Here is a 144179-nt window from a genome sequence, read left to right as displayed (position 1 = left end):
GGACCAAAGTAACAAAGCCTACCATCAGTAACACACTACGCCGCCAGGGACTCAAATCCTGCAGTGCTAGGACGTGTCCCCCTGCTTAAGCCAGTACATGTCCAGGCCCGTCTGAAGTTTGCTAGAGTGCATTTGGATGATCCAGAAGAGGATTGGGAGAATGTCATATGGTCAGATGAAACCAAAATAGAACTTTTTGGTAAAAACTCAACTCGTCGTGTTTGGAGGACAAAGAATGCTGAGTTGCATCCAAAGAACACTATACCTACTGTGAAGCATGGGGGTGGAAACATCATGCTTTGGGGCTGTTTTTCTGCAAAGGGACCAGGATGACTGATCCGTGTAAAGGAAAGAATGAATGGCGCCATGTATCGTGAGATTTTGAGTGAAAACCTCCTTCCATCAGCAAGGGCATTGAAGATGAAACGTGGCTGGGTCTTTCAGCAGTTCTCTGCTGCCAATGACTGGAACAAATTGCAAAAATCTCTGAAGCTGGAGACACTTATCTCCCTCACTAACTTTAAGCATCAGTTGTCAGAGCACCTTACCGATCACTGCACCTGTACACAGCCCATCTGAAATTAGCCTGCCCAACTACCTCATCCCTATATTGTTATTTATTTTTGCTCATTTGTACCCCAGTATCTCTATTTGCACATCATCTCTTGCACATCTATCATTCCAGTGTTAATACTAATTGTAATTATTTTTGCACTATAGCCTATTTATTGCCTTACCTCCATAACTTGCTACATTTGCACACACTGTATATATTTTTTTTTCTGTTGTATTTTTGACTTTGTTTTGTTTTACCCCATATGTAACTCTGTGTTGTTGTTTTTATCGCACTGCTTTGCTTTATCTTGGCCAGGTCGCAGTTGTAAATGAGAACTTGTTCTCAACTGGCTTACCTGGTTAAATAAAGGTGAATTTTTTTTTTTTTTAAATGACAATGATCCCAAACACACCGCCCGGGCAACGAAGGAGTGGCTTCGTAAGAAGCATTTCAAGGTCCTGGAGTGGCCTAGCCAGTCTCCAGATCTCAACCCCATAGAAAATATTTGGAGGGAGTTGAAAGTCCGTGTTGCCTAGCGACAGCCCCAAAACATCACTGCTCTAGAGGAGATCTGCATGGAGGAATGGGCCAAAATACCAGCAACAGTGTGTGAAAACCTTGTGAAGACTTACAGAAAACGTTTGACCTGTGTCATTGCCAACAAAGGGTATATAACAAATATTGAGAAACTTTTGTTATTGACCAAATACTTATTTTCCACCATAATTTGCAAATAAATTCATTAAAAATCCTACAATGTGATTTTTCTGGATTTTTTTCCCTCATTTTGTCTGTCATAGTTGACGTGTACCTATGATGAAAATTACAGGCCTCTCTCATCTTTTTAAGTGGGAGAACTTGCACAATTGGTGGCTGACTAAATACTTTTTTCCCCCACTGTAAGTGAACAAATAACACAACAATTACATATTTATTTCATAAACAAAGTTATGCAACACCCAATTCCCCTGTGTGAAAAAGTAATTGCCCCCTTACACTCAATAACTGGTTGTGCCACCTTTAGCTGCAATGACTCCGACCAAATGCTTCCTGTAGTTGTTGATCAGTCTCTCATGTCGCTGTGGAGGAATTTTGGCCCACTCTTCCATGCAGAACTGCTTTAACTCAGTGACGTGTGGGTTTTCAAGCATGAACTGCTCGTTTCAAGTCCTGCCACAACATCTCAATTGGGATTAGGTCTGGACTTTGATTAGGCCATTCCAAAACTTCCAATTAGTTGCTTTTTAGCAATTTTCATGTAGACTTGATTGTGTGTTTTGGATCATTGTCTTGCTGCATGATCCAGCTGCGCTTCAGCTTCAGCTCACAGATGGATGGTCTGACATTCTCCTGTAGAATTCTCTGATACAGAGCAGAATTCATGGTTCCTTCTATTAAGGCAAGTCATCCAGGTCCTGAGGCAGCAAAGCATCCCCAAACCATCACACCACCACCACCATGCTTGACCTTTGGTATGATGTTCTTACTGTGGAATGCAGAGTTTGGTTTTCGCCAGGCATTACTGGAACCATGTCGTCCCAAAAAGTTATACTTTTGAATCATCTGTCCATAGAACGTTCTTCCAAGACTCTTGATGATCATCCAGGTGCTTTTTGGCAAACTTGAGTCAACTTTTGGACGAGATGGGTCCCATTATGCCTGGCGAAACTAAACTACTGCAGCTAAAGGTGGCATAACCAGTTATTGAGTGTAAGGGGGCAATTACTTTTTCACACAGGGGAATTGGGTGTTGCATAACTTTGTTTATGAAATAAATATGTAATTGTTGTGTTATTTGTTCACTTATGTTCCATTTATCTAATATTAGGTTTTGGTTGAAGATCTGATAACATTCAGTATCACACATATGCAAAAGTAGAGAAAATTAGAAAGGGGGCAAATACTTTTTCATAGCACTGTGTCAGAGCGTGCTGTAGGTGCAGTGGTGGAATCAAACGCAGGACGCAGACGGATAATCCAACAGACTTGTATTAATGCCAAAACACGGCAAACGGACAACACTTGCCCGAAGGCGAAATACGCACGAAGGCGAAATACGCACGAAGGCGAAAATGAAACAACAGCGCACAATATAAGTGCGTAAATAACTCCAGCGCAGTGGAGAGAAGCTCAACCGAGCGAAATACACGACTGACACAAATCAATAACACACAACACCTGACAAACACAACGAGAACTAAATAGGACACTAATGACACTAAATGAAAACAGGTGTGACAACAATCAGACAAAAAGCAAACGAACATGAAACATACAACGGTGGCAGCTAGTATTCCCGGAGACAACGAACGCCGAAGCCTGCCCGAACAAGGAGAGAGGCAGCCTCGGCCGAAACCGTGATATTACCCCCTTGACGCGCGGCTCCAGACGTGCGCCGACTCCGGCCTCGGGGACGACCTGGAGGACGCGGAGCAGGGTGCGTCGGGTGCCCACGATGGAATTCCGTCAAGAGAGACGGGTCCAAATGTCTCTCCTCGGCACCCAGCACCGCTCCTCCGGACCGTACCCCTCCCACTCCACTAGATACTGGAGACCCCCATCCGACGTCTCGAATCCAAGATGGACCTCACGGAGTACGCCGGTGCCCCTCGATGTCCAATGGGGGCGGAGGAGTCTCCCTGATCTCACTTTCCTGGAGTGGGCCAGCTACCACCGGCCTGAGAAGGGACACATGGAACGAGGGGTTAATACTTTTATATTCAACAGGTAGCTGTAATTTATAACACACCTCGTTCAACCTTCCCAGGACTTTAAATGGCCCTACAAACCGCCGACCCAGTTTCCGACAGGGCAGGCGGAGGGGCAGGTTTCTGGTAGAGAGCCAGACTCGATCACCAGGTGCGTACACCGGTCCCTCACTGCGGTGGAGATCGGCGCTCGCCTTATGACGTCGGAGGGCCCGCTGCAGGTGGATGTGTGCAGCGTTCCATGTCTCCTCCGAGCGCCTCGCCCACTCATCCACCGCAGGAGCCTCGATCTGGCTCTGCTGCCAGGGTGCCAGAACCGGCTGGTAACCTAACACACATTGGAAAGGGGTTAGGTTAGTGGAGGAATGGCGTAGGGAATTCTGGGCCATTTCGGCCCAGGGAACGTACCTTGCCCACTCCTCCGGCCGGTCCTGGCAGTATGTTCTAAGAAACCTGCCCACATCCTGGTTCACACGTTCCACCTGCCCATTACTCTCCGGGTGGTAACCCGAGGTGAGGCTCACCGAGACCCCCAACCGCTCCATAAAGGCCCTCCAGACTCTGGAGGTAAATTGGGGACCCCGATCAGACACAATATCCTCGGGTACCCCGTAGTGCCGGAACACATGGGTGAATAGGGCTTCGGCAGTTTTTAGGGCGGTAGGAAGGCCCGGCATGGGGAGCAAACGACAGGCCTTAGAAAACCGGTCCACAACGACCAGTATAGTGGTATTCCCCTGTGAAGGAGGAAGGTCAGTAAGAAATCCACCGAGAGGTGGGACCATGGTCGTTGGGCACGGGCAGGGGTAGTAACTTACCCCTAGGCAGATGTCTAGGCGCCTTACACTGGGCGCACACCGAGCAGGAGGAAACATAAACCCTCACATCCCTTGCCAACGTGGGCCACCAGTACTTGGCACTAAGACAGTGCACTGTCCGGCCGATACCCGGATGTCCAGAGGAGGGTGACGGTGAGCCCAATAGATCAATCGATCCCGAACCTCGAGCGGAACATACTTCCGACCCTCCGGGCACTGTGGTGGACTAGGGTCGGTGCGTGCTGCCCGCTCGAGTTCAGCATCGACCTCCCACACTACCGGTGCCACCAGACACGACTCCGGCAGTATGGGAGTGGGCTCCACGGACCTCTCCTCCGTGTCATACCGCCGAGACAGCGCATCTGCCTTACCGTTCTGTGACCCAGGGATGTACGTGATCTTAAAAGTAAACCTGGTCAAGAACATATTCCATCTTGCCTGGTGAGGGTTCAGCCTCCTCGCTGCCCGGATGTACTCCAGGTTACGGTGGTCCGTCAAAATGAGGAAAGGGTGTTGAGCCCCCTCAAGCCAGTGCCTCCACACCTTTAGGGCCTGTACCACGGCTAACAGCTCCCTGTCCCCTACATCATAGTTCCGCTCCGCCGGACTGAGCTTCTTAGAATAAAAGCACAGGGGCGGAGTTTAGGTGGCGCGCCAGACCGTTGTGAAAGCACGGCTCCTAGACCGGCCTCTGACGCGTCCCACTCTACCTGGAACGGCAAAGAGGGATCCGGATGCGCCAGCACCGGGGCCGAGGTAAACAGGTCCTTCAGCCTCCCAAACGCCCTGTCCGCCTCGGCCGACCACTGCAGACGCACCGGACCCCCTTCAAAAGAGACGTGATGGGAGCTGCCACCTGTCCAAAACCCGGATAAACCTCCGGTAGTAATTTCGCAAACCCCAAAACTGCTGCACCTCCTTCACAGTGGTTGGTGTTTGCCAATTACGCACCCGGTCTACCTCCATCTTCACCCCTGACGCAGACAACTGATACCCCAAAAAGGAGACCGACTCCTGGAAAAACAGACACTTCTCTGCCTTCACATACAGGTCGTGCTCCACCAGCCTCCGCAACACTCTACGCACCAGGGCCACATGCTCGACACGGGTAGGCCAGGTACACGAGAATGTCATCTATGTACACAACCACCCCCCTGCCCCTGCATGTCCCTGAAGATCTCATCCACGAATGATTGGAAAACTGACGGAGCGTTCATCAACCCGTATGGCATGACCAGATACTCGTAATGGCCCGAGGTGGTACTAAAGGCTGTCTTCCATTCATCGCCCCCCCTGATGCGCACCAAGTTGTACGCGCTCCTGAGATCTAATTTAGTGAAGAAACGCGCCCCATGCAACGACTCAGTCATGGTCGCAATCAGCGGGAGTGGATAACTGTACTTCACCGTAATCTGATTGAGACCACGGTAATCGATGCACGGGCGCAAACCATCATCCTTTTTCTTCACAAAAAGAAACTCGAGGACGCAGGGGAAGTGGAAGGCCGTATGTATCCTTGTCTCAGAGATTCGTCTATGTAAGTCTCCATAGCTTTCTTCTCCTCTTGAGACAGAGGATACACATGGCTCCGTGGGAGCGCAGCTCCTGCCTGGAGGTCTATCGCACAATCTCCCTGCCTATGGGGCGGCAACTGCGTCGCCCTCGACTTACTAAACGCAATAGCCAAATCCCCATACTCAGGGGGAACGTGCAATGCGGGCACCTGGTTTGGACTCTCCACCGAGGTAGCCCCTACGGAAACGCCCTAAACATCTACCCACACACTGGGCAGACCACTCCATCAGAGCCCTCTCCTGCCACGAAATGGATGGGTTATGGGTACTCAACCAGGGCATGCCCAGCACCACCGGATACGCAGGAGAGTCAATCAGAAATAGCTGAATCATCTCCTGATGACCCCCCTGCGCACACATCCTAAGTGGCGCAGTGACCTCCCTGATCAAGCCCGCACCCAACGGACGGCTATCTAGGGCATGAACGGGGAAAGGAACATCAACAGGAAGAAGGGGAATCCTAAAGCTAAACAAAACTTCTTATCAATAAAATTCCCAGCCGCGCCTGAATCTACCAGCGCCTTATGCTGGGAATGAGGTGCTACCTGTGGAAAACGCACAGGCATACAAAAATGTGCAACAGAGAGCTCTGGGTGAGTGCCTACCTGTCGTTCTCTCCCCTAGGAGGCCATCCCCAGCACCTAGCCGCGGTGTGTCCTCCCCGACCACAGTTGGTGCAGGGGATGGACCCCCTAGTAAGCCGACCCCTCCTCTCTCTAGCGCCTCCGAGCTCCATGGGACACGGCTCGGAAGCGCTGGAGGGTGAAATGGACGGACCCCCCTCGGAACGTCCGCGGGTAGCTAGCAGGTTATCCAGCCTGATGGACATGTCGACCAACTGGTCGAACGTGAGGCTGGTGTCCCTACAGGCCAGCTCCCGACGGACGTCCTCTCGTAGACTACACCTGTAGTGATCGACGAGGGCCCGATCATTCCACCCTGCATCTGCCGCTAGAGTACGGAATTCGAGGGCGAACTCCTGAGCACTCCTCCTCCCCTGCCGGAGGAAGACCAGATGCTCCAACACACAACACCTGACAAACACAACGAGAACTAAATAGGACACTAATGACACTAAATGAAAACAGGTGTGACAACAATCAGACAAAAGCAAACGAACATGAAACATACAACGGTGGCAGCTAGTATTCCGGAGACAACGAACGCCGAAGCCTGCCCGAACAAGGGAGAGAGGCAGCCTCGGCCGAAACCGTGACACACTGTAAATACGGTATCAAAGCAAGTACTGTGTAATGACACACAGTACATTATGCTACCTTTAAAATTGACAGTATTATACAGTAAAAAAAAGTTAAGTAAACGCTCCCATAATCGTAATGAATTAATGGATTGATGAATGAATGAATGAAATTCAATGAGAGGAGGGGGTTGTATTTCACAGTATTCTAATGTAATTACAAGGGATTTGTGCAAGCAGGTTGGCTGCTAGATAAAGTGTTTACACATTACAGCATATTATTAATGAATATTTGGTGGCACTTCTAGAGACCTTAACAAAGGCTTCCAAACTGGCAGCAACTACAGGACAAAACAGACCAAAAGGACAAGGCAAAATGCTCAACCATTTAAGGTTGAAGATTTTCTGCCACTCTAATCTGTCCTCTATACATTTTAAATTGATGGGGCACTTTAACCACATAAGAGTTAATTTGGCACAGCATTCTCCCTCACGGGTGCAACAAATGTAGCCTCTTACAAGGCAAGCCTCAAAATAGGTTAATGAGCCAGAAACTACAATACCATGCACCCACTAATGGTCATAAGGTTTTTAGTGTTCCAAAGATACGGTACGGTACTGTATTCTGTGGGGATGAATTACAGTGCCATTCGAAATGCAGCAATTATTTCCCTGTCCACAACATTTTCCCACAATGCATCATCATTTACAGTGTGCTGCAGGAAAATGTTTCAGAGTGCTTTACTGTCCTCAAATTACCGTATAAATTACAGTTTTCCGTTACAGTGTAGCCTACAAAAGCTTATTCCTGCTCTATTCCCACGATCCATCAGGCGCATTTGGTGTGTCATCATAGTTGTCTCTGGCTTGTGGTCAGACTCATTTAGTCTGAACAAACTTAAATGTGTGTCTTTTTTCATTGCTGATTTTAATGTCATTGAACAAACAGAAAAATCCTGAATTTAGTAATCATCTAGTTTTTGCAAAAATATCTGTAATCTGATTACAATATTTTTTTGGGTAATCAAGTTACATGTAATCCGTTACTCCCCAACCCGGCATACATGGTATACACTGAGTATACCAAACATTAGGAACACCAGGGCATGGACTCTACAAGGTGTCAAAAAAAAGCGTTCCACGGGGATGCTGGCCAACGTTGACTCCAATGCTTCCCATAATTGTTTCAAGTTGGCTGGATGTCCTTTGGGCGGTGGCCATTCTTGATACACACAGGAAAATGTTGAGCGTGAAAAATCCAGCACTGTTGCAGTTCTTGACACAAACCGTTGCACCTGGCACCTACTACCATACCCCGTTCAAAGACATTTAAATATTTTGTCTTGCCCATTCACCCTCTGAATGGCAGGCAAACACAATCCATGTCTCAATTGTCTCAAGACTTAAAAATCATTCTTTAACCTGTCTCCTTCCCTTCATCTACACTGATTTGAAGTGGATTTAACAGGTGACATCAATAAGGGATCATAGCTTTCACCTGGATTCACCTGGTCAGTCTGTCATGGAAAGAGCAGTTGTTCTTAATGTTTTGTATACTCAGTGTCTAAGCAGGGACATTATGAGCATTCATAAAAATAAAAATAAAACATGGGGCTCTGAGACTCTGTAGACCCAAATCCTTTTCACATGCTCTTTTAGGCTTATATGAAATTCAGCAAATACAATTGGTAAAATAAGCTGCAGCAATAAAGCAGCAATCAAAACTCCCCCAGTTTAATCATAAAGTAGATATTGCAAAAATACATACTTCCACATAGCATATATCCTATGCAAACAATTGCAACAACTTAGATTACAGTTTTTATAAAGCCAGTAACAGCTTTGTGACCTTGAATATCAGAACAATACCAGAAAATAAATGTCACTGGTAAATCTGTTTCAATCAGATTTGTGAGAAGTGGTTGAAAAGCTGATTTAAGGAACTGTAAAACATAACTTTCCCCAGGAAAAGTCCTAAATGATTTGTTGCCTAAAGGTCATGGGTCAAATTACAGATAAATGAATTGGCACCCCAAATGCCGATCAGCATAGGACACCCCAATAAGCAAGTGCCTTGACTCAACTTAAAGTCTAGCCCCTTTAAATGCCAGTCAGGACTGCCCCCCCACTTAAATTGGAGTTGTTTAATTTGACTGATAACCTGTTAATTTTATTGTTTTTCACTTACATTACATGATTACAGCAACGACCCAGGGAATCAAATCACTTAATGCATTATACAGGATGATTTATTGAGGCCAGGCCAGGCACTCACCCTCCTTTAGTCAAATTACTGTTGATATTTACTTTTAATTTAAGCAATTCCAATCCAGTACAAGACTCATTAACGTGCCAGTAGATGAACTAATTCGAAGCAGAGGTTATCCTTCCCTTAATGCCTTTTTCATGAAGGATAATCCGAGTTAACTTGGATTTGGGGCCTACAATGAGATAAGCAGCAAATATTAAGTGATGGCCAACTAAATAAGATGCCTCCTGATGCAACCTGTGGTGTGGGTCCTGGCTTTTGTTGTCTGATCTCACAGAGGATGATTGTTTTAGTAGTTTATGGTAATTCCACTGGAGGCATTCAATTTGCTTAATTTGTCATGTGTGTTATTGTCAGTCATTTTAGCTCAGAGCTCTGAGGTGACACTGTATTTAGAATAAACAATGATTTTTGAGGTACCCATTTATGTGACATACACTCATAGAAAAAAGGGTTCCAAAATGGTTCTGCAGCTGTCCCCATAGGAGAACCCTTTATGATTCCAGGTAGAACCTTTTTTGGTTCCAGGTAGAACTCTTTTGGGTTCCATGTCCATCCTGGAACTAAAATGGTTCTACCTGTAACCAAAAGGGGTTCTTCAAAGGGTTCTCCTATGGGGACAGCTGAAGAACCCTTTTTGGTTCTAGATAGCACCTTTTTTTCTAAGAGTGTACTAATGTGTAGGCTGTGTCTTTTGTGTATGCGTGCATGCTGAATTTACCATAAACCACGGGGAAATGCATGGACATGACCTATTCAGCTTTCACAGTGTAAAAGGGTGTGAAAAAAAATCACAATGAATTGTTTTGTGTGCAGATGTTCACAATGTGGTGTTTGTGTGGTCTTTTCACTGTTGTAGCTTCATTGATAATATATTCATTACTAAAACACCACAAAGTCACTAGGGAATGACCCTAATAAAGAATAAATTATCCTATCAAGGATACAACCAATTCTGACCAGGCATCTGGCGGGGCACCGGGAGGATGTCAAGGAGCATATGCGTTACATTAGGGAGCAACTGTTTCACCTCGGGGAGGGACTGGGGGTCGTAGATCCAACCAGGCTACTTCTGTTCCCCTGTCAGAGGACTGCACGCCCACTGCACAGCCACATAGGCTACCCTCTGTGGAGCCTGACAACAGAGGCAATCTGGAACACAGGCCAATGCTACTCTGAGCATGGATGCTTGAAGATGGCCATGCACTCTGACATCTCTGTTAGACAATCCAGTTCAGCCACAGATCGTGTAATGTGTATATGGAGAAAACATTTAAGAAAAAACAATAAGAAGGATAATACATTATTTCTATTTCTATGGGTAATACAAAAGAAAGATGTGTAAAACCAACATGATGATAGTGTATAGTCAAATGTAGTCTGGAGAAAATGAAATGAGAATGTCAACTGCATTGACAGTAGTGTTTGGCCTAAATGTCCATAACATGTCCTCTGCTGTCTCTATTCTGTGCAGCATTCATTTTTGGACCAATTTATTTTAATATACAGTAGTTTACAAAAAAGACAAATATAAAAAAATGCCATGTCAACTCATTGGCCACCAGGCATCTACCAATCATCACATAGTTTTGTTACAAATTTCACTGACTTTCAGGAAATACTGACCTGAACAAACCACACGGAGGTTAAATTCATTGTCATTAATTGTGAATTAATGTTTGCATTTTAAACCGATTTTCTTCTTATTTTACTTTTCCCCTTTTTTCCAATCTGTTCTTAGCCTCATTTGCTCTAATCCTGCCACACAGTTGGTGGGGAAGGACGAAGCAGCCACATGTCTGTAAGAAAGAGGCAAACGTTAATGGGAGGCATTACTGCCCTGGACACTTTCCACACATCACCCAGTAACCCCCCTGCCCCTGCTTCCCTTATCCCCCCTCCCTTCCCTCCCTCTGGTCTGTACCAAGCCAGAGCATGATGAATGGCTCATGAACTGCCGATAGTACCCACCAAGGATTATCTTCAGTGTATTTAAAGGTGAAAATGAGCTATATTCAAGCCTAATGTATTTGGCATACTTGTACTACATCAGACACAGCTTAATTTTGTTGTTTTTATAGTCATTATAGTTAAATAGTCAATAATAAGAATATAATATATGCCATTTAGTAGACGCTTCATTATTGCAAAAGAGTAAAACAAATTCAGGCCTGCTACTTTTCAGAACTCCCCTGGAGGTTACAATGCTTCACGGTTCCCTGGAGACTAACCCAGGTCCCCTGGCCTTGGGGAGATAGGGGACTACATTCCCAATGTGGCAACAGATACAAGACAGATAGGAGGGATGAGGGGCACAGGTCTTCATTTACTGAGGAGGAGGAGGAGGAGGAGGAATGGCTGAGTGGGGTCAATGTTTTTAATCATCAAATGATAACACAAGACATCTGCTGCCAGGCCCAAAGCGGCACTGGCCTGGCGTCACGTCGATGAGTATGCCAGGCTCCCCTAATTCGCACCAAGGAATTGCTTTATTCCTCTATTCCTTAATCCCAATACATAACTCCCCTCCCCCCTCCATACACACTCTTGAATAATATTGTGTAAATACTGCTGTAGATACAGGTATTATCCAAAAAATGTATGACTGGTCCAATCTGTTGAGAAAATAAATCCCCCAACCTCACAGAATGAATTTGTTCAGTTTTGGATAAAAGAGAGGTATAAAATATTTGTATCATGGCGTTAAGAATAAAGACACATGGCTTAGTCTTTGCATGCAACCTGATAGATGCGGAACAAAACCCAGATTTTTGTCATTGCCAGAGAATGGAATATTAGATACTAATAACTAGGTAATCCATCAGAAAAATTGCACTTTTCTATTCTTCTTCCCTCGCAACATGGACCATATGCCTGATACTGTACCATATGTGATATTTTCTACCAGACAGAAAAGGGGCAATAGCAATTTTTTTTATTAATCTGTAGATTTTTAAACCACAGTTATTGTTTAAATCAAGGGCAGATTTTGTTTTAATTTTCTTTGTATTACTCTTAAGGTTCCTCCCTATCACTTTCAACCAGTCTTCACCCAGTTAAAGCTGGACTCTCGTCCATTGAGTTTAGAGAAGATTTTTAAAGCAGGCGGACATATCTCTAACCTTATGACCACCTGACGTTTCAATAGTTTGTAGAAAGAGACAATTACTTTAATCAATCTTGGTTTGAAAGATTACTCTTAAAAAGGTGCAATCTGCAGTTTAAACAACAACAAAGCATTCACCCCGCCACTGGTGAAGAATGGGGCTGGAGAAATGTAACCACTCTCAAATTCATACACAGGGCTAATGATGCAAGGAATATCCATCCATAAGATGAAAATGATAGTTTTAACCATGTGTTAAGGCTATAGGCCCTACAGTGTTGGTTTGTTTACAATTACATTGTTTACTACGCTAAATTCTGACAATTTACAAAAAAGGTTCCGCCATTATTTTTTACATCTAATTAAGAGATACAGAGATATTGCTACATACGTATTGTGCTGTATTTAAACTAATGACAGGAACAGTGAGGAAAGTTGGTCATAGGAGCAGAACCTTGGACTCCACAATCTGCTGCCTGTAAAATATTTTTGGATGCGCCAGCACGGCACACCACAGCACACTCTAGACTGCCACTCAAGGACTGGTTCCTTTTTTGTGTCCAGAAAGCATTGTTGGCAACGGTTGACTGTCAGTCTGGCCCAACATTCCCTAGCTGAGGCCCATTAATGAGTCTCTCCATAATTGACTTGATGATCTCTGTGTCTAATTAGCACACTTTGAGAAGGTGGGGAGAGAGGGAAGAGGGGACGAAGGAGAGATGGAGAGCGATCACCCTGGGATGGACTGAGTCAAACAGACAGGCTTTTGGCTGAGAAGAGAATGGCAGCATTGTGAGACTGGCTAACTGAAACAGACTTTCTTTTTGGGGTGTGAAGGGTGGGGGGGCTTCCTTACAGTCCGTTGGCTTCAGGCAGCCTATTGCGACCCAATGACGCGACTATCCGGAAAATAGGGGTTCTCTACCATGTCCCCCTGCCTAGCCCCTTCTCTGTGATGGAACATTGGAGGGGCCACCGCTCTATATAGATACTGTTTTAAGGAACATGTATGGCTACTGTATAGGAAAAAGGTAGAGGGGATTCATTTCATAAAGTTCATAGATCATGAATAAGAAAATAAAAAGATAAATGTAATTTCCTTTAAAAAAGCAATAGTTGAAAGGGACAGTGTCCATTTAGAATGAGAATTTTGAATAGTTCATTCACATTGAGACTGGGAGCTGTCGGATCACTCACACCATATCACCCATCCAGCTTAGTCTAGAGCAGCGTTTCTCAATACTTTCCAAGGGGTGCACATTTCTGTTCTTATCTATTCCAGCACGGAACCCCATCCAGCTGGCGTCTCTAAGCTTGCCACCCGCTGAAAAGCATAAAAGGAGAGGACAACACAGAAGAATCAAGACATCCTGTTTTGATTTTGAACATTGCTTTTGTGGACTAAAGATCCATTCAACTGAATACCCAACTCAAGGGTCCACTCAAAATGGCTGAACTCCAATGATTGAGTTGGTTTTTTAATTAGCTTTAAATGGCGGCTGATATTTTGATTACCTAAAAGGTCTTGACATTTCCTGTGACCATCCAGATAATCAAAATAATACCTCCAGTCACAGCTCAGTCGTAAGCAGCGACCCTGTAGCCCACCATTGGATCTCTTCACCATTCAACTGAATACCCAACTCAAAGATCCACTCAAAATGGCTAACCTCCAGTCTTTGAGTGTGTTTTTTAATGAGCATTTAATGGCGGCTGGCATGGAGATTTTTTAGGTAGTAGAGAAAGCGGTGGTGGAGTACCAGGAGGAGATTTCCCAATCCAAAGAGGAGAATAACTGGCTACGGAGACTGCTGCGGATCACATCGGAGATAAAGCTATGTAGAAAAGACTCCCTCTAGTTCTCTCTCGCTGCCTCTGGGGAGGAGGTTACCTCTGAGCAGCAGCACTGTGATCAGGTGTGACACTCTGGCTCCATGGACTTTATTATTGAGCCAGGGTTGTTCATTTTCCTTGTTTGGGTGTATTTCTATGTTGGGTATTCTGGTTGTTTCATTTCTATGTGTGGTGATTGTTCGTGATTATTCAGGTGACTCCCAATCGGAGGTAACGAGTGACAGCTGTCGGCTCGTTATCTCTGATTGGGAGCCATATTTATACTGTGTGGTTTTCTCGTGGGTATTGTGGGTTTTTGTTCCATGTTTCTGTCAGTGTTACAGAGGACTTCACTATCGTCATTTGTTGTTTTTCGTGGTTGCTTTAATAAATAAAGTCATCATGTTCACTCCACGCGCTGCGTATTGGTCCGCTTCTTCAGACGATCGTGACATCAGGTCTGGAGCCCCAATCTGGTGCAGGAGGACCCAGAACCCACACAGGTCAAGGAAGAACAGGAGGAACTCATAATCAGTCAGGAGGAAGAACAGCTTAAAGGGCTCTTTAACATCAAAGACTCCATATTCACTACTCCCTTTGTGAAAAGTGAATGTGATCAGGAGGACCCACTTCAGTCCTTGACACTTTCCCAAACCCAGACTGTGGAGAACAGAAAGGGTTTTCGAGTGACTCTACACCATTTCATTCTCAAACCTTTTGGCACTGTGACCCACCTAAAGGGTCTCGACATTTCCTGTGACCAATGTTCCCTCTAATTATTTTCGTCAATGAGCAAATGTCAGGTCTGCTGAGCGCAAACTTGAACGTTGTGAAAATTCTGTGCAACTTCCGGTGCGCGTTTACTGTGAACACTGAGGTTGTACCCGCTTTAAGTTAGTTTTAACAGTGGTCAAGTAGGCTACTGTGGCTGATCATGATTTAGGCCTACCAGAGTGGCCTACCATCAAAAACAATGCAGAAAATGCATCCCATAACATTTTAACATGAAAATAGCTGTTCTATTTTACAATAGTTCATTCTACAGTAGCAGCCGATGTGTGGTGTTCAATGTAGGCCTAAATTCCATCCGACTTTTGAAAAAACATGCAGGGCTTGACATTAACCTGTTTATCCACTTGTTCTTCAGACAAGGAGGTGACTGAAAATGTTGTTGTGTTGTTTGATGCAAGAAACCACTTTACAAAATAAAATGCATCATTATTCCCATGCCATTATTACAGAAAATCAGACAAATTATGCTACCCTCTGCCTATTGGCTACTTAGCTTATTCAAGCATGTCTCAAATTACAACACTGCCCCTTTAAGACAAAAAAAAAGCTCTTTTCCCTGACTCGCTTTTCAAATATGTCTAGAAATGCACACGTTTTGTGCTCTTGTAGGAAGCAATCACTCCCCCTCTGCTGACTACAAATTATCTATAACTGGGCTAATAACTCACTAACTAGCAAAGGATATGAACAAATATACACACGTCGCTACATGTAGCTCTCGCTTTGATCTCAAAACATCTCACAAATGCTCATGCTGTAATTCCAGTCCACTTCAAAGTGAATGGCACGGATCCATATATGGCAATGCTCTATTTGCATATAGGCCTACTGCAGCGCAGATTGGTTATTGCGCACTGGTCTGTGTGAGTCGGCCCTTTTCACGATGACGTCATCTAACTTCCGCCTTTCCGCGTAGCAGGTTAACTTCACTTCCGTTCGCCCGTAACCTGAGACTTCTCAACGAAAATACAACTGTTGACCACTAACTAACAAGCTAGCTACTTGAAGAAATTCCAAAAGGTACGTTTAAGTTAAATTAGTAAAGTTAAGAGTAATAATGTTTACGTATATGCAATGGTTTGTAACTTGCTAACGTTATTGTTAATTCATAATTGTTCACTGCCTTAGTTACTTAAAAGTGGGCTAACGTTAGCTAACAACAACTTAGTACCAGATACCGATAACGTTAAAGGTAGCGTTACATTGCTGCCTGGCTGTAATGTAACAAGTTTACTTAGCTAGCTATCTAACCCTTTGTTAGGCAGTTAGTTTATTCATGAATGTATAGTAACTCACCTATTCAAATACTGTTGTGCATGATAGCTAGATAAATATTGATTCCTGGTCAAAGCTGAATGTTAATTTAGCTGTTTCTTTTCTCTCGGTGTCTGTATCGCAACAGTATCCCATCCAACACCGAAGCATGGCACAATCTTCGAGAAGATGCTATTGCAGTGTACCATTTTGTTCAAACAACAAACAGAAATTCCCGTATCTGAGTTTTCACGATTTCCCGTTGATGGAGAAATACGTGCCCGTTGGGTGAGGGCGATCAGGAGAGATGAGGGACCAAGTTTTAAGATTCTTCGTGGGAGCACCTTTGTTTGCAGTCAGCACTTTCCCCCTGAGGATAGATACACATCGGCCAGTGGACGGATCCGTATTAAACAGGGATCAGTGCCGTCTAGATTCCACTGGAATGATTGGGGTAAGGATAGGTAGACAGCGTTAAACGTAATACTACTGTAATCCAATAATATATTACTTGTACAAAATGTTTAATAATTTAATCCTGATGCAATATAGCTGCTACATTTTGTCATTTTAGGGACTGAAAAGTGATTACCAAAATGTATCATGACAAGCATATGGTTAATTTCACACATATAGGAGGCGGCTCACAAGCTCGGGAGTCAGTTTACCAGCGAGCAAGAAAGCGTCTTGGTGTTGCTGTCCTGGATGATTCTGATCATGAGATGCCTGACAGCACAGAGGGTGCTTTGCCTGCAGTGACAAACAATCACGACTATGCCTGCCAGTCCTTCTCCTGGTTAGTATTACAAATAAGAGTAACCATGTATCTGTTTGGCAAAAAAAAGTAAAAGTATATGGCAGTTAAGTAAAAATACTATTTTATACTACGATTTGGAGTAACTGGTCTCTCTGTGAAAAGACTTGGCGTTTTAAACCTCATCCATCTTAGAAGCTTCTTCAGTTTTATTTATTGAAAATGGGATGGGATAGATGAGTAATAACTAACCTACCAACATGTATGCTTTTTCTTCCCCTTAAGGTAAACTGGACAGTGCTACTCAAAGAATTCGAGAGTTGGAGCTGCAAGTGTTGTCCCTAGAAATTGAGATCCAGCACCTGACAGTTAAGAAGCAGCATCCACTCCTTTTTAATTTTTGTGTCACAGATGAGGACTATCGCTACTACACACGATTCAGCTCAAAGGAGGTCTTCACTGTGTTTTGGGATTCTGTTTATCCCTCTGCTTCACGGCTTGTATACTGGTCTAAGGCACAGCAAACGGCACATGTGACACCTAGCCCTCACCGAAAACTTCCACTTATTGATGAACTATTTATGTTTCTGTGTCGTGTTGCAGCTGGGCTTCAGGAGAAAACCTTGTCTACCATCTTTGAGGTCAGCCTGTCCACAGTTAGCCGCATCATTTTAACATGGCATGAAAGTGAGATATGTCAAGTTTAGATTTCATTAAATGCCACCTTATCTTTTTCACTAAAAAGACAACCACACTCATCCAGTCTCGTATATGCTTCTAATACAAATAAAAAAATATCCACTGAAAGTCTATATAAAAAGTAACAAATAATAATCACTTTATGTTTGTATTATTTTAGAAATGCACTAAAGTCTTTGTGCTCTAGTACAGGCGGGGGCTCATTCAGACTCACCATCATAGGCTCGGTACAGTGTGCACTTCACACCAGCTCTGACACTTGTTTTTTTCTTAGCCGCTGGTTTACACACCGCCATATCATTGGTGGCCTCTGGTACAATTCCCTGTGATATAATAATGATGAACAATACATTGTCAAAAGTCAATACAAACTGCAAAGTTCTGCATCAGTGTAACAAATAATGTCTGACCTGTGTCCTAGGCCGGTGCCAGGTCTGCAGTGCGCTGGTGCATGACAGAGGCAATGGCACTGTCTTAAAGCCCATGGTAACATAGTGAGCACTTTGAAAAAGAAGTGCTACTATGTGATTACATAGTGCTTTCCCAGCAGAGCAGGAACATGACATGTGATTGAGTACCACAGGAACCTCTGCAGAGTCTAGTGTAACCTGTTCATAGAGACATAACAATTAGTGCTGTACTTACAAAACATTTTTTTCTGCGTTTCATTATAAACTACTGTACACAATTTTCAAAACCCAATTTCTTTTTTAATTAAGAAAAATTGGCTGTTCTGAAACCTTTGACAAGTAGTGCCAACACTTATCGAAAATTTGAACATTTTGAGTTATCACAGAATCTTTCCCAGTCTTTATTGCCGTCAACAACCCACATCGGTTTGTAAGAATTTCGTTGTGTATTAAGTTTAATGATACAAAATCAGAGCTCAGACTGAGAAACAAACTGATCCACAGTGGAACTTTGTGGAATCATTCTTATTAAATCTGCAACCGCAGCAAACACAACAAAAAGAAAACTATCTATCTTAACCTATCTTATCATAATGTTAGAGAACTGTTTATCTGAGAAACCTGAAGCCGATGAGCCTCCTCATTTTTCTTCATGGACCTGTAACATCGCCCTCTCACTGTCACCTCACCGTTAACTACACTTGAGACTGTTTCAATACAGTGATTGGGAGAAAGGGCGCAGCATTAGCCATTAATACATTACTGACTCTTATCTTACGGTCGATACAAACAGCAGTAATATTAAAAAGAGGCTGCAAAACAGAAACTCGTCAGCTCATAACCTTCGCTAGCATAGGGCTAATTTAAGCTAAATAAAGATAAACACGTACCTTCATAATCAAACAGGTAACCTTCAACGAAGAACTTGTAGCCTTTATCAAGCTTCGATCTTGAAGTAAGGGACCACTTGTCAGCAAGTCGTTCTACGTCGTTAAGTCGTATTGGTGGCAGATGTGAAAGGGACTGGGTGAACTCCATAATGATGTGCTACTAGCTAAGCGTTCCTAAGCGACACCGGATGTAAACATAACCTGCATCGCGGCAGAACGGAAGTTGTCTGACGTCACGTGAAAAGGGCCTATAGAGTCCTACTCCGATGCGTTCTGCCTACAACAAAATCTCTTGCATAGTTTGTTTTACAAACTAAGTCTTGCATAGTTTGTTTTGTTTCGGTATGGTTGATTCGATCACAATCCCCACAGTAAAGGGAAACGTTGATAGTGTTAACGAACGGGTAAAACTCTAGAAAGTAGATTGAAGTTCAATCTCGTGCTTCTGTGCGCGGGTTGATATTTATTCTGCGCGCCCGCGCACTTGCGCAGTTTAGAGGGAATATTGCCTGTGACTTTCCTGATAATCAAAACAATGCCTCCAGTCACAGCTCAGCCGTAAACAGCGACCAAATAGAACTTGACATCAACCCACCACTTGATCTTGACCGACCATTGGATCCCAACCCACCATTGAGGAAACCAGCACTAAACCCAGGCCCATGTCTAAAAAACCTCACAGCTGCCTTGACTGTGGCGAATGCTGGCCAAATAAAAATCAATTTAAATTACAGGTTGTAATGCAACAAAATAGGAAAAACGCCAAGGGGGATGAATACTTTTGCAAGGCACTGTAAATGTTATTCAGACACTTTTTGAGGAAAGTGGAGGTTAAGAGATTGCAAATTAGTGTATGTGTGTGCTGTGTAGCCTTTTTTTTGTTGTTGCCAGATTGGCACGTGTACCAATTATGATTTGTGAGCCCACATGGCTCCCCAAAAGCTTGACTGGACACGTGGGGTTGCTGGCTGGTGTTTAAGAAATGGCCCAGACATGGTGTCAGTACACTGTTAACCTTTAATCATGAACTGTTACTGCTAATGCCAGCAGACAGTGTGATTGTATTGTATTGTGTTTGTGGCAAATTTCCTGAGTATGTCATGTCTGGCTTGGCCTCACTTTAAGGGTGAGATTAGGAATATATAATGAGGGGGAACGCCCATTGGAAGACTGCACCCAGACTTCCAGACTACTAGGGGTCATTATATACCCCTGTCTGATCGACAAAACTTTAATCCCAGTCGAGGAGTTGTTTACATCCCAGAATTAGGTTAATCTATCCTGGGCTATTTGCATAAATGTGAATTTTTTTATAATTACTGGGCCAAAGTCGGACTGTGGTGCGTTGATTTGCGGGTGGATGACACGTGGCCAGACTGTTGTCTCCTGTGCCGTTGTCTCAGATAAACAATGGACCAGCAAAACAATTAACAACACAACCAATAAGGCCTGTTGTTCAGCATCCTTTGTGTTGGTGACCTCAGGCATTATCACCATCTGGGAGGAGAATTATAGGGCTGCAATTACTGCTATCACTTACAATGCCCTTTGGATTCAATTATTTCAGTCATATACAGCCACAGGGTAGCAAAGTAGAATTAATGTGAGGAAATAACTATGTTAATTGTTTCATTGATTTAATTAAATTGTAAGGGTTTTATGATAATGTGTGGAAATATTGTGCTGTAAACATTGTTGTACTGCTTTGTTGTTATTTCTTCAAATCCGTTAGTGCTTGTCATTGTTTTCAATTAACATTGTGGATTACTGTTTTTCAATCATTCTCTTAACCATGTATGCACTGTACAGTATGGGTGTTTTATTTATTAACTGTACGAATACAATTAGCAAGGTTGGAGATAATCTTATGTCATTTGTCATACTGTAGATATTTTCTGGCTTCTTCCACCTCAGCCACTATCTCCAACTATTTGAACCACACCACACAATAAGATGACAGGAGCTAGTCTGAATATATACTGCACAAAACATATTTCATTAACATAATGCAAAATGCAGGCCTACCAAGGGTATGATATTTCCAATCACACTTGCTTATGCTCTAATACAAATTTACCATCAAACAATCTTTTTTTTTTTAAAGATGCACTGAACTAATTGCTTTTTCCTCTATTGATGTTCTGAAGTGTGTAAACTATGTTATCAATCAGCCTCATTCTCTTGTTCCCAGGTGGGTACTTAAAGGACAATGTCTCCATTCTCAATCAGTTTCCCAACGCTTTTCCGTGACACCCCTTCCTATGTAACGATTTGCAGCCCCCAGCTGAAAGACTATAAACTTTGGTTGTACTGTTATTGTTAGTAAAAAAAAAAACAGAAAGGCCCTGCACACTCTTTAAGCTCCCAATTCACCTCTTTATTGACTACGTTTAGATCCAAAACAGATCTTCGTCATTTCGGATTGAAACGTAATCAATAAAGCGTTGAATTGGGAGCTTAAAGAGTGTGCAGGCCTTTCTGTTTTTTTACTAGTATTCTTTATTAGCCCAGGACCTATGTTTTTAAGGATGTGCGTATGACCACAAACTTTTCTGTACTGTTGTTGTCATTTGTCTACTTTCTTAGCATTAATAAGAATATATACAGTGAGGGAAAAAAGTATTTGATCCCCTGCTGATTTTGTATGTTTGCCCACTGACAAAGAAATGATCAGTCTATAATCTTATTGGTAGGTTTATTTGAACAATGAGAGACGGAATAACAACAAAAAATCCAGAAAAACGCATGTAACAAATGTTATAAATTGATTTCCATTTTAATGAGGGAAATAAGTATTTGACCCCCTCTCAATCAGAAAGATTTCTGGCTCCCAGGTGTCTTTTATACAGGTAACGAGCTGAGATTAGGAGCACACTCTTAAAGGGAGTGCTCCTAATCTCAGCTTGTTACCTGTATAAAAGACACCTGTCACAGAAGCAATCAATCAATCAGATTCCAAACTCTCCACCATGGCCAAGACCAAAGAGCTCTCCAAGGATGTCAGGGACAAGACTGTAGACCTACACAAGGCTGGAATGGGCTACAAGACCATCGCCAAGCAGCTTGGTGAGAAGGTGACAACAGTTGGTGCGATTATTCGCAAATGGAAGAAACACAAAAGAACTGTCAATCTCCCTCGGCCTGGGTCTCCATGCAAGATCTCCCTCGTGGAGTTGGATGACTGAGAACGGTGAGGAATCAGCCCAGAACTACACAGGAGGATCTTGTCAATGATCTCAAGGCAGCTGGGACCATAGTCACCAAGAAAACAATTGGTAACACACTACGCCGTGAAGGACTGAAATCCTGCAGCGCCCGCAAGGTCCCCCTGCTCAAGAAAGCACATATACAGGCCTGTCTGAAGTTTGCCAATGAACATCTGAATGATTCAGAGGAGAACTGGGTGAAAGTGTTGTGGTCAGATGAGACCAAAATCGAGCTCTTTGGCATCAACTCAACTCGCCGTGTTTGGAGGAGGAGGAATGCTGCCTATGACCCTAAGAACACCATCCCCACCGTCAAACATGGAGGTGGAAACATTATGCTTTGGGGGTGTTTTTCTGCTAAGGGGACAGGACAACTTCACCGCATCAAAGGGACGATGGCCGGGGCCATGTAGCGTCAAATCTTGGGTGAGAACCTCCTTCCCTCAGCCAGGGCATTGAAAATGGGTCGTGGATGGGTATTCCAGCATGACAATGACCCAAAACACCCGGCCAAGGCAACAAAGGAGTGGCTCAAGAAGAAGCACATTAAGGTCCTGGAGTGGCCTAGCCAGTCTCCAGACCTTAATCCCATAGAAAATCTGTGGAGGGAGCTGAAGGTTCGAGTTGCCATACGTCAGCCTCGAAACCTTAATGACTTGGAGAAGATCTGCAAAGAGGAGTGGGGCAAAATCCCTCGTGAAATGTGTGCAAACCTGGTGACCAACTACAAGAAACGCCTGACCTCTGTGATTGCCAACAAGGGTTTTGCCACCAAGTACTAAGTCATGTTTTGCAGAGGGGTCAAATACATATTTCCCTCAATAAAATGCAAATCCATTTATAAAAATGTTGACATGCGTTTTTCTGCATTTTTTTGTTGTTATTCTGTCTCTCACTGTTCAAATAAACCTACCATTAAAATTATAGACTGGTCATTTCTTTGTCAGTGGGCAAACATACAAAATCAGCAGGGGATCAAATACTTTTTTCCTCACTGTAGCCTTTACTGTAGATATACATGAATTTATATGTCACCGTGAGAGCAAGAAGACAACAGAAACAATGTAATGTGGCCTAATCACACACTGTGACCTTTTGAGGATGACCTCCCCTTATTGGTGATGATTTCAGAAAGGAGCTGGTTTTAACAGATGCACGCATGGACCCCTTTTCAATCTATCATCAAGTCATCCAATGGAATTACAGTGCCTATAGAAAGTCTACACACCCTTGAAAAAAATGCACATTTTGTTGTATTACAAAGTGGGAATGAAATAGATTTAGTTGTAATTTTTTGTCATTGTTATTCACAAAATACTCCATAATGTTAACATGAAAATAAAATTATACACATTTTTACAAATGAATAGAAATCTACTACAATATAGAAAACTACAATATAGTCGTAGAATACGTATTCACCCTCTTTGTTTAGGCAAGCCTAAATTAATTCAGAACTAAAATTTGGCTTAACAAATCACATAAGTAAATGGACTCACTCTGTGAAATAATAGAGCTTGACATAATTATTTTATGACTACCCCTTCCTCTGTCCCCCATACGTACAACATTTGCAAGGTTGCTTAGTCAAGTATTGAATTTCAAGCACAGATTAAACAACAAAGATCAGGGAAAATCTATGGCAAGACCTGAAAATGGTTGTCTAGCAATGATCAACAACCAATTTGCCAGAGCTTGAAGAATTTAGAAAATAATAATGGGCAAAAATTGCACAATCCAGGAGTGGAAAGCTCTTAGAGATTTACCCAAGAAGACTCACAGCTGTAATCATTGCCAAAGGTTTCTAACATTCATTAACTCAGGGGGGAAGTTTGGATGTGGGTACGCAGACCCGCGAGCAACTGCAGCCCCTCATGATGAGTTCAGATTTTTTTTGTGATTGCTAAACTTGTAGATTTACAAAGCGTATACAAAGCGTCAACATCGGTTTTGATTGTATGATTTGTGCTTAACAGTGTTTAGGTTTAGTGCTCATCCAAAATCTACTAAAGTGTGTGTGTGTGTGTGTGTGTGTGTGTGCGTGCGTGTGTGTGGCATGGGGTGAGGTTGTATAAGCCGATGCTCACTTGAGCAACCTATGTCATATTTAATTTTCAACATGGATTGTAATTATATCAAGGACAGGATTCATTGATTTGAGGGGATGAATAATATGTTCAGATTAAGGTTTTTAGATTCTTAGCCCTTCAGAGCTTTTATTCTGATCCAGATTTCTGCTGGTTTAGTCCTTTGTTATCATCCTTTGACATCTTAACAGTCTAAGAGTTTCTCGATTATATCTGGTACTACCCCCAAGGTTTGGAAGGCGGCTCATGTACTCCCCCTTCACAAAGATGGTGACCCTAGTGACCTAAATAACTTTTGCCCTATTTTAAAACTTTTTTGCCTAGCTAAAATATTAGAATCCTTGATTTATTCTCAGCTAAGATCTTTCTTATCTATGAAACGTATTCTAAATGTACATCAGTCGGGTTTTAGACTAGATCATAGCACTATCTCTGCTGCATCCCTAGTTATGAAGGATGTGGTTAACTGTATGGATAAAAGGCAACATTGTGCTGACCTCTTCATTGACCTGTCAAAGGCCTTTGATACTGTTGATCACTCACTGCTAATTCAGAGGCTTTCCTCAATTGGCCTAAACCAGGCTGCATGTAACTTGTTTAAAAATTACTTGAAAGATAGAACTCAATGTGTATCTACAGTACTAATGGTGTTAAATCAGGTTTTCTGGTGATAACGAAAGGTGTCCCACAGGGGTCGATTCTGGGTCCTGTATTGTTTACTGTTTACATTAATTGACTTGTCTTTAAAACATTGTAACCTGCACTTGTATGCTATTGCCCCCATGGTTGACCAGGCTCTATCTGAACTACAGTCTGCCTTCATTGTTTTACAGAAAAACTGTATTGACCTGAAATTAGTATTGAATGGAGGTCAAACTGAGTATATGTTGTTCTCTAGAGCACATAAAAATAACTCTGATTTAAGCATAATGTACTTTGGATGGTGTCCATAGTGATCGTGTCCCTGCTTACAAATATTTGGGCATCTGGATAGATGAAAAGTTGTCTTTTCAAAAGCATATTGATGAGTTAGTTAAGAAGCTGAGAATAATAATGTGCTTCTTCTATAGAAATAGTTAATTATTCTCGCTACATAGTAGAAAGCAGAATATTCAGTCGATGTTCTTACCGGTCCTAGACTATAGCGACATTATCTATATGAACACTGTTGCCACTTCATTAAAGCTGTTAGATGCAGTTTATCATAGCGCACTGAGCTTTATTACGGGTGACAGGTTTAGTACTCATCACTGTATTCTATACCAGAAAGTTGGTTGGCCCTCTTTGATGTCAGTTAGGTTGATACAAATGGATGGCCCGCCCCTTCAGCAAGGCCAGAAGGTTGTGGGTTCGCAGACCACAGTGGACAAAAGTAGGGGTGGAAAGATCTCCTTTATAGTGAAAGCATTGCATCTATCATTGTATTTGCAGGTCTGAGAAAAAAATGCCTTTTACAAACATTTCATGCAATTCTATGTCATTTTACATATTAGCTGAACATTTTTTAATACCACACAAATTGCAGAAATTACAGGCTAAGAATGGACAGATAGATAGACCAATGTATTCAGCTTATCATATTTCTCCAATTCCAAATCAGTGTGTCTTGTTTGCAATGAAACTGTCCCTGTTTGTAAATAATTAAATCTGAGAAGTCATTAGGAATCTTAGCATGGTACTTACTTTCGAAAGTTAGGCATACCTTTCAGACCCCATCCCTTTTTCCACATTTTGTTATGTTACAGCCTTACTCTAAAATTGATTAAATAAAACATTTTCCTCATCAATCTACACACAATACGCCATAATGACAAAGCGAAAACAGAAATACATTATTTATAAAGTATTCAGACCCTTTGTTATGAGACTCGAAATTGAACTCAGGTGCATCCTGTTTCCGTTGATCATCCTTGAGATGTTTCTACAACTTGATTGGAGTCCACCTGTGGTAAATTCAATTGATTGGACCTGATTTGGAAAGGCACACACCTGTCTATATAAGGTCTCACAGTTGACAGCGCATGTCAGAGCAAAAACAAAGACATGAGGTCGAAGGAATTGTCCGTAGAGCTCCGAGACAGGATTGTGTCGAGGCACAGATCTGGGGAAGGGTACCAAAAATGTCTGCAGCATTGAAGCCCCCAAGAACACAGTGGCCTCCATCATTCTTAAATGGAAGAAGTTTGGAACCACCAAGACTCTTCCTAGAGCTGGCCGCCCGGCCAAACTGAGCAATCGGGGGAGAAGGGCCTAGGAACCCGATGGTCACTCTAACAGAGCTCAAGAGATCCTCTGTGGAAATGGGAGTACCTTCCAGAAGGACAACCATCTCTGCAGCACTCCACCAATCAGGCCTTTATGGTAAAGTGGCCAGACGGAGGCCACTCCTCAGTAAAAGGCACATGACAGCCCTCTTGGAGTTTGTCAGAAGGCACCTAAAGGACTCTAAGACCATGAGAAACAAGATTTTCTAGTCTGATGAAACCAAGATTGAACTCTTTGACCTGAATGCTAAGTGTCATGTCTGGAGTAAACCTGGACGCTCCCCATCCAACCTGACAGAGCTTGAGAGGATCTGCAGAGAAGAATGGGAGAAACTCTCCAAATCCAGGTGTGCCAAGCTTGTAGCATCATACCCAAGAAGACTCAAGGCTGTAATTGCTGCCAAAGGTACTTCAAGAAAGTACTGAGTAAAGGGTCTGAATACTTATGTAAATTTGATATTTCCGTTTTATATTTTTAACACGTTAGCAAAAATGTCTAAAAACCGGGTTTTGCTTTAACATTATGTGGTATTGTGTGTAGATTGATGAGGATTTAAAAAAAAAACTTTTTAGAATAAGGCTGTAACGTAACAAAATGTGGAAAATGTCGAGGGGTCTGATGCAGCTTTAACTGCTGGCTACTCTTCTTCCGTGGCTTAACCCAATGAGGTCACAAGTGTTTCCCTAAAAGCTATTTAACGAGACAAGGTCACAAGTGTTTCCCTAAAATCTGAATAGCTTAATCAATTGATAGTGGCAGAATTAGATTAAATCACAAGTCTATGTTTTGTCTCCTCGGCTATAGAAGGTTGTAGCTCAGCCTCTGAATGTCAAAGACACGAAACAATGATTTCCCCATATGCATTGGAGTCAGGTCTTTCCTGGGTATTTTACAGCTGTTATAGATCACTTTATGTCATTGTATTTTCTTCAAAATCTTAATGTTTGATGTTTTGGTGCCTCTAGTGCAATTCAGAAAGCTGATTGAGGACCTTATTGCGGATGAATGTGTTTTTTTTTTATGACCATGTTTTCTTTCTGTTTGCATTTTGCATTTGTATTTTTATGTGTGTACTTCTGTGATTTCTGTAATTCAGGGCTCATCTGTAAAAGGGACATTGGTCTCAGTATGAGTCCCTGATAAAATAAAGGTTAATTAAGCAATAAGGTCCGAGGAGGTGTGGTATATGGCCAATATACCACAGCTAAGGGCTGTTCTTAGGCACTGAAGGGCTAAGAATCTAAAAACTTTAATCTGAACATATTATTCATTCCCCCAAATCAATGAGTCCTCTTCTTGATATAATTATAATCCATGTTGGAAATTATAAATGACGTAGGTTGCTCAAGTGAGCAGGGCTTATACGACCTCACCCCATGCCACACACACACACACACACACACACACACACACACACACACACACACACACACTTTAGTAGATATTGGATGAGCACTAAACCTAAATACTGTTAAGCACATTTTTTATTATCATACAATCAAAACCGATGTTGACACTTTGTATACCCTTTTTAAATCTGCACAAGCTTAGCAATCATTGTAGATTAATCATTGTTTCATTATGATTTTACAGAAGATTATACTGTACTTGAATGGAAATGAATAAAAAATGGATTAAACAATTCATTTTGCACTCCATTAATGTGCACAGTAATGGGGTGGGGAGTGTGAGTGTGTGTGTGTGTGTGTTTGTATGTGTATGTGTGTGTGTGTGTGTGTGTGTGTGCTTGCATGCATGCATGCATGCATATGTGTGTTATGTGCAACCCAGTGTGCTTTCAGTGAGGCTGGCACAGCTATGACATCTGCTTTGCCTTAAGATCCTGCTCTTATCATGTCCAGATTCTTAGTGGCCAGTTTCCTGGAGATAAAGGTTGCTGGAAGTGTAGTCTCAGGGACTGCAAGCATGGCACACCTGGATTTGGGGAGTTTCTCCCATTCTTCCCTGCAGATCCTCTCAAGCTCTGTCAGGTTGGATGGGGAGTGTCGCTGCACAGCTATTTTCAGGTCTCTCCAGAGATGTTAGATCGGGTTCAAGTCCAGGCTCTGGCTGGGCCACTCAAGGACATTCAGAGAAGCCCCTCCTGTCATGTGCCTTTTACTCCGTCTGGCCACTCTACCATAAAGGCCTGATTGGTGGAGTGCTGCAGAGATGATTGTCCTTCTGGGAGGTTCTCCCAGCTCCACAAAGGATCTCTGGTGCTCTGTCAGAGAGGGGGGCCAGTGGTCAAGCCAGTGGTGCGCGTCGCCAGCCCGGCCCGGCCTGTTCCTGCCCCTCGCACCAAGTCAGTGGTGCGCGTCACCAGCCCGGCCCGGCCTGTTCCTGCCCCTCGCACCAAGCCAGTGGTGCGCGTCGCCAGCCCAACCCGGCTTGTTCCTGTCCCTCGCACCAAGCCAGTGGTGCGCGTCGCCAGCCCGGCCCGGCCTGTTCCTGCCCCTCGCACCAAGCCAGTGGTGCGCGTCGCCAGCCCGGCCCGGCCTGTTCCTGCCCCTCGCACCAAGCCAGTGGTGCGCGTCGCCAGCCCGGCCTGTTCCTGCCCCTCGCACCAAGCCAGTGGTGCGCGTCGCCAGCCCGGCCCGGCCTGTTCCTGCACCTCGCACCAAGCCAGTGGTGCGTGTCGCCAGCCCGGCCCGGCCTGTTCCTGCTCCCCGCACCAGGCCAGTGGTGCGCGTCGCCAGTCCGGTACGGCCTGTTCCTGCTCCCCGCACCAAGCCAGTGGTGCGCGTCGCCAGCCCGGTCCGGCCTGTTCCTGCTCCTCGCACCAAGCCAGTGGTGCGTGTGTCCAGTCCGCCACTGCCCGTGCCTGTTCCACCGGTGCCTGGTCCGGCACCGGTCAGCTGCTCCACTCCGGAGCCAGAGCAGTCCGCTCCACCGGTGCCCAGTTCAGCTTCGGTCAGCTGCTCCACTCCGGAGCCAGATCAGTCCGCTCCTCCGGGGTCCAGTCCAGATCCGGTCAGCGGCTCCACTCCGGAGCAAGAGCAGTCCGCTCCACCGGTGCCCAGTCCAGCTCCGGTCAGCGGCTCCAGTCCGGAGCCTGAGCAGTCCGCTCCACCAGTGCCTGGTCCAGCTCTGGTCAGCGGCTCCAGTCCAGACCCAGACGTCAGCCCCTCTCCAGATTCGGGGTCTCCCACACCAGGGTCCAGACAGGGCTTGGAGTATAGTGGGAGGAAGGAGAGGGGAAGCAACGCGCCGAGGTCTAGACCAGACCAGGGGCGCAACAGGGAGGCGGAGAGTGAGAGGTCGTCACGCCCTGAGCCGGATCCGCCTCCGAGGCGGAATGCCCACCCGGCCCCTACCCTGTTATGTTTATGTTGTGCGGTCGGAGTCCGCACCTTTGGGGGGGGGGGGTACTGTCACGCCCTGACTCTGGGGACTCTTATTTGTTGAGCCAGGGTGTGATTTTCTATGTTTGTGATCTATGTTTTCTAGATCTATGTTGGCCGGTGTGGTTCCCAATCAGAGGCAGCTGTCGCTCGTTGTCTCTGATTGGGGACCATACTTAGGTAGCCTATTGGCACTAGTGGGTTGTGGGATCTTGTTCCGTATGTTGTTTGTGTCTACATTGGACTTCACGTTTCGTTTATTGTTTTGTTGAGTGTTTATTAAGTTTAAATAAACATGTATGCATATCACGCTGCGCCTTGGTCCGTCCCGTCCTTCAACGAACGTGACACTCATAGCGAAGGGTCTGAATACTTATGTAAATAAGGCATTTCTGTTTTTTTTATTTTTATAAATTTGCAAACATTTCTAAAAGCCTGTTTTCACTTTGTCATTATGGAGTATTGTGTAAAATGATGAGTAAAAAAATGTATTTAATCAATTTTAGATGAAGGCTGTAACGTAACAAAATGTGGGAAAAGGGAAGGGGTCTGAATACTTTCCAAATGCACTGTACACTGAGTATACCAAACATTAGGAACACCTTCTTAATATTGAGCAGCATTGCAGTTCTTGACACAAACTGGTGTGCCTGGCACCTACTACCAAACCCCATTCAAAGGCACTTACATTTTTTGTCTTGCCCATTCACCCTCTGAATGGCACACATACACAATCCATGTCTCAATTGTCTCAAGGCTTAAAAATCATTATTTAACCTGTCTCCTCCCCTTCATCTACACTGATTGAAGTGGATTTAACTAGTGGAATCAATAAGGGATCATAGCTTTCACCTGGATTCACCCGGTCAGTCCGTCATGCAAAGAGCAAGTGTTCTTAATGTTTTGTGTATGCAGTGATTGTCAAATCTAATTTCATGGCATCCCAATCTTTAAATATTTCTGTTCTCAATAAATGTGAGGTCCTGGATGTAGATGTGTCCATAAACCAGAATACACATGTATTTGTTGCTGGGATTTACTGCCCCCCTGCTGCCATGGCAGATGCTATTGGTGCTATATCTGAGTGTTTAACACTCAGTTAGTGTGACCCCGGTGATGCGTTGGGCAGACCACACCACCCACTTTCTCCTGTATTCCTGACCCTGAGTTGGCTCTAGAAAATGTATCCTCCATATTTATATCTCTGGCGGCAGATAAACATGCCCCTTTTAAAAAATTCAGAGTCAAAGCTACTGAGCTTTCTACTGAGCAATCTAAACTCATTCAGATGAGAAACAAGGCCTGGGCCAAAGCAAGGAAAACAGATTATGTAGTGGATTGGCAATCTTTCAGACAATTGAGAAACTAATGTACTATCTCGATTTAAAGAAAGCTAAATAAAGCTACTTTTTAAGCTCTATCTCTGACTCTAATGGTGATCCTTCTAAATTTTGGAAAACAGTCAATGCACTGAAGCGTACAAATTCCTCTTCTTCCCTGCCTAAGCAAGTTATGTGACTCTGGCATCATTACTGAGAAGAATGGGATAAGTGATGCTTTTAACTAGCATTTTATCACTGCAGAGTTTAAAAAAAAATAGAAACAGTTGTTTTATTGACCCTGGTCAGTCAATCGACTGCTCTTCCTTCTCCCAGCCTCTGGTTGACTCGGCAGTTAACCCGTCAACTTCTAGTGAATCTTTGTTTTCATTTCATCAACTTACTACATGTGATGTGCTAGATGTCTTGCTTAAGATTGATGTTAAAAAATCAACTGGGGCTGAAATGCTTGATCCAGTTTTGTTTCAGATTGCAGAATCATGAACCCATATTTTTTACCTGACAATTATATCTGGTACTATCTCCAAGGTTTGGAAGGCGGCTCATGTACTCCCCCTTCACAAAGGTGGTGACCCTAGTGACCTAAATAACTTTTGCCCTATTTTAAAACTTTTTTGCCTAGCTAAAATATTAGAATCCTTGATTAATTTTCAGCTAAGATCTTTCTTATCTATGAAATGTATTCTAAATGTACATCAATCGGGTTTTAGACCAGATCATAGCACTATCTCTGCTGCATCCCTAGTTATAAATGAAATAGTTAATTAAATGGATAAAAGGCAACATTGTGCTACCCTCTTCATTGACCTGTCAAATGCCTTTGATACTGTTGATCAGCAGCTTTCCTCAATTGGCCTAGACCAGGCTGCATGTAACTGGTTTAAGAATTATTTGACAGATAAAACTCAATGTGTATGTGCTGATGGTGTTAAATCAGGTTTTCTGGTGATAACGAAAGGTGTCCCGCAGGGGTCGATTCTGGGTCCTGTACTTTTTACTGTTTACATTAACAATTTTGACTTGTCTTTAAAAAACTGGAACTTGCACTTGAATGCCGATGATACTGTTGTGTATGCTATTGCCCCGGCTATTGACCAGGCTCTATCTGAACTACAGTCTGCCTTCATTGTTTTACAGAAAAACTGTATTGACCTGAAATTAGTATTGAATGCAGGTAAAACTAAGTATATGTTGTTCTCTAGAGCACATAAAAATAACTCTGATGATTTAAGCATAATGTACTTTGGATGGTGCCCACATTCATCGTGTCCCTGCTTACAAATATCTGGGAATCTGGATAGACGAGTTGTCTTTTCAAAAGCACATTGATTAGTTAGTTAAGAAGCTGAATAGAAGAAAGCAGATTATTCCGTTGACATTCCTAGGTCCTAGACTATAGCAACATCATCTATATGAACCCAGCTGCTACTTCATTAAAGACAGTAGATGCAGTTTATGTTAGCACACTACGCTTTATTACAGGAGACAAGTTTAGTACTCATCACTGTATTCTCTACCAGAAAGTTGGTTGCCCCTCTTTGATGTCACGTAGGTTTATTTATTGCTATGTTTTCATTTATAAAGCCCTTTTACAAAAACTCCCACTGTACCTAACATCATTACTAACCTTTAGACATATGAGCTACCACACCAGGTTTTAGGGATGGCTAACTCTGGAAATTCAATTTTTTGCACCTTATTTGTGAAATAATCTTCAAAATGTTCTTAAATTTGATGTTTCGGTGCCTATAGGCAATTCAGAAAGCTGATTGAGGACCTTATTGCGGACGAATGTGTTTGTTTTTCATGACCATGTTTTCTTTCTGCTTGCATTTTGTATTTGTATTTTGATGTGTGTATTTCTGTGATATCTGTAATTCAGGGCTCATCTGTAAAAGAGACATTGGTCTCAGTATGAGTCCCTGATAAAATAAAGGTTAAATACAAATAAAACATGTAATTGTGGAGGGTGGGGTGTTAAAAGAGATGTCTCACAGTGTGGCTCCACATGTCTTTAAGAGCAAAATAAGCTGTGGCATAAGAGACTGTCCTGATGCAGAGACAACAAGATCAGGAAGAGAACAGCAGGGGGTCCCTCACATTGGCTGGTGAGGGAATAAGGAGCTGTCACCATTGCAATGTTAAGACAGCAGTGTATCATGTTCTTGGTGATTACGAATCCTGAAGAACCTTAATAGAGAGGCTGAAACATCTGGACTCAGTCCAGTCCATCTGCTTGCACAACACATGTTTGTCAAGTGTGCACTATGCAATCACACCCCATCCATCCATGCCCCGACCCCAGAGAGGATTTGTCCATCTGCCCAATGTGTCTTGTGTAGAGTACCATGGGTCCGTGAGGAAGAAGACTGTCCATGATCAAGAGTTTAACTCGGAGGAATCTTCGCTCCTATCTGATGACCTCATGTGAGAACATCTGCATTCCATTTTCAAACTATGATGCTGACCCGAACCATACTGTGCTGGCTTGGATATTTTATTTTCACATTGTCCTTTCCAGCACAGTTTGAGCAACTAGCGCTCAAATGTGTAACCAGATCTAATGTGTAACCAGGCCAGTGAAGTAGCCTTCAGCTCAGCACAGCTCAGTATGGTAATAGTTATTCTGAATAATAGTTATTTTGGTCCAATCTGGCCTTTTTTGGTGAAATGACATAATTTGTGTTAAGGAAGGTCTCAGTTTTCAGATTGCATCATTCATTTAGAGTATTACCTAGAATAGAGAAATTGAAGGATTTCCTTTTTAAATGTGCAGCCATCTTTAAACTTCACATAGGCCTACCAATGAAAAATGGGTCTCAATAACATTATACATTGATCTTACTATTATATATCCCACATGATATGATTTTACATACTATCATATATTATATTACACATATAATCTTACACTGTAGGCAGGCAGTTTTCGGGTTACCCAACTGTATTAAAGTGCCAATTTGCAGTTCAAACAATAACAAAGCAGACACTCCACCACTTTTTGGGTAAAAAGCTGAGGGATGGGGCTAGAGAAATGTAACCATTCTCAAATTCGTAAACAGAGCTATGGGTGCAATGACTGACCATGCAGGATATAGAAATTATAGTTTTAACCATGTTTTGAGGCTGTACAGTGTTTGTTTATGTTTACATTGTTTACAAACATTGGAGTAAAACAAGCTTATATTTTGGGTTCTGATGAGGTACAACAGCTGAACTAAGGGCATGAGGCATCCATAAGTTATATACTTCAAGAATCAATGGGTATACATCATTAAGCCACAAATAAAATAAAATAAAATCAATCACATAAACCATAAAATCACTTTTTTCTTCATTTCCATGCGTTTAGTGAGCAGTTGGTTGGGGGCATTGGTGGGGCATTAAAATGACCCCTGTCAACACTCCAGAGTGCTCTAACAGAGTTTCTAAACTAAACGCATACAAACCCATCTTTGGTGCTCGGATTCCCTAGTGGCTGGATCCTATTCAGATGTAGGGCACGTGGCCCATCTATTAGTCAAACAACCCTCATGTTCCAGGGTTAGCCAGAGAAAATTAGAGAAAAAAGTGAATTTTTGATGTGCGCTTTAAGAGATTAATGATCTTGGTGGCGGAGAATCGTCTGGAAATATTCTCAGGAAAATAATGAGCAGAGAAACATTTACTGATTAGTTACATCACAGATAATCCCATCTGATGACACCATGAAACCCAGCCTTGTAATCTGTCCCTTAAAATAATGTTTTTTCCCCCTCCACTCAATTCACTGCAAGCACTCTTTTAAGAGTAAAATGGGTGTTTTTTCTGGCTATTTTAAGGGAGTTATTTCCATTAAATTAGAGAGGATGTTGTGTTTATCAAATTTTCCTCAATTTACCCACATATTAAATATCCTGCTATCTGGGTTTAGAAAGGCTGAAACAAATGGAATACTTTGCCTGGTGGCCTACAAATGATGGCGCTGGTGTATGGGTCTGGGTATATGGGCCTGTATAGAGTCTTCGTTATTGTCAATGCAGTAAGCCTAATAATTGTTACTGCATGCCCACTAGTCTAATTCATTGACTCGTTGAGGAGATTGATGATGGTCATGGTGAAGATTTATTCAATTTATATTTGATCCTATGGGATGATGAAATCATGTTACTTACCTCTTATAATTGACATTGAAAACACTTATCTGATGTTAACTGTGGATTATCCTGAATAATCTTTTACTATTTTATATCATTTTAAATTCGGATAGTTCAATGTTATGGATGGTCCACTTATTATCTCCAATAGCTGAGCCTATCATGTTAGAATCCCACGATTTACCATAAACTATTAGCTATTTACAACCATTTCGATCTAAAGCCGTGTGAGAAACACACCACATGCTCTTTGATGGATATATGTCATAAAAGCATATTTCACATGGCTCTATATTCAAGAGATAGATTCAACTGATTTAATGCATTTGGTTAAGAAGATTTCTCTAATTGCTTTTTAAATCAGAGACCAACACCATACCACCTCCTTAAATGAAAAGTCATTGGGCAGACGAGGATGATCTAACTTTATTAAACGAGCACCATTTGCCAGAGTAGCCTGTTCTCTAGGGGGGGAATTCATACCCCAGTTACGGGTGCGTATATTGAACTTTATTCCCTTTTTATGCACTTTTCTCTCTATGAGTATTCTGACCTTGAATTTAAGCAGTGCCAGTGCCAGCAAGGTATGCGTTTGGGGGTGGAGATAAAATAAATGGAGGTGTGGTGGCGATGTGTCTATAGATATGCCATATTCTAACCTTGACTTAATTAACCACATATGTTTAACTGCCAATTTAGGGTTCATTCCTTTCCCTACATTCATATCATTCCATTAGGCCTACATCATTTGATTTAGCCTACCTTTATTTATTTCCTCTGTAAACGCTGTCACATCCTTGTGGTTGCGGCTGAGGGTCAAGTAATAGTGGATACTATTGAATGAAGGCCAAATACAAATTGTAGTAAAAATACATTGGAACATGTAGGCTTATTAAATCATTATGGAGCTAATTTTGGAGCTTAAACCATTACTTTGAACTTGACCACGGAGAAAGCTAGCACTTGCCATCACACAGTTCCATGATCGGTATGGGCTATTAGGGTATATTTATTATATCATACTATTATATGCTATTCTCCATATTATAATTATATTGTAGTCTACACTACTTCCAAACTTACCATTGATGAACTGAATGTGGCAACTTTCAGAATGAATCAAACCACTTTTTTTTCGATTGTGAGTAAAGGCTCTATTAAGATGGTCCGATGTAGCTCAATTGGTAGAGCATGGCGCTTGTAACACCAGGGTAGTGGGTTCGATCCCCGGGACCACCCATACGTAAAAATGTATGCGCACATGACTGTAAGTCGCTTTGGATAAAAGCGTCTGCTAAATGGCATATTATTATAAGATTCATGATTATTCTCTAAACATAAATAATGTGTAAAATCAGTGTTTTTAAATCTACCCATGGGTTCTGAAACAGAGACAAACATGCACATGTTTTCATGGCTATCTTTCTATATTCTGAACGCATTCTCCATAGTCTACATTCAAGTCTAGTGCCGATCAAATTCAAATGAAAGGTACACCATATTTAAAGGGATTGCTTGAGAGAAATGAACAGAAAAAAAACCCGGATCAAATTGGTAGGTGACCCATTGGGTGTGTTTTATGGGGTTTAATTAAATGTATTCAGTGTATGCAAGGGAACCACACCCGCAAACCTCATTGTGCGCCTCCCTAAGGTAAGTCTGAATACCAACTACTGAGAAGTGTGTAGGAATGGCGTTCGTAGGGCGTCAATTGCCTACGTCTGTATCGCCCCTAGGAGTAGAGCAGATGCATATGTAGAGAATCCCGCACATGCGCAGAAGCGCCGGGATATTAAGAGGTCATGAATAAAGGTCCATTAAAAGTAGCATCCGCAGCCACTCCGTTTTTTCTATTACAAAGTACCTGCAGGCAGCAACACACCCCTTCCACTCAATCCGTTGGAATTACCATAATTTGGTCCTAATTTCCAGATGTACTTTTACACAAGGAGTTTCTTTTTCTAGCCTTCAAAAATAAAGCTGATTCTGCGTCCACGTCAAATCAATTACGGGTTTATCCTAATATCTGTTCAGACAGGAAAGTTGGTGAAGGGTCGGATTACGAACTCTAATTACACCGGGAGATTTTCTCCACGTTAGTTTGCTCTGGCCTAGTGAAAGTGTATTTAGAGGGCCATGTGTCATCCACGTCATAATGATGAATATTACATTATATTAAGATCAGCGCCTCGTTTGCTGTTGGAAATAGGGCGACCACACTCACACTGTGACACACACACACACACACACATTTCTGACCACTTATGGGCTAGGTCAATAAATACCCTGAGAGCAAAATATTTTAGGCTATACAGCAAGGGACAAATACAGTTGCGGCCTAATGGACACCCTTATACTTTTCGTAAATAATTCCCTATTTCTTCTCAAATAAATTGAAATTTTCAACATTGCAGAACCATTTTCTTTTAAAATTCAGAGACAAATTACACTGTAATTCAAAGACCAATTACCCAGGGAGATTTTGACCTTTCTTTAATATGAAATCAATGCGCGCTTTCTTTTTTATTTATCAGGAGTGTCTAATAGGCTAGAGTGGAAAGAGACCAAATCAGTTGTAAATATCGAATCAGATGTTGTAAACTGTCGTTTGTAAAAGTAATTTGAATGCAAGATGTGATGTGCATGCAAATTATGGATTTTCTTTGTTATTATTTTTCTGGCATCCATAGGCCTAGCCTACTTTTTTTTTTCACTTTGTGGTGCAAAGAAATGTTGCAAAAATATTGATATCGTGGAAACATAAAAAAGTATCGAGATGTTGCATTGACAGAAACAAATCACTTTCCAAATGTGTCAACTGACATCGCCAGGCCACCTTTCCAGGCTATTTAAATGTTCTTTATTCTGCAGGTTGCATTCATTAGTTTGCTATAGCCTATTATATAATATTCTTTGCCAAAATGAATTTAACATGCAATTCATTCAATCCCAGAGAGCGATTAGAATAAACCAATGATTTAAACTTATTTTCAAATATTAATCTTTTTGTGTTTTAAACCTATTTCCAGTTTGGCTATATAGGCTGTCACGCTAAATAGGCTAGTCCCAAATCAAAAGGCTATTCTCTAATTTTCACTACACGGGCAAAAAAAGATTTTCGTTGGGATATAATATGTTTGTTCATTTACAAATAATACAAAAATGACATTGAAGCATCACTGAGCAATGACCATAGCCCAACAACAGCAGATTGAGATAAAATTAATACAAGTTTGATTGCTAAAAAACTCACTTTCAGTTTAGGTTGATAATTGCAAAATGTCACATGGCCTGTATTCCTTCAAAATAGGATTATGAAAGTTGGAAAGCATTCATTATTGTTTAGCCTGCAGATCTGGCTACATAAGTGACATTAGCCATCAGATAAAAACACTTAGGACCAATTCAGATAGAGAGGACAGAGGAGAAAATCCTTATCGGATTTGATGGGAAATTGGTGGCAATTAATCCTTTGGGATTGAAAAAGGGAAACGCCTCCTTTCGGTTTGACGGGTCCCTTTTGCTCTGATTGGTCACTGGAGGTTATCCCTGGATATGACACAGGGATAAATTGTCCTCCCGTTTGTCATCTCCCGCCTCATCACCCCGAGCTACAGGAGAAAGAGAAAGTAGCGCTTTACAATGACAACCATGATAGGAAGAGAGGATGGCTCTGAGGAAAAGCCCAAAGTCAAGATGCTGGCTCCATCATTTGGGATCGATAAGTCACGATTTCATGGATCTGGGTTTAGGTCTAAAGGCTTTGCCATCACCGACCTACTGGGTCTTGAAACGGATCTCCAGCCTCGCCCATCCGGACCTCATGGAGTAGGAGGAAACGGGGATATTCAGAGCACTGGGATGGGATTCCCTTTCGCTGGAGGATCCTTGCCGCTTGGTCTTGGGTTTCTGTGCAGTTTGGCGGCTCAGCAACCTGCGGGGGCCCCCTGCTTCCTACCGAGTCACATACCCCTCCTTCAGTCCAGAACCGAGAGCCATTTCATGCAGAACTTGGAGCAACAAAGAGACCCCTACTCTGGTACAAGCTCACTTAAAATCGTTGACTTTATATATTTTAGGGAAGCTGTCCACTTCGCATGTATTCTCGGGGGGTGCTGAAATCGCCACTTCTTCATGTAGCTCAATTTATTTCAAATTTGATTGCGATCAAGGTTGATTTAGCGCGATACTAATATGGGATCTGTTATTTTGGATAACATTCCAACATGTAATTTTTGAGAGATACAGTTATATTCGATTAGTCTATATCCCATTTATAAGCTCTCCATGTATTACCTTTTTCAGCACAATTTTCATTTAACATTTATTCGTTTGATTTTGGATAGATCCTTTTGTCTCTAATATATGTTTTCCTTTTCTTTTCAGATGACGAATGTCTCTCTGGTGATCGAAACGATTCGAAAAACACAGGGAACTCACAGAAGAGAAAGAAAAGGAGGCACAGGTTGGTATTACGCATTATGCTCCAGAGCAAAAAAATAGACATTGAGTAGGCTATTACATTAAACTAGTACAATGAATTCATTTGGGATGCCTGCTTTATTAATGCTTCCCATTTAAAAAATAATAATTTACAGAACCGTGTTCACTTCGCATCAACTGGAGGAGCTCGAAAAGGCATTCCATGAAGCACATTACCCAGACGTATATGCCAGGGAAATGTTAGCAATGAAGACAGAATTGCCCGAGGACAGAATACAGGTAGGCGTATAAAAAAATGTAGGCTACTACAAAGCTATAACGGACATGTAGGCCTACAATGGCCTTATTGATGGTTTAATCCGGAAAGTTTTCCAAAGATCTAACATTTTGTGCCTATTTTTCAGGTATGGTTCCAGAATCGTCGGGCCAAGTGGAGGAAACGTGAAAAGTGCTGGGGACGCAGCAGTGTGATGGCAGAGTATGGGCTCTACGGTGCCATGGTCCGCCACTCCATCCCACTGCCAGAATCAATCATCAACTCCGCCAAGAGCGGGATGATGGGCTCCTGTGCTCCCTGGCTTCTAGGTGAGCCAGCAGGTTGTTTGCTTTATTAATAATATAAGACTCAAATATGTATTTAATCCCTTGAATACATAGCTGAGATGTGTTTTGTAACTGTACAATGTTTGAAATAGGCCTACATGTAGCCTACATATTTCATTAAGTTAACATAAACATAACATAGACATAATAACGATGAAGTATGAAAATGTATGCACTCACTAACTGTAAATCGCTCTGGATAAGAGCGTCTGCTAAATGACTAAAATGTAAATGTAAGTAGGCCTAAATGTTAAATTGTCGTTTACCAATAGGGATAACCTCTACTTACTTGGCTTTATTTTCCTATAGGTTACGTGTACGCTGACACTAATTGTTTTTAATTTTTATCACTTTACGCAGGAATGCACAAGAAGTCCATGGAGATAGTAAAGAAATCCCCAGGTACGCCAGAGTCTACCCACTCGGATACTTACTCGGAGGAAACTAAAGAGAAAGACAGCGACATGTCCTGGCCCAACCGCGCTAGTGCTGTCGACGACAGTGAGGACATGGCAATAGACCTATCCAGCACCTCCAAGCAGGACAGCAACAAGAGCACTTTGAAATCATCGTCGCTGCAGAGGGATCTCATTCCCAACAGTGATTCAGACGATGAGAGCTAAATAGATGTCAATCCCCGTTGCAGACAGTGAGCTCGGACATTTGCGTGGAAATGATGCTCACCTCGAAGACAATTCCCACTGGGCACAGACGTCAAGGCAACGTCTATTCCACCTCGGTTCAACGTAATTTCATTGAATGACGTGGAAACAACGTTGATTCAACCAGTGTGTGCCCAGTGGGTTATTTTCCAAAGATGTGCAACGGTCCCATCAACTTAGGGGTGTACAGTGTACTTGTCTTATTTCTCAATACTTGTATTTGAACATATGTTTTATAACCTTGTTTGGTTTTAAATATAAGATACTATTTAATGTTTTATTCCTTGCTATACTTTTGTTTTAATTTGTGTGGTGTTGAAATAATATTTAAAGAAAGAAGAGAGAGGACCTCCAGAAAGACACATAATCTCTTCTCCTGCCGGAACATGTTACACGATAAAGCAAAATGTACATTTATCTGAAAACAATTACTGAAAATTACAAACCTTACATCTTATTTAATATTTCTGAAAGTTGATGTTTAGGGTGTAAGCCGAACCACCTGCATTTTGTATAAAACATCAACTAAAATAAACAGATCATCGTTTTCAAAAAGGGCGAAACTAAGCACTTTAGTTGTGTTGATAGTGAATGTAATTCAGAGGTCAATTTCACTGTAATGACAGCAATAATAAGAACACTGTAATAACAGCAATATCATGAAAACAGTCAAATAAATACAAATACTTTTTTGAAATTGTATCTTTCTTTGATTTGTTCGTATACCTTCATTCACTTGATGTATCATTTAAATGGGTTAGATAGACCGAATCTGATGCAGTATGTTGTTTTGATAACTATAGCGTACACTGATATAATTAACCTATGAAATAAATACAATTCCAAAAGGTAGGCTGTTGTAAGTTAAAAGTTAAAGCTTGTAAAATCCGCAAAAGCACCAGGAACCCTTACTTTCCTTATGCACTTAAAACGTTTTCTAGCACACATATTTGACACCTGCTACTGTTGCTATGTTTGTCCATTACGCTCACCCCTAACACACAGTTCCACATTGTTGCTTTATTTCCATTTATTATTTATAGAGTCGAAAATAAATATTTATGTTTGGAAATTCTGTGACAGAAGAGAACAACCAACAGAAGCAGTGTATCGATGGGGTTGTATAGTGAAGCAGGTCGAGAACTTCATATTCCTTGGTGTCCACACCACTAAGGAATTAACATGGTCCACACACACCCACACAGTCAGCGCATCTTTCCCCTCAGGAGATTAGACTTCCTGTTTACCTAAAAGCATATTTCTACAAGAACACATGGAGATGGAGATAGGCCTGCACACTTTAAGGCTCTAACATTTTGGTTCTCTCACCGCCTTATTCTCCTCAAAAAATGTCAGGCTACATTAAATATTTAACATAAATAACAATTACTTTAAAAAAACTAATCATTAGCTCACGACACGGGTATCAAAATACAATATTTTGCCGATATTGAAAATGTAGGCTATTTATGCTTTTTAAATACAATAAAAAAAATCAAAAAACAAAATAGCACCCTGACCAATTTTGAAGATTGAAAGGCTCATGACATTTCCTGTACACAAACCTAAAACATGTAGCCTTTTTACAAGCACATAAGATGGCTAAACATGGTAAAAGTCCACCCAAAAACATATCCAGTGGACAATAGTACTGTATATACAGTGCGTGTCATAAGTATTCACCGCCCTTGGATTCTTTCACATTTTGTTACATTGCAAAGTGGGATTGAAATATATTTAATTGTCATTGATCTACACAAAATAGTCCATAATGTCAAAATGAAAAGAAAATTCTACACATTTTTACAAATTAATAAAAATTGTATAACTATAATATAGTCAATGCATAAGTATTCCCCCTTGGTTATGGATCATATAGACAATTGGCTTGATGAACAGTGGCACCATATGCAGCACCATCATTGTGACATGCTGGATACTCCCTTGCTGAGACGAGTGATAGGACATAGTTTGCTGTTGTTGTAGCATATAGGTTGCAGAGTAGATTATTGGCACCAGCTAAAGTAAAAACATGCAGAGGTAGAAGGCTACATTTCTACAAGCATGGCGGTCGTTCAGTTGAAGGGCCGCAACAGCCCTAGGTGCCTCACTGTATCTGTATGTCCATAACAGGAGCAGAAGACGATGATGATTGAAAGAGTTATGATGGTAATGGGAGGGCAATGGAGCTGTAACTTTTGCACAGGATTAAAGCTCATAGATGCTCTCACAATTCTAGGCTCACAGAGCAGCATTACAGGGGCTCTATTTAATGCACCCTGTCCCAGGTTGAGCAGGACAAGGTCATTCCCACTAAGCACGGACCGACGCCTGGTCCTGTCCAGACATCTTTTTTTGGTGCAGCCGGACGTTGAAATCTGAACCAATCATAGACGTTTATGTTTGGTTCAGATTTTGTCAAGTCTGGATGCACCATGATTTCAACGTCCACAGAAACACAACCTCACATTCAACTCGTGCAAATATGTACAAAAAGTATTTCAGCAGATTTTGTCCATTTTGTGCATTTTTGTGTGGCTTAATTAATATATTTTTTATAGTACAGTATAATGTACTGTATTGTACCCTCCTTTACTCTCATGTACTCTACTCTACTGAACAAAACTGTACTGTACTGTACTGTACTGAATTAAACTATACTGTACTTTAATCAAATCAAAATCAAATTAAAGTTAATCTGTCGTGTATACAGTTTAGCAGATGTTATAGCGGGTGCAACGAAATGCTTATGTTACTACCTCCTAACAATGCAGTAAAATGTCCAACAAGTACACAAATAATATATATATATATATACAGTGAGGGAAAAAATAATTTGATCCCCTGCTGATTTTGTACGGTTGCCCACTGACAAAGACATGATCAGTCTATAATTTTAATGGTAGGTTTATTTGAACAGTGAGAGACAGAATAACAACAAAAAAATCCAGAAAAACGCATGTCAAAAATGTTATAAATTGATTTGCATTTTAATGAGGGAAATAAGTATTTGACCCCTCTGCAAAACATGACTTAGTACTTGGTGGCAAAACCCTTGTTGGCAATCACAGAGGTCAGATGTTTCTTGTAGTTGGCCACCAGGTTTGCACACATCTCAGGAGGGATTTTGTTCCACTCCTCTTTGCAGATCTTCTCCAAGTCATTAAGGTTTCGAGGCTGACGTTTGGCAACTCAAACCTTCAGCTCCCTCCACAGATTATCTATGGGATTAAGGTCTGGAGACTGGCTAGGCCACTCCAGGACCTTAATGTGCTTCTTTTTGAGCCACTCCTTTGTTGCCTTGGCCGTGTGTTTTGGGTCATTGTCATGCTGGAATACCCATCCACGACCCATTTTCAATGCCCTGGCTGAGGGAAGGAGGTTCTCACCCAAGATTTGACGGTACATGGCCCCGGCCATCGTCCCTTTGATGCGGTGAAGTTGTCCTGTCCCCTTAGCAGAAAAACACCCCCAAAGCATAATGTTTCCACCTCCATGTTTGACAGTGGGGATGGTGTTCTTAGGGTCATAGGCAGCATTCCTCCTCCTCCAAACACGGCGAGTTGAGTTGATGCCAAAGAGCTCGATTTTGGTCTCATCTGACCACAACACTTTCACCCAGTTCTCCTCTGAATCATTCAGATGTTCATTGGCAAACTTCAGACGGCCCTGTATATGTGCTTTCTTGAGCAGGGGGACCTTGCGGGCGCTGCAGGATTTCAGTCCTTCACGGCGTAGTGTGTTACCAATTGTTTTCTTGGTGACTATGGTCCCAGCTGCCTTGAGATCATTGACAAGATCCTCCTGTGTAGTTCTGGGCTGATTCCTCACCGTTCTCATGATCATTGCAACTCCACGAGGTGAGATCTTGCATGGAGCCCCAGGCCGAGGGAGATTGACAGTTCTTTTGTGTTTCTTCCATTTGCGAATAATCGCACCAACTGTTGTCACCTTCTCACCAAGCTGCTTGGCGATGGTCTTGTAGCCCATTCCAGCCTTGTGTAGGTCTACAATCTTGTCCCTGACATCCTTGGAGAGCTCTTTGGTCTTGGCCATGGTGGAGAGTTTGGAATCTGATTGATTGATTGCTTCTGTGGACAGGTGTCTTTTATACAGGTAACAAACTGAGAATAGGAGCACTCCGTTTAAGAGTGTGCTCCTAATCTCAGCTCGTTACCTGTATAAAAGACACCTGGGAGCCAGAAATCTTTCTGATTGAGAGGGGGTCAAATACTTATTAATACTCATTAAAATGCAAATCAATTAATAAAAATTTTTACATGCGTTTTTCTGGATTTTGTTGTTGTTATTCTGTCTCTCACTGTTCAAATAAACCTACCATTAAAACTATAGACTGATCATTTCTTTGTCAGTGGGCAAACGTACAAAATCAGCAGGGGATCAAATACTTTTTTCCCTCACTGTGTGTATATATATATATATATATATATATATATATATATATATATATATATATATACACACACACTACCGTTCAAAAGTCTAGGGGCACTTAGAAATGTCCTTGTTTTTGAGAGAAATATATTAAAATTGATCAGAAATACAGTGTAGACATTGTTAATGTTGTAAATGGCTATTGTAGCTGGAAATGGCTGATTTTTTATGAAATATCTACATAGGCGTACAGAGACCCATTATCAGCAACCATCAGTCCTGTGTTCCAATGGCACGTTGTGTTTGCTAATCCAAGTTTATCATTTTAAAAGGCTAATTGATCATTAGAAAACCCTTTTGCAATTATGTTAGCACAGCTGAAAACTGTTGATTAAAGAAGCAATGAAACTGGCCTTCTTGAGACTAGTTGAGTATCTGGAGCATTAGCAATTGTGGGTTCGATTACAGGCTCAAAATGGCCAGAAACAAATAACTTTCTTCTGAAACTCGTCAGTCTATTCTTGTTTTGAGAAATGAAGGCTATTCCATGCGAGAAATTGCCAAGAAACTGAAGATCTCGTACAACGCTGTGTACTACTCCCTTCACAGAACAGCGCAAACTGGCTCTAACCAGAATAACCAGAATAGAAAGAGGAGTGGGAGGCCCCGGTGCACAACTGAGCAAGACGACAAAAGCATTAGAGTGTCTTGTTTGAGAAACAGGCGCCTCACAGGTCCTCAACTGGCAGCTTCATTAAATAGTACCCTCAAAACACCAGTCTCAACATTAACAGTGAAGAGGCGACTCCGGGATGCTGACCTTCTAGGCAGAGTTGCAAAGAAAAAGCCATATCTCAGACTGGCCAATAAAAAGAAAATATTAATAATTTGTACCCTGCAAATTGACCACAACTGACATTTTGTTTGAAATTAAAAATTATTTCATACCTTGATTACACTGAGCTACGATCACAAAGGTCTCTTTGTTTGATTTGTGGGAATACTTGGGAACAGACTTCCTAAATTAAATTAAACTAAACTTTTGCTGAATTCCTGGTGATTTTACAGTCTTGTTTGAGCAAAAACTAAAATGCCCCAAAAATCCATTCTTATGTTTTTAATTACGTCATGGACCCCCTGTTGCTGACCCCTGTTCTATAGGTTGGGCTACTTTGAACATCATCGCTGCCATTTTTAAAGCTTTGACGAGCTAACATAAGTGTACAGTGGGGGAAAAAAGTATTTGGTCAGCCACCAATTGTGCAAGTTCTCCCACTTAAAAAGATGAGAGAGGCCTGTAATTTTCATCATAGGTACACGTCAACTATGACAGACAAAATGAGAAAAAAAATTCCTGAAAATCATATTGTAGGATTTTTAATGAATTAATTTGCAAATGATGGTGGAAAATAAGTATTTGGTCACCTACAAACAAGCAAGATTTCTGGCTCTCACAGACCTGTAACTTCTTATTTAAGAGGCTCATCTGTCCTCCACTCGTTACCTGTATTAATGGCACCTGTTTGAACTTGTTATCAGTATAAAAGACACATGTCCACAACCTCAAACAGTCACACTCCAAACTCCACTATGGCCAAGACCAAAGAGCTGTCAAAGGACACCAGAAACAAAATTGTAGACCTGCACCAGGCTGGGAAGACTGAATCTGCAATAGGTAAGCAGCTTGGTTTGAAGAAATCAACTGTGGGAGCAATTATTAGGAAATGGAAGACATACAAGACCACTGATAATCTCCCTCGATCTGGGGCTCCACGCAAGATCTCACCCCGTGGGGTCAAAATGATCACAAGAACGGTGAGCAAAAATCCCAGAACCACACGGGGGGACCTAGTGAATGACCTGCAGAGAGACGGGACCAAAGTAACAAAGCCTACCATCAGTAACACACTATGCCGCCAGGGACTCAAATCCTGCAGTGCCAGACGTGTCCCCCTGCTTAAGCCAGTACATGTCCAGGCCCGTCTGAAGTTTGCTAGAGTGCATTTGGATGATCCAGAAGAGGATTGGGAGAATGTCATATGGTCAGATGAAACCAAAATATAACTTTTTGGTAAAAACTCAACTCGTCGTGTTTGGAGGACAAAGAATGCTGAGTTGCATCCAAAGAACACCATACCTACTGTGAAGCATGGGGGGTGGAAACATCATGCTTTGGGGCTGTTTTTCTGCAAAGGGACCAGGACGACTGATCCGTGTAAAGGAAAGAATGAATGGGGCCATGTATCGTGAGATTTTGAGTGAAAACCTCCTTCCATCAGCAAGGGCATTGAAGATGAAACGTGGCTGGGTCTTTCAGCATGACAATGATCCCAAACACACCGCCCGGGCAATGAAGGAGTGGCTTCGTAAGAAGCATTTCAAGGTCCTGGAGTGGCCTAGCCAGTCTCCAGATCTCAACCCCATAGAAAATCTTTGGAGGGAGTTGAAAGTCCGTGTTGCCCAGCGACAGCCCCAAAACATCACTGCTCTAGAGGAGATCTGCATGGAGGAATGGGCCAAAATACCAGCAACAGTGTGTGAAAACCTTGTGAAGACTTACAGAAAACGTTTGACCTGTGTCATTGCCAACAAAGTGTATATAACAAAGTATTGAGAAACTTTTGTTATTGACCAAATACTTATTTTCCACCATAATTTGCAAATAAATTCATTAAAAATCCTACAATGTGATTTTCTGGATTTTTTTCCCTCATTTTGTCTGTCATAGTTGACGTGTACCTATGATGAAAATTACAGGCCTCTCTCATCTTTTTAAGTGGGAGAACTTGCACAATTGGTGGCTGACTAAATACTTTTTTTCCCCACTGTATGTGACAGATGGGAGCAATAATAATTATTCTATGTTGCAATCTTTAGTTGGCTCCTCTTTCCTATATTAAATGGATTTAATAATTAGTATTGTGATAGAATGCTTACTTCAATGAGAATGTGATTCCATAGAATCAATGACCAACAAATATGTATTTTCAACATCTGTAAGTTATATCTTTCAACTTTCATTCAGAACCGAAAATGAACCTGATTTCAACGTCCCGAAAATATGTATTTTCAACGTCCGGAATACGCATCTTTTCAACTTTCATTAAGAAACGGAAATGAACCCAATTTCAACGTCTGGAAAATATAAATTTGTACATCTGGAAAATACGTATTTTAAATGACCATTAGACGTCTTTTCACCTTTCATTCAGAACCTAAAATTAACCTAACTTCAACGTCTGGAGAAGACATATTTTTGACCTCTTTTCAATGTCATTTTGCTGACTGGGTTACTGCCAGCAGGTGACACCTGGCACCCAGATTAGCCCCAAGGCAACCCACTCATGCCTGGTAGTTAAAATGCTCAGGTAGTGGCAAATAAACACATATCTTTCTATCACCATGAGGTCCAGAGTCATCTGAGTGTTCAAAATCATACTGTAGTTACCATAATAACAAAATGTGCCTTGCACCATCCCCCGAAAATCACAGTACATCTGGGCAGAAAATAATAGGCCTACAGCACAGAGAATGCTATAACAACGCATTGTAAAAGACCACAGACCACAGAAACAACGTGTAGGACGGCTACCAATGAACACTCTCTGTTCAACAGCAAAGTCATGAAAAGAAGAATGAGAAGAATAAAAAAGATAAAGGTTTTCCCTGAAGTGATTTGCCAGAAAAAAACAGGCAGAATGATCAAGCTCTTCTTGAACAGTTGTCATGTTGAGATGGGGTGAGATGTAAAAAGAGCACATGGTACTGGTGGGCTTTGTTGAAGCCATAATCACTTGTAGTAGTTCTTGGCAGGGTGTCCCGGGGACCCTAGGCGAGAGCTCAGGTGCCCTCCCTACCCGAGCTCTCACCTAGCTCATTGTCATAAAGCTGAGGGATGGGGCAACAGAAATATAACCACTCTTGAATACATGGATCCATGTATGCAATTAATAATAGTCCATTAGATCAACATCAACATTTTGGGTGATGGGGCAAAACTGTTCAGAATTTCCTCTGCAGATGGCACTATTTTAAACCTATGCGTGTTGCAGTGGAGGCTGGTGGGAAAAGCTATAGGAGGACAGGCTCATTGTAATGGCTGGAATAGAATAAATGGAACGGAGTCAAACATGTGGTTTCCATATGTTTGATGTGTTTGATCCCATTCCATTAATTCCGTTCCCGCCATTACAATGAGCCTGTCCTCCTGGGGTAATTTACATGTGCAACAGTCTACTCCGTGACATGACCACCTTAAATGACCCTTGAAAAGCAGTAAATATTGCAGATTGAACCCTTAAAAGAACCCTGGCTAGAGCTATCAATAATGATGAGCTGACAACTAGCAAACTAGCTAACTAACTAATCATTATCATAATTTGGATGGCAACTGGCAGGAAATCTGCTTGTCTGCTTACACATGGTATTTGGTGTGTTTATATATTTTAGAAGCTAGCTAGAAATTGATTGACAACTCGTTCGCTAATAGTGAGCTAATTGCATGGACTGAGGACAGGACACACCACAGGAGGTTGGTGGCACCTAAATTGGGGAAAACGGGCTCGTGGTAATGACCGGAGCAGAATGGGTGGAATGGTATCAAATACATCAAACCCATGGTCCTTGGATCTTGGAGGGATGCATCTGCTCAATGCATCTGTTCTTCTATCTATTCTAGACCACAGACTCATCAGATGTTGGGCTATCTTTCAGATGTGCCTTATACTCAAAACTTAAGTGGTTGTTTTGATGTAAGGATACCACATTGTGGCGATGTCTAGCAAACACAACTGGCCTAATGGATCTCAAGTGATCCTCTTAATTTTCAAGCCCCTATAAGTACGTGAACCCCTCCATACATTTACATTTTACATTTTAGTCATTTAGCAGACGCTCTTATCCAGAGTGACTTACAGTTAGTGAGTGCATACATTTTTTTTCATACTGGCCCCCCGTGGGAATCGAATCCACAACCCTGGCGTTGTAAACACCATGCTCTACCAACTGAGCTACACGGGGCATAGTTTCCACATTTTGTTGTGTTATAGTCTGAAAAGTTGACACATTTAATTTGTTTCTACCTATCTACACAACTTAAACACGAGATGTGTTGTGTGAATAAGTAGGCCTATGTAAACCCCTGAGTCAGTACTTGATGAAAGCACCATTAGCAGCAATTAAGTATTTTCAGACAAATCCCTACCACCTTTGCGCACGAGATTCGGGAAATATTCACCAATGATTCTTGATAAATTACTCAAGTTTTGTTAAATTGTTTGAGGATCATTGATGGACAATGATCTTCAAGTCTTGCCGCAGTTTTAAGTCAGAACTGAGACCACTCAGGGACATTCAACAACTTCATTGTAAGCCTCCAGTGTAGTCTAGCCTTCTGTTTTGAGGTATTGTCCAGCTAAAAGGTGACAATTCTGTCCCAGCATTCGGCTGAGGAAAATGATTGGGCGATGCGTTGTGGTAGGTTGGCCCCGGATTAAAAGCTTTATATTGAGAACAAAAAAATATTTCAGTATTACTAAAATGTTTAATTGTAACAAAAAATATTAGCTAGTCAGTGGTAGTAGGCAGTGGTCAACCATGGCAATTGGCCTTCAGTGGGAGAAATAAAATCTTCCAACATGTTGTACCAAACTCAAAAATCAAGAAAAATAACATAAACATTCTTTAGCTAATGTGCCCAACTGCATCAAACAAGCCTAAGGCTGAGCCATGCTTCGGTGTGCCACTCACACAGAGACAGCACCCACACGGATAATGCTACCAGCAACAACAAACACACTGCTTACACAACCAATGGTAGCCTAACACCATCACCATCACCCTATCACCAAAAGCCAAAGAATAAATGGATGCTGAAGTGTTCATTTCACAACCTGACCATGTTCAAGGTCAAGAGCATAACTTTCAAGGTCAAAGGCAAGAAGTTGCTCATGGAGATATGCCAGAAGGAAGAGCACAAAAATAAGATCAAGCAGAGCTGCAACCAGCTCGTGAAGGAAGACTACCTGCTAGACTCCATGACATTATCTTGACTTAGGGTTTTAGTTAAAGAAGGGGGAAATGTAGGACCTGACTGACTACATAGTTAATAGTTTAGTTATAGGACTACAATTACCAATGTTCATATTAACAGAAGTAATGTTGACATCCAGACTGAGACGGACAGGCTAGCTAAGGGATAGCTTAGCTGACAGCTATGAGCGCTAACCATGTAACTTTCTAATACTTATTAAACCTTTGTCATGCCCTGGCTCTGGGACTCTGTTATGTTGAGCCAGGGTGTGTAGTTTCTATGATTTTGTGTTCTAGGTTCATTATCTAGCTGATGTGTTTTCTATGTTGGCCGGTGTGGTTCTCAATCAGAGGCAACGTGAATCAGCTGTTGATTGTTGTCTCTGATTGGGAACCATACTTAGGCAGCCTGTTTTCCACAGTGTTTTGTGGGATCTTGTTCCGTGTATGGTTTGTGTCTGTTACCAAGGACGTCACGTATCGTTTTGTTGTTTTGTTCGTGTGGTACTCTGCGCATTGGTCCACTTCCTCCAACGATCGTGACAGAAGATCCCACCATAACTGGACCAAGCAGCGTGTCCAGGAGCCAACGCCAGAGGTGAATCTAATGGATATCCACCTCGACTGGGTCAAGCAGCGTGTCCAGGAGCCAACGCCAGAGGTAACTCTAGCGGATATCCACCTCGAATGGGTCAAGCCGCATGAGGAGGAGAGAGGTTGGACTTGGGAGCAGAGGCTGGAGAGTCTGGCGAGAACCATGGAGGCCATAGCCACGGGGGAGAGACGAACCCAATACATTTTTTGGGGGGGGCTCACACCGTGGACGACGGGACTGCTGGAGGCAGATAAGGGGCGAGTTAGTGGACGAGGAGAGAAGGCCACCGGGTTACGGGAGCCATTGGCGAGTAGAGGGAAGGAAAATGTAGAGGCACGGCGAGAGGTACTGAGGTGTGTTGCCAGTCCGGTCCGGCCCGTTCCTGATCCCCGGGTAAGGCCAGTGGTGTGTGTTCCCAGTGCGGTCCGGCCTGTTCCTGTCCCTCGCACCAAGCCTGTGATGCGCGTCGCCAGCCAGGTCCGGCCTGTTCCTGCCTCTCGCACCAAGCCTATGGTGCGCGTCGCCAGCCTGGCCCGGCCTGTTCCTGCTCCCCGCACCAAGCCAATGGTGCGCTTCGTCAGCCCGGCCCGGCCTGTTCCTGCTCCCCACACCAAGCCAATGGTGCGCGTCGCCAGCCCGGCCCGGCCTGTTCCTGCTCCCCGCAACAAGCCAATGGTGCGCGTCGCCAGCCCGGCCCGTTCCTGCTCCCCGCACCAACCCTGTGGTGCGTATCGTCAGCCCGGTCCGGCCCGTTCCTGCTCCCCGCACCAAGCCTGTGGTGCGCTTCGTCAGCCCGGTCCGGCCCGTTCCTGCTCCCCGCACCAAGCCTGTGGTGCGCATCGTCAGTCCGGTCCGGCCCGTTCCTGCTCCCCGCACCAAGCCTGTGGTGCGCTTCGTCAGCCCGGTTCGGCCCGTCCCTGCTCCCCGCACCAAGCCTGTGGTGCGCGTCGTCAGCCCGGTCCGGCTCGTTCCTGCTCCCCGCACCAAGCCTGTGGTGCGCGTCGTCAGTCCGGCACAGCCCGTGCCTGGGTCACCGGTGCCTGGTCAGTTACCGGTCAGCTGCTCCACATCGCAGCCTGTTTTCCACAGTGTTGTGTGGGATCTTGTTCCGTGTATGGTTTGTGTCTGTTACCAAGGACGTCACGTATCGTTTTGTTGTTTTGTTCGTGTGGTACTCTAATAAATAAAAGTATGTTCTCATTCCACGCTGCACATTGGTCCACTTCCTCCAACGATCGTGACAACCGTGTTAAATGATACTACAAGTTGTGATCATTAGCCTGAGACATACTCCAACATCTGCCTTTTCAATACTTTTTGCCAGTAGTGTATTTTCGACTGGCAGAAAATGAATGGCGGTGGATGGTTTAACGCTAACCCAATTTCTTTTTTATGCCTTTCCCTAACCCTAACCTTAATCACTGAAACTATACCTAACAATATAACCTAACCATCATTCTTAAACCTAACCTTAAAACTAACCTTAATAAATGTTTACCCCTATGCCGAAACGTAATTTTCCTGAATATACACTTCCATACTATTTACAATAAGAGATGAATCTACTGGTGAAGCCTAGCTTTTACTGGTTTTCATGCATTCCATCCCGCCCTCTGTTTCAGAAAAGGAACAACATCTTTGGAGCCATGGATCTCCAGACTTTCATTCTGATTAGTGGGGTCAGTTCATGCACTCGCCACTCTTTAGAATAAGTTATTTGCAAGACAGGAAGTGTTGTAGTGAAGTGTTACTGTATGACTGAAATTATCATAACATATTTTTTCAGAGTGCAGTCATAAATGCGGACTGGTGTGGATCTCTGGTCAATGTGGAGAATTGTGATGATGAGCACATCATGATGACTTATAAATACAGATTAATTCGAAATATTGTCTTCCATACCAAAGAAAAGTAAACATTTTTGAAAAGAGAAATGCTATTATGGTATGATTGCTCATGTTTTTGCTCCTCTTACCTCACAGGGGGTGCCGAGCCCAGTTCCTATGGAGGAGAGAAGGTCAGTGAGCCTCAGCACCATGAAGAGGGATCAACATCTCAGCTCACCCCTACAGAGAGCCGGGAAAAACCGGACACACTGCTGCCCTCCCCAGGCCCCACCTCAGACACCAAAGACAAGGATAGTGATACCGCAGAGAAGAGCAAAAAGTGCAGAAGTAAGACGACAGTCAACACAAAAAAATGGCATACAAGAAAACTTTGTGGAATGCCTTTTTTCGGCCCAGGCTGATCTCAGGGATCATGAGTGAATAGTACATCTCTTTAAGGCAAAACCATTCATCTGTGATTACTGTGGTAGAGTTTTTGTCTAAAGCGCCAACTGCGCCAGACACCATGTTTACTCACACAGGGGAGAAGCCACACCCTTGTGATGTTTGTGGGAAGCGATTCAGTCTCTGTGGGAATCTCAAGGAGCACCATAATGTCCACATAGGTGAGAACCCATACAAATGTGCCACCTGTGGGATGGATTTTGGATCACGGATGTCTCTCTCCAGGCACAGCAGTATTCACACAGGTGAAATGTCCTTGTGGAAAGAGATGAAGTCTCTGTCAGTTATGAAGACTCATCATGAGCCACACAAAACAAAAGATGAGGACCGCTCACACTGATGAAGAAGCTTGAAGAAAACCCACAGGCAGGTCCACAGTTTGAGTAGAATTGATTTAGCTTTTCAGGTGAAGATATGTAAGCCTAATATGGGTACTGAATATGAATCCTGATATGTATGATACAGAGTGTTAAATTAGTCAATACTTTATATGACCGAAAGTAAAATAAAGTTAATTGTTTATTAAATTCAACCTCTGTATATTTACTTGGGCATAAGTGCATGTCAATAAACATTTTAATTAATTATTACTACGCATACTTAAATATGGTTTATGTATTTTCAAACAGAGTATTTTTATATCAATATCCTACTTTTAGATACCTGTTTGACTAATTATATTGCTGTTTTCTCACATAAAAAGGTATCTCGTTGACATTGCTTTGCTTAGCCTATAAGCCTCATTGTGATGGCTTGAGTGGGTATTGAAAATGCAAAACACCATCACTGTTGCCCTATTTAGTTTATAGTTCTTAAGATTCACATTAATATCTAGTTGTGTTTTTCATGTCTAGTTTATGCTTTAAAACAAACCCTGCTTCATCACATATAATTCCCACTTAATGGTTCACAAACCATACAATTGCTCTACTGCCTCACCCTTCCTTTTCCACATTATAGTCTAATGGCCCACTGCCTTTAATCTGATATTGTTTTGAGATTACAATGTTTTGAACAGCAAATAGGCTAGTAGATTTCCAAATGAAATGTGTGTTTTGGTTTGGGCTCAATAATGGTTTATTTATCCTGTAATATTAATCCCATGATTAACAACATCAACAACAACAGCTTTAATATGATAAATAACACACATTTCCAAACAATGGTTATAAACAAATACTACTCAGATTTATCATAACATGATAAGGTGGGTGTCAAAACATCCTACATGTGAGTAATGGCGAGGATTAATCAAACAAGGCTGTTTTTCTGTTTCTGTCTACAATCCAACAAGCAGAATACTTACATTTACATTTTAGTTATTTAACAGCCACTCTTGTCCAGAGCGACTTGCAGTGCATTCATCTTAAGATAGCTAGGTGAGACAACCACATATCTCAGTCATAGTAAGTACATTTTTTCTCAATAAAGTACATCAGCAAAGTCAGTGCTAGTAGGAAAAAGTCAAGTATGAGTGTTAGTTCCTAAAAAAAATTTTAAAATTTTTTTTAATCATTATGTTATGTTTATTTCCACAGCCTCATCAATATAGAACACCTCTGAATTTTAGCAAACATACTAAACCAATACTGCTTATAGTAGGCTACACAGGCTGAGTAACTCAGAGTAATATTATTCCGTACAATTACAATCATTGTATTAGTATTAGACTATTGATAATGTTCAGTGAACCAATCCTAGGTCACATTATGTGAGTGATTGCTTTTCCCATGGCTTGAACAAACAGATTAGCAGTAGGGGGAAAAACAAAACACAAAGAGATTAGAGACACCTCATTTTTAAGAATGAGGGGTATTCAATCTATTAAAATGTCATCAATCACAATTTATCCCACTAATCCACGAGTCAATTTCATACCTTTACATCCCCTCGCCCAAACTAAACGACAATTATATGATGGTACTACTTTAGAGCCTGATAGAAAACAGGGTAAATAATCTGGCCTTTTGTTGGAATTGTCTGTTAATGGAAAATAGTGTTAGTTTATAGAACAGAATGTAATAATACTATCTGTTGTTGTTTTGTCAAGCAGGAATTGCCTGTCAAATGTTTGTTTGACTCCTTTCACAAGCATTCATCTTTTATGGTGTGTTTTTATATACATATACATAATTTATAAAGAGGTTATGGGCCTAAAGCTTATTTAGTAGATAGGTCTAGGCAGTGTGTTGATGAATAATTTGTTTCTGTCTAAATTGGAAGGGTTGGTGTTTTTACTATTTATTTTATTAAACTATAAATGAACCATTCACTTTGGCTTAATTCCAATTCATACTATTAATGCAAGTTCTGGAAATGATTGTCTGTAGCATCATATATTAGTGTATTTTAGACAATGTGACTATTGACAAGCCCAATACAGTTTAATTTTTCAACTGGGGATTTGAGTAAACAGTCTAATGTTATCACACACTGAAGGGAGAATTGTTGTTGAACAAAGTGTTGGAGTGTGTTTGCAGGTTATTTGAAACTATTGCATTTGTTTTCCCCTAATCCAGATGATGGGATTGAGATTTAATTCAGGATTAAATAAGAATATAATTTCACCCTTCTTTATGGTCCGCTAGGAGGCAGCACCATTCTTGAATTTGAGAATACATGTAATAACAGAGTAGCAGCCCATATGAAAATAGTTTAAGAGTTGTTATTTTTTAACTATAGGGGCCTACATGAGGTGGTGATGAAAAATTGAAAGGAAAATCTATTATTACATTTACATTTACGTCATTTAGCAGACGCTCTTATCCAGAGCGACTTACAAATTGGTGCATTCACCTTATGATAGCCAGTGGGACAACCACTTTACAATTTTTGTAAAAATATATTTTTCTAATTTTTCAATTTTTAATTTTTCGAGTATATTTTTAATTTTCATTTGTTTTATATATCTATATATATATTGTTTTTTTGTTTTTATTATTTATATTTTCCGTTTTTAAAATTATTTGTTGTTGTTGTTTTTTTGTTTGTTATTTTTATTTATTTATTTTTGTGGGGGTGGGGTAGTGTGGGGGGGGTAGAAGGATTACTTTTATACTATCCCAGGTATTCCTTAAAGAGGTAGGGTTTCAAGTGTTTCCGGAAGGTGGTCAGTTACTCCGCTGTCCTGGGGTCGTGAGGGAGCTTGTTCCACCATTGGGGAATCACACATATGCAGAAAATCAATGGGCTAGTCATGATTAATTTCACACATGTATTGTTTTTAATATGATGAGTTTTGACATGCCTTATATGTACCACAATCTACTAGGACATATCAACACATGAAATGGAAAAATAAAAATACATATACACAGACCAAAGAATAAGTTACACTTATCTTGGCACCAGAGATAATATTTAGCCATTTTAAAGCACATTTCCTGCAATTATATGCATTTTGACATGGCTAATGCTGTGTTATTATGCTCAAACATTATAACAAAAGCAATGGGGGCCTGATTGTCTATCTTTTATTTTGTTGATTGTAAATTCTCAGATTATAGGCCATTATTAAAACATATATACAGTACCAGTCAAAAGTTTGGACACACTTACTCATTCAAGGATTTTTCTTTATTTTTACAATTTTCTACATTGTAGAACAATAGTGAAGATATCAAAACTATGAAATAACACATATGGAATCATGTAGTAACCAAAAAAGTGTTATATGTGTTATTTCATAGTTCATAGTCTTCACTATTATTCTACAATGTAGAAAATAGTACAAATAAAGGAAAACCCTTGAATGAGTAGGTGTGTCCAAACTTTTGACTGGTACTGTAGGTCCCTTATATTTTCTATATACTTTCTATTTGGTTTTAGTTGTTTAAGTTTAAACTGAAAGCTTTGCACACTCTTGGCATTATCTCAACAAGCTTCACCTGGAATGCTTTTCCAACAGTCTTGAAGGAGTTCCCACATATGCCTTCACTGTGCGGTCCAACTCATCCCAAATCATCTCATTTGGGTTGAGGTCGGGTGATTGTGGAGGCCAGGTCATCTGATGCAGCACTCCATCACTCTTCTTCTTGGTCAAATAGCCCTTACACAGCCTGGAGGTGTGCTGGGTCATTGTCCTGTTGAAAAACAAATGATAGTCCCACTAAGTGCAAACCAGATGGTATGGCGTATCGCTGCAGAATGCTGTGGTAGCCATGCTGGTTAAGTGTGCCTTGAATTCTAAATAAATCACTGTGTCATGGGCTGATGTAAGTGTGGTGTGGAAGTCAGGCGCAGGACACCGAAGCTTAGTCCAACAACGTTTACTAGTTAACCACTAGGCAAAAATACAATAAACGGCCTCAAAAACACACAGAGGCGAGCGATTACGCAAACTGTGCGTAAACTCCAAAACAACAAACAGAGCAAACACGCAGCACTAACTGACATGCGAAAAACAACACACAACCTAACCAATACAAAACAGGCAACTTATAGAACACATAATCAGACACAAACGGACACAGGTGCAATAGACAGACAAAAGCAATCAAACATAGAAACATTCAACGGTGGCAGCTAGTACTCCGGGGACGACGAACGCCGAAGCCTGCCCGAACAAGGAGGAGGAGCAGCCTCGGCAGAATCCGTGACAGTACCCCCCCCTTGACGTGCGGCTCCAGCCGTGCGCCGACCCCGGCCTCGGGGACGGCCAGGAGGACGCGGACCCGGGCGCGTGGGATGCCCACGGTGGAACTCAGTCAGGAGGGATGGATCTAGGATGTCCCTCCTAGGCACCCAGCACCGTTCCTCCGGACCGTACCCCTCCCACTCCACGAGATACTGGAGACCACTCATCCGGCGCCTCGAGTCCAAGATGGTCCGGACCCTGTACGCCGGGGCCCCCCTCGATGTCCAAAGGGGGCGGAGGGGTCTCTCCTATCTCATCTTCTTGGAGTGGGCCAGCTACCACCGGCCTGAGAAGAGACACATGGAACGAGGGGTTAATATTCTTGTAATCAATAGGCAGTTGTAACCTGTAACACACCTCGTTCAATCTTCTCAGGACTTTAAAGGGGCCCCCACAAACCGCCGACCCAGCTTCCGGCAGGGCAGGCGGAGGGGCAGGTTTCGAGTCGAGAGCCAGACTCGATCTCCCGGTGCGTATACCGGTCCCTCACTGCGGTGGCGATCGGCGCTCGCCTTTGTCGACTGATGGCCCGCTGCAGATGGACATGTGCAGTGTCCCACGTCTCCTCCGAGCGCCGAATCCACTCATCCACCGCAGGGGCCTCGATCTGGCTCTCGTGCCATGGTGCCAGGACCCGGCTGATACCCTAAAACACACTGGAAAGGTGTTAAATTGGTGGAGGAGTGGCGGAGAGAGTTCTGGGCCATCTCTGCCCAGGGGATATACCTAGACCACTCCTCCGGCCGGCCCTGGCAATAGGACCTCAGAAACCTACCCACATCCTGGTTGACTCGTTCAACCTGCCCATTGCTCTCTGGGTGGTACCCCGAGGTAAGGCTCACCGAGACCCCCAAGCGTTCCATGAACGCCCCCAGACTCTGGAGGTGAACTGGGGACCTCGGTCAGACACAATATCCTCGGGGACCCCATAGTGCCGGAACACGTGGGTAAATAGGGCCTCAGCGGTCTGTAGGGCAGTAGGGAGACCCGGCATTGGGAGGAGACGACAGGCCTTGGAAAACCAATCCACAACGACCAAAATGGTGGTATTCCCCTGGGAGGGGGGAAGGTCGGTCACAAAATCCACCAAGAGGTGGGACCATGGTCGTTGTGGAACGGGCAGGGGATGTAACTTTCCCCTGGGCAAATGTCTAGGCGCCTTACACTGGGCGCACACCGAGAAGGAGGAGACATAAACCCTCACATCCCTAGCTAACGTTGGCCACCAGTATTTCACGCTAAGGCAGTGCACTGTCCGGCCAATACCTGGATGTCCAGAGGAGGGTGATGTATGAGCCCAATAAATAAGGCGGTCACGAACCTCGAGCGGAACGTACGTCCGCCCCACAGGACACTCGGGGGGAGTAGGGTCGGTACGCAGTGCCCGCTCGATCTCCGCATCGACCTCCCACACAACCGGAGCCACCAGACAAGACTCCGGCAGTATGGGAGTAGGCTCGATGGACCTCTCCTCTGTGTCATACCGCTGGGACAGGGCGTCTGCCTTACCGTTCTGGGACCCTGGGATGTATGTGATCTTAAAAACAAACCGGGTCAGGAACATGTTCCACCTAGCCTGACGAGGGTTCAATCTCCTAGCTGCCCGGATGTACTCCAGGTTACGGTGGTCAGTCAGAATGAGGAAAGGGTGTTGAGCCCCCTCAAGCCAATGCCTCCACACCTTTAGGGCCTGGACTACAGCCAACAGCTCCCTGTCCCCTACGTCATAATTACGCTCCGCCGAGCTGAGCTTCTTAGAGTAGAACGCACAGGGGCGGAGCTTGGGTGGCGTGCCGGACCGTTGCGACAGGATTGCCCCAATACCGGCCTCGGACGTGTCTACCTCAACTTGAAATGGTAAAGCGGGGTCCGGATGCGCCAGCACCGGAGCCGAAGTGAACAGGTTCTTCAGTCTAACAAATGCCCTGGCCGCTTCAGCTGACCACTGCAAACGCACCGGACCCCCCTTTAGCAGGGACGTAATGGGAGCTGCCACCTGTCCAAAGCCCCGGATAAACCTCCGGTAGTAATTAGCAAAACCCAAAAACTGCTGCACCTCTTTTACAGTGGTTGGAGTTTGCCAATTACGCACGGCCGACACACGGTCAACCTCTATCTTCACACCAGACGCGGACAATCGATAACCCAAAAAGGAGATGGACTCCTGGAAAAACAGGCATTTCTCTGCCTTAATATACAAGTCATGCTCCAACAGCCTCCTCAATACTCGGCGCACCAGGGCTACATGCTCGGCCCGGGTAGAAGAGTACACTAGGATGTCGTCAATGTATACTACCACACCCTGCCCATGCATGTCCCGGAAAATCTCGTCAACAAAGGATTGGAAGACTGAAGGAGCATTCATTAACCCGTATGGCATGACGAGATACTCGTAATGACCCGAGGTGGTGCTAAATGCTGTTTTCCATTCATCCCCCTCCCTAATGCGCACCAGATTGTACGCGCTCCTGACATCCAACTTTGTGAAGAACCGCGCTCCGCGTAATGACTCCGTCATAGTCGCAATCAGAGGAAGAGGGTAACTGTACTTAACCGTGATCTGATTGAGACTACGGTAATCAATACACGGGCGCAAACCCCCGTCCTTCTTCTTCACAAAGAAGAAACTCGAGGAAACCGGGGAAGTGGAGGACCGGATGTATCCCTGTGCCAAGGACTCGGCTATGTAAGTCTCCATAGCCGCTGTCTCTTCTTGAGACAGGGGATACACACGGCTCCGCGGGAAGTGCCGCTCCTGTTTGGAGATCTATCGCACAATCCCCCTGTCTATGAGGTGGTAGCCGTGTTGCCCTAGTTTTGCTGAACACAAGTGCTAAATCCTCATATTCAGGGGGGAATGTGCATTGCGGGCACTTGGTTCGGACTCTCCACCGAGGTCGCCCCTAAGGAAACACCTAGACATTTCCCTACACACTGGGCAGACCACTCCATAAGAGCCCTCTGTTGCCACGCAATGGTAGGATCATGGGCGCTTAACCAGGGAAGCCCCAGCACCACGGGATACGCAGGAGAGTCGATCAGATAAAACTGAATGATCTCCTCATGACCCCCTGCGTCGTCATCTTAAGTGGTGCTGTGACTTCTCTGATCAACCCCGACCCCAGCGGCCGGCTGTCTAGGGCATGAACAGGAAAAGGGACTTCTACCGGCCGAAGGGGAATTCCTAGCCTATAACAAAATTCACGATCAACAAAATTCCCAGCTGCGCCTGAATCTACTAGCGCCTTATGCTGGGAATGAGGTGCCACCTGTGGAAATCTCACAGGTATACTCATGTGACCAACAGAGAGCTCTGGGTAAGTGGGGCGCCTACTCACCTGAAATGACTCCCGGTGCGTGACCTGTTGTCCCCTCTCCCAGGAGACCCCCCCAGCACCTAGCCGCAGTGTGTCCTCCACGGCCACAGTTGGTGCAGGGGACGGCCCCCCTCGGGTTCTCTCTCCTCCTCTCCCTAGCGCCCAGCACCCCGAGCTCCATGGGAATCGGCTCGGAGGTGCTGGAGGGTGGAATGGACGACCCCCCACTGGGACGTCCACGGGTAGCCAGCAGGGTGTCGAGACAGATGGAAATGTCCACCAACTGGTCGAAGGATAGGTTGGTGTCCCTGCAGGCCAGCTCACGACGAACGTCCTCTCGTAGGCTACACCGGTAATGGTCGATGAGGGCCCTCTCATTCCACCCCGCATCCGCCGCTAGAGTCCGGAACTCCAGGGCGAACTCCTGTGCACTCCTCTTCCCCTGTCGAAGGTGGAACAGACGCTCCCCCGCCGCCTTCCCCTCAGGTGGATGATCGAACACAGCCCTGAAGCGGCGGGAAAACTCCGCGTAGGTGATAGTAGCGGCGTCTATTCCCCTCCATTCGGCGTTGGCCCACTCCAACGCCTTGCCGGATAGACAGGAGATGAGGGCGGAGATGCTCTCGTATCCCGAGGGCACCGGGTGTATGGTGGCCAGGTATAGTTCCACCTGCAGGAGGAACCCCTGACACCCGGCTGCAGAACCATCATATGCCCTCGGGAGCGAGAGCCGAATGCCACTGGGTTCCGGTGCTGGGAGAGGAGGACTGGCCGATGGTGATGGTAAGGTGTGCGAAGGCGTGGGCACCTCTCCCGTAACCAACCGGCGTAGAGTGTTGGACACCTCGTTCATGGCGGCCCCAAATTGCCGGATCATGGTGTCTTGGTCGCTGATCCGATCCTCCAGCGACTTGGGTGCCGCCGCTGCTCCTGCTGACTCCATATTGGTGTGTTGTTCTGTCATGGGCTGATGTAAGTGTGGTGTGGAAGTCAGGCGCAGGACACCGAAGCTTAGTCCAACAACGTTTACTAGTTAACCACTAGGCAAAAATACAATAAACGGCCTCAAAAACACACAGAGGCGAGCGATTACGCAAACTGTGCGTAAACTCCAAAACAACAAACAGAGCAAACACGCAGCACTAACTGACATGCGAAAAACAACACACAACCTAACCAATACAAAACAGGCAACTTATAGAACACATAATCAGACACAAACGGACACAGGTGCAATAGACAGACAAAAGCAATCAAACATAGAAACATTCAACGGTGGCAGCTAGTACTCCGGGGACGACGAACGCCGAAGCCTGCCCGAACAAGGAGGAGGAGCAGCCTCGGCAGAATCCGTGACACACTGACAGTGTCACCAGCAAAGCACCCCCACACCATCACACCTCCTCCTCCATACTTCACGGTGGGAACCACACATGCGGAGATCATCTGTTCACCTACTCTGCGTCTCACAAAGACACGGCAGTTGGAACCAAAAATCTCATATTTGGACTCATCAGACCAAAGGACAGATTTCCACCGGTCTAATGTCCATTGCTCGTGTTTCTTGGCCCAAGCAAGTCTCTTCTTCTTATTGGTGTCCTTTAGTAGTGGTTTCTTTGCAGCAATTCGACCATGAAGGCCTGATTCACACAGTCTCTTCTGAACAGTTGATGTTGAGATGTGTCTGTTACTTGAACTCTGTGAAACATTTATTTGGGCAGCAATTTCTGAGGCTGGTAACTCCAATGAACTTATCCTCTGCAGCAGAGATAATTCTGGGTCTTCCTTTGCTGAGGCGGTCCTCATTAGAGCCAGTTTCATCATAGCGCTTGATGGTTTTTGCGACTGCACTTGAAGAAACTTTCAAAGTTCTTGACATTTTCCGGATTGACTGACCTTCATGTCTTAAAGTAATGATGGACTGTCGTTTCTCTTTGCTTATTTGAGCTGTTCTTGCCATAAACTTGGTATTTTAACCAAATAGGGCTATCTTCTGTATACCACCCCTACCTTGTCACAACACAACTGATTGGTTCAAACGCATTAAGAAGGAAATAAATTCCACAAATTTACTTTTAACAAAGGCACACCTGTTAATTGAAATGCATTACAGGTGACTACCTCATGAAGCTGGTTGAGAGAATGCCAAGAGTGTGTAAAGCTGTCATCAAGGCAAAGGGTGGCTTTTTGAAGAATCTCAAATATAAAATATATTTTGATTTGTTTAACACTTTTTTGGTTACTACATGTTTCATATGTGTTATTTCATAGTTTTGATGTCTTCACAATATTCTACAATGTAGAAAATAGTTTTAAAAAATTAAGAAAAACCCTTGAATGAGTAGGTGTGTCCAAACTTTTGACTGGTTCCGTATATATATATATTTTTTGCAATGCACAAAAAATATCATCCTGTGACCCACCTGGACCCCTGCCGGACCCACAAGTGTGTCCCAACTCCCGACCCACAGTTTGGGAACCACAGGGCTAGGAACTAACTGTCCTCTGTCATGAGCACTGAACTTTACATAATACATTTTCATCAACGACTTGTTCCCACCCTTTCTGTACCCAAGGAAACTTGAAAGAGAAGGATCGGTCTCTGGTCAAGTTCTGCTTGCAGCATGGGAGCAGAATATGGCTGCATATAAAAACAGGAGTTTGATACACATAATAAATAGAGCCAGTGTATTCTTCAAGAACGGCAGCTACCGAAATAGAATTGCATTTACCTCTCTGAAACCTGTTCAGTGTCAGAGGCGAACAGTCTCCAGTATTGGCGAAAGGAACACGAACTTGACACCGCACTTGAGCTCACATCTCGCTGGATGGTCATACAAGGAGTTATATGAATTGTCTGTAAAAGACCCAGAAACATTTTGGGGATCAATTGCTAAAGAGAAGCTTACATGGAGTAAACCATTCGATCAAGTGAGCGACTGCGAAATTACTAGTGGAAAAATCAATTGGTTTCTTGGTGGACAATTGAACGTTTCTGGTAAGAATTGCCATCCCCTATTATTATTAGTAGGATTATTGGCTACACTATAAATATTTCCTACCCCATTGCATAACAGCATTTACTCAGCATCCTACATAGACTGGAAGTGCGTGCTCAAGCCTAATTCTCTTCTAGGATTAAGTTGATATTGTTTATGTTCGTGTGGATCTTGGTCAGGTTTGCTAACTATGTTCAATGTACATTATGCTTACTGGACAGCCCCCCAAATACTGGACAGTAAGTTATATTATTTCATCCATTCATCCATTTGATTGGCAGTGAATTGTTTGGATGTGCATGTTGCCAAGCATCCTGACAGAGTCGCCCTGGTCTGGGAGAGGGATGAACCTGGGACGGAGGTAAAGGTCACCTATAGGTAAGTTCATGCCTATGCAAGGACCTTCAGCAGGGTGGGGGACTTGGCAATCTTTCTATTATAACATAATGCTTATCTTGGAAAGCTTGCGATATGATATAGATAAGAGTTATCTGAATGAACTTATCCACATCATTCAGCAGAGGAGCTGAAATCTCGACTGAACTGTGCAATAGAGTAGGAGGTATAACATAAAAATACTTCACATTACACACTGAACCAGAAACGTTTGCCTACAGATGTAGGATCTTAATTTGAGCCAGTTTGCTACAGCATGAAAATAATCCTGCAGCAACAGGAAATGTGAATTATTAACCTCAAAAACACTACAAGTTTAAAATGTCCTGCATTGCAGGAAAATTATCCTGCAACAGGATAATCAAATTAAGATCCTGCATCTGTATCTTGTAAAGACATCATCTTGTCATCTTTCAAATATCCATGTTAGGTTCTGTTTTCTTAGTTTATACTATACTGTAACGGGTAGGAGGAAACATGGCAGAGGTTCAGCAGTAATATCTAAATATTTACAATATTCCAAATAGTTCTCTAGAGATGCACAGTGACATTTCCATCTGTGCCATAAAATAACTGGATAAGAACCATGTTCTGGATCTGAATTAATATATTGTTATCTTTAATGTTGTACGGTACATAAAGAGCATGACATTTAACCTTTATTGATACAGGGAATACCAATTGATACCAGGTTCTCTTTTTCAATGGTGTCCTGTTTTACAACAATCAACAAATCATGAAGGCTTTAATACTCCCATTCCACTTTGCATTATGAATGAGACACCATATGTACTTTATTGTTGATGACATTAAATCATAAGGAAGTGCTGTTGAAATTGCAACATTATTGTTGGTTGGGTGTCAGTTATTGTGTAATGCAGCAGTGAGATTTCAAAATACCAAATGGCATGAAAATGAGGACTTTCTGCTATAACGACTAAAGCTGCTTCCTGGATCAGAATGTAAACAGGAAGTGGTGGGCTGTCAAACTGAATGTTCACTAGACATAAAACTGAAAGTGAACTGGAAGGTCATTTCAGTGCACCCGAAAATTATAAATTTAGAGTTCTCCATTGTTCAGTTGTAAATAGTTCACACATGCCAGTGAATGGCAGTGCCTCAAAGAAGCCACAAAGTCACTAATATACATCTTCCTATATGGCTTGCAAGGAGTAGGGATTCAAAGTAGTTCTCAAAGACCCTCATCTTACAACAAAATACTTATTCGGGACTCCCCATAAGATAACCCTTTTAAGTTCCAGGTAGAACCCTTTTGGGCTCCAGGTAGAACCCTTTTGGGTTCCATGTAGAACCCTCTGTGGAAAGGGTTCTACATAGAACCCAAAAGGGTTCTACCTGGAACCAAATAGGTTCTACCTGGAACCAAAAGGTGTTCTTCAAAGGCTTCTCATATGGGGACAGCTGAAGAACCCTTTTAGGTTCTAGATAGCACCTTTTTTTCTAAGGGTGTACACTTCAGATAGTGTTTAACGGAATCAATACAGTATACATACTTTTACTAATTACATACGCAACAACAGTTGAGGTAACTGCTGCTCCAAGTAATAACTTGTGTCTAAACTTTATACAACTGTTCTACAGGGAGCTACTTGAGACTACCTGCCGCCTAGCCAACACCCTGAAGAGCCATGGGGTCAACAAAGGTGACCGGGTGGCCATCTATATGCCAGTGTCGCCCATCGCCGTGGCTGCCATGCTTGCGTGCGCTCGTATCGGTGCTGTGCACACGGTAGTGTTTGCTGGGTTCAGCTCAGAGGCCCTGGCTGGGAGGATTCAGGATGGTGAGTGATACTGGGCCTGGACTCATGTTTGACTGTGATTAACTCTTTAGAAATGTTAGGTCACGATCTCATGGTCCAGTTGGTAACCCAAGAATGCATTTCAAGGACGTTTGTGTTTTGTATACAGATGCTCCCTTTATAGCCCAAACATGACATTTGAATGGTTGACTGAATACAAGGGAAATAAGGGCATTTCAATTGTGCATGCATGCAGCCATTCAAGTGAAAATGAAAAATGAGAGATTTGCTAGGCTGTTATCTGTAATCATACAAAGCTGACAAAATACTTAAGATTTGCACCTTTAAATAAAGCTTAATCATAGAGTTGACAGGGATTTCAGCTTTTCTATTCAAAGGCACAGGATAAATGTCTGATAGTTAAACAGGATATAGCTACAATGGCCATGACCCATAAAATGGCTTAGACTGAATGGCTGCCAAGTTCTCAACACTCCCAAGTGAGTCATTATGCATAGAGCAATATCAGATTTGTAAAAATTTAACATGCTCTTGGCCGTTGTTTCTGGGATACACCAGTCATCAAGTCTCTTCCCCTTTTTTCCAACTTAACTCCAGTGAGAAACTGACCTGTTTTAGTCAAACGCTCCTAACATCATGAGACTAGACAAGGGTTGTTTAATTTCAAGCTGCATTTTGGGGTCAGACAGAAACCAGGCCAATTAAGAACGATCAAACAAAAGGCCAGCAGTTTAGGACACAGACTGAAGGATGAGACAGAAAACTAGGAGCAACATGCCATCTCAAACCTTTATAACATGTACAGTACAGTACTGAGTGTACAAAACATTAGGAACACCTGCTCTTTCCATGACATAGACTGACCAGGTGAATCCAGGTGAAAGCTATGATCTGTTATTGACGTCACTTTTTAAATCCACTTCATGAAGGGGGGGAGACAGGTTAAATACGGATTTTTAAGCCTTGAGACAATTGAGACATGGATTGTGTATGTGCGCACCGGTTTGAGTGTGTCAAGAACTGCAACACTGGTAGGTTTTTTACCCTCAACAGTTTCCTGTGCGTATCAAGAATGGTCCACCACCTAAAGGACATCCAGCCAACTTGACACAACTGTGGTAAGCATTGGAGTCAACATGGGCCAGCATCCCTGTGGAACGCTTGTAGAGTCCATGTCCCGACGAATTAAGGCTGTTCAGAGGGCAAAAGGGGGTGCAACTCAATATTAGGAAGGTGTTCCTAATGTTTTGTACACTCAGTGTATACCTCAAACAGAACCAACAGATAGCAATTAGGCCTATTGACTTCTTGCATTTTCTCAAAGTACTTCATATTCTCAATTGGACTGTATGGTGATGTGTCCGCATGGTCTCAGATCTCTCAGACTGTATTCCCCATCTCCCTGCAGCCCAGTGTAAAGCTGTGATCACGTGTAACCAAGGTGTGAGGGGAGGTCGGTTCATAGACCTGAAACCTACAGTAGATGCTGCAGTGAAGAACTGCCCCATTGTCCAACATGTGTTTGTGGCCCAGAGGACCACTAACCCAACTCCCATGGGCAAACTAGACATCCCATTGGAGGAGGTAATACTTGTTCTTCATACTTTTTATTGTGCCGTGGAGGAGGTAATACTGAGTCTGAGTAGCGGGACAAGCCAGTAGCAGTCCTGTAACGGGATCAGTTTGCATTGCAGCTAAGCTCCGCTCACAGATGAAGTGGTGAACTGAAAGAACCATTATGTTATGTTATCTGTCATGTTAATATTTGTTATGAAAGATCTATTTATTTGTCTGTCATTTCATCTGCCATTGTCACTGACGAGATTAAACACCTTGCGTTGTTTTGTTTTTAAGAACAACCTGTACCATTGAACAAAGTCCATAGACCGATCTACTATGAGAGAAGCATGATGACATAGCACACATTTAACTTGAAGCAAATCAAGTGTAATTCCACTGCATTTAGCTGCATTTAGTAATTCCACTGCATTTTGCTGCATTTAGTAATTCCACTGCAAGAAACATCCATATCACCAAACCATATCTCCAGTCTCCAACTATTTTCCTCTCTGTCTCAGGCGATGGCCAATGAGTCTACAGAGTGTGCTCCAGAGCCTATGGGCAGTGAGGAGATGCTTTTTATGCTCCACACATCAGGCAGTACAGGCAAGCCCAAGGGCATTGTCCACACACAGGCTGGCTATCTGCTCTATGCTGCACTGACTCACCAGGTACGTCTTCAGTTAACCCCTCTACGGAATACTGCTTACTTTAGAGAAGCAAACGCAGGTATGGTGCCTTTCTTAAAATGGTGATGTGGCAGAAAATATGCATTTGTTTAGCTGATAAATAGAACAAACTATAAAAGGAGGAGGAAGGCCCAATTACTGTGTTGTCTGAGACTGTTTTGATGATGGCTACAGACAGGGGGCTACAGACAGGGCAGTCTGAACAATATAAATGATCTGCCACATGGTTTGGCATAGCTTAGATCTGAACAATGAATTTAGTGTTCCCCTTTTGTGAGAGAAGCCCCATTCCATATTCTGGGTAAAAATTAGCCCCCTTGACTGACAAATAAAAACATCTGTTTTCTCCCAGCTTTTTGATGCGGATGAGCATGTTGTGCTTGGTGGGATTGACAGACACAAAGCTTACATGATGTTGGTGATAATAATAGAATGAAAACACAGCTATGAATCTGCACGAGATGTGCTGCTAATTTCTAAGTAGCTTACCAGCTCAGACCCAAACAGACGTTGGCAATTGCTCGCACTGTCTCTTTTTGGCATGTTGGTTGTTTGGATTCAAATAACAGACAAAGCTGCTTTATCTCTGTATCCCCCTGGAACAGACAGGGCCTCTTGGGACCATGCCAAAGAGAGACCTGATGTTGTTGCCAGGCTTTTGAGCATTTCTGCTTAGAGAACTATAAATGTGGCAGACATGTTGTGTGGGAAAGCCTGTAGAAGGGGAACATCAACATAGGAGATCTAAATATATATATATACAGTACCAGTCAAAAGTTTGGACACACCTACTCATTCCAGGTTTATTTATTTATTTTTACTATTTTCTACATTGTAGAATAATAGTGAAGACATCAAAACTATCAAATAACACATATGGAATCATGTAGTACCCAGAAAAGTGTTAAACAAATCAAAATATATTATATATTTGAGATTCTTCAAATAACCACCCTTTGCCTTGATGACAGCTTTGCACACTCTTGTCATTCTCTCAACCAGCTTCATGTGGTAGTCACCTGGAATGCATTTCAATTAACAGGTGTGCCTTAATTTGAGGAATGCGTTTGAGCCAATCAGTTGTGTTGTGACAAGGTAAGGGGGGTATACAGAAGATAGCCCTATTTGGTAAAAGACCAAATCCATATTATGGCAAGAACAGCTCAAATAAGCAAAGAGAAACGACAGTCCATCATTACTTTAACACATGAAGGTCAGTCAATACGGAAAATTCCAAGAACTTTGAAAGTTTCTGCAAGTGCAGTCGCAAAAACCATCAAGCACTATGATGAAACTGGCTCTCATGAGAACCACCACAGGAATGGAAGACCCAGAGTTACCTCTGCTGCAAATGATATGTTTATTAGAGTTAACCGCACCTCAGATTGCAGCCTAAATAAATGCTTCACAGAGTTCAAGTCAAAGATACATCTCAACATCAACTGTTCAGAGGGGACTGTGTGAACGAGGCCTTCATGGTCGAATTTCTGCAAAGAAACCACTACTAAAGGATACAAATAATAAGAAGAGACCTGCTTGGGCCAAGAAACATGAGCAGTGGACATTAGACCAGTGGAAATCTGTCCTTTGGTCTGGAGTCCAAATTTTAGATTTTTGGTTCCAACTGCCGTGGCTTTGTGAGATTCGGTGTGGGTGAACGGATGATCTCCGCATTTGTATTTCCCACCGTAAAGCATGGAGGAGGAGGTGTTATGGTGTCGGGGTGCTTTGCTGGTGACACTGTCTGTGATTTATTTAGAATTCAAGGCACACTTAACCAGCATGGCTACCACAGTATTCTGCAGCGATATGCCATCCCATCTGGTTTGGGCTTAGTGGGACTATCATTTGTTTTTCAACAGGACAATGAACCAACACACCTCTAGGCTGTGTAAGGGCCATTTGACCAAGAAGGAGAGTGATGGAGTGCTGCATCAGATGACCTGGCCTCCACAATCCCCCGACCTCAACCCAATTGAGATGGTTTGGGATGAGTCGGACGGCAGAGTGAAGGCAAAGCAGCCAACAAGTGCTCAGCATATGTGGGAACTCCTTCAAGACTTTTAGAAAAGCATTCCAGGTGAAGCTGGTTGAGAGAATGCCAACAGTGTGCAAAGCTGTCGTCAAGGCAAAGGGTGGCTAATTGAAGAATCTCAAATATAAAATATATTTTGATTTGTTGAACAATATTTTGGTTACTACATTATTCCATATGTGTTATTTCATAGTTTTGATGTCTTCACTATTATTCTACAATGTAGAAAATAGTAAAAATAAAGAAAAACCCTTGAATGAGTAGGTGTGTCCAGACTTTTGACTGGTACTGTATGTATATATCTGTATACCTTAGTCAGAATTTCGCAATCTTGTAATCTTGATGATTTCATTGTCTGGAAAAGTACAGCATTGCTCAATGGACCTTGTCTCTAACCTAATACGTTACTCAGAATTTCACACTCTTGTAATTTTGATAATTTCATTGTCCGGAAAAGTACAGCATTGCTCGATGGACCTTGTCTCTAACCTTACATGTTCCTGTTCTTGCAGTATGTCTTCGACTACCATCCAGGTGATGTGTTTGGCTGTGTGGCAGACATCGGCTGGGTGACTGGTCATAGCTATGTGGTGTATGGTCCTCTGTGTAATGGTGCCACCACTGTCCTCTTTGAGAGCACTCCTGTGTACCCAGACCCTGGTGAGCTATAACAGTACAAGTACAAGGGGTGTGAGGTGAAGAATAAAGGTTACAGGTTCAAAACCACACCCTAACAATATCTGATTGACACAATCATCCATTCAAGCAGACCACCATAGTCCCTGTGCCCAAGAACACTAAGATAACCTGCCTAACTGACTACCGACCCGTAGCACTCACGTCTGTAGCCATGAAGTGCTTTGAAAGGCTGGTCATGGCTCACATCAACACCATTATCCCAGAAACCCTAGACCCACTCCAATTTGCATACCGCCCCAACAGATCCACAGATGATGCAATCTCTATTGCACTCCACACTGCCCTTTCCCACCTGGACAAGAGGAACACCTACATGAGAATGCTATTCATTGACTACAGCTCAGCGTTCAACACCATAGTGCCCTCAAAGCTCATCACTAAGCTAAGGACCCTGGGACTAAACACCTCCCTCTGCAACTGAATCCTGGACTTCCTGATTGGCCGCCCCCAGGTGGTAAGGGTAGGTAACAACACATCTGCCACGCTGATCCTCAACACGGGGTCCCCTCAGGAGTGTGTGCTCAGTCCCCTCCTATACTCCCTGTTCACCCATGAATGCATGGCCAGGCACGACTCCAACACTATCATTACGTTTTCCGACGACACAACAGTGGTAGGCCTGATCACAGACAACGATGAGAAAGCCTATAGGGAGGAGGTCAGAGACCTGGCCGTGTGGTGCCAGGATAACAACCTCTCCCTCAACGTGATCAAGACAAAGGAGATGATTGTGGACTACAGAAAAAAAAGAGGACTGAGCACGCCTCCATTCTCATCGACGGGGCTGTAGTGGAACAGGTTGAGAGCTTCAAGTTCCTTGGTGTCCACATCACCAACAAACTATCATGGTCCAAACACACCAAGACAGTCGTGAACAGGGCATGACAAAGCCTATTCCCCCTCAGGAGACTGAAAAGACTTGGCATGGGTCCTCAGATCCTCAAAAAGTTATACAGCTGCACCATCGAGAGCATCCTGACTGGTTGCATCACCGCCTGGTATGGCAACTGCTCGGCCTCCGACCGCAAGGCACTACAGAGGGTAGTGCGTACGGCCCAGTACATCACTGGGGCCAAGCTTCCTGCCATCCAGGACCTCTATACCAGGCGGTGTCAGAGGAAGGCCCTAAAAATTGTCAAAGACTCCAGCCACCCTAGTCATAGACTGTTCTCTCTGCTACTGCACAGCAGAACAGCTAATCATGGCTACCGGAACTATTTGCATTGCCCCCCCACCCCACCCAACCCCCTCTTTTACACTGCTGCTACTCTGTTTATTATTTATGCATAGTCGCTTTAACTCTACCCACATGTACGTTACCTCAATTAACTCGACTAACCGGTGCCCCCGCTCATTGACTCTGTACCGGTACCCCCTATATATAGCCTCCCTACTGTTATTTTATTTTACTGCAGCTCTTTAATTATTTGCTATTTTTTACTTAACACTTTTTAAAAAACTGCATCATTGGTTAAGGGCTTGTAAGTAAGCATTTCACTGTAATGTTTACACCTGTTGTGTTCGGCGCATGTGGCAAATACAATTTGATTTGATTTGATTTGACTATTAACCATTAAGATGTGTCTACAGCTGTTACATTGAGACAGAGGATACTTTGGCAGGAGACTTTGACATTAAACATCAAAGTTCTTGCTTTCTTTTTCTGGTGCTTTTTACTCATTTGTCCTCATTACAAGAGGTCATAGAGTTAAACAGGTCGTATCCACAGAGAGAGAGACAGGTGACTTGTTACCAGCTGGGTGGATGTCACAGCTTTCAGCAGTATTGGAATACTTATGCCCTGGGCTAGGGGCAATAAGGGTCAAAGTACGGGATATTTCAAGCTAATTGTGTAATACAAAAATCATTACTGTTTGTGTTTAGTTAGAAGTTATATATTATATAGGCATGTATTATGATGTTGAGAAAGGGAAGTTCTGTTGCTATGTGTGCTATAACTAATGTATAACTACTACCGTAATACACAATGTATGACACAGGGATAACTTTTAAATGTAGTGTTTGGGACAACAAGAACACCTTAGAAATATGAATAAAGTGGATCACTGTAGTTGTAACTGGCTTCGCTGGCATTTCTCCAGTGTTGAGTGACTCATTAACAGTCTTGATGACACTTTTGTTCTTTGTTTACTACCTTGGCTTGTCGACTGAAGGAGTGCTTCAAAGTGTTATCAGTTAATTGTTAAGGTTTCCTGTAAGCTTTGTAGTGATATGACATTGGCCGATGCCCTCTATAGCCTTGGCATAATAGGACATTTCCCGTTCTTGTTTTTGTGTTCCTATTTAGTGGGTTATGGAAACAGAAAGGATCTATTTTGCTGATGTGTGTGTATTGCTTTACCATGATGACTATGTGTCTTTGTCCCCTCAGGGCGATACTGGGAGACGGTGCAGCGACTGGGCATTAACCAGTTCTACGGTGCTCCCACTGCCATCAGGCTGCTGCTGAAATATGAGGAGAGTTGGGTAAAAAAGTATGACAGGTCCTCCCTCAAGACCCTCGGCTCTGGTGAGAGACTAGATGAGTGCCCCCTGCACCATCATTTGCCAATGAGCGCACAGTTGATTCTACCAGATAAATTAAATAACGGATCAGATAACTGTTCTGTATATAATTGAGTTGCATAGTTGCCAATTCAAATTCAAAGTGAATGACTGCGTATTATGGAAACTTGACTTGATTCCAGTGATTCCTGTCAGTGTTACAATGACATTAATAAACAATTAGTCTCAGAGTTCTCTGCTATCACTATCAGCATCACATTCATAGGCCAAAATGATTGTTAATCAAAGCAGTTGAAAGCATTTAATATCTTTATTATAATTGTCTTATTACTGAAATACCCTATCAGTAAAAAGGTAGTCCATTATCTAAAGAATACAGAATTGATATGCCTAGAGTACATTAAAAAAATTTTAAACTAGCACTGAGTGTGCCCAGAGCTGGGTGTACCTGTATTGAGCGTTATCTGTCTTCTTGCAGTGGGGGAACCTATCAATCACGAGGCATGGGAGTGGTTCTACAACGTGGTGGGAGATGGAAGATGCCCTCTAGTGGATACATGGTGGCAGACAGGTAATCTCAGGGCGGCTGAATGTCTTGGCCAAGGTTGTCTGATGTGGTAAATGCTTAAACTTGAATGGCCTTAGCTTAATGGTGCATTATAAAATCTCTTTTAAAGAGTCTTCACATTTTTTTAGTGCACTACCATGTAGGACATCGTAATACAATACATTACATGACATGCCACAAGGGCTTATCAAAGGCATATAAAATCAGGTAAAGTAAGATGGAGGAGACAATCATGACTTGAAAAATCATACATAATCAAGCTTATTTTCTGCATTAAATGAATGCTAACACCTGTGCTATTATGTTGCATGCTGGTGGAGGAGAAAGCTCTGCCTCCAAGGCGCTTCTTGATTTGTTATGGTGGTTTCTGTGCTGATCTAGACAATAAGTCTGTCTGATACTCTGTTTATTGGTGGCTTAACCGTAATTTGCGATTAGCACAAGGAACATCTGCACTGAAAAGGAATTAAAATAATCACCCCCAACACACTTACCCCCTTCTCCCCGACTCCCCCAACCCCCAGCGGGAGAAGGCTTTCCAGTGAGGGTCTGGCAGAAGTGAAGTGGGGAGGGTCATGACCTAATTCCTCGAAAATCACTTTCTGGGTTTTCTCCATGTGCTAAGTCTTTTGAGGGGGGCTGGAGAGTGGGGTTCTTCCAAAGGCTTAGTAGGAAAATGAAGTGTAATTTTATTTTATTAAGGTGATTATCACTTATTACTCATTTGCCATAGCCACAGGGGTTCTGCTCTCACCCCTCTTCCCCATCAGCAAAACATAGACAATCTGTACTGCAGCCAGACTTAGGTCAAATACAGTACATATCAACTACTCTCCAGTACGTCAGCTGCACATCCCTTTAACCCTGCTTATTGCACTTCTCCATGCATCTCCTGTCTCTCTCTCTCTGTCCCCAGAGACAGGAGGTGTATGTATCGCTCCAAGGCCAGCTGAAGAGGGTGCTGAAATTGTGCCGGCCATGGCCATGAGGCCCTTCTTCGGCATTCAGCCTGTTCTCATGGAGGAGAAGGTAAATTCACTGATATAAAAACGTATTTGTTCTATGTTCATCATTAAGGCACAATCTTAAATGTTTTCCCTTCCATTGTTGTGTATCAAGTCCTGGTGAAATGTAGTCAGTGGTACGACCTCATTCTCCTCTGACGGCATTCTGGGACTTTGGACTCTTGTTCTTCAGAAGCCATAAAAAGTATAACCGGACCATGTCCAACTGCTCCAAGGAAAACCCACTCTTCCCCTCCTCAACTGACTGTGTGATCTCGCTCTCCGTGGCCGATGTGAGCAAAAAGTTTAAAACAGGTTAACAATAACAAGGCCGCCAGGTGGAATACAAGGGTGCATTCTCAAAGCATGCACAGACCAGCTGGCAAGTGTCTTCAGACATTTTCAATCTCTCCTTGTCCCAGTCTGTAATCCCAACATGTTTCAAGCTGACCACCATTGTCCCTGTTTCCAATATCTCCAAGGTAACCTGCCTAAATGACTACCGCCCTGTAGCACTCACATCTGTAATTATGAAGTGCTTTGAAGGCTAGTCATGACATACATCAACACCATCATCCCAGACACCCTAGACCCACTCCAATTCGCATACCGCCCCAACAGATCCATAGATGACGCAATCTCAATTGCACTTCACACTGCCCTTTCTGAAAAGATTTGGCATGGGCCCTCGGATCCTCCAAAAGTTCTACAGCTGCACCATCGAGAGCATCTTGACTGTCTGCATCACCGCTTGGTATGGCAAATGTACCGCCCTTGACCGCAAAGCGCTACAGAGGGTGGTAGGGACAGCCCAGTACATCACCTTGGCCGAGCTCCATGCCAACCAGGACCTCTATACCATGCAGTGTCAGAGGAAGCTCCGAAAAATTGCCAAAGACTCCAGACTATTCACTCTGCTACCGCTTCTACCCCCAAGCCATAAGACTGCTAAATAGCCAGACTTCTAAATAGTAAATTAATGGTACCCGAACTATCTTCACTGACTCAATCTTGCACTGACCCTACGCACACTCACTAGACTATATATACACACCATATACACAGTCACACACACTACCTTGACACTCCCACACAAAACTCCCACACATTCACATACACTACATACGCACACACACACATATACCGACACAACACAAACACACATACACATTACACACACACACTCACACACTTTTACACTCATCATTTGCTGCTGATGCTCTGTTCTTTATTTGACTCTTATTATTATGATCTATCATGATGCCTAGTCACTTTACCCTGCCTTCATGTACATATCTACCTCATACCTCGTACCTCTGCACATTGATCTGGTACTGGTACTCCCTGTATATAGCTGCACATTGATCTGGTACTGGTACTCCCTGTATATAGCTGCACATTGATCTGGTACTGGTACTCCCTGTATATAGCTCCACATTGATCTGGTACTGGTACTCCCTGTTTATAGCTCCACATTGATCTGGTACTGGTACTCCCTGTATATAGCTCCACATTGATCTGGTACTGGTACTCCCTGTATATAGCTCCACATTGATCTGGTACTGGTACTCCCTGTTTATAGCTCCACATTGATCTGGTACTGGTACTCCCTGTATATAGCTCCACATTGATCTGGTACTGTTACTCCCTGTATATAGCTCCATTCTAGTGCATTTTATTTTATTCCTCTTGTGTTACTATTTTATTTGTATTATTATTTTTAAACTCTGCATTGTTGGGAAGGGCTCGTAAGCAAGCATTTCACGGTAAAGTCTACACCAGTTGTATTTGGCGCATGTGACAAATAACATTTGATTTTGATTTGATTTGAACTGGTCTTTTATAGCACTAAGTACTGTACGTTAGACGCTAATTGTGGGACAGTGAAATGATAAAGAGGAAGTGTGTATGTGGGGATCTCTCTGTAGCTGTTGTTGCCCCCCTGCTCTCTCAGTATTACATGTGGAACCTTTTCAGCTGTAGAACAGAGACTTAAGGACAGAGATAGATAGCTTTCTGTCCAGCAATTCCTCCGGCTTGAACCGACATGACCCTGTGGTAGATGGGTCACACCCGTCTTATCGCCTTTCACATTGCAATTAAAACTAGCCTGCATATGCTTCCCTTTCCTTGATTAACATATTTACAGGGCTTTGTTGGAGTGGTAACGTGACCTCGAAACTTAATTTCTCCTCTCCGCGTCTTTTACTAGTAATTTCAGTAAACAGTAAATCTACACGCAAGTACTGTATAACATGCATGCACTGAATTTCTATGTATTGTTGTTACCTATGTGTATTACTGTAGAGGTTGATCTTTATAAACAGGCAAATTCTTATTTGTTGTGACATGCTTGCTGCATGATTTTTTTACATGCACTTTTAATGTTTGTGTTTACATTCTATACTGATTAGTTTTATTAATTCAAATGTTTTAATGTGAGAGAACCTAATAAGTTATTTAAATGTTTTATTCATTTTCCTTTTATCTCCAACAGGGGAAGCCTATATCAGGAAATGATGTCAGTGGAGCCCTTTGTATCAGCCAGCCATGGCCTGGAATGGCCAGGACCATCTTTGGGGACCACGAGAGATTTGTGGATGCATACTTCAAAGCATATCCTGGTGAGTTGGCCTAATTCCGTGTCCCTGTGAGCTCCTCTCTATAGAAAATAGGTTATTTTATTTCATAGTGAAATCAATATGAGAATGGTAGATAGTAATCTACATATCGATGAGTGGCAAAGAGGAGGTGAGGGCCCTGGAGGAGTGGTGCTAGGAAAATAACCTCTCCCTCAACATCAACAAAAAGAAGGAGCTGATCGTGGACTTCAGGAGACAGTTGTAAATGAGAACTTGTTCTCAACTGGCCTACCTGGTTAAATAAAGGTGAAATAAATAAATAAAATAAAAAAGACAGCAGAGAGAGCATGCCCCCATCCACATCGACGGGGCCGCAGTGGAGAGGGTGAAAAGCTTCAAGTTCCTCGGCGTGCACATCATTGACAACCTGAAATGGTCCATTTCACACAGACAGTGTGGTGAAGAAGGCACAACAGCTCCTCTTCAACCTCAGGAGGCTGAAGAAATTCGGCTTGGCCCCTAAGACCCTCACAAACTTCTACAGATGCACCATTGAGAGCACCCTGTCGGGCTGTATCACCGCCTGGTACGGCAATTGCACCGTCTGCAACCGCAGGGCTCTCCAGAGGGTGGTGCGGTCAGCCCAACGCATCACCGAAGGAAACACTGCCTGCCCTCCAGGACATCTACAGCACCCAGTGTCACAGGAAGACCAAGAAGATCATCAAGAACCTCAGCCAACCGAGCCACGACCTGTTCACCCAGCTACCATCTAAAATGCGGAGACAGTACAGGTGCATCAAAGCTGGGACCAAGAGACTGAAAAACAGCTTCTATCTCCAGGCCATCAGACTGTTAAATAGTCACCACTAGCCGACCACCCAGTACCCTGCCCTGAACCTTAGTCACTGTTACTAGCCAGCTACCACCCAGTACTCTACCCTGCACCTTAGAGACTGCTGCCCTATGTACATAGTCATTGAACACCAGTCCCTTTAATAATGTTAGCATACTGTTTTACCCACTTCATATGTATATACTTTATTTTAGTTGAGACTCATCTACCTATATAACTACTGCTGTACACACATTTTCTATTCATATGTTGTCCAATCTGTCTATATACACAATTATACACTGAATGTACAAAACATTATGAACACCTGCTCTTTCCATGACATAGACTGACCAGGTGAATCCAGGTGAAAGCTATGATCCCTTATTGATGTCACTTGTTAAATCCACTTCAATCAGTGTAGATGAAGGGGAGGAGACAGGTTAAAGGAAGGTGTTCTTAATGTTTTGTACACTCAGTGTATACAGGATATACTGTTAATTTATATTTTGGACTCATTGCACATTCTGCTGTTTCTTAATTTATTTTGTATTTTTTGTGTGTATATTGTTTTGTATTACTGCACTGTTGGAGCTAGAAACATAAGCATTTCTCTGAACCTGCGATAACATCTGCAAATATGTATACACGACCAATCAAATTTGATTTGGATTTGATTTGAGGTAGCAGGGCTAGAAAATAATAGCAGTATATTTGTCTAACATGTCAAACAATGTTGCCAATGTTAAGATAACGATTACTGAGAGACATTAGGTCACTGTTTATTACCCAAGGGTGAGCTTTGGAGTTGATTCTATTCCAGGTCATTACTTCACTGGGGATGGAGCATATCGGTCAAAAGAAGGCTACTATCAGATAACTGGGCGTATGGATGATGTTATCAACATTAGTGGCCACCGATTGGGTACTGCTGAAATCGAGGATGCCCTGGTAAGAACTAACACACTTAGCCTATTTGTTACATGAATGGCATCTGTATGTTCGGTTGACTCACTAATAAATTCAATATCATGATTATGTGAAAGAGTCACTGTACCGTTGTTGTCAATGGGGATTTCTTGTACATTTCTTGAATGGTTGTCTTCTAGGATGAACATCCAGCAGTTCCTGAGACGGCTGTGATCGGTATTTCCCATGATCTCAAAGGAGAGGGTAAGAGGACAAATATAGACATACAGTGTAAAACCTCTCGATCATCACACATTAACACAGACAACACACATTTGTTACAGTATGTATGTGAATCAGGTATTTCTTGAGCTTTGAAATGGCTTCTAAACCGTTGAATAACAGTACAAGGCCACCAGGAAATGGAAAGCTTCTTAGCTTTGAGTCAACTCTCTCCTTGAATCTAGTCACTGTTACCCTTTAGTGGAATAGGCACTAGCTTTCAGCTGTGTCAATACTAGTGTAATATACCCAAAACTATAGGGGCTAAAACGAACAGTCTCTCAGTATGATTTGTTACTGAGGTTAATGATGAACCCTGAGAAAATCCATAGAAGTTTGTTCTTGGTAAACTCTTGACACTCAGCACCACCTTGTGGCTATAAAGGGGAATAACAAGGAATATGTAGTCTTCATGAGATTCAACCAACCCACATACAAACCAAAAGAAGATCAAGATTGCTGAAATTACATATGTATATATCTATGTACACTGAAATTACATATGTGTACATCTATATGACTATCAAGTGCATTGCAGTTTATTTACAACTTGTAATTCATAGTTATTGGCACATTCTATCAAAGCTTTGTTCCATGTTTTCCTTCCCTTGTACAACAGTTCCCTTTGCCTTTGTGGTTTTGAAAGAAGACCCTTCCCTGAACCATACAGCAGTCATTAAAGAGCTGTGTGGCCTGGTGGCCACTAAGATAGCAAAGTATGCTGTCCCTGACCAATTTCTGGTGAGGATATTTATGCTGTTTGTGGTTACTGAACTGTGCATTCCTGTTAATCAAGGCAGTATATAACACTGCTGTTGTTGAAGATCCTAGTATATGGAAATTGAATTAGTTTTTAACTTGTAATAGATGGTTTCTTTCATCTATCTGTCGTTCATCCTCTTTCAGGTAGTGAAGAGACTTCCCAAGACACGCTCTGGGAAGATAATGAGGAGAATCCTGCGGAAGGTGGCTATGGAGCAGACAGAAGACCTGGGTGATGTGTCCACTCTGGATGACCCATCTGTTGTCGCAGAGATCATCAAGGCCCATGCTCAGTACAAGAGCCTGACATCTCAGAATAAATAATGAAGTAGGCTTTATCACTGCTAAGATGTTGTGTTGGCAACTTGGCACTGGTCACTTGAGTTACAGCTCACTTCACTCACTCCATTCTGAATGTTATACTGTGCAGATATGCTGAGTTAGTTTTATGACCACAGTCCTTCAGTTGTTCACTATGTATGGTTCCTTTATATAAGACACAAGACACTCAAGATTTGACTGTCTGTGTACACAGTACACCACGTTCTTTCCCTTAAGAAGAATTATCGTAAGGTTAATGAGAGATGAAGATGATCAAATGCACAGTATTTTTTTTACTTTGTTTTTTAATAAGAGCCACCGAACACGCCGATTGGCACGTGTGTTTTTCTGTTGTTCATTAGAAAAAACGAGATTTCAGTCTTGGAGGTGTGTTTCCTGACTGTTATTCACCTCATGTTAGTGGGCAAATGGACACCTTCAAATCAAAACACAACCTTCATTTATTTACCCGTTGTGGCACACCGATGTTCCAAACTCCGTTTTAGAAGAGACTTACTTTATGAACAAAATTATCCTATTTACACTTTGTAGTCAATTTTGACGCTACAATAACTGTTTCTGATTCATATAGATGCCACAAATGCAGTTTTCAAAGGGATTCGTTGCTTTTTAAAGGCAGACGTCTTTAAAGCTGCAATATGTAAGCCTAAGAAGCGGTAGATCTGTTCTATGTGTGTTATTTCTATGCTTGGGGAAGTTTCGTTTTTGGGTCTTTTAACTTTCAGTTTTGTACACCAGCTTCAAACAGCTGAAAACACAATATTTTTGTTTATGAAAAATATATTTCACAGGGGTTTAGATGGTAAAATGACTCTACACTATACCTGCTTGTTTTATCACATCAACTGAAATTAGGCGAACAATTAGAATTTTAGCAACCAGGAAATGGCAGTGCGATTTCTGCATATTACATGTTTAAAGTCATGAGGTGTAATGTAAATAAGATTTCACCTGTCATTCACTAAATGTGCAATTTGATACTTGAAAAGGTGCTGTAATGAATAATGAATTATTCCTTCAGAATAATGGTGTTTTATATATTTTATCGATATAAATGTCCCATTTTAACTAATTTTAAGAAATAAAAAGAAATTGCTCAAGGAAGCGTTCACTTGATTGAAAAATGTACTTGAGAATGAACCATTTTTTCCATATTCAATCTTTATAATATACATGCCATATTGAAATTATATCAGAATTAATTGAGTTTATGTTGTAAATTCTTACAGAAAATAAAGCAACTAACACAAATGAGCACTGTTTATTGCCTTGTCAACTGCTGTTGCATATTTATTGCATATATATGGCATAATATATCGAATAACTATTTTGTATTTTTGCAGTCCTTATTAGTGATTATATTAATCGACATAAACAAGCCTTTTTGTTGAGCAATTCCATGATATTTAATGTTTTACAGTTAAACATATGCAGAGGAGGAAACGACTTCTCCCCAAAAACAAAACAAAAACAACTCCAGTCCTTGCTGGTAAAAATAAATATCTGCAATCTGCATGCCAACCATTTGATCTTGTTATTTAGTTATGAACAGTGTGGCGCGAATTTTAGAGCAGATGGTGTAAACAAACTGTAGCATACCTGTGTTTTATTTCAATCAATGCACACATTTTGCCTAGCGACGGGCGCTGTTTAGTTTTGGCCCCAGAGAAAATGTGACCATTTGCACAATCATCATAAAATATAAGGTGGTGTTTTTTGTCTCTTACACTAATGTTATACTATGCTATTATATTCGGTTCTATTTACAATACTATTATTATGTGATCTTGTAGACATCGATTCAGCTTTTATCTAACTTTATTAAACGACCACTATTCGCCAGAGTATCCTGTTCTCTAAATCTTCTACATCAGCATTGCTTGCTGTTTGGGGTTTTAGGCTGGGTTTGATGAGCACTGTTTATTGCCTTGTCAACTGCTGTTGCATATTTATTGCATATATATGGCATAATATATCGAATAACTATTTTGTATTTTTGCAGTCCTTATTAGTGATTATATTAATCGACATAAACAAGCCTTTTTGTTGAGCAATTCCATGATATTTAATGTTTTACAGTTAAACATATGCAGAGGAGGAAACGACTTCTCCCCAAAAACAAAACAAAAACAACTCCAGTCCTTGCTGGTAAAAATAAATATCTGCAATCTGCATGCCAACCATTTGATCTTGTTATTTAGTTATGAACAGTGTGGCGCGAATTTTAGAGCAGATGGTGTAAACAAACTGTAGCATACCTGTGTTTTATTTCAATCAATGCACACATTTTGCCTAGCGACGGGCGCTGTTTAGTTTTGGCCCCAGAGAAAATGTGACCATTTGCACAATCATCATAAAATATAAGGTGGTGTTTTTTGTCTCTTACACTAATGTTATACTATGCTATTATATTCGGTTCTATTTACAATACTATTATTATGTGATCTTGTAGACATCGATTCAGCTTTTATCTAACTTTATTAAACGACCACTATTCGCCAGAGTATCCTGTTCTCTAAATCTTCTACATCAGCATTGCTTGCTGTTTGGGGTTTTAGGCTGGGTTTCTGTATAAGCACTTTGTGACATCTGCTGATGTAAAAAGGGCTTTATAAATACATTTGATTGATTGACTCTACGAGTAGAGCAGACTGCTTAAGTAGAGAAACCCGCAAATGCGCAGAAGCAGAGAGGAAGAGGCCAAGCGAGAGGGATAACTGGGCAGAGATACTTTTGAGGAGATGGAAACTCAATTGGAATCGTATTAACGCCCATTGTGTGCGTTGCCCATGCCTCGTCAATGGACCGCGCGGTATATTCTGGGCGATTCTGGGACAAGGAGCGCGCTCCTTCAAGGTGTAAATGGGAGTCAATTGGGCGCTAGCTCAAAAACTCAACATTAGCATGAATTTTGTCAACAAGAAGTACAACATTACAAATCATTTCCTAGATGTGAAATAATGAACAAGTTATCTGTAATATCGTATAGATTTGGAATCGTGACATGATGTACTTTCGAGGAAAATAGCCAGGTTTCTCGACTCATACACTGACTTTGAGGCGGGATTGCGTGACGATTATTTTAGCAACCCTGTGACGCCGCATGACAACGTGAACGCAATTGGTCGATGTTCTGCTGGGCGAGGCATTGTAAGTTCCTCAATTCATTGCCCAATGTGATTCCTATCTCCTCATTTCTCCAATATCTCTGAACTGGGTAACTGGACCCAACATCTTCTTCTCCAGCAGGTGGCGTTTCTTGTGCTCATCAAGCGAGGAGTTTTTGTATATAGGTCAATGAGTGTCGAATTTGGTTAACCAAAAAATGTAATGGATTATTTGCTACGTGTGGCTTATTTGATCAAACATACGTTTCGTAATGCTTAGGTTGTTGTGAGTGTACTGATATAAGTAGGACACGTGACATCACGGCAATCTTTGAGAAAAAACACTTTATATCGGAGTTGAGCCTGTTGTTCACACGGGTATAGCCCTCTCATTGGCTAGAATGGTCCCACCTGATATTCCCTCATCCCGGTGCCTTCCATATTTATTTATTTTTTTAACATTTTTTTTTCATTGTTAGAGCGGCCACTAAAGTATCTGGTCAATATAATGGATAGGCATCGTGAGGAAAGGTCCAGTTAATCAGTGGAACTCGGTCCGGCTTTAAAATTACTCTTGAAAGTTGTAATAGTATAATGCACAAGGTGAAATTTGGAAGTGCATCATCAGTTCTTCTTGTCATGTTAGTCGTTGCATACCTTAGAGAGCTATTTATAACTTGTCAGAAATCTCCAGATCAACTAGCCCATGTCAGCTAATATTTATTTATTTGGTTTTTTTAGCCCATAGATATTGTTGTAATTTTTTTGTCACTGAAATATCACATGAATACACATAAGACATGGCAAAATGTATAGAATAGCATGAAAATTAGCTTTAAAACTGCAGAATTGTCTTTGCACACCATGACAAAACGTGTAGAATTGCAGGAAAAAACCTGCAAAATTTTCTCCGCCAACAAGAGGGGTGTGAATATGACAGTGGCGGTCAGTGCCGTTTAAGATGAGGGAGGACAATTTTTTAAAATCACTATGGCCTCATTTCTATTATTACTACATTAATTACACACAGCCTATGCACGCATGACTGTAAGTCGCTTTGGATAAAAGCGTCTGCTAAATGGCATATTATTATTATAGCATATTGGATGACTCAATCATATTCCATTCACCCAGTTCAATGTAACAGCGATAGGTTTAGGCTACTACATGATACTAGACTTTTCCTAATAGCCATCATGAGGTTGCTACAACCTAGCCTATGAATGAAAGTTTACAACGTAGGTGCACACAGGTCGAGAGACATATTTGAGGTGACAGACAGTGACAGATGGACAGACAGTGACACTCTTGCCTGCATCTAGCTGATATAGGGTGCAATCATTAGTCCAACAGTTGCAAACGAGAGTTTCTATTGGACAAATTCAGGTATGTTTATCCTCGTTTTGTTCCGTTTGCTTCCGTTTAAGAAACGTTTTTCAACAGAATCGGCGGAATGAATACACCCCTGATCACGCGTAAACACAGTTCACTTTCATAGCACCCACGTTGTATTCCTTCTCACATCAAGCTGCTCTCCTCCTTTCACCTCTTTCCACGCTTGTGGACTTCAATGCACAACACATCAGCTGTAAAGTGACCAGGTGAAAAAACCTCTCCAAGCCAAACCGCTACACACAGCCTACATCGTTGTCATCATATTAGCTAAAGTAATATCATAGTCATCATAGCTAATAGAACTAACGCGTTAGTAAACCCGCTACAATCATGCAGTAACGTTACAGTGTACAGTTACACTGGTGGGCCCCGGTGGCAATAAATTAGTAAAACCAAAAGCTTACCTTGACTTTGAAGAGTTCCAGTTTTGTGTTGGAAAGCCATAGCCAGCTAGCGAACATAGCATCCCTCTGTTTGAGCAGGGTGTTTCAGTAGGCTAAACTAGGTAGCTGCATTTGCTAGTAAGTGAAAGTGATTTATATTTCTCTATATTTCTCTCTGGCTTCTCCTTCATTTTGGAAGAAATTAATTTGTTCAAAACTGTTCAACTATTGTCTTTCTCTCTCTTTGAGTCAACTACTCAACACATTTTATGCACTGCAGTGCTAGCTAGCTGTAGTTTATGCTTTCAGTACTAAATTAATTATCTGATCCTTTGATTGGGTGGACAACATGTCAGTTCATGCTGTAAGAGCTCTGATAGGTTGGAGGACGTCCTCCGGAAGTTGTCATAATTACTGTGCAAGTCTATGGAAGGGGGCGAGAACCATGAGCCTCCTAGGTTTTGTTTTGAAGTCAATGTACCAAGAGGAGGACAGAAGCTAGCTGTCTTCCGGATACACCGTGGTGCTACCCTACAGAGTGCTGTTGAGGCTACTGTAGACCTTCTTTGCAAAATAGTGTGTTTTAATCAATTATTTGGTGACATGTGATTATATTTAGTATAGTTTTATCTAAAAAGGATAACTTTTTTAATGTTTTACAATTTTTATGAAATTCACTGAGGAGGATGGTCCTCCCTTCCTCCTCTGAGGAGCCTCCACTGGAAAATGAACAGCGCTTGTACCCATAGAAATAGATGTGGCGCGTGCGCGCGCACGTAGGGGGGGCGCGGAATGTTTCCCAATACTGGAAGGGGGGTCCGAATGAAAAAGATTGGGAACCCCTGCAGTAAATGTCAGATCTGAAGCCACTCCGATAAAGAGGAGGAGATACCCATACTTGGAAATATCTAAATAAATGCCAACCAGACCTACACACACCTACCTGTACTATCACTCCAGCCCGGTAGATGGCAGCAGTCCCCTTTCAGCTGGGAATAGGCTCGCTCTGTCCATCGTGGTGCATCATCGTTGTCATCTTGTTTACTATAATAGTTAGCTAGTAAATCAAAAATGTAACCGCATCAATTGCATAATCCCAAAGTAATATTTGTGTAAATGTTGGTTTTTATATCTCAAGGAAATTGTCACGTTTAAAGGATCAACTGGACACCGTCATGGGGCTTTTAGTAAATGCAGCAGTGATGTAAATAAGTAAATCGTTGGACGAGTGCATGAATCTAAACGTTGACACCTATTCACAGAGATAGAGCAATGGCCCTGGGACTGAGGTTGGTGCTATACAGTCTACTATGCATTAGTGAGTTACAAGCAGTGTTTACATTTGTCTGGCTAGCCAGCTAGCTTTGTGTTGGCACGGAAGTGTGTGTAACGTGGGATAAATTGTATGGGTAATTGTTATATAAGTGTCATATGTTTGTCTTCTCCATATACAGCTGCCTGCCATCATGAAGAGATTGTCCAAAGAGGCCATGAAGAAAATCATTAGTCTCATAGATGAGGAGACAAGAGATTCAAATGCTCTCAGTGTGGGAAGGTTTTTGCCAGGCAGAGAGATCTGATAATACACCAGGGTGTACACACAGAAGAAAGACCATTTAAATGTACAATGTGTGGGAAGTCTTTTACAGCTAGACGCAGTTTAAATGTACATGTGCTGACTGTACACAAAGGAGAGAGACCTTTCAGCTGTGACATGTGGCAATAGATTCACTCAGAGAAGTGGCCTCAAGGCTCACTAAAGGACCCATACAGGAGAGAAGCCCTACATATGTGATCAATGCGGGAAAGGCTTCAGCCTGAAAAGTGCACTTAATACCCACCACAGAGTTCACACCGGTGAGAAAGCATTTCGCTGTGAGATCTGCAGCAGATGTTTCAGTTTAGCACCCAACCTCCGCAGATACCAACAGACTCACTCTGGTGTCAAAGCATTCACCTGTGTCATATGCCATAAGAGTTTCACTCAAGCTAATCATCTCAATGTCCACCAGCGCATTCACACAGGCGAGAAAACATTTGTATGTGACATATGTGGGAAGAGCTTCAACCAAAATAGTTATCTGATGATCTACAAGAAGATCCACAGTGGGGAAAAACCCTATGACCGCTCAAAGTGTGGAAAGAGCTACCGGTCTGTAAACTATCTGAAAAGGCACCAGGTGATACACACAGAGGACAAACACTCTTGTGAAGAATGCGTACAGAATTTTCTACACTGCTAACATTCTCAAAACTCATTGTCGGGTCCACACAGGCGAGAAGCCGTTTACCTGTGACATATGTAGACAAGGGTACAGCTCCCTGAGTTACTTTAACACTCACCGGCTCATTCACACTCAGGGAAAACCATTCAGCTGCACCATGTGTGAGAAGCGCTTCACCAAACAGCGTTTCCTCAATCTTCACCTACGCACTCACACCGGAAAGAGGCCGCATACCTGTGACCTGTGTGGGAAGAGCTTCAGTTTTGCACAGAACCTTGTTCGCCACAATCGTGTTCACACTGGGGAGAAACCGTTTCTCTGCACTGTGTGTTGGAACAGTTTTAGCCAAGCAAACAATCTCAAGGCTCATCAGAAAGTGCACACTAGGGAAAAACCATTCAACTGCTCCAAATGCAGGAAGAGCTTCTCCTGTATGAGAAATTTGAAGGAACACAAGTGTGTTGTAGAACAAATAGTGGTAGTGACTGTTGGAGACCTAGTAGTAACATATGTATAATGGCACAATACCAGTATGAACGAACTGTGAAATAATGCTACCTATCAATACACCTGCCTAACTGGAGCTGCTTATCAAAAATCCATGAAGTAATTATAATGATAGAATATCTATTACACTAGATGCATCAATGACAATGCAAGCCTCCTACATTCATGGTCCTTACATGGATTCCTCTGATGTTATATAGGATGGGTTGAAATTTGTGTCGCTGTAGCTATATCATCATGTCTCTCAGGTAACATTTGAGTCATTCTTATTCAGAGCAACTTACAGGAGCAATTATGGTTAAGTGCCTTGCACAAGAGCACATCGGCAGATGTTTCACCTAGTAGGCTCAGGGTTTCGAACCAGTGACCTTTCGATTACTGGCCCAACTGTCTTAACCGCTAGGCTACCTGGGCCCAGCCTATTGATAAGTACTACTATGTTATTACAGTGAGGGAAAAAAGTATTTGATCCCCTGCTGATTTTGTACATTTGCCCACTGACAAAGAAATGATCAGTGTATAATTTTAATGGTAGGTTTATTTTAACAGTGAGAGACAGAATAACAACAAAAAAATCCAGAAAAACGCATGTCAAAAATTTTATAAATTGATTTGCATTTTAATGAGGGAAATAAGTATTTGACCCCCTCTCAATCAGAAAGATTTCTGGCTCCCAGGTGTCTTTTATACAGGTAACGAGCTGAGATTAGGAGCACACTCTTAAAGGGAGTGCTCCTAATCTCAGTTTGTTACCTGTATAAAAGACACCTGTCCACAGAAGCAATCAATCAATCAGATTCCAAACCATGGCCAAGACCAAAGAGCTCTCCAAGGATGTCAGGGACAAGATTATAGACCTACACAAGGCTAGAATGGGCTACAAGACCAAGCAGCTTGGTGAGAAGGTGACAACAGTTGGTGCGATTATTCGCAAATGGAATAAACACAAAATAACTGTCAATCTCCCTCGGCCTGGGGCTCCCTGCAAGATCTCACCTCGTGGATTTGCTATGATCATGAGAACGGTGAGGAATCAGCCCAGAACTACACGGGAGGATCTTGTCAATGATCTCAAGGCAGCTGGGACCATAGTCACCAAGAAAACAATTGGTAACACACTACGCCGTGAAGGACTGAAATCCTGCAGCGCCCGCAACGTCCCCCTGCTCAAGAAAGCACATATACAGGGCCGTCTGAAGTTTGCCAATGAACATCTGAATGATTCAAAGGAGAACTGCTGAAAGTGTTGTGGTCAGATGAGACCAAAATCGAGCTCTTTGGCATCAACTCAACTCGCCGTGTTTGGAGGAGGAGGATTGCTGCTATGACCCCAAGAACACCATCCCCACCGTCAAAAATGGAGGTGGAAACATTATGCTTTGGGGGTGTTTTTCTGCTAAGGGCACAGGACAACTTTACCGCATCAAAAGGACGATGGACGGGGCCATGTACCGTAAATCTTGGGTGAGAACCTCCTTCCCTCAGCCAGGGCATTGAAAATGGGTCGTGGATGGGTATTCCAGCATGACAATGACCCAAAACACACGGCCAAGGCGACAGAGGAGTGGCTCAAGAAGAAGCACATTAAGGTCCTGGAGTGGCCTAGCCAGTCTCCAGACCTTAATCCCATAGAAAATCTGTGGAGGGAGCTGAAGGTTTGAGTTGCCAAACGTCAGCCTCGAAACCTTAATGACTTGGAGAAGATCTGCAAAGAGGAGTGGAACAAAATCCCTCCTGAGATGTGTGCAAACCTGGTGGCCAACTACAAGAAACGTCTGACCTCTGTGATTGCCAACAAGGGTTTTGTCACCAAGTACTAAGTCATGTTTTGCAGAGGGGTCAAATACTTATTTCCCTCATTAAAATGCAAATACATTTATAACATTTTTGACATGTGTTTTTCTGGATGTTTTTGTTGTTATTCTGTCTCTCACTGTTCAAATAAACCTACCATTAAAATTATAGACTGATCATGTCTTTGTCAGTGGGCAAACGTACAAAATCAGCAGGGGATCAAATACTTTTTTCCCTCACTGTATATGTAATATGTCCTCTCTTATTTCAACCCACATGCACCAGTAATGTTGTAGCATGAGTGTTTAACAGTATGTTGCAAGAAATGTGCTCACTACAACTCAGGAAACAGGAGTTAGGCTTATTACGTCATTATGCTATCGTGAAACGGTATAAAAAGGATCTGAAACAAGGTTTTTGGTCAATCAACTTCATTTGCAACTGAAGTTGAAGCCGGGACAGATCTGGACAGTCACTCACTTCTGGGTGGTCTGAGCAGATTCTGCCCTGCATTTACAGGGAGCAGACCACAACCGTGGCCTCCCCCCTGATCAACCAGCCCATTGCAGAGGAGACACAGGGCACGTTTGAGCGGGTGACTTTTGTCAAGTCGGTGACCATCGTTGGTCACCACCTTTCAAAGTGTGTTACATTATGAGGTTAAAGATTGTTCGACTTGCGCCTACATATCGACTGCATGAACTACAAAAATCATGTGATCAAAGGTCATGAAGTTTTTACTGCAGTTCGACTGCTCTTCACCAACTTCATCCTGCAGCCATCGCCTGCATTGTTTGACCTACGCGAACGTGACTAAAGATGTTACTGAAATAGGAACCAACTGTTCCACTATTCATGTATAGCCTGCAGTGGATGTATACAAATTAATATATTTGAGGCTCTCTCACTGATTGTACAATGTACACACATATCATTTTAGTTTGTGAGTGTGTGATATGGTGGTTGGAGCCATGTTTATTTCAACATTTATAAAGATTTATTTTATAAACAATGGCAACACTCAGCAACCTCAAGCAGAGTCTCTTCAGGCTGTGAAGCTTTCTCTTGAGTCAAAAAAGCCGGTAGAGGAACTCCAGGGTGGAGGACCGGTCAGACTGCTATTTCCTCTACTGGCAGTTTGAACTGCTCTGCATGAGCAAATAATGTTACCCTAGGAGTATGTACATTGTGACATCACAGTTGCTTTACGTTACAGACCATCAAAAACACAAAAAAACTTGAAAATAAACAAAAATACAAAACACAATGGAATTTTAAGTAGCCCACCCCATGGTCCAAGATTATGCGCTTTAAAAAAAGTTGAACATTGGCACAAAATGTGGGAAGTGTGCACTCTTTCACTACTTCTGACAAATCTAGCCAGTGTCACACATGTAATCATCCATGGCAAAGATTTTCTATTATATTGACAATATAGTCAAGTGACCGCTCTAACAATGGAAATACATGCAAACGCATTAAGGAAAGAAATTCCACAAATTAATTTTTAAGAAGGCACACCTGTTAGTTGAAATGCATTCCATGTGACTAGCTCATGAAGCTGGTTGAGAGAATGCCAAGAGTGTGCAAAGCTGTCATCAAGGCAAAGGGTGGCTATTTGAAGAATCTCAAATATAAAATATATTTTGATTTGTTTAACACTTTTTTGGTTACTACATTATTCCATATGTGTTATTTCATAGTTTTGATGTCTTCACTATTATTCTACAATGAAAAAAATAGTAAAAATAAAGAAAACCCCTTGAATGAGTAGGTGTATCCAAACATTTGACAGGTAGTGTATATACACATTGGTTATTGTAGGGGATTTCTACACTGCCAATTTTAGAGTGAAGCGGTTTATATAGTAAAATTGTATCCTACAGCTCAATGTTAAATTAAATTAAATGTAATTTTAATCAGTCGTTTCACTTGAATGGATTAAATGGCATGCAGATAAGACATTAAGGGCCCGGAAACAGATTAAGTCCTTAAGAAACCAGTGCGTCAATTTAAGTAACATAATAAAAAAATCCTTATCAAACTCCTCAATGCATCTCAATCCACAATGCAAAAGATGGCACCGGAGGGGATGGCTGCAGTTTTATGGACTCTTAACCAACCGTGCAATTTTGTGTATTTTTTCGCATTGTTTGTAACTTATTTTGTACATTATGTTGCTGCTACCATCTCTTATGACCGAAAAGAGCTTCTGGACATCAGAACAGCGATTACTCACCTTGAACTGGACCAAGAGAGTTTTCATCTATATTCTTCGTAGCTGTCTATTTACCACCACAAACCGATGCTGGCACTAAGACCACACTCAATGAACTGTATACGGCCAAAAGCAAACAGGAAAACGCTCATCCAGAGGCGGCGCTCCTAGTGGCCGGGGACTTTAATGCAGGGAAACTTAAATCCGTTTTACCTCATTTCTACCAGCATGTTAAATGTGCAACTAGAGGGAAAAAAACTCTAGACCACCTTTACTCCACACACAGAGATGCATACAAAGCTCTCCCTCGCCCTCCATTTGGCAAATCTGACCATAATTCTATCCTCCTGATTCCTGCTTACAAGCAAAAACTAAAGAAGGAAGCACCAGTGACTCGGTCAATAAAAAAGTGGTCAGATGAAGCAGATGCTAAGCTACAGGACTGTTTTGCTAGCACAGACTGGAATATGTTCCGGGATTCTTCCGATGGCAATGAGGAGTACACCACATCAGTCACTGGCTTCATCAATAAGTGCATCGATGACGTCGTCCCCAAAGTGACTGTCCGTACATACCCCAACCAGAAGCCATGGATTACAGGCAACATCCGCACTGAGCTAAAAGGATAGAGCTGCCGCTTTCAAGGAGCGGGACTCTAACCCGGAAGCTTATAAGAAATCCCGCTATGCCCTCTGACGAACCATCAAACAGGCAAAGCGTCAATACAGGACTAAGATCGAATCATACTACACCGGCTCCGACGCTCGTCGGATGTGGCAGGGCTTGCAAACTATTACAGACTACAAAGAGAAGCACAGCCCCGAGCTGCCCAGTGACACGAGCCTACCAGACAAGCTAAATTACTTCTATGCTCGCTTCGAGGCAAGTAACACTTAAACATGCATGAGAGCATCAGCTGTTCCGGACGACTGTGTGAGTAAGACCTTTAAACAGGTCAACATTCACAAGGCCGCAGGTCCAGACGGATTACCAGGACGTGTACTCCGAGCATGCGCTGACCAACTGGCAAGTGTCTTCACAGACATTTTCAACCTCTCCCCGTCTGAGTCTGTAATACCAACATGTTTCAATCAGACCACCATAGTCCCTGTGCCCAAGAACACTAAGGTAACCTGCCTAAATGACTACCGACCCGTAGCAATCACATCTGTAGCCATGAAGTGCTTTGAAAGGCTGGTCATGGCTCACATCAACACCATTATCCCAGAAACCCTAGACCCACTCCAATTTGTATACCGCCCCAACAGATCCACAGATTATGCAATCTCTATTGCCCTCCACACTGCCCTTTCACACCTGGACAAAAGGAACACCTATGTGAGAATGCTATTCATTGACTACAGCTCAGCGTTCAACACCATAGTGCCCTCAAAGCTCATCACTAAGCTAAGGACCCTGGGACTAAACACCTCCCTCTGCAACTGGATCCTGGACTTCCTGACGGGCCGCCCCCAGGTGGTAAGGGTAGTATAACAACACATCCGCCACGCTGATCCTCAACACGGGGGCCCCTCAGGGGTGCGTGCTCAGTCCCATCCTGTACTCCCTGTTCACTCATCATTGCATGGCCAGGCACGACTCCAACACCATCATTAAGTTTGCCGATGACACAGCAGTGGTAGGCCTGATCACCGACAACGACGAGACAGCCTATAGGGAGGAGGTCAGAGACCTGGCCGTGTGGTGCCAGGACAACAACCTCTCCCTCAACGTGATCAAGACAAAGGAGATGATTGTGGACAACAGGAAAAAGAAGAGGACCGAGCACGCCCCCATTCACATCGACGGGGCTGTAGTGGAGCAGGTTGAGAGCTTCAAGTTCCTTGGTGTCCACATCACCAACAAACTAACATGGTCCAAGCACACCAAGACAGTTGTGAAGAGGGCATGACAAAACCTATTCCCCCTAAGGAAACTGAAAAGATTTGGCATTGGTCCTCAGATCCTCAAAAGGTTCTACAGCTGCACCATCGAGAGCATCCTGACTGGTTGCATCACTGCCTGGTATGGCAACTGCTCGGCCTCCGACTGCAAGGCCCTACAGAGGGTAGTGCGTACGGCCCAGTACATCACTGGGGCCAAGCTTCCTGCCATCCAGGACCTCTATACCAGGCGGTGTCAGAGGAAGGCCCTAAAAATTGTCAAATACTCCAGCAACCCTAGTCATAGACTGTTCTCTCTGCTACCGCATGGCAAGCATTAACGGAGCGCCAAGTCTAGGTCCAAGAGTCTTCTAAACAGCTTCTACCCCCAAGCCATAAGACTCCTGAACATCTAATCAAATGGCATTGTTGGTTAAGGGCTTGTAAGTAAGCATTTCACTGTAAGGTCTACACCTGTTGTATTCGGCGCATGTGACAAATAAAATGTGATATGATTTGATTTGATCTGCCTAGGTCGGCCTTCCGCATCTGCACTATCTCCCGAGTGGCGCAGTGGTCTAAGGCACTGCATCGCAGTGCTAGCTGTGCCACTAGAGATCCTGGTTCGAATCCAGGCTCTGTCGTAGCCGGCCGCGACCGGGAGACCCATGGGGCAGCGCACAATTGGCCCAGCATCGTCCATGGTAGGGGAGGGAATGGCCGGCAGGGATGTAGCTCAGTTGGTAGAGCATGGCGTTTGCAACGCCAGGGTTGTGGGTTTGATTCCCACATGGGGGCCAGTGTGAAAAAAAATAATATATATAATAATAATAATGTATGCACTCACTAACTGTAAGTCGCTCTGGATAAGAGCGTCTGCTAAATGACGTAAATGTATATGTGTAAGGTGGCCGGGCTACAGCAATGTTTGTCAGACCATGAGACATCCCGAAAATCGGTCTTCTCACGAAACCGTCTGTAGCGTCCGAAGGGTTTGGCCTACAAACTATTATGACCACTCTATGGAAAGGGGAGACTCTCATGAACCCAATGTTCGCCGATGGTGTTCTCTGTCAGGGGACTGACTGTCTGAAGGTAACCCATACAAACGAATGGAAGTATGGAGGTAGTTTTGTGCCAACAAATATAAGGGGTTAAATATGTGTCCAAAAATACAAATATATTTATAATATCTCCTAGATGTAGGGCAGACACTTCAAAACCTTATTCCTTATTATTTATTTTTTGACATTTATGAATGTGTTATTCAAAGCATTTCTATAGTAGTAAAGGCCAAATTCAATATTTTATCAAATAATTTTAAAATATTCTTTAGGGAGACCTAAAGGAGTCCTAAAATTCAAAATCAAATAGCTAAATAAAACAATTCCATATGTTAGCTTAGTACCCCCCCCTCCCCACCCGTGCGTCAATCTAAGTAACATAATTTTAAAAAATCCCCCCCAGAAATTGTCCAGACTATAAAAGATGGTCTATGTAGAATTCCCATTAAGTTTGATTTTAGGTCCAGGACAAGGCTTAATCCCTGTCTGGGAAACCGGACCTTAATGAGCAAGTACCCCAGACACCAGTGGGGTCAATACCAAGAGCATTTGAATGCTTGGCCGAATACAACAGGTGTACACTTTACAGTGAAATGCTTACTTACGAGGCCATTTCCGACAATGCAGAGTAAAAAAGTTAGACAAATATTTGCTAAATAAAAAAGGAAATAGTAACACAATAAAACAATAACGAGGCTATATACAAGGAGTATCAGTACCAAGTCAATGTGCAGGGGTACGAGGTAGTTGGGAGTTCGGCCCCAGTGATGTACTGGGCCATACACATTACCCTCTGTAGCGGCTTGCGGTCAGATGCCAAGCAATTGCCATACCAAGTGGTGATGCAGCCAGTCAAGATGCTCTCAATGGTGCAGCTGTATACCTTTTTGAAGATCCGCTCCATTTTAATCACATCTGTTACAATTCCATGTTGCACTATCACAAATAATAATGTGGAAGGTATACACAAGAGTATACACAAGGGCAAACAACAGCATTCCATACATGCTGCAAAAACACCAATATGTTCTCATTCTTGTACACTGAACCAAAATATAAACGCAACATGTAAAGTGTTGGTCCCATGTTTCATGAGCTGAAATAAAAGATCCCAAAAATGTTCCATATGCACAAAAATATTATTTCTCTCAAATTTAGTGCACAAATTTGTTTACATCCTTGTTACTGAACATTTCTCCTTTGCCAAGATAATCCATCCACCTGACAGGTGTAGCATATCAAGAAGCTGATTAAACAGCATGATCATTACACAGGTACACCTTGTGCTGGGGACAATAAAAGGCCACTTTAAAATGTGCAGTTTTGTCACACAACACAATGCCACATATGTCTCAAGTTTTGAGGAAGCGCGCAATTGGCATGCTGACTGCAGGAATGTCCACCAGAGCTGTTGCCAGAAAATTTAATGTTCATTTCTCTATCATATGCCGCCTCAAACGTCGTTTTAGAGAATTTGGCAGTACGTCCAACCGGCCTCAAAACCGCAGACCACGTGTAACCACGCCAGCCCAGGACCTCCACATCCGGCTTCTTCACCTGCGGGATCGACTGAGACCAGCTAACCAGACAGCTGATGAAACCGTGGGTTTGCACAACCAATGAATTTCTGCACAAACAGTCAGAAACTGTCTCAGGGAAGCTCATCTGCATGCTCGTCGTCTTCACCAGGGTCTTGACCTGACTGCAGTTAGGCGTCATAACCGACTTCAGTGGGCAAATGCTCACCTTCGATGGCCATTGGCACTCTGGAGAAGTGTGCTAGTCATGGATGTCCTTGTTTCAACTGTACCGGGCAGATGGCAGACAGCGTGTATGGCGTCATGTGGGCGAGTGGTTTACTGATGTCAACGTTGTGAACAGAGTGCCCCATGGGGGCGGTGGGGTTATGGTATGGGCAGGCATAAGCTACGGACAACGAACACAATTGCATTTTATTGATGGCAATTTGAATGCACAGAGATACCGTGACGAGATCCTGAGGCCCATTGTCATGCCATTCATCCGCCGCCTCATGTTTCAGCATGATAATGCACGGCCCCATGTCGTAAGGATCTTTACACAATTCCTGGAAGCTGAAAATGGTCCAGTCTTTCCGTGGCCTGCATACTCACCAGACATGTCACCCATTGACCATGTTTGGGATGCTCTGGATCGACGTGTACGGCAGCGTGTTCCAGTTCCTGCCAATATCCAGCAACTTTGCACAGCCATTGAAGAGGAGTGGGACAACATTCCACAGGCCACAATGAACAGCCTGATCAACTCTATGCGAAGGAGATGTGTCGCGCTGCATGAGGCAAATGGTGGTCACACCAGATACAGACTGGTTCTGATCCACGCACCTACCTTTAAAAAAAAAAAGGTATCTGTGACCAACAGATGCATATCTGTATTCCCAGTCATGTGAAATCCATAGATTAGGGCCTAATGCATTTATTTCAATTGACTGATTTCCTTATATGAACTGTAACTCAGTAACTTATATTTTTGGTCAGTGTATATGCATCACTACCTGGTTATATTTTGAGAAAATCCTCACAGAAATACGAAACCAGTCTTGTGAATGTTAGAAAAACCTTGGTCTAGTATCTAATTTACTTATCACGATATTCATTCAATTAAATCGTGTAGGAGAAGTAGAATTTCGATAGCATCCACTTCATCGTCGTTTCCTAGAAACAGCAGAAGTTGTCCAAGTGTTTGTGCATATTATGTACCTGCCCGACTTTACTTGTCGACTTTCGTCTACAGTCGGCTACTTTCGGCTTACAGCTCGAAAGCTCCCAGTATCTCTCTCTCATAGAGCTCCAGAGTGGAGGTGTCATAATACCCATAAAACCTAGCGGTGAAACAGGGAAATGTTTCCAATCGTTTTTCCACCATTCATTTTTCCCATAAGGAATTTTAGAAACACTTAAAATAAGGGCTTTGTTTTGTTTCAAAAAATCAATTTTATTTGTCACATACACATGTTTAGCAGATGTTATAGCGGGTGTAGCGAAATGCTTGTGCTTCTAGCTCCGACAGTGCAGTAATATCTAACAATTTCACAACATATACCTAATACACACAAAACTAGTAAGGAATGGAATATACATATATGGACAAGCAATGACAGAGCGGCATGTACTAAGATACAGTAGAATATTATAGAATAGAAAGCAGTATATACATATGAGATGAGTAGTGCAAGATATGTAAACATTATTAAAGTGACTAGTGTTCCATTTCTTAAAGTGGCCAGTGATTTCAATAGGCAGCAGCAGCCTCTAATGTGCTAGTGATGGCTATTTAACATGGCCTTGAGATAGAAGCTGTTTTTCATTCTCTCAGTCCCAGCTTTGATGCACCTGTACTGACCTCTCCTTCTGGATGATAGCGGGGTGAACAGGCAGTGGCTCAGGTGGTTGATGTCCTTGATGATCTTTTTGGCCTTCCTGTGACATCGGATGCTGTATGTGTCTTGGAGGGCGGGTAGTTTGCCACCGATAATGCGTTCGGCAGACCGCACCACCCTCTGGAGAGCCCTGCGGTTGCGGGTGGTGCAGTTGCCGTACCAGGTGGTGATACAGTCTGACAGGATGCTCTCAATTGTGCATCTATAAAAGTTTGTGAGGGTTTTAGATGCCAAGCCGGATTTCTTCAGCCTCCTGAGGTTGAAGAGGCTCTGTTGCGCCTTCTTCACCACACTGTGCGTGGGGTGGACCATTTAAGTTTGTCGGGGATGTGTACGGCAAGGAATTTGAAGCTTTCCACCTTCTCCACTGCGGTCCTGTCGATGTGGATAGGGGGGTGCACCCTCTGCTGTTTCCTGAAGTCCATGATCATCTCCTTTGTTTTGTTGACGTTAAGTGAGAGGTTATTTTCCTGGCACCACACTCCCAGAGCCCTCACCTCCTCCCTGTCGGCGGTCTCGTCATTGTTGGTAATCAAGCCTACTACTGTTGTGTCGTCTGCGAACTTGATTGAGTTGGAGGCGTGCTTGGCCACGCAGTCATGGGTGAACAGGGAGTACAGGAGGGGGCTGAGCACGCCCTTGTGGGGCCCCAGTGTTGAGGATCAGCGAAGTGGAGATGTTGTTTCCTACCTTCACCACCTGGGGGCGGCCCGTCAGGAAGTCCAGGACCCAGTTTCACAGGGCCGGGTTCAGACCCAGGGCTTACCCTGGCGTGACGTTTTGATAACCATGTAAATCTCTCTCGGACAAGGTGCCTTTTATCAATCTCTATTTACTCTCAGATTCTAAAATGCTAATTAGTAGCATCAAAGTAGGCATCATGCAAGACTACAAATCCCTGCAAACTCTTGCACGTCATCTCCAGCTGACACGTTTGCTAACAGGTATTGTGTCAATTTAAAACGTGCACAAGACAGTTCACAGAATTGTCAATTTAAAGAAATGTAGCCAATTTATTCATTACTAAATTCAGCTAACATTAGATACTGTAGTTCATCCAGAGATTCTTACCTTTGCCTCTATTCAGCAGTCTCGTCCAGATCATCATGGTATTTGTAGGTCTTTGTGATAGCCACATTAGCAGCTAATAAGCATTTAATTTCGGGGGTAAATACAGGCAAATATATTGATAAGTCACCTTCTCCTAGAGAGATTTACACAGTTATCAAAACTTCATGCAAGGGTAAGCCTACACAAAACACAGCCCTTATTTTAAGTGTTTCTAAAATTCTAAAAAAATGTATGGTGAAAAAACGATTGGAACAATTTCCTTCTTTGAATGCTAGGTTTTTTGGGCATTATGACTCTTACTGTAGTACTCTATAGACCTCCACGCTTATCCCTGTATTCTCCTTGGACTGATTTTGACCTTCCTCTGGTCATATCACCAAAGATGGTGGATATATTAAGATAGTTAACTCAGGCCGTTAACCATTTGAAAAAAGGGGGTGGCTCTCCATAGACACCAATGCGATAGCAGCTTGGTCTGGATTTCCATTAAAATAGAAACAATAAGGGAGTGGGATGTCTCGCTTCTTCTTCAGTCTTTGATAGGACGTTTTAAAAAAGGTCTGTACTGCACACTCCACAACAGCAGGTGGCGTTAAATATCAATGATTAGAGACAGCAGCTGTCGTCTAAAAAATGCGTATTGCGTAAAAACTGTCCACGGCCAGGAAAGCTAGTCGTTGAATACTGTAGCTGTCACTACGATGTCCTGCATGTATCTGTCTTTACAAGCAATCGAATTATCAACCTTCTCATGTAGCGAGTTGCTTACTTGAAACCTCATTTTTGGATAGAGTCATAGTAGAAGTCTCATTTCAATATGAATGAGCCAGAGGGACTGCGGTTCAGGAGGCTGAACAGACCACAGGTCATCACAGACGAATTACAGGAACCCCAATACAAGGGAACCAGGTAAGCTAGCCTACTCTAAATAATACAGTATTGATATTAACATCAGATACTGCTTTCCTTGCTATGTAGTATTTATTGCCTCACGCACAGATGCAGTCAACCACTGTGTTTCAGGCTGCATGATTCGCATTTCCACTTGCTAGTTGATGAGAGATGCAGAAGTAAACACAATCCATGTATAGGTCAGTTTTCCACTCACTGACAGGTAACAGTGGATGAATTACTTTGCATTATGCATGCATGGTATGAACCAAACAGTCAGTAATAAGTGGAGATAATTGGCCAGCATGCACTGAGTGATAGTAAGGCCTATTTAGGTTTGTCATAGATGTATTCTCTCTGAAAATAGATGCATTTGCATTCTGTGTGTATGTTTGAGTACTGCATCATCCACTGTTGACCTGAGCTGACCTAATTTATCTCTTCAAACACCCAATAACAAATTGATATTAAAATCTTGAAGAATATAACTTAGGCCTATGCCTCAGTAGCTTAACACAGCTATCAAACCTTTATTTAACCCAAAACATAAAGGTTATAGGCCTACTCCATTGTTTATAAACAACAAGAACATACAAATCTTCCAAATATTTATCATATGGATGTCAGACTGTCAGTCCTTGCATCTAGAACTCTCTATGAATTTGAGAGAGGTTACATTTCCTCAGCATCATCCCTCAGCTGTATAGAAAAGTGGCGGGCGGCTTTAATTGATCTATGTTTTGTTTTCCCCAGTACCTACAGTGGAAAGGTATTCCGTGTGACCCTAGTGACCTTGGGAGGATGCCTGATCCTTCCATTGCTTGTGGTCTTTTTTCTGCTTGAGTCTCCTATTCACCCTGAGCTGCTCAGGTGAGATGTCAAGAATGAAAATCCTTCTCTCTTTTTTTCTCCTGGTCTTTAGAATCATGTTCACTCCAATAGCTCAGAAATGTATTGACTTCAAGGAATGTTAAGACTAATCAGCTTTACTGCAATATACTTTAGTCAGTCTGCATAGTCAACATTTCTGCTTACTTTTCAACTTTTGGAAATAACGTTTGTGGAAACTGTTCTGTACATTTCTACCACAAGACCCTCTGACAGATTTCACTCAACTGAATGACTAGGCTTATACTACTTGTATAAGTCCCTCTCACAGATTTCACTCAACTGATTGACTAGGCTTATGCTACTTGTAGAACATACATTATGTAGTATATAACTTTAGTATGTAGAATGGTTTCAATTGTCCCTAAGCAATAGAATTTATCATGTAGGCCTAATGTTCTGATGCAAATACAAAATGCTTAGCCAAACATGATCTTATTTCAATAATTGATTCATTAATGATTGAGGAAAGATTGATAAGGCACTCTGCTCAAAGTCTGAATGCACGGTTGCCATTTTCTTTTAGGCGCCTCCAGTCAGTTCAGAATCCCCCTTGTCCACTCCTCTGCCACAACCCGATCTCTCCACAACTGCATAGCCGTATTTCTCTATACTGCATTCTCTACTAATGCGATTAGATTGAGTGATTTGCTGCCCCAACTTGCACAATGGCCTTGGGTCATAGACAAAGCTGATCTCATTTATCACCAGTGTCTGCCCCTCAGAACAAATAGCATGCATCTCCCTGTCCTCATTACAATTCATTGCTCAATTCTGCATCCACACTTAATGATCCATTCTGAGGTCTTGGGGCCAAGGATTTCCTCTCTCCCATTTCTCCACAGCACTAGGCTCCAGGGTACAGTCTAGTCAAGGACAAGGGTGTTGATCAGTGATTCATACTGATTCTGTTTCCTCATTTGTTTCCTCTTGTCTTTTCAGCCTCAATGAGCCTCCCCTTATGTCTGGGTGTTACGAGCCCAACTTTAAGCTGAGGGAGGCACAGCGGCTGTTTGAAGACCAGCTTGTTGGCCCAGAGTCCATTGCCAACTTCGGAGGTTAGTATGGGGGTAGAGCATTCCAGTTGGAGTTTCGCCACATGACAATGTCCTTCACCCAGTTTGTTTGGGCTTGTGTAATTCATGGTGATGCCACAGTAACAGCAGCCTGATATATCAAAGGTGATAGGGCAATGCAGTCTGGATTGCAGACATGTCAGCTGGTGACCAATAATGGCAGATGTTTAGGTTTTCCAAATGAGCTATGGTAAGCGTGGTCTTAGTGACAGACAGATATTTGGGATGACATATATTTTCACACATGACATGACTTCTGCTTGACTAGTATTCCTCTGCAACTGTTTTGCTTTTCTGAGGTCATAATGGTGAACCGTGTCCAACATATTGCCCTGGCATTTTTTCAGTTTCTAAATGCTAATTGTTATTGTCTATCTCCTTCTCTAGATGTGATGTACACAGGTACGGCTGATGGGAAGATAGTGAAGATTGAGGGCAAGAGCATCACTGTTATAGCCAGACTTGGCAAGCCACCCTGTGGTAAGTGAGCAAGGACTAGAGCTGTGACTGATTCTTCACTCATTGTGTTGCCGGACTCAGTTAGACCTGATTTCATAAACTTTCATTTCACAATGTTGTCTCAACTCTCAACTTGACATGATTTAGACAGAAATGACTCAACAGAAATGACTCAACAGTTCCAATTGCTGAAGACTGGAGTTTCAAATGCTCAATCATAAGCAACTCTTAGCAGTTGCATTTCACTCGTGCCTTTTATGGAATGTTTTTATACTTGCACAACAAGGATGGCTTAATGCACAACAGGCCTAGCAGGTTGGCTCAAAACTGAAAAGACATGTCAAGAATAGACTGAGCTCTAACCCTAGTATTTGCTCATATTAATCAGATTAGCCTGTTCAAAATGATTGAATTATAAATAGCACCCAATAAATGAGGAATTACTTCAGATACCTCATGTCCACTGGGTTGTGTGCTATGTTTTAGATGGATCCCGTGAGCAGGAGCCTAGCTGTGGACGACCCCTGGGTATCAGAGTGGGTCCTAACGGCACCCTGTTTGTAGCTGACGCCTATCTGGGGCTTTTCGAGGTCAACCCTGTCACAGGTCAGTAGCATACACAGCTAAGGGCAAGCTTCTACATAGCAATGGCATCACAGTGCTCTATTTCCTTGATAGGATAGATTTTAATATCAGTAATGTGACATAGACCTGTTAGGAATTAAATATTTGTTTTTGAATTTCCCAACAATTTCACCTTTTACTCAGTATAATACATTTTGTTGCATATAATATCCTCCAAATAAAAGCGCTGTAGTATGCAAGTCATTTTAGTGATGTAACTCTCTCTCCTTGACTCATTCTAAAGGTGAGGTGACCAACCTGGTGTCGGCTGGGCAGATGGTAGGGGGCCGGAGGCTCTCCTTTGTTAATGACCTAGATGTAACACAGGATGGGAGGAAAGTGTACTTCACAGACTCTAGCAGCAGGTGGCAGCGCAGAGACTACCTTCATCTTATCATGGAGGCCACAGCAGATGGACGGTAACTGTTACCACAGACCTTATGGAGAGCCTTGAGCACATTCTAAAAGCAAGGTCTTGTCTCCTTTGTCAATAGTTTCTATTGATATTTGATATAGATTTAGGTTATTATAGTGCCTTAAAAGCATGTGTGTTCATACATAATGTGGGTACCTTTCATTTTTAAGAAGGAATGGTTTATAAAGACAACAAACTGAAGTCTGAGAAAAGCTGTCCATATGTAACCCTCTGTCTGTCTTTCAGTGTGTTAGAGTATGACACAGAGACCAAGGAGGTAACAGTGTTGATGGAGAACCTTCGTTTTGCCAACGGGATCCAGCTTTTCCCTGATGAGGAGTCTGTACTGGTGACTGAGACTACCATGGCTAGGATTCGCAGGTACTGTAGTTGATCCTCCTGAGCAACACAACCAGCCTTATTTAACTAATTCACTGAGTGAAGAAATGCTACCCACAGGGGATTCCCCCCTTATTTCTCTCTCTCTTCCTCTTTTGAAACGTTCTGTAGTTATCTCTTGTTTCATCAGATGCTAGGTTGTTTTGGTGGCCTCTTTGAACGTGCTCCAAGTGCGCCCACAAGGTTTTAAATTTTTCTCTGGTTTTCATTATTTTCTCTCCACCGTAACAAGATTTCATTGGTATATTTCGCCTTTGTAATGTCACGCTTTTTAAAACCTGCAAGGAGCACAGTCAATTCTCCCAAGCCTCACCTGGATAAATGATGCAAGCGGACTGTTGCCTTGGTAACGGAGCCCCTTCACCAAGCTGCCTGAGTAGAAAGACAAAATTAGCTTGTCCATTCTCTAATAGTAATGCTTGTGTGGGTAGAAAGGGGGAGGACACGCAGGTTGAAATATCAAAACGAACTCTGAACCAACTATATTAATTTGGGGTCGGGTCCAAAAGCATTAAACAAGTATGGCAATTTAGCTAACTAGCTTGCTGTTGCTAGCTAATTTGTCCTGGGATATAAACATTGGGTAGTTATTTTACCTGAAATGCACAAGGTCCTCTACTCCGACAATTAATCCACAGATAAAAGGGTAAACCGAGTTCGTTTCTTCTAGAAGGCTTCTTGTTCTTTGGACTTTATATGGCAGTTGGCAACCAAGTTTAAGGTGCATTACCACTACCAACTGGACTGGAGTGTGGACCTCAATTCATCTTTCAATCACCCACGTGGCTATATGCTCCTAAAAACCAATGAGGAGATGGGAGAGGCAGGACTTGCAGCGCGTGAAGTGTCAGAAATAGAACCAAGTTCTATTTTAGTGCCTGGCTACGCAGACGCTCGTTGATGCGCGCAAGTAGTGTGGGTGCAATGATTGAATAACATGTATGTGTAAATGTATTTTGTGACGCGAGCGGTGTGGTCAGCATGTAATGCAGACAGTTTGGGGACGTTTTCTATTTGCTGACTGTGCAGAATGGAAATCAGTAAATGGATTCCTTTTAGGTATTCCCAGCAAGTAGATTATTTCCTCCCTCCCATAACTGGTTTATAATAGTCATAAGTCATACATTTTCCTTTGGCTTTATCAATGCAGACAGCTTGCTGAGACAAATACCCTGGTGCTGCTGAGAACTCTGAATCTGGGTGGTCTTTCTATAACACAGACTTCAAAGTATTGTGAAGACTGCTCGTACAATAGTTCTTTTGTCAAATGTTTTGAATTGTTTCCCGTAATACCTCTGTCTGTCACACATACCGTGCGCATGAGGCAAGCCATTTTAACCTTAATCTGCATGACAGAATAGACTTTCTTTCCCTCATCTCCTGAATTTCCATTTAATTGACTGTCTGTGTCCCTCTAGGGTCCATGTGTCAGGTCTAAATAAAGGAGGAATGGACACATTTGTTGACAACCTGCCTGGTTTCCCTGACAACATCCGTCGCAGCTCCTCTGGAGGGTACTGGGTGGCAATGTCAGCGGTGCGGCCCAACCCTGGCTTCTCCATGCTGGACTTCCTGTCCCAGAAGCCCTGGATCAAGAAGCTCATCTTTAAGGTAGATGATATGACATGATGTGATATCATATGGTATTATATGATATAAAACAATAGCTTTGTCCATTTACATGGAAGTTTAAAAAAGACTACAGGGAGAACAATTTGCATGTCCTATTTACTGTGACTATGAGTCTAGTATTCATTCCTGTTGGTCTGATTCTTGGGCGTTTTTGCATACAAGGGTTTGGGATCTTGCCAGCTGGAAACAAATATTGAAGGGATTCATTCATTGTGACCATGAGACCAGTTTGTTAGAATGTGTATCTTTATGTGTGATCTCTAGTTCAGTTGTGTTTTTGTGCTATGACTCATCCCTCCCTCCTTCCTCCCTCCCTCCAGCTCTTCAGTCAGGACATGCTGATGAAGTTTGTGCCTCGCTACAGCCTGGTGATAGAGCTGCAGGAGAGCGGGACGTGCGTGCGTAGCTTCCATGACCCCCACGGCATGGTGGCGGCCTACGTCAGCGAGGCACATGAGCACGACGGCCACCTCTACCTAGGCTCTTTCCGCTCCCCTTACCTCTGCAAGCTGGATCTCAGCAAGGTGTGAGCTGGGAGCTGAGCACAACCACTTTCTCAGACAAAACCCATATATGAGACTGCTGTCTGCCTACCTAACACCTCCCTACCTAGTCTCTCCCAAATTAGTGTTTTCCAATAACAACAAATACATCAGAATTGATAAGAATGGCTTAATGCTTGATGTGCTGCATTTGCATTGCTTTTCACCAGCTTCAGGAAAACATGGACTAGTCTTCATTAAGTATCTGCACTATTAAGGCGCATTTGACTGGGATGCAAATCCATCCTTTCTAGTCTTATCAGCCCACAATGAACTATTAGCCCTTTCTGACAGTGCATTTCAGTTGTAGCTCAAGGAATGTGTTATTTAACCAAACAGTCTTTGGGGAAAGTAGTTTTCCCAAAAATCCCCATGTTGTAAGGTACATTGTTTTTCAGGTCTGTGTTTTGGGTTGTTGAAATGTGCCAAATTTGTTCTCGATTTTGTTTGTTTAAACCATTCAGTATCTGCACTTTTAGTTTCATTTTTGCACTAAGCTCTCATCTCACCCTTAAATATAACTGACAATGTTATTCTTGTACTTGGAGAATTTCAAAGACGTCATCTTATCAGTTGAAATACACATGTAAAAATCACTGAATCAGTATTATTCTAGGAGTGCCACTGAACTGATTTATTTTGTTGTGTATATTTAGAAATCCTAGATCTAGTTGATCATAATAAAGGTGATGCAAAAAGAATACAAAATAAGTATGAATCGTTTCCCCTCATTGTGATACATTTCATCGGCTTTTGTATAATGCACTGTCAACTTCCTAACGTAATGTCCATTTTGCCAGCTTTCAGCTGAGTTTTTTAAAAATTAAAACAGTTATGTTTTAACTGGCTTTTATCTAATAATATGAAAAACATGATGGCACATTTCTACAGTTTGTTTAGCTACTTACTAGTGTTTACATACTACTGCCATAAAGATTAGCCTGCTACTGACCGACTACATGTCTTAAATGATAGAAAACAGTGTCAGTGTACGCCTCAGCAATATACAGTACCGTAGACATCTACATGAGATCACATAGAAACCCTCCCCTGCCTCAGAACCAGTGAAGCTCATTAAAAGAGGGTGCACAGAGCGCTACTTCAAAGAGGGTGCTGAGAGCTCTGAGATGAGAGTGCCGACCCCCCTCAGAGAGCCTCCTCCCAGGGCCGCCCGCTGCTACAGTCAGCCTCTTCTGCTCTACTCGCTCCTCAAGATCAGACACTGCTACTGCACTGGTTTCATAAGAGCCTTTGAATAATTGAGGTGTATCACAGACTATTAGACACAAGGTTAGGGTTCAGGTCACTGAGTGCTGAGGAAGAATGATAACCCTGGCTGTTAAAAAGGCCCTGTGGAGCAAGCCTTCAGATGGAATCTGTAGAAGGTTTATGTTTACATGGCCTTATATATACGTGCTTGGTTGTCAAGTCCTTGTTCACAAGGTTCTGTTTTTTATCAGAGCTTGTTGATCAGAGTCTGTGCAGACCCTAACTCAGGCCAAAATGTGATTATTTATAATTCGGTGTATAATTTGCAAGGGTCAATGCGGTCTACCATTTTATTATAGGATAAAGTACAAGGTTAGGTGCCTTTCGGTTGTTATTGCTATGTAAGTTAGACTTGAAAGGCCTGAAAATCATATTGCTACTCAAGACACATGGAAATTGCCATTGTTTGACTATATATGTTAAAGGAGTAGTTCACTATTTTACAACTTGATGTTAGACGGTTCCTCACCCTGAAAGTAGTCTATGGGCCAAGATAAACTGTAATCCATGCTTCGGTTTTCTTTAAACAGCCACTACAAACTTCAGCTAACCTTAGCCAACCCCAAGCTAACAATCAATGGAAGTGATGGGGCATGTTTAAAAATTGATTTATTCCAAATCACCTGAAATCAATTCAAATCAACTACATATTTGTTTTTATGTTACTTAAAGGTGATTTGGCCATTTATTTTTTTAAACATGCCCCCATCACTTCCATTGATTGTTATCTTGTGGTGGCTAAACTTAGCTGAAGTTTTTATTGGCTGTTTAAAGAACCATGGATTACAGTTTCTCCTTGCTCATAGACTACTTTCAGGTTGAGGGACCATCTAACATCAAGTTGTAAAATAGTGAACTACTCCTTTTATTTAGAGAAATGTAAATATGCTCAGTTATATGACCATGTTTAGAAGGAAACAGCTTAGTATTTCCTCAGAACATTGAATGAGGAAGGATTGGGTTTCATGGAGAAGTGGAAGGTCGGTCAGATGGACTGCAAATAAAATTGGTAGTCTTCATGAAGTGGAGCCAAGACATAGTCCAAACCTCAAAGTCACAGTGGAAGGTCTGAAATACAAACATGCACTCTATTATAAAGAATAATCTACAATGTTATGACTTTTAGCCATGATCCATTCCACTTGTCAGCCAAAATGAGTGCTGGTCTTTACCCAATTGCTATACATACAACTTTGACATACTGTATCATATTTAAATTCAATCCACACTACTGTTCTTCCAACTTTTGTTAATTCTGCACTAAAAACATAATGTGTACTGTACAATACCTGCTGTAACAAACCATCTGGTTGGAACTTGCAGTTGGCCAGGTCTGTGTTTCTGTGCCACTTTTTGAGGCACACAGTCCGTGAGAGGTCTACTTCCAGAATGTATTTGACCCCCTTTACAAGCTGTAACGGAAAGCTTTGTTGAACTGAAGAAGTTTATGCCTCGCCAGTATAGTCCAACTACAGTATATTGTGAACCATACCATATGGCACAGATTTTATATATGATCACTAACAGGTTTTTAGCCAAAAAAGTTCAGCATAAAGGTCAAAGTTATTGTTTGTCCTCCATACCTGTCTTTCTGCTTTCTCGATTGCAGATGGCCTGAAGAGGAAAGCATCATTGGTCTGGTTGTTAAATGAATAGGTCCCATGAAGAACCGCCTTTAGGACCCCCTTGTCATCCGTGCTGATGTTATAGGGGGCGCCAGGTACAGACATATACCTGTGGCAACTGACTGGAAACAAATAAAAGTGCTTACTCAACACCATTCACAAATGTTTGTTATATTAGGGTAATTAGCCTGAAAAACAAAACAATAAAATAAGTAAAATAAGAAAAACATAAGTAAACAGGCCAACAATCAGCATATCAAAAGGCAATATAATTAGTAATATGACACAGGTAATTGTTGACCCTAAGAAATAATAATAAAAAAGACTAATGCTAATGGAAAATACAAAATAAACAAGGTATCCTTTCTTTGGCGTTGGCTTGGGCAGTGGACATGTACTGTACCTGAAGTGTTATTGTTTTCATTTATGTAGGCCTACTTGTTTTTTGTTGGTTATATCTCATCTATGTGGTGTTGGCATCCCTATCTACACTGCATTTTCACAGTCTTTGCGCGAGACACACACACACACACGCACACGCGTACAGTGTTGTAAAGTACTTAAGTTAAAATACTTTAAAGTACTACTTAAGTAGTTTTTTGGGGTATCTGTACTTTACTTTACTATTTATATTTTTGCCAACTTTTACTTGTACTTCACTACATTCCTAAAGAAAATGATGTACTTTTTACACCATACATTTTCTCTGACACCCAAAAGTACTCGTTACATTTTGACAGGAAAATGGTCCAATTCACACACTTATCAAGAGAACATCCCTGGTCATCCCTACTGCCTCTGATCTGGCGGACTCACTAAACACAAATGCTTCGTTTGTAAATGATATCTGAGTGTTGGAGTGTGCCCCTGGCTATCCGTAAATAAAGAAAACTAGAAAATGCCGTCTGGTTTGCTTAATATAAGGAATTTGAAATGAGTTATACTTTGACTTTGACTTTTGATACTTAAGTACATTTTAGCAATTCCATTTACTTTTGATACTTAAGTATATTTAAAACCAAATACTTTTAGACTTTTACTCAAGTAGTCATTTACTGGGTGACTTTGACTTGAGTCATTTTCTATTAAGGTATCTTTACTTTTACTCAAGTATGACAATTGCGTACTTTTTCCACCACTGCATGCACGCACACACATACACACACACACACACACACACACACACACACACACACAAACACACACACTTACATAAGACTGTGTGCTACAACTGACAGTCAGAACTGTAGCCAAAGGCAAGTGACACACAATATATTTTTCTCATACTGATAAATAGTCAGCCAACATGAGCAGAGAAATCTGACTCCTCATAAATAAACTGAAACCAAGCCATAAGGGCCTAACCCTAACATGATTATATAAATCAAGCAGGATATAGCTGCATTATATTGCACAAGAATGATAATTTACTGTCACGCATTGCTACTGATCAAAGACATTTTTTTACTAACAGATATTGGTGTAGTTATGTTATGGTAAAGTAATCAGAAGGGTTAAACTGAGGAAGTTGACAAAATCCTCAGATCCTTAGAAAACCTAGACAACCAATTGGCTTCACAAATATGACATGCAAAACCTCCAACTTCAATTAAACACACACAATTTCATCCTGTTAAAAGATCTTACCAATTGAGCACAGGCACAAGCCAGAGAAGAGCAGAAGCATGTTACCAATGCCTGTTGGAGCTTTTTCAACACTGTTCTGTTTATTTTACTTCCTGTAAGGCAACACTTTCACCACACATTGCAGACTAGCAAAACTTACCATGGCCCCTCTCTCACAGGACATGAGCTCAACCAATTATAACTAGAAGGTACAGCCAATAGCGAAAACTGAACAAGATAGTTGGATTATTTCATTATCTTTTGATTGACATTCTCTAATCTTTTTGCAACAGAATATTATTTTCATGAATTGTGTACTTGGAAAGGTGGTGCATAAGTACATAAGAGAAGAAACCCACTGGGCAGAGACGTCAATTCAACGTCTACTCCAAGTTGGTTCAACAGAATTTCATTGAAATTATGTGGAAACAACGTTGATTCAACCCGTATGTACCCAGTGGGAAAGCACCACAACCAATTTTGAATTGGCTTTAAATTGGTTTAAAGCTGCCTTTCAACATAGTCCTGTGTGATAGCATCACTTTGAAGACAGCAGAAGACACCAGAAAGGCAGAGGTTGGGGTGGTTAACATCACATCCTGTGTTAGTTTAACTGACAGCCACAGAAGAACTCCCAACAGTCCAGTAGGAGACTTTAACCTTTTATATCTTTTATGTTTAATCTGAAATAACCCAGCTAGCACATAATGTTCTGAGAACCATATGTTTCTAGAGCTTGGTGGTTCTCCAATGGTTATTTTGCATACAATCTTCCCACAACTTTCTGGGAATGGTGCAGAATAGTTGCTTGTCTTTGGACCATTCTTAGCGCATTTAAGGAACTTATTTTCTTGGTATTTCATTACTTTAACAAAACATTTCCTAAAAGTTCAAACATGGTTATATTTAATTAAATTTTTGGTAATGTTCTAGAAACGTTCTCCAAATGGTTTGACATTGGGAATGTTCTCAAATAGTTCCGAGAACGTTAAGAAACGTTATTCTGTGGGAATGTCAGTACAGTAGGGCACATGGACATTCATTTGCTTAAATAAAATAAAATAAATTAAAATTTTAGTTGTAACATACACGTGTTTAGCAGATATTATTGCGGGTGTAGCGAAATGCTTGTGCTTCTAGCTCCGAAAGTGCAGTAATATCTAACAAGTAATATCTAACAATTTCACAACATATACCCAATACACACAAATCTAAGGAATGGAATTAAGAATATATACATATATGGACGAGCAATGACAAAGCGGCATGGACTAAGATACAGTAGAATTTTATAGAATACAGCATATACATATGAGATGAGTAACGCAAGATATGTAAACATTATTAAAGTGACTAGTGTTCCATTTCTTAAAGTGGCCAGTGATTTCAATAGGCAGCAGCATCCTCTAATGTGCTAGTGATGGCTATTTAACAGTCTGATGGCCTTGAGATAGAAGCTGTTTTTCAGTCTCTTGGTCCCAGCTTTGATGCACCTGTACTGACCTCGCCTTCTGGATGATAGTGGGGTGAACAGGCAGTGGCTCGGGTGGTTGATGTCCTTGATGATTTTATTTGCCTTCCTGTGACATCGGGTGCTGTAGGTGTCCTGGAGGGCAGGTAGTTTGCCCCCGGCAATGTGGGCGGTGCAGTACCAGGCGGTGATACAGCCCGACAAGAGGCTCTGTTGCGCCTTCTTCACCACACTGTCTGCGTGGGTGGACCATTTCAGTTTTTCAGTGATGTGTATGCCAAGAAACTTGAAGCATTCCACCTTTTCCACTGCGGTCCCGTCGATGTGGATGGGATGTTTCCTGAAGTCCATGATCATCTCCTTTGTTTTGTTGATGTTGAGTGAGAGGTTATTTTCCTGGCACCACACTCCCAGAGCCCTCACCTCCTCCCTGTAGGAGGTCTCGTCATTGTTGGTAATCAAGCCTACTACTGTTGTGTCATCTGCAAACTTGATGATTTAGTTAGAGGCGTGCATGGCCACGCAGTCATGGGTGAACAGGGAGTACAGGAGGGGGCTGAGCACGCACCCTTGAGGGGCCCCAGTGTTGAGGATCAGCGAAGTGGAGATCTTGTTTCCTACCTTCACCACCTGGGGGCGGCCCGTCAGGAAGTCCAGGACCCAGTTGCACAGGGCGGGGTTCAGACCCAGGTCCTCGAGCTTAATGATGAGCTTGGAAGGTAGTATGGCGTTGAATGCTGAGCTATAGTCAATGAACAGCATTCTTACATAGGTATTCCTCTTGTCCAGATTGGATAGGGCAGTGTGCAGTGTGATGGTGATTGCATCGTCTGTAGATCTATTGGGGCGGTAAGCAAATTGAAGTGGGTCTAGGGTGGCAGGTAAGGTAGAGGTGATATGATCCTTGACTAGTCTCACGTCGGCCACGGAGAAGGAAAGCCCACAGTCCTTGGTAGTGGGTCGCGTCGGTGGCACTGTGTTATCCTCAAAGCGGGCAAAGAAGGTGTTTAGCTTGTCCTGAAGTAAGACGCTGGTGTCGGCGACGTGGCTGGTAGTCCGTGATTGTCTGTAGACCCTGCCACATACGTCTCATGTCTGAGCCGTTGAATTGTGACTCCACTTTGTCTCTTTACTGATGTTTTGCCTGTTTAATTGTAGCAGTAGCTACACTGTTTGTATTAGGCATTAATCATGCAAACATTTTTTTTTTTGCTTGGAAGCCTGGTATGATGGATAAAAAAGATGTAAGCCTACATGTACATGAGTTTGCTATGTGGAAAGACCTACAGTAAATATCAATCACTCTGCTACAGTTTGGCTTTCCAAAACAATGATGGATGTAGAAAGTGGCAATAAACAGATCACTAGTAATAAAAAGTCTTATAATCATCCACAAGAAACAAAGTAGGCTTTGAGAAAACAGTACATTTGCCTACTTTTATGACATGTATAGGAATAAAACACTACTTAATGGGCTACTCATAGATATACAGTGCATTCAGAACGTATTTAGACCCCTTCCATTTTTCCACGTTTTGATACGTTACAGCCTTATTCTAAAATGGATTGAATAACACGCAATACCCCTTAATGACAAAGCGAAAACAGGTTTTTAGAAATTTTTGCAAAAAAAATAGCACATTTACATGAGTATTCACCCTTTGCTATAAGAATCGAAATTGAGCTAAGGTGCGTCCTGTTTCCATTGATTATCCTTGAGATGTTTCTACAACTTGATTGGAGTCCACCTGTGGTAAATTCAATTGATTGGACATGATTTGGAAAGGCACACACCTGTCTATGTAAGGTCCCACAGTTAACAGTGTATGTCAGAGCAAAACCCAAGCCATGAGGAAGAATGAATTGTCCATAGAGCTCCGAGACAGGATTGTGTCGAGGCACAGATGTGGGGAAGGGTACCAAAAAATCCTCAGTAAAAGGCACATGACAGCCCGCTTGGAGTTTGCCAAAAGGCACCTAAAGGACTCTCAGACCATGAGAAACGATTCTCTGGTCTGATGAAACCAAGATTGAACTCTTTGGCCTGAATGCCAAGCGTCACTTCTGGAGGAAACCTGGCACCATCCCTACAGTGAAGCAAGGTGGTGGCAGCGTCATGCTGTGGGGATGTTTTTCAGTGGCAGGGACTGGGAGACAAGTCAGGATCGAGGGAAAGATGAACGGAACAAAGTATAGAGAGATCGTTGATGAAAACCTGCTCCAGAGCGCTCAGGACCTGAGACTTGGGGCGAAGGTTCACCTTCCAACAGGACAACGACCCTAAGCACACAGCCAAGACAACACAGGAGAGGCTTCAGGACAAGTCTCTGAATGTCCTTGAGTGGCCCAGCCAGAGCCTGGCCTTGAACCCGATCGAACTTCTCTGGAGAGACCTGAAGATAGCTGTGCAGCAACGCTCCCCATCCAACCTGACAGAGCTTGAGAGGATCTGCAGAGAAGAATGGGAGAAACTCCCCAAATACAGGTGTGCCAAGCTTGAATCATCATACCCAAGAAGACTCGAGGCTGTAATTGCTGCCAAAGGTGCTTCAGCAAAGTACTGAGTAAAGGGTCTGAATACTTATGTAAATGTGATATTTCCGTTTTTTATTTTTAATACATTTGCAAACATTTTTAAAACCTGTTTGCTTTGTCATTATGGGGTATTGTGTGTATATTGATGAGGGAGAAAAAAACAATTTAATCAATTTTAGAATAAGGCTGTAACGTAACAAAATGTGGAAAAAGTCAACGGGTGTCATGCGTCAGTGTGTAGTGGTAGGACGGAGTCAGGCGCAGGACACAGAACTTAGTCAATGACGTACTTTACTTGTCACAAGTAAATATACATATCTTCCACGCAGGGAAGAAAATACCGACTCACATGTCAATGACAACGAACAATCATGCACAACACCATGAGGGAACCAGAGGGTAAAATAGGGAAACAAATTATCGTAATTGGAACCAGGTGTGTGCAATATAGACAAAACAAGTAGAACACAGAAACATAGATCGGTGGCAGCTAGTACTCCGGTGACGACGAACGCCGAAGCCTGCCCGAGCAAGGAGGAGGAGGAGCAGCCTCGGCTGAATTCGTGACAACGGGTCTGAGCTCTGTACATTATTTGTAGTACAAAATACCACCAGCAGGTGGTACACGTAGCTTGCTTTTCCATGAGCTTTGTCTGCATTGAATTGACTGTGCAAAACGCAAGTTACAAGCAAGGTTGCCAGGTCTAGCTAAAATTTCTAAAAATTTCAAGCCCAATGACACTCAAAACTGTCAAAAGGCCTGAAAACTAGGCCAAACTGTAATTTTTAAAGCAAGAGGGGAGTTGCAATATTTACACAATAAACCCTTTTTCCATCATGTTATCGAGCCAATTAAGAAGGAATATCGTAGTAACTTCTAACGACGTTAGAAGCAAAATGAGGTTTCCTCAAAATAATAATTATGTTGCAAGAGAAAATATAATTTGCTTAGTTCGAATTAACAGACAAATGTATTCAACATGAACAGCAAGGCGATTTCGAGATAAGAAGTGCTTGTGTTTCCCAATAGCCTGCTGGAATAGGCAACTGAGGATGGGGTCGTCATTTTTTTCCTGTAGCCTAATCTGACTACTGTTGCCGTCAATCTAATGCGTTCTAACAACTGATCGGCAATTGTCATAGAGCTTTGATAACTTCCAATTTAATTAACTAAACATGTCCATTAATAATTGCATAATAGCATAAGGCTACAACAACAATAAACTGAAGTTATAGGCTATTTATTAAATTGGTTTGCCAGCTCCAGGTAGGCTACACAAGTGGCACAATTGATTTGCAATGACTCCAGTGATATAATCATTTCAACATATTTATTGTATCAAATGGTAGCCTACAATGGCATATACAGTAAATTAATACTTGATGGCCAACAGAGACAAATGTATCATTCTCTACATTTAATGTCAGTTTCATTGCAGACTTTTCCCCATAAAAAGAGCTACACGAGGGAGTTCCATAACTTCCATTTCAAATTTCCACTCGATCATCCCCAGATACACAAAAAGTGAGCATGCATTAAACACTTTGCTTGATACCGTTTTCTTTAAGAGAAGTCAACATTAGAATGCAGTTTAAACCACCTCTGAGCGAATTTATGTAATGTGTGCTAGTGATCCTAATGATGTACAGGACCAGTCAAAAGTTTGGACACACCTACTCATTCAAGGGTTTTTCTTTATTTTTTACATTGTAGAATAATAGTGAAGACATCAAAACTAGGAAATAGCACATATGGAATCATGTAGTAACCAAAAAAGTGTTAAATAAATCAAAATATATTTTATATTTGAGATTCTTCAAATAGCCACCCTTTGCCTTGACAACAGCTTTGCACACTCTTGGCATTCTCTCATCCAGCTTCACCTGGAATGCTTTTCCAACAGTCTTGAAGGAGTTCCCACATATACTGAGCACTTGTCGGCTGCCTTTCCTTCACTCTGCCGTCCGACTCATCCCAAACCATCTCAATTGGGTTGAGGTTGGGGGATTGTGGAGGCCAGGTCATCTGATGCAGCACTCCATCACTCTCCTTCTTGGTAAAATAGCCCTTACACAGCCTGGAGGTGTGTTAGGTCATTGTCCTTTTGAAAAACAAATGATAGTCCCACTAAGCCCAAACCAGATGGGATGGCGTATCGCTGCAGAATGCTGTGGTAGCCATGCTGGTTAAGTGTGCCTTGAATTCTTGATAAATCACAGACACTGTCACCAGCAAAGCACCCCCTACACCATAACACCTCCTCCTCCATGCTTTACGGTGGGAACTACACATGCGGAGATCATCCGTTCACCCACACCACGTCTCACAAAGACACAGCGGTTGGAACCAAAAAAAAACTATTTGGACTCCAGACCAAAGGACAAATTTCCACCGGTCTAATGTCCATTGCTCGTGTTTCTTGGCCCAATCAGGTCTCTTATTATTATTTGTACTGGTTTCTTTGCAGCAATTCGACCATGAAGGCCTGATTCACACAGTCCCCTCTGAACAGTTGATGTTGAGATGTGTCTGTGACTTGAACTCTGTAAAGCATTTATTTGGGCTGCTATTTCTGAGGCTGGTAACTCTAATGAACTTATCCTCTGCAGCAGAGGTAACTCTGGGTCTTCCATTCCTTTGGCGGTCCTCATGAGAGACAGTTTCATCATAGCGCTTGATGGTTTTTGCGACTGCACTTGAAGAAACTTTCAAAGTGCTTGACATTTTCCGTATTGACTGACCTTCATGTCTTAAAGTAATGATGGACTGTAATTTCTCTTTGCTTATTTGAGCTGTTCTTGCCATAATATGGACTTGGTCTTTTACCAAATAGGGCTATCTTCTGAATACCCCCCTACCTTGTCACAACACAACTGATTGGCCCAAACACATTAAGAAATTCCACAAATTAACTTTTAAGAAGGCACACCTGTTAATTGAAATGCATTCCAGGTGACTGTCTCATGAAGCTGGTTGAGAGAATGCCAATAGTGTGCAAAGCTGTCATCAAGGCAAAGGGTGGCTATTTGAAGAATCTCAAATATAAAATATATTTTGATTTGCTGAACACTTTTTTGGTTACTACATTATTCCATATGTATTATTTCATAGTTTTGATGTCTTCACTATTATTCTACAATAAAAAAAATAGTAAAAATAAAGAAAAACCCTTGAATGAGTAGGTGTGTCCAAACTTTTGACTGGTAGTGTATATATAGTGCATTCGGAAAGTAGTCAGACCCCTTGACTTTATCCAAATGTTGTTACGTTACAACCTTATTGTAAAATTGATTAAATCGTTTTTTTCCCTCATCAATCTACACCCAATACCCCATAATGACAATGGAAAAACCTTTTTTTGTATGTTTTTGTTGTTGTTTTATAACTGCAAAAATGTCTAAAAACCTATTTTCGCTTTGTCGATATGGTGTATTGTGTGTAGATTGATGAGGAAAATGTTGAATTTAATCAATTTTAGAATAAGGCTGTAATGTAACAAAATGTGGAAAAAGGGAAGGGGTCTGAATACTTTCCGAATGCACTGTAAACCCTGGATCTTTTTACGCTGCTACTACTCTGTTAATTATTTATGCATAGTCACTTTAACTCTACCCACATGTACATATTACCTCAACTACCTCAACTAGCCGATGCCCCCGCACATTGACTCTGTACCGGTACCCCCTGTATATAGCCTCCCTACTGTTATTTTATTTTACTTCTGCTCTTTGTTGTTGTTTTATAACAACAAAAATGTCTAAAAACATGTTTTTCGCTTTGTCAATATGGGGTATTGTGTGTAGATTGATGAGGAAAATGTTGAATTTAATCAATTTTAGAATAAGGCTGTAAAGTAACAAAATGTGGAAAAAGGGAAGGGGTCTGAATACTTTCCGAATGCACTGTAAACCCTGGATTGCTTGTGCTACTGTATGTTAGCACTCCCCAGTAGGAGCAGTCCTCCATAGGAATGAATGGAATTCTACAGTATTTCAATTAAATGCTTCAAGGACAAAATTGTATTTAAATATTTTGTTGTTGTAGTGAGGACAGTAACATTAGTCATCTCTAAAATATATACTTTAAGGAAAATGTTTTTATATATATATATTTTATGTTAGGGGTTTAATGGCACAGGCAGGGAGCCCAGCCAACAGCGAGTTGCAGTAATCCAGACGGGAGATGACAAGTGCCTGGATTAGGACATGTGCCGCTTCCTGTGTAAGGCAGGGTCGTACTCTCCGAATGTTGTAGAGCATGAACCTACAGGATCGGGTCACCGCCTTGATGTTAGCGGAGAACGACAGGGTGTTGTCCAGGGTCACGCCAAGGCTCTTCGCACTCTGGGAGGAGGACACAATGGAGTTGTCAACTGTGATGGCGAGATCATGGAACGGGCAGTCCTTCCCCGGGAGGAAGAGCAGCTCTGTCTTGCCAAGGTTCAGCTTGAGGTGGTGATCCGTCATCCATACTGATATGTCTGCCAGACATGCAGAGATGCGATTCGCAACCTGGTAATCAGAAGGGGGAAAGGAGAAGATTAGTTGTGTGTCGTCTGCGTAGCAATGATAGGAGAGGCCATGTGAGGATATGACAGAGCCAAGTGACTTGGTGTATAGCGAGAATAGGAGAGGGCCTAGAACTGAGCCCTGGGGGACACCAGTGGTGAGAGCACGTGGTGCGGAGACAGCTTCTCGCCACGCCACTTGGTAGGAGCGACCGGTCAGGTAGGACGCAATCCAAGAGTGAGCCGCACCGGAGATGCCCAGCTTGGAGAGGGTGGAGAGGAGGATCTGATGGTTCACAGTATCAAAGGCAGCAGACAGGTCTAGAAGGACAAGAGCAGAGGAGAGAGAGTTAGCTTTAGCAGTGCGGAGAGCCTCCGTGACACAGAGAAGAGTAGTCTCAGTTGAATGACCAGTCTTGAAACCTGACTGGTTTGGATCAAGAAGGTCATTCTGAGAGAGATAGCAAGAGAGCTGGCTAAAGACGGCACGCTCAATAGTTTTGGAGAGAAAAGAAAGAAGGGATACTGGTCTGTAGTTGTTGACATCAGAGGGATCGAGTGTTGGTTTTTTGAGAAGGGGTGCAACTCTCAAGATCAAAGCAAAGAGAGAGCAGAGACTTACAGACTGATGGCTGGAGCCCATCCAATGATACAACTTTTAAAAGTGTGCAGGTTGAGTTAGTTACCAAAGCCAGGTGGACGCGGGCGCTTCACCGGCCGATGGAGAGTAAGGGAAATCCCAAATAGATAGATTCCAGATGTCCGTCAGCTAGCGCGATAGCACTAAGCCAAGGTGGAAAAAGTTACAAAACTCCCGTAGCCTACTTCACAGAGAACATACCGAAAAGTTGACAAAACAAAAAGGAGAACAGACGAGGTCCTAGAAAATTAGAGCAAGAAGGTACGATTTTCTCTTTCGTTTTGTGCCCACAAGAAGGCACCGCCTGCCGTTCTAACTGGTTCCCACTAGATAACACAGCCACAAAGTAAGTGATAAGCACACTGCATGGCCCGAGCCCCATCTGCTTCTTGTTTTGATCACACTTCCTGTGATTGGTGGATTGTAGCTCACCCCGCCAACACTTGGTCTGGAATGTAGTTACATGCTAGCATGGCTAGTGGCTAACGTTAGCCAGCTTGAGCTAGCTACCGAACTAGCATACGAACCACTGATATGAACTCGGTAGCACCAGAGAGGAAGAGGCGAAGCGAGGGACAACTGGGCCAAAAATCTGTCTTCTCCAGCAGGTGCCGTTGTTTCTTTCACTCACCAAGTGAGGAGTTTTTGCATGGAGGTCAATGAGAGAGTGTCGAATTTGGTCAACAAAAAAATGGAATGGGTTATTTGCTACGTGAGGTTTATTTGATCTAATAGAAGTTTCGTAATGCTTAGGTTGTTACGAGTGTACTGATATAAGTAGGAAATGTGACATAGCATCTCTCTCCATTGAATACAGGCTGTTGACGTCAACACCCCTCATCGAATATTCAAAAAAGTATTAAAATATCCACCAATCCAAAGAGAGCTTGACAACCCGCCGTTCCGCTCTGTGGACAAAGAATCCCATTGTTAGGGTGGAGACATAAGTATCTCGTCATCATATCCAAATATCTGCTAGCACAGAGTAGATCCTCCATATGACGTTGACAAATAGTGCATTGTGGGTAGTTTAGAAGACATCCGGAAATTAGTTAATAAATATGTAATAACCCAGTGGTAATAACCCAAAAACATAACTATGTTTATAACCAGATCATGACTACAACTAAGTTACTAAGTCTTTGACTACACTGTGTTGTTACATTTGTGAGTAAAAACTCATGCTTCCTACCCTTTAATTTGTTCCCAACATAAAAAATGCATGCATTCTAACTACAAGTTATGTGAGATGAGATATGTCTTCAACATGAAATAGCGTTTTGCCATACTGATCTGTAAAAAAATATATTTTTCGTATTGCTCTAGGTCAAGGTGAGAAACCATGATAGATTTGAAATACTGACTTTTATGTGTGATAGAATATATATTGACTTTGATATGGGACTTCACCTGCATTACAAAGAGACATACTCACATGGTCCAGAATCTTTATTTCTGGATAAACAAAATGCCCATCAGCTCAAAATCAGGATTTATAGACACTGCGTAGCCAAAACTGCTACAGTAACATGATGCAAATGGCATTGTCAAAAATACTGTATTGATTTGATTGTTTACCTCTTGCAACAAATGGTTCCCTCCATTTTGATGGAGTGCTATAAATTGATCTCAGTCTAACAATGTGAGCGTTCGTTCTGAGCTCATGTGGCTCTTGCAGGAGGATTCAGTTTGAAAGGGAGAGTTTGTTTTTATATCACAAATTTGCTGTTGTTTAAATATTACTTTATTTGGTAGCCAGGGAGCTATGTGCAGCTTGGGGATGCAATGTTTTATCCTGCACAGGTGCAGCTGTTATACCGCAGGCGTTGCTCTGTGTGTGTACATGTTGTCATCAGTGGATTTGAGTTTTGAATGTGACCCTGCCAGTGGCTGCAGATGATGAGAGAGGCAGCAGAGCGATACGCAGGAAGAAAATATGGTTGTTTAGTGCCAAGGTCAAAGGCCTGAAGACCTGTCATAATACTGTACCACCAAAAGCTATCAGTCGGAATGGTCATAGTTCAAATTGAGCATCTCACAGTGTGTATGGCAGCACACTGATACGGAATGCACCCTCATATTTTGCCAACTTCGTATGAACTCTTGAACTCACTGCAAAGTTGTGTTTGGTCTAGAGCTAGGATATATTTCACTCCTCTAGCAATGTGGCTATTATCAGGATCTATTTGAGCATGTTGTTGATAATACATTTTAGTGCTTTCAGAACTGGGTGGGAACATTTAGATGATGGGTCTGTTTTAGTTTCCTTGGTTACCCTCAATTAGATGCAACCTAATGCCTCATCCTCTTGTAATTAATCCATCAAGTAGATATGAAAAGCTTGAAACAATAAACACAATTAACACACAAGCATACTGTATTAGTGATGTGTAATACAGAGCACTATTCAGATGGCATTCATAAACCACGTTGTGCTTGTTCATCCAGACACTGGTTAATTAACACCTCCAGTCATAGAGCCTCTGCCTCATATACCATCAACAAACATCAGACAACATTAATATTATTTTCCTGCTGCATTTCCCTCATCTGTGTTTCCTCACCTGTTTTCCTTGTGGATCCTCATGATCCTCCCTGTAGGGCTTTTGACATTTAGATTCCTGGTAAGAAGCCTTTTTAATAAGCCAGAGGTACTGAACCATGTAACCCCCATTCCCTTGTCTACAATTAATGGACTCCTTTTCAGCCCTCTTGGAGAGCATTTTTTATATCAATGTGCACAATGTGCATGTGGTGAATCAAATTACTCAGGAAATTAAGGCTTTGGCATTTTCTAAACTCTGTCTTCAGGGGCTTTGCAAACCACACAGCCTGTCGACATGAAAAGTCATTATCAATTAATGTTTTTCTCTTTAGAGGAAGTGATAAGGTGTTCTATCTAGTTATATCCTGCAGCTCTTTCATTTTGTACACACTTTTTGAGACTTGCTGTCAACACCTTTGAATAGTTTGAATGCCTTATTACGTTCATTGTTGTAGATGGAAACAGGATCGCAGATTAGGAGTTTGACATCTGGGGTCTATTCATTGTTAAGCCTGTATGACTGTATGATTCTGGATGACTCATACAGAATACCTGTGCTGTCTAGGGACAGCACCGCCTCTGCCCCCTCCCCTATCCCCCAGCCCAGTGTCAATGTCAAACGGTTTGTCCTTCACATCACCATTGACAATGAATGCAGAAGTGCATTGTGTCAATCATCAGAGCCTCTCAGTGCTCAGCCAGCTCCTTCTATCTCACACTGTCGCTGACCCTTTCAGGAGGATACATTCTATAATTGCTGCTGTCAATTATAGGTGGATGGAAATCTCTGGCACTTAATTTCGCAGTGTTTATTTTAAAAATCCCAATGACTCAGTCAGTACTGTCCCAATTTTGTAGCGGTTGTACTTCCAAACCCAGAAGCATAGCTTATTATATTGCTTTCACTTCTGTTCAGCTCATCTTTGAACCATAGTAATAATATGTTCACATTGCAGAAACTGGCCACACACACAAACACACATACAGTACAGTAGAGGTTAAAATAGAGCTGAGTCCTCCTGCCATGATCCTCCCACATTGCAATATTAATACCATGCTTTTACTCCAGCATAGGCAGCCTCTGTGCCCTCCCATGGGACAGTGACAGCAGTATTATAGGCTATTTGTGCAATATTGAGTTGTGCTTAAATAACAGGGTAAACACAGTAGACATGTTCATCCACTAGTAAGTGTAGGAGGCCATCTGAGATTACACTGAGTTCACCATATTGTTGAGGTATCTGTTGACTCCCGAACTGGCCACACACACAAACACACACACACACACACACACCTCAATGCAATGTGTGGAGACAGGGTGAGCAAAATCCGTCGATGAACATATGTCAACTGACTTGATAGGCATTGAATTAATCAGATGGATTATTCAAATTGGACTATTGGATGAATCAGATTGGATGATTGGATGAATCAGATTGGATGATTGGATGAATCAGATTGGATGATTGGATGAATCAGATGTTCTACCAGCTGTGTTAGTGTTGGGTCCTGTGGGAATATCTCCAGGTAAATAGAGGATCAGTCAGTTCATCAAGTAGATATGAAAGATATTGTCAATTCCAAATGTTTGAACTGTCTCTCCCAAACATGTCTCAATTAAAGCTGCCAGAAGATTGCATGCAACATAAATATTTAAATGATATTTCCACCCTAGACATTTGAAGATATGTCATCACCTCCCTGCAAGTTGAAGAAGAACCATTTCCATTTAGACTGCCTTATTAGTCAGTCAGGGACATCAATAGTTTTTGTTTCAAATCATGGCCCTAATCATGTGACCACAGTGTGCAATGTGAGGAACATCACAATGCTACAGTAGATGAGAATTTAGGGATGGGTTGGCATTCAGATCAAAGCCTGACTCCCTAGAGAGGGGATTATGTAATATAGGCTATGCATAGCCTAATACCCTTTTCAATACACAGGATAAAAAATAGGATTCATTTACTGAGAGCTGTCGACAACATGAAATAACTTAACTGATCTCAAATTGAGATAATGTAGATTCGTCTCCCTCATATAAGTCTAATATCAAATATCATGATTTATATTCCTAAAAGTATGGCCTGTACCACCAGTTCTGGAAATAGACAGATTATTATTTTCCTCTCAATTTCTTTCCATGTCTTGAGACCTGACAGTTTTTCCACATCTGAAGTTTCAACATCAAACATTTGTTCACCTTGTGGACATCAGCAGTGAAAGTGCTTCTCTTTAGTGTATCAAGTGGATGGGATGTAATATAGATTTATTTGCCTATTTATTCATCTTGGTGTGAATGTCTCCAGTTATTTTACAAATGTTTGATTTACAGGGAATAAAATAACCTAATTACTAAAAATTTTAAAAGGGCTTGTTCAACCCTTCTGTGGTGCAATTTTTATTTTCAAAGTGTGTTGTATGATGACTCACAAAAGGCTTGTGCTAAATGGCAACTGTCTGGCTGACTATTTTAAGAGTAATAAAGTGTGTTTGTGCTTTTCCAACTACAAATGAGCATTACACAATACAGCTAGACATGCAGTCCGGAGGCGTATGATAGGCCTACATTTTGTTATTTATTTCCTCTCACTTCTATCCTTCTTTTCCAAGGTCATCTGTCCAAAGGTGTAATGTGATGTTCAGAGATAAAGGGATGATCTTTAAGTAATGTTTATACTGTCATTTCCCATCATTTGACATGCTCGATGGCAGAAACCCATGCAGCCAACAAATCAAAACCAGGCTTTAGCCTAACTAATGTTATTTTTATACCCATTAAAACATACAGCTTCTGTCACACTTTGTCCTTTCCATGGTCTGTCTTTGTTTTGCCTTGCAATGTGACAGCTTGGAGGAGGCGAGGAAAAAATACAAATTCCTGTCTTTTTTGCAGTCTTTTGTGGATATCTATTTGTTATATCATTGGTATACTTTTTAAAAATAGAAATAGCAGAGGCATATTTCTCACCAGTTTATACCTGGACAGATCAGTATTCTGTTAAACTGAATGTAACCTAGCAACGGCTCCCAAAGTGGATGAATTTTTATTCCCCGGTCTAGGTCCCCTAAACTCAAACCTGTTCATCACCACACCACCAATGATAGCAGGGCTTTTTTACAATACTATTTTGTCTGTATTGTCTGTGTGATTGTTAACTGCATACTAATTGAAATTAGATTTAGTTCAGTATAAGCCTATACAACATGTACTTCATAGAGGGAAGGATGAGAAGCAGGAGCAGTCTTAACCGAAGGGGACTCATGGTCGTACATACAGTCAATCCAGTGATAACAGGTAAGGTAGAGAGGCATTATGGTAAACTGATTGAGAATGGAATCCCTGTGTTGCTCTTCCAGTTGACTGCAGTTTGTGATTGATGACTCCCAGGCATGAAGCAGTGCAGTCACCCTCCCTCCCATGTCCGTTGCGTTCCCCATTAGAGAACACAGTCAGGCTGCTGCACTAAACATATAAATTAGCCCCCTGCCACACACAACTCCATTAATCCACAACTTACGTCAAGCTGCTGTTGATGCAGAAAAAAGTAAAAACGATTGCAGTAAATTACACTAGGTTGTGAGTGTGAGTGCATTGCGGGAGGTAGGAGGATAAAGCCAACCGACCATGCATTGTTTTCTCTTTGCTTTGAAAATACTGTAGAGAGGATCGCATCGAAAGCCCCCTGTTACTGTGGAACAACAGACCTGGTTGGTTAAAATGACTGAGCGGGAGCTTTGTTGCTTGTCAAGCTGGTGATAAAATCAGCAAATGTCATTCTGTGACGGTTTCCTCATGGATCAATCTTCATTGTAGATCTCTGATCGCATTGCATGTTTTACAAAGCAGAAACGTGTCTTTTGTTGAGGTTGACATTTGATAACTTATCTTCACAGGTTATTCCTCTAGGAGTAAGAACACAAGAAATGTGTGTGATTTGATCCTGACTGTAAGGGATCGGGGGTTGGCTGGGTCTAGACAGAGTCTGACACTTCCCCGATCTACAGAGAGGGGGAGTCATCAGACTCGATCTGGTTCACCTGAGTTCTGAGCACACCTGTCCGTAATTAGGGTAGGATATAAGGTGTGCTCAGAAGTTCAGTCGGTGCGAGGTATTGTTCCATTGTGACTTGCTAAGCGTTTTGTTCCGAGAGAGAGAGAGAGAGAGAGAGAGAGAGTTTGTTGTTTTTGATTACCCGTGTATCCGACCTGTGCCTTGTTGTTTGACTCCCCGAATTGCTTAATCCTCTGCTTGTCTACCCCAGTGATTACCGTCCTCTGATCCTGTGTCTGTGACCTCGACTACGACTAAGCCCGCTCCCTTGGTACCTCTGCCTATCTCTGCCTGGCCCGGTTTTGACCACAGCCCGCCCGACCACGATTAAGCTATTCCCTTGTCTGTACTCTAATAAAGCATCGCTATTCTGCGATTGGATCTTACCACTCTGTCCGAGTATTCATTACACTGACGTGACCCTAACATCAAAGATTTGGACCTAATGGGCATCAGTTTGGACTTTGTACCCTGCTGCTATCAAAGGGAAGATATCCAGAAAAGATGTCCACACCATATCCTTATGAGTCATGCTTTAATTGTTAAGTAGCTTCAGCAAAATTGTGAACATGTTATTCCAATGCTGTGGATGGATTTTTAGACATTAACTTCAGTATTATTCAAGTAAGCTTTGAATAATGCATGTATGTCACCCCATACATACAGTTCAGTGCATAAGCTACTGTGTTGCATCACCACCATAAGCAGAAAGATGGTTCTATACAAAGGATGGTTATATACTGAATGTACTGTATGTGAAAGTCATTGCTAAACAATATGAGTAGTGTAGGTAAGGGATGAAGTGAAAATCTATAGGAGGATAGCTCTCCACGAGGTGGGTTGGGCATGAAATGACAGCAGGCTGTTCAATAATGAGCCATGCTGACTGACGAGTGGCGTGGATTGGTACAGGGCAAATCCACGGTGCCTGGGACACCTTCCAGCGCTTCCGGTGTCAGGAGAACAGCCATAGGGTGGTCAAGACATCTTCTGCAACTTCATCTTTAGTGTGTCAGCTCTGCTGCACCTGGGAGCTAAAGGCATGGCACCACACTCCTATTAGTCATGTATAATTAAACATAGTTGTATGCTAATTTATGTGTTTCTTAAAGTGGCAATCAGCAGTTGAAACAATAACAAAGCGTTTTCCTCGCCCATTTTGGTAAAATGCTGAGGGATGGGGCCGCAGAAATGTAACCACTCTCAAATTCATAGACAGAGCTATGGATGCAAGGACTGACCATCACGCCTCTATTGGAGGACATGACCCAAGGTTCCTCGCCTCAGACCTCCTCCAATGTGTTTTGAGAAGGACGCGAGTACAGAGGAAGTGAGGAGTTGAGCAGAAATGACTTGGGACAGAGCTCATGCCATTGTTTTAGGTGGATTCTATGTTGAATGATATATTTATGTTTGCACTTATATCTTTGTTCTACTTGTGCTCTTTCCACAGATGGCTCTGGCTTGCTGACAACATCTGATCTGATGAGACTCCATTTTGCGATTTGACTCCTGTATTACTGACTGTATTCAATAAAACTTACAGTGCCAAATTAAAATAATTTGAGATTCTGTAATTGATAGACAATGGTAGTTCCCAATCAGACAATTACTATAAAACAAATCTGTTTTCCTCAGGACAATGTTTTGTGAATGCATAGTGTTGTTTTGTTCTCAGGCCTCCTTTGAATCCTGTGTGTACTAATTCAGTTAAACGACCATCATCGAATTCACCCTCACCTCCTCGATCACTGCAATGGATTGTCTGGTCTGCTGAGAGGGTCATTGGCTGCCACCTGCCCTCCATCGAGGCCCTGCACGCCCCTCACCAACCAGCCACCTGGTCCAAGATGATCCTCTCATCCATGGACTTTTCACTCTGCACTACTAATCCCAGAACTGCACATTTCTCTTTGCACGTCTCTTACATGCATAATTTATAATGTAGCTTATAGTGTTCATATAGTGTACGGTATACTGTATGCAGATCGGTGGAAATTCTGCATCTATATATTTTATTGCCGTCCTCTGTAGCTCAATTGGTAGAGCACGGCGCTTGTAACGCCAGGGTAGTGGGTTCGATCCCCGGGACCACCCATACGTAAAAATGTGTGCACACATGACTGTAAGTCGCTTTGGATAAAAGCGTCTGCTAAATGGCATATTATTATTATATTATTATTGTCTGTATATTCTGTTTATCATCTGTCTGTATAGTCTGTTTATTGTGGCAGCACCATTTCACAGAGTTAAATTCCTGTACATGCAATTGTATTTGGTGAATAAAGCTGATTCTGACGTTAACCTGAGTTTAGCTGGTTTATCGTATGTCAGTTTACATTCTATTATTTGGGACTGGTTATGTTCTGTTCAGTATGAACTGTAGCAGGTAGCAGATTCTCCCATTTGTGTCTTGATATAATTAAAAATCCCATGTGCTGTGAGTGTGTGTGTGTTTGTGTGTGTGTGTGTCCTTGGACTTAATACACTAAATGTTGGCTCTTGCCTGCAATTAGTGGACCCGTTTTATGGTGTTTGCTAGAGCTGGCTGTCTGCTTTTCATTTTACAGATGAACATTGCTGGCTGACAAGTCATTATACTGAACAAAATTATAAATGCAACATGCAACAATTTCAAAGGTTTTACTGAGTTACAGTTCATATAAGGAAATCAGTCAACTGAAATAAATTCATTAGGCCCTAATCTATTGATTTCACATGACTGGAAATAATATGCATCTGTTGTTCACAGATACCTTTTTTTTTTTAAGCTAGGGGCGTGGATCAGAAAACCAGTCAGTATCTGGTGTGACCACCATTTGCGTCATGCAGCGTGAGACATCTCCTTCCGATAGAGTTGATCAGGCTGTTGATTGTGGCCTGGGGAATGTTGTCCCACTCCTTTTCAATGGCTGTGCGAAGTTGCTGGATATTGGCGGGAACTGGAACACGCTGTCATACATGTCGAACCAGAGCATCCCAAACATGCTCAATGGGTGACATATCTGGTGAGTATGCAGGCCATGGAAGAACTGGGCCATTTTCATCTTCCAGGAATTGTGTACAAATCCTTGTGACATGGGGCTGTGCATTATCATGCTGAAACATGAAGTGATGGCGGCGGAAGAACGGCACGACAAAGGGTCTCAGGATATCGTCACGGTATCACTGTGCATTCAAATTGCCATTGATAAAATGCAATTGTGTTCGTTGTTCGTGGTAGGGCTACAGTAACCTACAATGGCTTAGAAATGAATAGCCTACTTGATGCCCAACAGATGCAAATGTAGCCTATCATTCTCGACATTTCATGTCATTTTCATTGTGGACTTTTTCCCATAACAGAAGCATAACTTCCATTTCAAATGTCAACTCGCACAGCGCTCCAGACCCTAGAAATGAGCATGAGTAAAACCCTTCGCTTGATACGGTTATCCATAAGAAAAGTCGACATTAGAATGCAGTTTACCTTAAACCACCTCTGAGCGAAGTTATCTAAAGAGCTCTAGTGCGCCTAAAGTCCTTTTTCAACGCTTTGTCGCCGTTATATCAGTTCTAGCACATTAATATGTTTTGATGATCTGTCATTGTGTGAATCAATCTGAATGATCATATATGATCGCTGATGAAATGATATCAGCTTCAGTCTAGAGGATGTATTGCATGTATTAACTTCATGCAGGAAAGATGCAGCCATGATATTATATTTTTGATAATTTGTAGAGATTGATTAATTTCAGTTTGACCTTTCATGGCTACTTTTTTATTTTATCTAAACAGTTTTTAACTGTGTATGTTGCTGGTTATTATTACAGTATAATAACTGTATTATAAGTAGAAAATATTACGTACATTTCAAGACATACAGCAGGGGTAGGCAACTAGATTCAGCCATGAGTGGATGGTCGGGGGGCCGGAACATAATTATAATAATTTGTACACTGTAAATTAACCACAGCTAAGCCCAAAAAGAGATTGTATTTGAAAATAACAATAATTTCATACCATGATTACAATGAGACACGATCACATTCAAATTAACTTAACTCAATTTAGCTGAATTACTGATGATTTTACAGTCTTTATTGACCCAAAAACATGTTAGAAAACACTTTGGGGTGCCCAAAAAAATCACTCACGGGACAGTTTTGGCCCGCTGGCCGCCTGTTGCCGGCCCCTGCAAGACAGTATGTGGAGCAGCAGTAGAAACAACCTGATATAGGGGAAGTTTAAAAAATACTAGAACATTCATCATACAGTAGCAGATAAAAAGTAAGGAACTTGTCTGTCGGCCCTGCATTAAAGACCAAAATTGGGGGCTTCCGGGTTAAGCGGGCGGGTGTTAAGAAGCGCGATTTGGCGGGTCATGTTTCGGGGGACGCATGACTCATCCTTCGCCTCCCGAGCCCATTTGGGAGTTGCAGCGATGAGAAAAGATCGAAATTGGTGAGAAAAAGCGGGTAAAATACAAACAATACAATATGCCATATAGATTGCAAAATAGCTGGGAAGAGATTTTCGATGTACCGATTCCATGGCACATGGTTTATGAATTGGTATGAAAAATGCTGCCGGATTCAAAACTTAGAATATTTCTATTTAAATGATTATGCAAAATTCTTGCATTTGATTTAGAGAATGCCAAGAGTGTGCAAAGCTGTCATCAAGGCAAAGGATGGCTATTTGAAGAATCTCAAATATAAAATATATTTTGATTTGTTTAACACTTTTTTGGTTAGTACATGATTCCATATGTGTTATTTCATAGTTTTGATGTCTTCACTATTAATCTACAATGTAGAAAATAGTAAAAATAAAGAAAAACCCTTGAATGAGTAGGTGTTCTAAACCTTTTGACCGGTAGTGTATGTATATATATTTACAAAAAAATATATGGGGGATTGGAAATGATGCAGACAATTACATTGATGGAAGCTACAATCTATCTGCAATATTAAAGCTGATCCCTAAAAAAAAAACTTTAAAAAAAAGTATGTATATATTTTTTTAAATAAAATAAAATACAAAAGTCACTAGAAATGAGCAAACCTGTCAAAAGATAATAATAGTCCTGTATCAAAATGTGTCCACCCCAATGTAAGAGTTGCTCCTACATCCCTGTCTGTAACCCATGGCACCTCCTTTGGCATGAATGCTTGTTTACTTGACTAAATGGCTAAAACTATGTCCAGCAAACACATTTGTAACAAGCTTGACATTAGGAATGCTAGGGATTTAATTTGCACATTTGGATTGAATTATGTGATTGCATTTCATTTTCCTACCCTTTTCCATGTGTCTTTTCCACTTCTTCCTCTTCTCTGTTTTAGGGTCCCATGTGGGGCAGCTGTAATCTGGGATATGGATTTTCTGTCACCTGACCTCACTGATACAGAACATCACTTCCTGGTCTTGACTGCTTCCTGCTGCTTACACAAAATGGTAACACTTCCTCACTAACTACATTACCACTGCTAAATTAAGTTAAATGGCCTTTTAGTGGGCTTTTTCATTGTTTAAAAATGCTCTTAAAGAGGAATTTGTCTCTGTATTTTACAGTGTCTCCTATGGGCAAGGAATGATCGGATATCTGACAGTAATGTTGGCATAGAATAATAAATATTAGCAATTTATATAGCTGTACATAGATTTTCCACCAGCTGCTCAAAATGCTTTACATTGTATGGGGAAACTCACCTCATCCACTATCAATGTGTAGCACCCACCTGAGTGCCAGAGCTCATCATCACACATTAGCTATCACAGTGGGGAGTTGAGGAGTAATGCATACCAATTAATCAGGGGATGATTAGGTGGCCATGATAGGAGGGACAGATTGGTAATGATGGGAACAGTGAAAATTATTAAGTCAATGTGTCAGAGACACCAGTAATAGTACACAGTTGTTTAAAGGAGGGAGAGGGTGTCTGCTCTGCTGTGGTGTGATTGGAGCAGTGGGAAGCAGGGCCCACATATGGAGCCTCAGGAGGCGCAGCCATCATTTGCATAGCAATTAAAATCTGGGCGATTTACATTTGACTGCATTAAATGTCCTTTTTAAAGGTTGATTTATTCTACAGTACTCTCTGCTTTAATGAGGCTTCATCCTCCCGCTTCTTTCCTTCTCAACTTGCTATTGTTCCCCTATTGTTTTGTTTTCAGCTCCATCTGAAGTCCATTTTGGTTTGCAGTTGCTCCTGCCTGGTCTCTCCTCAGGCTCCAGTTTCTAATGGCAGTGGGTGATTAGCAGAGCGCTGCTGTGGTCTCCCTCTTAACCAGGTGACATTGTCTGCATCACTGAGAATAAATCTTCATTATTGTCTCTGAAGTCTCCGTCTGACCTGTGGTCGATTGCATTCATATTGCTGATGAACTTAGTAATCAAATACAGTGCATTATAATTGAATTCAAACATCCAAGTGAAATTATTACATCATTACACACAAATAACTGCATTACCACCAAAGATTTGGCAAATTTCTCAATCTAGCATTGTTCAGAGGTAGACTCACTCTCACTGAAGGGTCAAGGTAGAATTAGCTAAATATGTAGCTACAACGATGGTGCGGTATGCTGAGTGGCTCAAGCATGATCTCCAATTTGCAGACACGCTTGACTCAAACCCCAGAGGCAGGGCTTGATAGGAGCGCCGTCTCACAGTCAAAAGCATTTGGGTCTGCTGCTCTGATCCTCAGTAAGACCAGGCCGTGATTGCCTTCTTCCTTCCTTTTTCTGTACTGTATTACGGAACGGCTTGGAGTCTGTGTGCTCTCACAAGAACTCTCTATGGCAAAACCGGTGAAACACAACAGTGGAGGAGAGACAGTAACACTGTGTATGTGAGGTGACCCAACTCTGATTGTTCATTAAAGGCTAACATCTGATTAGCCACAGTCCCTGCATTCTTCATTAGATAATATGACACTATCCATGATGTCTCAGTTGGAACACAAGTGTCCGATTCTGTTTCAGAGTACGCAACAGCCTCCTGTTGACCTGCCTTGCTCCCCAACCACTTCTCCCCACTACTGGCCCATCGAGAGAGTTGTTGGCCTCGGAGAAGGCTGGATGAATAAATCATTCAGAGATGAGGGTGGGTTGAGTCATCACTGCTCCGTGTTACAGCAGTGGGTTCTTAATTAACTCGCACGTTAATTAACATTTGCAGCTTTCATGGAAACCCGAGAGCGAACCCTTTAGAGTTAATCGAATAGGGTAAGGCCAAGGCCTTTTTCATTCCTATTTATGCTGTATTATAAAAAATAATAATATCCAAAGCTACTTACAGTCATGCGTGCATACATTTTTGTGCATGGGTGGTCCCGGGGATCGAACCCACTACCTTAGCGTTACAAGCGTTGTGCTCTACCAGCTGAGCTACAGAGGACCACAGATGACTAGCTTAGTCTCAGCAATCTTCAATTTACCCATTTGATGATTATATTGAATTTTGGGTGAAACGTCTGAGTGGAGGGTTGAGATGCAAATCTGGCTCAGTATTATATAGACAATCTATTTATTTTGTGAAATGATTTATATGTTGTCCAATGCAGGTAGTGCAAAGCATTTCACAATGTGTGTGTGCGTGCATGTGTGTACAAGCATGCCCATTATTCATACCTTATTCACGTGGCAGATATTCTGTGATGTGACTAACATGGATCTTAGGGACAAGATGTCTACAGTATTTCGTCACAATTAACCTTTTGGCTCAGGGGAGAGGATGCACACACTACAGATCTAGGTTGACGTTTCTTCTTATTTAACTGCAGCCCAAACCACAGTGGAGCATCAATGGAAAAGATAATTAAAGAAGATCTCAGACCTCCCGTAATGTCCATTATTAAGGGCAGTATATAATGATATAAACGCTATAGGTTTTCAGTTACTCACAGCAATTGGTTTTCTTGTTTGCATACATTCTTTATGACAAAATATTATAATGTATAATACATAAAAAAATATATATCCCCTTTCTCATCCTTTCTTGCCTTATTCGCTTTTGAACATAACAGGTGTAAATGTCTCACTGCTGTAAAGCAAGCCTGTCTGTCCCTCTGTGTCTCCTCCTCAACAGAGCCCAGCCCAGCCAGGCCCAGTGTTTCTGTGGAAGAAAACTCAATCACTGTTAATTTCCAATTAATGGGCCGTGGAGGGAAAACAGCTGCTGTGATTCATCGACTAGATTCCTCCTCGCCACAAGAACACTGACGTAGCACACACCCCTGCAGCCCCCGCAAGGTGGGGGGCCCACGAGCTTTCAATATTATTAATTTCCATGTCGGCTCTATGCCTGGAAATGCCTTTGTTCGTAGCAAAGGATCCCAATTTCAAACTCTCCAAAAAATATTCTAAAAACAGGCAATCATATATATTAACTGAATAATTATCGTATGTAGTTTCTTGCAATAGCCCTCTGTGACTTTAAATAATATTTCTTTCAAAACTTTGATTCCTAAAAGATGTGTCCAGAGATTTGGTCAACCAAAATTATTCAGGAATTAGCAGAGTCAGCTATACCATAAGGACCCCTTATTCATATCCTCCTTACATGTAGTGCAACAAGACCACTCAAGTTCTCTACTTTTGATACATTTAAATAAACAATACTGGAATCACCATGGTCACAATCTTAAACTGTCAACTCCATCTGCCTGATAGAATAAAATAGAATATGAATTTTGTTTCGAATATGTTTAAGTTTAATTAGGGTTTAGAGTCATAAAGCAAAACTGCGCTACGCCACTGCACAAGAACCACACCCTGTGATGAATGGTAGCACCTTCTCATTTCATTCACTCTATTTGACTCAATGATTGACATTGAGAGTTAAGTGTCAAATGGGGGTGTTGTGCAAATCGACATTTGAATTACAATGTATCGCCTTTTAGATCTTACCCTGCCAACTGATAAGCTAAACGACAATGATGTGATACTCGGCTACAAATGACAGCATTACTGTCACACCCTGGCTTTGGGGATTCTATATGTTGAGCCAGGGTGTGTAGTTTCTATGTGTTTTGTTCTATGTTCACAGTCTAGTTCTTGTATTTCTATGTTGGCCAGAGTGGTTCCCAATCAGAGGCAAAGAGTGTCAGCTGTTGCTGGTTGTCTCTGATTGGGAGCCATATTTAAACAGTCTGTTTTCCCTTAGTGTCTGTGGGATCTTGTTCCTTTTGGTGTGTTCCGTGTTTGTTGTGTTTAACATAGGACGTCACGTTATCGTTTGTTGTTTTGTTGTTCGTGTATTCATTTAATAAAAGAAGTATGTTCGTTCATCACGCTGCGCCTTGGTCTACTCACTCTAACGATCGTGACAGAAGATCCCACCATACCAGGATCAAGCAGCGTGTCCAGGAGCAGGCAGCCTGGACATGGGAGGAAACGCCAGGAAAGGAGCTGGAGAGGTTGGCGATGGCCCAGGTGGGCAAAGTGTGGTCCTGGGAGGACATGCTCGGGGAAAAAGGGCCATGGGCTAAGATTAAGGCCCTGGCGAGAGAGGAGCAACGGCGTCAACAGTGTCGTCGTCGGACAGACGAGAGGCAACCCCAAAAATGTTTTAGGGGGGGGCACACGGCATGGGCGACTGGGCAGCAGGAGGCTGCCACAGGACGAATTGGGAGGTTGGCAGAGGAGGCCGCCAGGTTACGGGGGCCACTGGTCAAAGAGGGGAAGGAAGGTGTAGAGGCACGGCGAGAGGTACTGGGGTGTGTTACCAGTCCGGTCCGGCCCGTTCCAGATCCCTGCGTAGGGCCAGTGGTGTGTGTCCCCAGTACGGTCCGGTCTGTTCCTGCTCCCCGCACCAAGGTAATGGTGCGCGTCGCCAGCCCGGCCCGGCCTGTTCCTGCCACTCGCACCAAGCCTACGGTGCGCGTCGCCAGCCCGGCCCGGCCTGTTCCTGCCACTCGCACCAAGCCTACGGTGCGCGTCGCCAGCCCGGCTCGGTCTGTTCCTGCTCCTCGCACCAAGCCTACGGTGCGCGTCGCCAGCCCGGCCTGTTCCTGCTCCCCGCACCAAGCTAACGGTGCGCGTCGCCAGCCCAGCCCGGCCTGTTCCTGCTCCCCGCACCAAGCTAATGGTGCGCGGCGCCAGCCCGGCCCGGCCTGTTCCTGCCACTCGCACCAAGCCTACGGTGCGCGTCGCCAGCCCGGCCTGTTCCTGCCACTCGCACCAAGCCTACGGTGCGCGTCGCCAGCCCAGCCCGGCCTGTTCCTGCTCCCCGCACCAAGCTAACGGTGCGCGTCGCCAGCCCAGCCCGGCCTGTTCCTGCTCCCCGCACCAAGCTAACGGTGCGCGTCGCCAGCCCAGCCCGGCCTGTTCCTGCTCCCGCACCAAGCTAATGGTGCGCGGCGCCAGCCCGGCCCGGCCTGTTCCTGCCACTCGCACCAAGCCTACGGTGCGCGTCGCCAGCCCGGCCCGGCCTGTTCCTGCCACTCGCACCAAGCCTACGGTGCGCGTCGCCAGCCCGGCCCGGCCTGTTCCTGCCACTCGCACCAAGCCTACGGTGCGCGTCGCCAGCCCAGCCCGGCCTGTTCCTGCTCCCCGCACCAAGCTAACGGTGCGCGTCGCCAGCCCGGCCTGTTCCTGCTCCACGCACCAAGCTAATGGTGCGCGGCGCCAGACCGGCCCGGCCTGTTCCTGCCACTCGCACCAAGCTTACGGTGCGCGTCGCCAGCCCGGCCCGGCCTGTTCCTGCCACTCGCACCAAGCCTACGGTGCGCGTCGCCAGCCCGGCCCGGCCTGTTCCTGCCACTCGCACCAAGCCTACGGTGCGCGTCGCCAGCCCGGCCCTGCCTGTTCCTGCCACTCGCACCAAGCCTACGGTGCGCGTCGCCAGCCCGGCCCGGCCTGTTCCTGCCACTCGCACCAAGCCTACGGTGCGCGTCGCCAGCCCGGCCCGGCCTGTTCCTGCCACTCGCACCAAGCCTACGGTGCGCGTCGCCAGCCCGGCCCGGACTGTTCCTGCTCCACGCACCAAGCCAGGGGTGCGAGTCGTCAGCCCGGTCCGGCCCGTTCCTGCTCCACGCACCAAGCCAGGGGTGCGAGTCGTCAGCCCGGTCCGGCCCGTTCCTGCTCCACGCACCAAGCCAGGGGTGCGCATCGTCAGCCCGGTCCGGCCCGTTCCTGCTCCACGCACCAAGCCAGGGGTGTGCGTCGTCAGCCCGGTCCGGCCCGTTCCTGCTCCACGCACCAAGCCAGGGGTGCGAGTCGTCAGCCCGGTCCGGCCTGTTCCTGCTCCACGCACCAAGCCAGGGGTGCGAGTCGTCAGTCCGGTCCGGCCCGTTCCTGCTCCACGCACCAAGCCAGGGGTGCGCATCGTCAGCCCGGTCCGGCCCGTTGCTGCTCCACGCACCAAGCCAGGGGTGCGCATCGTCAGCCCGGTCCGGCCCATTTCTGCTCCACGCACCAAGCCAGGGGTGTGCGTCGTCAGTCCGGCACAACCCGTGCCTGGGTCACCGGTGCCTGGTCAGGTACCGGTCAGCTGCTCCACACCGGAGCTGAAGCAATCCGCTCCTACGATGTCCAGTCCAGCTCCAGCCAGCGGGGCCAGACCGGACCAGGGGCGCTACGGGGGGATTATTGGAAGGTGGTGGGCAAGCCCGGAGCCGGAACCGCCTCCGAGGAGGAATGCCCACCCAGCCCTCCCCTGTTTGGTTTATGTGGAGGCGCGGTCGCAGTCCGCGCCATTGGGGGGGGGTACTGTCACACCCTGGCTCTGGGGATTCTATATGTTGAGCCAGGGTGTGTAGTTTCTATGTGTTTTGTTCTATGTTCACAGTCTAGTTCTTGTATTTCTATGTTGGCCAGAGTGGTTCCCAATCAGAGGCAACGAGTGTCAGCTGTTGCTGGTTGTCTCTGATTGGGAGCCATATTTAAACAGTCTGTTTTCCCTTAGTGTTTGTGGGATCTTGTTCCTTTTGGTGTGTTCCGTGTTTAACATAGGACGTCACGTTATCGTTTGTTGTTTTGTTGTTCGTGTATTCATTTAATAAAAGAAGTATGTTCGTTCATCACGCTGCGCCTTGGTCTACTCACTCTAACGATCGTGACAATTACAATTCGGGGAAGTCGATGCTGCCTCGAAGTGCAGTCATACACAACCATAATCAATGCCCTTCACTTGTTTTGGAGGACACTGGCGACAGCAATGCATATGAATAGACTGCGCTATCATCATCCCTGCTTTTCAGATCAGATGTCCTACCAGTTAACATAAACATGGTGGAAGCGACTGTGCATTAAGCTAATAACCCATCTTCCCCCACTCCCTCAGTCCCCCGCTCTCCAAATCGTTATTAGATAGGGCTGTGGGCTCACTGGCCTGCTCTTAGCACACAGCTGTTAGCAGCAGGCTATGTTTGCTTTGTCACTAATGGCAGCTCTTTGCCTGGGAGTTGCTTGTTAGAGGTTTCTGGTGATAAGGTATCTTCTGCTTAACAATGAGAGCTCTAATTCATTGTTCCAGTACTGTCAACACATGCTGTCAATACATTTGTAATGGCCAAATGCAAAAGACTGTCTCATCTGCTTCTTTATTGTATCGCAACACGTTGGAGGTCTAGACAATGAAGATATTGGAATAGGTTATTGATTTCCATGGCTATTGTTGCAATCCAATTTCCCTATGCCTTCTGAAAAAGGGTATCTTAACCATTCCAGTCTATAGCCAGGGTTGGGTAGGTTACTTTCTAAATGTAATCAATTGGTTACTAGTTAACTGTCCAAAATAGTAATCAGTAATGTAACTTTTAAATTACCCAAACTCAGTAACGTAATGTTTTGGATACTTTCCCCTTAGGAGGCATTAGAAGAAGACCAAAACGATCCATCAAACGCATTTGGTGTGTCATCATAGTGGTCTCTGACTTATGGTTAGACTCGCTTAGGTGCAACAAACTTAAACTTGTGCCTTTTTTCAATGCTGAATTTAATATCATTGAGAAAACAAAAAGGTGTCAATGTATTTTTTTCCTTTCTGAAAATAAAAGTAATCCAAGAAGTAATCATCTATACTGAACAAAAATATAAACGCAACACAAGTTCAAAGATTTTATTGAGTTATATTTACATTTACGTCATTTAGCAGACGCTCTTATCCAGAGCGACTTTACAGTTAGTGAGTGCATTTTTTTTTTCATACTGGCCCCCTGTGGGAATCGGACCCACAACCCTAGCGTTGCAAGCGCCATGCTCTACCAACTGAGCTACACAGTTCATATAAGGAAATAAGTCAATCAAAATAAAATAATTTGGCCCTAATTTATGGATTTCACATGACTGGGAATACAGATTTGCATCTGTTGGTCACAGATACCTTTTTTAAAAAGAAAACCAGTCAGTATCTAGTGTGACCATCATTTGCCTCATGCAGCACAACATCTCCTTCGCATAGAGTTCATCAGGCTGTTGATTGTGGCCTATGGAATGTTGTCCCACTCCTCTTCAATGGCTGTGCGAAGTTGCTGAATATTGACGGGAACTGGAACACGATGTCGTACACGTCGATCCAGAGCATGTCAAAAATGCTGATGTGTGATGTGTGATATGTCTGGTGAGTATAGAGGTCATGGAAGAACTGGGACATTTTCAGCTTCCAGGAATTGTGTACAGATAGATTCTTGCGACATGGGGATGTGCATTATCATGCTGAAACATGAGGTGATGGCGGCGGATGAATGGCACGACAACGGGCCTCAGGATCTCGTCGAATTGTGTTCATTGTTCGTAGCTTATGCCTGCCTATACCATAACCCCACCGCAACCACTGGGTACTCTGTTCACAACATTGACATCAGCAAACCGCTCGCCCACACGACGCATCTGCAGTTGTGAGGCCGGTTGGACGTACTGCCAAATTCTCTAAAACAACGTTGGAGGCGGCTTATGGTAGAGAAATGAACATTCAATTTTCTAGCAACAGCTCTGGTGAAAATTCCTGCAGTCAGCATGCCAATTGAGACATCTGCGGCATTGTGTTGTGTGACAAAACTGCAAATTTTAGAGTGGCCTTTTACTGTCCCCAGCACAAGGTGCACCTGTGTAATGATCATGCTGTTTAATCAGCTTCTTGATATGCCACACTTGTCAGGTGGATGGATTATCTTGGCAAAGGAGAAACGCTCACTAACAGGTATGTAAACAAAACAAATGTGTGCACAACATTTGAGAGAAATAAGCTTTTTGTGCTTCTGGGATCTTTTATTTCAACTCATGAAACATGGGACCAGCACTTTACATGTTGAATTGATATTTATGTTCAGTGTTGTTTTTCAGAAGTATCTGCAATCTGATTTGTAAAAAATGTGCTGGTAATCTAACTGTTTTTTGTTGTAATCAGATTACATGTAATCAGTTACTCCACAACCCTGTCTATAGCCATAAACGTTAGGTGGTAGGTGTCTTCTTTACCATCAAACTCCTTGCATTTACAGCTGGCTGTTGTTATTACCTCTGCTGGGTTTCCAGCCCGTGACTCAACCAGTCTTATAGCCTATTGGTATGAATCAACTTGGTCCCCTGGATTCACTTAGCAGATTTGTCTATTCTCCAGGACACACAGTGTAAAGCACCTGGATCAGACCCACTGAGGACTCATAGAAAAGGCATGAAAGGCATTCAGCACTTAAAAGCCTACAGTACAATAGGCCTTTATCACTGAGTCTCTCTCATGTCACATATAGATATGATACAACTAAATCCCACCCCACCTCTCTGACACGTTAGTCTTGGCATGCACTTAGAGCCGCGTTAACTATTACGGCGCCCTCAATGTCATATAAAATGGATTAATCATCTGGGCGCTTGGCAAGCTAATATTTCTGACAGGCAGCGAGATGTTTCTGCTGCCATGAAATATGCACAGTGTGTGCAAGTGATTAGTCATTCTTGGGGAAAGGCTGGGCGTAATAGAGTTGTAAAAGAGTGTGCAGTGGAGGAGAGGATAGGGAATTAGGGGAGTGAGTGGGGAAACCTGATGCTTGGGAAGTGTCCATAATTTAGGTCTGTACTGACTTCAATAAACACTCAATCATTTTTTGTGTGTTCAAGTAATATTTATGTTGTGCATATTATTGTTATTTTTAACGTATTTTATACTGTACAGCATATGCAACAAAATAGCCTAACCTGTAAAACACTGACCAGATAATTTAATGTGGTAATACTGTATTTGCTGTAATAAGCTAAGCTATTGTGCATAAAGAAGAAATACAATCATTTTAAGAAAGTTGCACCTGAACCAACCAAAGTCAGATTGTGAAACCACAGGCACGTCAGACATAATACTATATTTAATTTTCAAGCACTTATGTTAAACACGGACTCTCTAATGAGTCTCCAAAACATTGACAGTTGACATAGTAGCAGTATACAGCAGGGGAAAAAAATAGTATTGCAAAAAAAGTATTGCAGTTAGGCATGTATCACATCTATTCCAGTACATGTATAAACAAAAAGCATACAGAGGTATTTACAGAATGGCTTCTGCCTCCGAGGACTCGTCTGCTTTTTCTTCCCTTATTGATTTGTGCCTATCAACATTGAGGTACTGTATCTCTGTGTATGCTGGTTCTGTTGGGGAGCTGCAGCCTGTGCACTTTCTCTCCCTGACAGAACACAAAAGTATGTCGTCGTAGGGTTACAACAAAAGCTCCACATTTCAGGTGTGTAGCATGTATTAAAAAATATTGTGCTGAGGACACATCAGTTCTCTTTTGAGATAATAGGACCACCAA

The 144179-nt window shown here is 42.7% G+C and overlaps 4 protein-coding genes across 5 annotated transcripts; 3 read left to right on the top strand and 1 right to left on the bottom strand.

The window, feature by feature from the left end:
• The first annotated feature begins 38826 nt into the window (after positions 1–38826).
• On the top strand, positions 38827–41644 carry LOC121553318 (visual system homeobox 1-like). 2 transcript variants are annotated; one of them, XM_041866345.2, is made up of 5 exons: positions 38827–39278; positions 39626–39704; positions 39838–39961; positions 40087–40267; positions 40646–41644. In XM_041866345.2, exons 1-5 carry the CDS (start codon positions 38882–38884, stop codon positions 40906–40908), a joined length of 1044 nt encoding a protein of 347 aa, XP_041722279.1. In that variant the 5' UTR covers positions 38827–38881; the 3' UTR covers positions 40909–41644. The 2 variants fall into 2 exon arrangements, with proteins under 2 accessions (XP_041722279.1, XP_041722278.1); XM_041866344.2 differs by having other exon boundaries at positions 40087–40279.
• Positions 41645–64673: 23029 nt separating this feature from the next.
• Positions 64674–83434, top strand: acss1 (acyl-CoA synthetase short chain family member 1). Its single transcript, XM_041866420.1, has 14 exons — positions 64674–65209; positions 65492–65588; positions 67209–67408; positions 68796–68971; positions 69466–69618; positions 72184–72331; positions 74763–74900; positions 75375–75467; positions 76381–76493; positions 78966–79092; positions 80709–80836; positions 80995–81058; positions 81696–81817; positions 81983–83434. The coding sequence occupies exons 1-14, from the start codon at positions 64849–64851 to the stop codon at positions 82160–82162; spliced, it is 2100 nt and encodes a 699-aa protein (XP_041722354.1). The 5' UTR covers positions 64674–64848; the 3' UTR covers positions 82163–83434.
• Positions 83435–101870: 18436 nt separating this feature from the next.
• LOC121553202 (adipocyte plasma membrane associated protein) lies at positions 101871–108882 on the top strand. The gene is made up of 9 exons (XM_041866206.2): positions 101871–102154; positions 102890–103006; positions 103967–104082; positions 104488–104580; positions 105046–105165; positions 105428–105602; positions 105845–105979; positions 107416–107608; positions 107950–108882. The coding sequence occupies exons 1-9, from the start codon at positions 102063–102065 to the stop codon at positions 108157–108159; spliced, it is 1251 nt and encodes a 416-aa protein (XP_041722140.1). The 5' UTR covers positions 101871–102062; the 3' UTR covers positions 108160–108882.
• An 834-nt stretch (positions 108883–109716) lies between these two features.
• LOC121553203 (cystatin-F-like) lies at positions 109717–112785 on the bottom strand. The gene is made up of 4 exons (XM_041866207.2): positions 112713–112785; positions 111024–111187; positions 110730–110852; positions 109717–110508 (listed from the first exon to the last, which is right to left on the bottom strand). Exons 1-4 carry the CDS (start codon positions 112750–112752, stop codon positions 110404–110406), a joined length of 432 nt encoding a protein of 143 aa, XP_041722141.1. The 5' UTR covers positions 112753–112785; the 3' UTR covers positions 109717–110403.
• Positions 112786–144179: the final 31394 nt, after the last annotated feature.

This window comes from Coregonus clupeaformis, chromosome 37, assembly GCF_020615455.1.
Source record: "Coregonus clupeaformis isolate EN_2021a chromosome 37, ASM2061545v1, whole genome shotgun sequence".
Taxonomy (NCBI): domain Eukaryota; kingdom Metazoa; phylum Chordata; class Actinopteri; order Salmoniformes; family Salmonidae; genus Coregonus; species Coregonus clupeaformis.
This window is presented reverse-complemented; position numbering and strand designations above follow the sequence as displayed.

Bases quoted from the DNA above. Each gene is read 5' to 3' on its own strand.
- LOC121553318 (XM_041866344.2), top strand. From the start codon at position 38,882: ATGACAACCATGATAGGAAGAGAGGATGGCTCTGAGGAAAAGCCCAAA. The intron at 39,279-39,625 runs GTACAAGCTCAC...TTTTCTTTTCAG, and splicing joins ACAAAGAGACCCCTACTCTG to ATGACGAATGTCTCTCTGGT. The intron at 40,280-40,645 runs GTTGTTTGCTTT...CACTTTACGCAG, and splicing joins GCTTCTAGGTGAGCCAGCAG to GAATGCACAAGAAGTCCATG.
- acss1 (XM_041866420.1), top strand. From the start codon at position 64,849: ATGGCTGCATATAAAAACAGGAGTTTGATACACATAATAAATAGAGCC. The intron at 65,589-67,208 runs GTAAGTTCATGC...ACTGTTCTACAG, and splicing joins GAGGTAAAGGTCACCTATAG to GGAGCTACTTGAGACTACCT. The intron at 76,494-78,965 runs GTAAATTCACTG...TATCTCCAACAG, and splicing joins CTGTTCTCATGGAGGAGAAG to GGGAAGCCTATATCAGGAAA.
- LOC121553202 (XM_041866206.2), top strand. From the start codon at position 102,063: ATGAATGAGCCAGAGGGACTGCGGTTCAGGAGGCTGAACAGACCACAG. The intron at 103,007-103,966 runs GTGAGATGTCAA...TTGTCTTTTCAG, and splicing joins ATTCACCCTGAGCTGCTCAG to CCTCAATGAGCCTCCCCTTA. The intron at 105,166-105,427 runs GTCAGTAGCATA...CTCATTCTAAAG, and splicing joins CGAGGTCAACCCTGTCACAG to GTGAGGTGACCAACCTGGTG.
- LOC121553203 (XM_041866207.2), bottom strand. From the start codon at position 112,752: ATGCTTCTGCTCTTCTCTGGCTTGTGCCTGTGCTCAATTG. The intron at 110,853-111,023 runs GTATGGAGGACA...TTTCCGTTACAG, and splicing joins TCGAGAAAGCAGAAAGACAG to CTTGTAAAGGGGGTCAAATA. The intron at 110,509-110,729 runs GTATTGTACAGT...TTTGTATTTCAG, and splicing joins CAGATGGTTTGTTACAGCAG to ACCTTCCACTGTGACTTTGA.